Source organism: Vipera berus (genome assembly GCF_964194415.1).
Source record: "Vipera berus genome assembly, chromosome: 1".
In the NCBI taxonomy this organism is placed as follows: domain Eukaryota; kingdom Metazoa; phylum Chordata; class Lepidosauria; order Squamata; family Viperidae; genus Vipera; species Vipera berus.
This window is the reverse complement of record NC_138202.1, coordinates 319443534-319570555: the sequence shown is the minus strand read 5'-3', so window position 1 is coordinate 319570555 and position 127022 is coordinate 319443534. Positions and strand designations below refer to the sequence as shown.

Here is a 127022-nt window from a genome sequence, read left to right as displayed (position 1 = left end):
GAAGAAATGGAGGTAGTGACAGATTTTATTTTTCTGGGCTCCAAGATCACTGCAGATGGGGACTGTAGCCAAGAAATTAAGACGCCTGCTCCTGGGGAGGAAAGCCGTGGCAAATCTAGACAGCACACTAAAAAGCAGAGACATCACCCTGTCAACAAAAGTGTGTATAGTCAAGGCTATGGTCTTCCCAGTTGCAATGTATGGCAGTGAAAGCTGGACCATAAAAAAGGCTGAGTGCCAAACAATTGAAGCCTTTGAACTGTGGTGCTGGAGAAGACTCCTGCGAGTCCCTTGGACTGCAAGGCGATCAAACCGGTCAGTCCTAGAGGAGGTCAACCTTGACTGCTCTTTAGAAGGCCAGATCCTGAAGCTAAAACTCAAATACTTTGGCCACCTAATGAGAAGGAAGGACTCACTGGAGAAGAGCCTAATGCTGGGAAAGATTGAGGGCAATAGAAGAAAGGGACGACAGAGAATGAGGTGGCTGGATGGAGTCACTGAAGCAGTAGGCGTGAGCTTAAATGTACTCCAGAAGATGGTAGAGGACAGGAAGGCCTGGAGGAACATTGTCCATAGGGTCGCGATGGGTCAGACACGACTTCGCAGCTAACAACATTGGATTTTAAGTTTCTTTTAATTTGAGATAGTTGTCATGCAACATCTCTATTATCTGCTTTTATGTATGCTATAGCATTACTATTATTTACTCTATATCTGTATATCATTTGTCAGCTCTTAACGAGAGAAGGCATGAGTTATAGGTAAAACATGTTTTGACATATTTTATATATATATATCTTGTGTATATTAAAAAAAATTAAGACATTGTAAAGCTGCTCTTGTTATCTCCCCTCTTCCAAAATATACAGGATATTTGGAGCAGGGCACAAACATTTTTTTTTAATTAACAAATCAGATAATACATTTCAATCAACCAACATTCATTGGTTAGATTACATATGCTGAGCCATAGTTTGTTAAATGATGGTTGACTTAAGACATGCTTAAGGTTTTACACACCTTACAAGAGCATAAAACATTTACAAGCCACAGTGCATGGGTTCACATACTGCTCTAAAATGAACTTGGTACAATGTATGAACTCAGCCCTTTAATTGCTTGGTTGAATACCATTGTTCTGATGAAAGCCAAAAATACAGGCTAGAAAAATGTCCATAAAATTATCCTTAGTCAAAAAAAAGATGGTTCAAGAATACCCTAATTTGGCAATCTGTAAAGAGAAAGATAAAAGGGACGCGGTGGCTCAGTGGGTTAGGACGTTGAGCTTGTCGATCAGAAGGTCGGCAGTTTGTCGGGTCGAATCCCGAGTGCCGCATAACAGAGTGAGCGCCTGTTACTTGTCCTCAGACAAGCGCTGGCTCTTCGACTAGCATGCATGTGCAGGGGAACCTTTACCTTTAAAGAGAAAGGTAACGCATACCTACTAAGAAGAGATCTTGCGTTCAAATACCGTCACTTTGGGGTCTGTGGCGAGGACCTTGGAGGCATGCAGATGTGAAACTGCTGGGTAGACCAGTAACTGGAAGAAGATATTGGAGCATTATATGAACAGTGTTGTTTGAGTTGTATGGCACCTCTAACAAAGCTACGTTGAATGACATGTGAAATGTACTAGCAATGATACCAAGAATACATTTGTGAAAAAAACTCGACTTCTCAACCAAGCCTGGCTGAAGCCATCTTTGTCGTTCTGAGTTGCCACAAATTGGGAGAGGGGATCTAGGGGAAAACTGCAGACAAAACACCGAACAATCTTGTGGGAACTAAGGTTATTCTTGCAGATGTGGGAAGGAGTGAAGACAAATGGAGAAACCCACTAACTACTTTAACTGGGTAGTATGATCTACAGCAGAGGGGAAGGGATTGTTACTTTTAGTTACTTTGAATCTGCGGAAAACTTTAGAGTTGGTTTCACTTTTAATCGATTGGATAATATGTATCCAAGAAACATGTGCTTTGAGGAAATTTCAAGCCTCACTTGGTTGCATTAGTCAGAACCATAACAACCTTTCATTGGGAGCCTAGTCTTAAAGAATGCAATGATACTATAAATGTGTTTTATTGTGAGGGGAAAGCAAATATCACCCGTTATAGGGAAAACAATAGACTTTGTTTTTTTTAACAAATTTTATTGATTTTCTAATATTACATTCACATATTTGAAAAGCAATGTGGTGGCTGGGTAGTTGTAATTCGATTACATACAGATATCATTATTACAGATTTCAAATTGCTACCATAAACATTTCCTCACTTTTTTCCTTCATATATATATACTGTCTATTTGTAAATTTAAAAACAAGTTTTATCCTTTCAATCACATGGAAAATAACCTTACATATATCAATAGTTTTTAGTTTATATATATTCTAATTGTTTTAGCATACAATCTTTTAGACAATGATCTAATAGATTTTTCCAATTTTAATTTCCACTAACATTTAAATTTAACGTTTGATATTTATCATTCCCAAGATTTTTAATATTCCTGTCACCATTCCTCACAAAATCCAATATTCAAAATACACATCTTGTCTATTTAACTTCTCACCCTTTATCTCAACAAATTAAGAATACAATATGATATCCTTCCTTTTCGTTAGTTTTCAATTTTTTTAAGTAGTAATCAAAATTTCTTTTTATTTCAGTATTTAATGCTTCCTCTCTCTTCCTGTTTGTATCTGCTATCTCTTGCTTAAACTAATAATTTTTGTTTTTGATGTTCCATATAGACCTGTTTATTACTTTCATCAATACGTTTTTAGCTTATCTACATCCTATTCACCTTTACATGACCTTTATGCACAAATCAATATTCAGATTTAGCTATTAGTATTTATACTGCTAAGTTTTAATGACCAAAAATGTTTCTTTGTCTCAGTTCATAACGATTTTTACAATCAACAGTGGACTTAATAGATGCCCATATGTCCACTCTACCCAAACCTTGCATTTGTCTAGTCCTATGGCAAAATTACACAGAAGAACTATACAAGAATGAGCTTAACGTCCCTGATAATCACAATGAGGTGGTCACTGACCTCGAGCCAGACATCCTAGAATGTGAAGTGAAGTGGGCCTTAGAAAAGCTGAGCAACAACAAAGCTAGTAAAGGTGACAATATTCCAGCTGAACTATTCAAAATCTTAAAAGACAATGCAGTAAAAGTGCTACACTCAATTTGCCAGCAAATTTGGAAAACTCAACAGTGGCCACAGGACTGGAAAAGATCAGTTTACATTCCAATTCCAAAGAAAGGCAGTGCAAAAGAATGTTCAAACTATCACACCATTGCACTCATTTCTCATGCTAGTAAAGTTATGCTTAAAATCCTACAAGCTAGACTCCAGCAGTATGTGGATCAAGAACTACCAGAAGTACAGGTAGGATTTCAAAGAGGCAGAGGAACTAGAGATCAAATTGCCAACATACACTGGATCATGGAGAAAGCTAGAGAGTTCCAGAAAAACATCTGCTTCATTGACTATGCTAAAGCCTTTGATTGTGTGGATAATAACAAACTGTGGCAAGTTCTTACAGAGATGGGTGTACCAGATCATCTTATTTGTCTCTTGAGAAACCTATATGCGGGCCAAGAAGCAACAGTGAGAACTGGACACGGAACCACTGATTGGTTCAAAATTGGGAAAGGAGTCCGGCAAGGCTGCATACTGTTGCCCTGCCTATTTAACTTATATGCAGAGCACATCATGAGAAAGGCAGGGCTAGATGAATCAAAAGTTGGAATTAAGATTGCTGGAAGAAATATCAACAACCTAAGATATGCAGATGATATCACTCTAATGGCAGAAAGTGAAGAAGAACTAAAGAGCCTCTTGTTGCAGGTGAAGAAGGAGAGTGCAAAACTTGGGTTGAAACTTAACATTAAGAAAACCAAGATCATGGCATCCGGCCCTCTCAATTCCTGGCAAATAGATGGGGAAGAAATGGAGGTAGTGACAGATTTTATTTTCCTGGGCTCCAAGATCACTGCAGATGGGGACTGTAGTCAAGAAATTAAAAGATGCTTGCTCCTTGGGAGGAAAGCCATGACAAATCTAGACAGCACACTAAAAAGCAGAGACATCACCCTGTCAACAAAAGTGCGTATAGTCAAGGCTATGGTCTTCCCAGTTGCAATGTATGGCAGTGAAAGCTGGACTATAAAAAAGGCTGAGCGCCAAAACACTGAGGCCTTTGAACTATGGTGCTGGAGAAGACTCCTGCGAGTCCCTTGGACTGCCAGGCGATCAAACCGATCAGTCCTAGAGGAGATCAACCCTGACTGCTCTTTAGAAGGCCAGATCCTGAAGCTAAAACTCAAATACTTTGGCCACCTAATGAGAAGGAAGGACTCACTGGAGAAGAGCCTAATGCTGGGAAAGATTGAGGGCAATAGAAGAAAGGGACGACAGAGAATGAGGTGGCTGGATGGAGTCACTGAAGCAGTAGGCGTGAGCTTAAATGTACTCCAGAAGATGGTAGAGGACAGGAAGGCCTGGAGGAACGTTGTCCATAGGGTCGCGATGGGTCGGACATGACTTCGCAGCTAACAACAACAACATGGCCATGTAGTTGCATATTCTGAACAGTAACAGAGATGTGATGGACACTAGAAGATTAAAGAATGATACAGGTGACAGATCTATTCCAGCCCTTTTGTCCCCAACAAATATTGGCAATCAAATTCCATATTGCTGCCAAGAAACTAATTGAAAGAAAACCTTTATTTCAAAAGAAAAAAAACTAATAGGAAGAGAAAGGAGTGTTAGGTATGCTTCCTACTTTGAGTTATTTATAAAAGTAAAGAATAAAAAAATTAAAACTAAATGCTTAAAAGAGTATCTCTGAAGTTATTTGGAGTTGAGCTAGCAAACGTATTTTACTTAGGGCATGAGGAGGGGAATAATCCAGGTTGCCAGACAATGCAAAATAGGCATAGCTAGAGAAGGAGGTGTTCTGTCTTAAAAGCCCCTTGTTTGGGTGAAGGTACATTCACTCTCTCCAGCCAAAAGATGGTTGTGGGGGTGGGGTGAATTTTTTAAGAGCTATAAGATCTGAAGTAGCAAGGGACAATTAAAATAGTCCATATCTGAGTGGACAGCTAATTAAATTTTTCTATATCTAGGAGCTGTTATATGTGTATGTTTCCTGCACTATATTCTAGATCCATAGTAATTTAAAAGAAAGAATGTGTTAGTAAACATAGTTTCTAGGAATGTATGCTTCTTATCGATGACTGAATCAAATTGACATACAAGATAAAAAAACAGGAAAAGTTAGATGATTTCATAAAAGCTAATGGTGATGCTGCAGAATGTTGATCTGTTAATGTAGTCAAATGTGCCAGGTCGGACAAACAAGTTTCACAAGGTTTCCCTGGGAATACAAAAGGCAGGTGACCTGAGGAGAAATGATTTCCACAATAATCTCAATGCCTTGCATGCAAAAAAGAGAATTAACGTCTTTCTCCATTTAGTTGTGGATTTTTTTTATCTTCTTTAAAGTGCTTTATTTTCTGTAAGCGTTCATTACTGTATATTTGTGTGTTTTAGATTTTAATGATGGAGCTGAATACCATCTATAGAACATTTTGTACAAATTTTGAGTTATAATTTGATGTAAATTTTACAGATTTAGTCCACATTCTTTTTGTTGTTGTGTTGATATTTTATCTCTAAAGTTTAGCATCCATTTGTCATAGCTTTTAATGTCTATCCTTTTTCTGATCTCTGTTTCATAAGCATCTGTGATGTCCATTGGCATAGAGCAGGGGTCGGCAACCTTGGCTCTTTTATGACTCGCGGACTTCAACTCCCAGAATTCCTGAGCCAGCTATGCTGGTTGCCGACCCCTGGCATAGAGGCTTTGGGTTTTTTTATTGCTTTTTAATTTTTTGCATATTTCATTGTCTTATCAAATTTCAGTGTAGGAAAAAAAATCCTCCAATTCACTATAGATAATCCTCAGCTTACAACTATTTGTGTAGTGACCATTCAGAATTATAACAGCTTTGAAAAAAGGGATTTAATGATCATTTTCACACTTATGACCATTGCAGCATCCACATGGTCATGTGATCAAAATTAGGACGCTTGGCAACTGGCATGTATTTAGACAGTTGCACTGTCTTAGGGTGATGTGATCACCATTTGTAATGTTCCAGCCAGCTTCTGATAAGCAAAGTCAATGGGGGAAGCCAGATTTGCTTACTGACCACATGACTCACTTAACAACTGCACTGATTTGCTTAACAACTATGGCAAAGAAAGGTTGTAAAATGGAGCAAAATTCATTCAAGAACTGCCCTGCTTAGCAACAGAAAATTGAGACTAAATTGTCAAAGATTACCTGCACAAATTCAGAGGGACACATTATAATTCCCATAGTTAAAAATAAAATTAATGAATATATTTATGTGCTTTATTTTAAAGTGCATTTAATAATGCTGAATGAGTCATGAAAATACTTCATGGATAAAATAGGGGAAATAGGTTGAAAGAAACTTTTGTTCCGTAAGTCAGCTCACCAGCAAAAGACCTAGGAGTGAGTTTGATGAAGTATTAATGCACGGGTGTCCACTCAAATGTGTTGGAGCGATCAGGATTTCCCACTTATCAGAAGGTAATCCTATCTGGTCAGCAAAACATCCCAGACAAGAGTAAATAAGTACAGACCATGGAGTTTTGCGGTCCAGACATACTAGCCCTGCTTATCTAAACCAGGGGTCTTCAAACTTGGCCCTTTTATGACTTGTGGACTTCAACTCCCAGAATTCCTCAGCCAGCAAAGCTGGCTGAGGAATTCTGGGAGTTGAAGTCCACAAGTCATAAAAGGGCCAAGTTTGAAGACCCCTGATCTAAACATACACGCGGGAGGCTCGGAATGTTTGAAGTACGGTTCAGCTCGGTGCACGCATAAGGCACTTCGCGTAACGGCGCGCGCAGCTCCGAGAGGCCGCTCTGTTGTGGCGCGTGGAAGCCACCGGAGATCCCGAAGGAAGCCGGCAAGGTAGGGCGGGGCGACGCTGCGGAGGCTGGTGCTGATGTCAGGCACGGCGGCGGCCGCTGCTGCTTCTGCGCGTAGTGCATTGTGGGCGAATCCCGCTAGCAGAGCCTCCTCCTCCTCCTCCTCCTCCTCCCTTCTGCCGCCGCGGACCCATCCCGAGGCCGGTGCGGGAGGGGGGAGGATGCTCCCGGGGCGGCCCGCACAGGAGGAGGCAGCTTACCAGACAGTCCCAGGCAGGGCAGGCAGCCACGCGCCGGTGCCGCACTGACTGAAGGCAGCTGGTGGAGGATGCACCACCCTCACCAACGGCTGCGGCAAGGACCAGGTGAGCGCCGAGGGACGGGCTGGCCGGCCCGGAGATGGGGGGGGGATTTGGAGGCGGCACCACGGCCTCCTTATTCCCTCTAATCAAACCCCTGGGGGAACGAGGAGGAAGGGGGGGGGCTGGGGCCCAGGAGGTAGGGCCGTTGCCTGGACCCCTCCTCTGAAGTCTGGCCTAGTGGTGCATTTTGGGAGTTGTAGTTCTCTCGCCCTGGAGGGCGGGAGGGGGGGGGGAGAGACAGGAGACAAGGAGGCTTTGGCGTGGCAGGGATCTAACCTCCCAGGATGCCTCGGGGCTGGATTGACAAGAGGTTTGGCCAGTCGCGATTTCGGAGCAGCCTCTGGGTGGTGGAAGCGGCCAAAGGCTGGAGGCGAGTTTGGGCAAACTGCAGTGCAGGCAGTGGAGGGGGGAGGGGGGAGGGGGAGGAGCTTTTCGAGGGCTGGCCTCGTGGTCTACCTGGGAGGCTGGGGGCGGGGCTCTGGTGGTTGACTTTCATCGCCCCGGGAAACGCTTTAGACCAGGGGTCTTCAAACTTGGCCCTTTTATGACTTGTGGACTTCAACTCCCAGAATTCCTCAGCCAGCTTTGCTGGCTGAGGAATTCTGGGAGTTGAAGTCCACAAGTCATAAAAGGGCCAAGTTTGAAGACCCCTGGTTTAGATAAGCGGGGCTAGTATGTCTGGACAATTCTGGGAGTTGAAGTCCACAAGTCATAAAAGGGCCAAGTTTGAAGACCCCTGGTTTAGATAAGCGGGGCTAGTATGTCTGGACAATTCTGGGAGTTGAAGTCCACAAGTCATAAAAGGGCCAAGTTTGAAGACCCCTGGTTTAGATAAGCGGGGCTAGTATGTCTGGACAATTCTGGGAGTTGAAGTCCACAAGTCATAAAAGGGCCAAGTTTGAAGACCCCTGGTTTAGATAAGCGGGGCTAGTATGTCTGGACAATTCTGGGAGTTGAAGTCCACAAGTCATAAAAGGGCCAAGTTTGAAGACCCCTGGTTTAGATAAGCGGGGCTAGTATGTCTGGACAATTCTGGGAGTTGAAGTCCACAAGTCATAAAAGGGCCAAGTTTGAAGACCCCTGGTTTAGATAAGCGGGGCTAGTATGTCTGGACAATTCTGGGAGTTGAAGTCCACAAGTCATAAAAGGGCCAAGTTTGAAGACCCCTGCTTTAGACGGCAGTGGAGGTAACGGATGCCTCTGAGCATCTTTCAGCTATGGTGGGTGAAGACGGAGAACATATGAGTCATTGAGACTGAATTGGGAATCTTCCCGGAGCTGCTCAGGTGAAGTAACCGCACAAAGTTTTTTGTATGGAAGATGTGCCCTTTTCCAAGAAAAGTGGAGCTGCATTTCTTTTTTCGGTGGCTTTGGAAATTTTCCAACCCTCCAGAAATCGGAGGGCCTCTGCTTTTTGAAAGCCGACATTAACTTTTATGAAAAGAAGAAAGTGGTGATGATCAGACTGCTGCATGCACGCTTACCCTCCTTCAACTTTGCTTGAAGTGGATGTGCCCCTCCCCGTATGTCATTTAAAAACATAAAACTTATCTTTTGGATTCGTTAGTAGGAGCATCTTTTAAAAATGATTATTCCTGGACAGATGCACAGACTTGACGCTTTAAATAAATGTTGAAAGTAATGGAAAGAATAGGTATGATTGAATTTTGCAAATAAAGCTGGGATTAGAAATTAGGAAATTATGGCAGAGGGTTAAATGTCAGATTTACTTAGATGTGGTGACTTTTTCTCCCCAATTCCTTTGATTTGTTCTTTGGAGGAGGGATGCAGACATGAGAAAAAGTGACAAAAAAGCTTTACAGCTTGACCTGAATAGATAGCACAGTTCTGTTTGAGATGAAACTTTTAATTATCTGATAACATAAAACTTTTATGTGGCAGCAATGCATTAGTCTCAGGTTCCTCATACTTAAAGATTGAAGTTTTTTATTTGCAAATTAGAACTTTTTCTTTTATTATTCCTTTATATACTATAAACCATTTTTCTTTAGATCCATTTCAGTTATTCTTTTTTTAACCACTAATTTTCAGTTTTTATTTTTATATATCAATTTTATTTTGAGTGTTTCTAATTTGTTACCTCTTTTAAAATATACCGTATATACTTGAGTATAAGCCGACTCGAGTATAAGCCGAGACCCCCAATTTCACCCCCCAAAACTGGAAAAAGTTATTGACTCGAGTATAAGCCGATCCGCCGTTCTGCAAGCCTGAATACACAGGAATACCCTGTGTGGCCGCGGCTCGTCGGCAGGTCTCCGTTCCTCCTGCCGACCTTTGGGGAGGTTTGGGCGCCTCCCCAAACCTCCCCAAACGTCGGCAGGTCTCCGTTCCTCCTGCCGACCTTTGGGGAGGTTTGGGCGCCTCCCCAAACCTCCCCAAACCTCGGCAGGTCTCCGTTCCTCCTGCCGACCTTTGGGGAGGTTTGGGCGCCTCCCCAAACCTCCCCAAACCTCGGCAAGTCTCCGTTCCTCCTGCCGACCTTTGGGGAGGTTTGGGCGCCTCCCCAAACCTCGGCAGGTCTCCGTTCCTCCGCGCAGACCTGCCGACCTTTGGGGAGGTTTGGGCGCCTCCCCAAACGTCCCCAAACCTCGGCAGGTCTCCGTTCCTGTTTGGGGAGGTTTGGGCGCCTCCCCAAACCTCCCCAAACCTCGGCAGGTCTCCGTTCCTCCGCGCAGACCTGCCGACGTTTGGGGAGGTTTGGGCGCCTCCCCAAACCTCCCCAAACCTCGGCAGGTCTCCGTTCCTGTTTGGGGAGGTTTGGGCGCCTCCCCAAACCTCCCCAAACCTCGGCAGGTCTCCGTTCCTCCGCGCAGACCTGCCGACCTTTGGGGAGGTTTGGGCGCCTCCCCAAACGTCCCCAAACCTCGGCAGGTCTCCGTTCCTGTTTGGGGAGGTTTGGGCGCCTCCCCAAACCTCCCCAAACCTCGGCAGGTCTCCGTTCCTCCGCGCAGACCTGCCGACCTTTGGGGAGGTTTGGGCGCCTCCCCAAACGTCCCCAAACCTCGGCAGGTCTCCGTTCCTGTTTGGGGAGGTTTGGGCGCCTCCCCAAACCTCCCCAAACCTCGGCAGGTCTCCGTTCCTCCGCGCAGACCTGCCGACCTTTGGGGAGGTTTGGGCGCCTCCCCAAACGTCCCCAAACCTCGGCAGGTCTCCGTTCCTGTTTGGGGAGGTTTGGGCGCCTCCCCAAACCTCCCCAAACCTCGGCAGGTCTCCGTTCCTCCGCGCAGACCTGCCGACCTTTGGGGAGGTTTGGGCGCCTCCCCAAACCTCCCCAAACCTCGGCAGGTCTCCGTTCCTGTTTGGGGAGGTTTGGGCGCCTCCCCAAACCTCCCCAAACCTCGGCAGGTCTCCGTTCCTCCGCGCAGACCTGCCGACCTTTGGGGAGGTTTGGGCGCCTCCCCAAACGTCCCCAAACCTCGGCAGGTCTCCGTTCCTGTTTGGGGAGGTTTGGGCGCCTCCCCAAACCTCCCCAAACCTCGGCAGGTCTCCGTTCCTCCGCGCAGACCTGCCGACCTTTGGGGAGGTTTGGGCGCCTCCCCAAACGTCCCCAAACCTCGGCAGGTCTCCGTTCCTGTTTGGGGAGGTTTGGGCGCCTCCCCAAACGTCCCCAAACCTCGGCAGGTCTCCGTTCCTCCGCGCAGACCTGCCGACCTTTGGGGAGGTTTGGGCGCCTCCCCAAACCTCCCCAAACCTCGGCAGGTCTCCGTTCCTGTTTGGGGAGGTTTGGGCGCCTCCCCAAACCTCCCCAAACCTCGGCAGGTCTCCGTTCCTCCGCGCAGACCTGCCGACGTTTGGGGAGGTTTGGGGAGGCGCCCAAACCTCCCCAAAGGTCGGCAGGAAGAACGGAGACCTGCCGAGGTTTGGGGAGGTTTGGGGAGGCGCCCAAACCTCCCCAAAGGTCGGCAGGTCTGCGCGGAGGAACGGAGACCTGCCGAGGTTTGGGGACGTTTGGGGAGGCGCCCAAATCTCCCCAAACAGGAACGGAGACCTGCCGAGGTTTGGGGACGTTTGGGGAGGCGCCCAAACCTCCCCAAAGGTCGGCAGGTCTGCGCGGAGGAACGGAGACCTGCCGAGGTTTGGGGACGTTTGGGGAGGCGCCCAAACCTCCCCAAACAGGAACGGAGACCTGCCGAGGTTTGGGGACGTTTGGGGAGGCGCCCAAACCTCCCCAAAGGTCGGCAGGTCTGCGCGGAGGAACGGAGACCTGCCGAGGTTTGGGGAGGTTTGGGGAGGCGCCCAAACCTCCCCAAACAGGAACGGAGACCTGCCGAGGTTTGGGGACGTTTGGGGAGGCGCCCAAACCTCCCCAAAGGTCGGCAGGTCTGCGCGGAGGAACGGAGACCTGCCGAGGTTTGGGGAGGCGCCCAAACCTCCCCAAACAGGAACGGAGACCTGCCGAGGTTTGGGGAGGCGCCCAAACCTCCCCAAAGGTCGGCAGGTCTGCGCGGAGGAACGGAGACCTGCCGAGGTTTGGGGAGGTTTGGGGAGGCGCCCAAACCTCCCCAAACAGGAACGGAGACCTGCCGAGGTTTGGGGACGTTTGGGGAGGCGCCCAAACCTCCCCAAAGGTCGGCAGGTCTGCGCGGAGGAACGGAGACCTGCCGAGGTTTGGGGAGGTTTGGGGAGGCGCCCAAACCTCCCCAAACAGGAACGGAGACCTGCCGAGGTTTGGGGAGGCGCCCAAACCTCCCCAAAGGTCGGCAGGAGGAACGGAGACCTGCCGAGGTTTGGGGAGGCGCCCAAACCTCCCCAAAGGTCGGCAGGAGGAACGGAGACCTGGGGAGGTTTGGGGAGGCGCCCAAACCTCCCCAAAGGTCGGCAGGAGGAACGGAGACCTGCCGAGGTTTGGGGAGGCGCCCAAACCTCCCCAAAGGTCGGCAGGAGGAACGGAGACCTGCCGAGGTTTGGGGAGGCGCCCAAACCTCCCCAAAGGTCGGCAGGAGGAACGGAGACCTGCCGAGGTTTGGGGAGGCGCCCAAACCTCCCCAAAGGTCGGCAGGAGGAACGGAGACCTGCCGAGGTTTGGGGAGGTTTGGGGAGGCGCCCAAACCTCCCCAAAGGTCGGCAGGAGGAACGGAGACCTGCCGACGTTTGGGGAGGTTTGGGGAGGCGCCCAAACCTCCCCAAACGTCGGCAGGTCTGCGCGGAGGAACGGAGACCTGCCGAGGTTTGGGGAGGCGCCCAAACCTCCCCAAACGTCGGCAAGTCTCCGTTCCTCCGCGCCCTGCCTGCCTGCTTCTTTCCGCTGCGGAAAGAAGCAGGCAGGCAAGGCGCGGAGTTTGGGGAGGTGCGCGCGCACCTCCCCAAACCTCCCCAAACTTCGGCAGGTCTCGGACGGCGGTGGCTTGGGAGAGGTGCGGGCGATCCCGGAAGCACCAAAGCCTCGGCCGCGCACAAGTCCTCGGTAAGTTTTTTTTGTTGACTGGAGTATAAGCCGAAGTGGAATTTTTCAGCCCAAAAAGTGGGCTGAAAAATTCGGCTTATACTCAAGTATATACGGTAATATTTTGCTACACACATATCTTCCAGATACAGTTATCTACAGTAATACAATCTGGTGACTTCTTAAATTTTGAATGACATGCTTCTGCTTTGGGGGGGGATGAGTTATGTTAAACATTTGTAGTTTTGTTGCCAGCTTCATATATTTCATGGCATACTCTAGAGATTTGGTCACTGTAAGAACATAACTGGATCATAGAGCACCCTGTTCAGTGTTTTATTGTGACAGATCTGAGAGAAAGGAGTTTTAGTAATCCAGGAAACTGAATTTTCATTTCTAGAAATTCCTGTTTTGTTGTGGGCAGATATTAAGATATAGGGGCATTAGAATATTTGAAAGATGATTTGAATCCAACAAATTAGGCCAGGATTTCATAGAAATCTTAATTTAATGACTTCTTGAATTTTTATGTTAGATTATTAAATACATAATTTTACTTTATTTAACTATATCTGTGACTGATTTGAGAGAGCAGAAATATTTGTCATTAAAATCAGTTTTAAAAAACAGAATCTTACATTGTTAAAGGAATTGTTGATACTGCATGCAGTGATTGGCACTTTTATGCTATTGTCCAGGTATGGTGTTTCCAGACACTAAGGTAATTGAAAATTAAACTGTAAATTTCATATTGTTATATAAACTTCAGGTTTATTAACATTTAGACTACAATGCCATTCTGAGTGTGCAATCTCAAAAGTAATTTTGTAAAACTCTAATAACATTCTAAAATGATTTACAAATTAAATCTGACAGATTAGAACTGTATCTTTCCTGAGAATATAAAAAATGGTGTTCTATAGAGGAATATCAAACACAGTGTGTGGTACCTGAAGGTGGCCTTCTAGAATTTTGGGAAGAGGTTTTCCCAGCTCTGATAGCAAAGTGATCAAAGCTGAATTTGACCCCTTTAGATATGGAACATATATTTTATTTCTGACCTGCAATTTCTAGTAACTGGAAGCTGATGCATTAGAACATTGTACTAATATTAATGTGTTTACAGTTCCACTAGAAGGCGGGTGCAGTCAATATAATTGACTGCTAAGGCGCTTACATCAAAAGAGAGTGCATCAAATTCATGTCATTTGGTGATATTCATTAAAATAGATGTCTTAAAAAAGGTTGGCCAATATAAAATGTAGGGTATCATGGAGCCAGCTGATCTAATGAAACACTCTAGTTTTTATCCAAAAGTTTATTGGTAATATTTTAATTTTTATTATTTCTAATATTAAATCGGCCACCAAAACTTATATATAATCCTAGGTGGTGACATATATTTTCTTATGTTTTAGGAACATAGACATACTTCCCTTCCTAAGAATTAATTTCTCAGTTTCTATAATTTTTACTGTTTCTACTAACCAAGTTAAATTATATTTATTTTTTTAATTTGATTATATCAAAGTTTTAATTTATGGGCAGAGAATTAGCATTTTTGGAGAAATACCTTGTTAACTGATAACCATAGTAGCTAAATATACTAAAGAGATACAGTAATTGACCCTGTTGGAGGACTGGATTAAACCTGGAAGCCATTGAGAGCTGACAATTGAACAGGGAAGATTTGTCTCCTGACTTATTTTCCTTATGCAAGAGGGAGGGTGCTTTCTGATGTAGCAACATTAGCAGGATTGTTTTTTGTCATTATGACCTATATATCTTGCTTTTCCCCTTCAAAGGAAGACAATGGCATATGAATGATATGCTTCTTAAAGGGAATAGATGAGACTTGATGGAAGATTTGACTAGATGAAGTTGAGGGACCTTGTAAGAGTGGGAGGGGTCTTTGTTGATGTCTGGAAATAATCTATCCCTGATGTAAGGGCTATGTGGTAAATTCTGGAATGAAAAAGTAGTTGGGTACAAGTACATTTTAAGATGTGATTTCTGTAAAATACAAGCATTGGTTGTTTACAGAGATTTGTATTAAGAATTGCATGTGGGAGTTAAACTAAGCATGTGAAGACCCAATCCTGATAGCTATCTATACAAAACGCATGATTGCAAGGTTATAACTTTTAAATGAATCATTTGCATAATACAATTTCTATTTTTTTTAAAATCCCATTTATATCCCACCCTTCTCCGAAGACTCAGGGCGGCTTACAATCTAAAGCACAAATCAATGTGCTTAGCACATTGTATTTCCTCAGGTGGTGCCAGCCAACTCCACTGGCAATAATGGAATTTTTTTTTAATGTATGGAGGAGATATTTAGTGAAGTAAATGTTGGGAGAAATTAAGTTTTACCCCTTCCTTGTTGCTTACACTACTGTAAGCAGAGTTCAGAAGTGGAACTGCATGTTGTACATTTAATATGCTATATGATAAATTATTATGTAGCTGTAGTAGTAACAGTTTCTGGAATTTTACCTAGCACAGCTGGTGATGACCTATAAAGCCCTAAATGGCGAGGGTCCGGGATATTTGAGGGAACACCTGCTGCCAGCATCAAGTTCCCTTTGTCCAGTGCGCTCCCACAGGGAGGGTCTCCTCAGGGTGCCGCCAGTTAAAGAGTGCCGGCGGGTAACACCCAGGGGTAGGGCCTTCTCAGTGGGTGCGCCTGCCCTGTGGAACCAGCTGCCTGCAGAGCTTAGGACTGCCCCCAACCTCCGTTCATTCCGCCGGGACCTGAAGACCTGGCTCTTCGAGCTCTCTGGCCCAGGCTGAGAATATTTTTAATTTTAATTTTAACTGGGTTTTAACTTTCTCAGGGTTCTATTTAATCTCTTTTAATTTGTTTTAACGTTTGTATTGACTGTTTTTTAAATGCCCTGTAAACCGCCCTGAGTCCTTCGGGAAAGGGCGGTATATAAATCTAAATAAATAAATAAATAAATAAATAAATAAAATGCTTTATCTGAAGACTTCAGAGTTTAGCTTTGGATCATTTACATGAAAAACCTGTAAGCTGACACTGAGCTGTAACCTGCTTTACTAAGGAATATAAATAATAGACTTCAGATCTTTTAAACTGCATTGCATATGATTGTAAACCCAAATCTACTCTAAACTATATTATGCTTAGAATACACTTATTGAAATCAGGAAAAATGATAGCTCTGATTAAAATGTCCTCATGGTAATAATGGATTTAGGCTGTTAATTATCTCAAAAATAATGTTTCTGAATGAGAAACATGCAAAACAATTTGACCAACTTTTCTTAATTATGATTGTTAATATTAGAAACATAACATGATAGTCATTAACTGTGTTTAATATATACCATTTATATTTACACTAAATTAACTTTTTCCTCCTTATCAACTTTAACTTAATACCATTTATTTCTTGTGGTGCATTTCTCAGTGTAACACTCTAAAGCAGACATTTCAAACTGGTAACGTCACGTGACGTGTAACGTATCGGGGCAGTTTTGCCATTGCCGGCAATGAGGTGGGTGCGGCTTCTGGATGATGCATCCGGCCCGTGGGCCGGCAGTTTGATACCCCTACTCTAAAGTGTGGGCTTCAGCCAAATGAGAGTGTCTCCCTAGTAAGAACTTTATAAAATCATGCATGATGTAAAGAAAATAATATATATATACACACACTTTCTTCTTACAATACTGGATCTTACCATCATGCAAAATAGCAGAATGCTGGAAGATTGAAATCAAATAGATGTATTTCGTTATGCAGTTGACTTGTGGAAGACACAAATGCAAAATATAAATATGGCCTCGAATTTGTATTTAGTACGCTATTGAACAAATTAGGGGAGAATGAGACTATCAGTAGCTAGAAATTATGATGACTAAACATTGCCACTAATTTCAGAAACAACCGCTTGATAACAATTTCCAAAGCATATGAGCAGAAAGATGCTATTGTGTGGGCTTCCATTAACATTTAGTCAGTCACTCTGGAAAGCAAAATCCTGGACTAGATAAGGCCTCGGTCTTATTCAGGATGGTTGTTACGATCTTGTCACTGCTTCTGGAAACAGCCCCATTAATTCAAAGCTGTATTCAGAGAGATAAATATAGTAACAGTAGCCTGTGTAGAGGCTTAAAGAAGCACTTCACTTTGTACATTTGATGAAACTCCTTCAGTGTTCCTCCACAAAGCAAAACCTACTTGTGAACACTGCAATGATAGCACATTGAAACAACCACTTTGCTGGCATGGGATGCTTTTCTGTGCATTTCTTTCTTTTTTCCTGATAAGAAAGCTGCCTTCTTTGATCCTTTAATTAATGGTATTTGAGGTAGATTACCTTCCTTTCCCACATTGCAACACTACTTAAGTGATTGCCTCTGAAATATTTTATTCATTTACTGTATAATACATTTTATCCTTCTTACTACAGAAGCATTTTGAAGTGGCATACCGTAAGGCAGTGCACACTTTGAAAATGATCTGGAAGGAGTGCTTTGGACTAAGCACTAAGAACTGTGAACTGTTTTATTAAATGGTCCCACTTTTTTTTGCAGGCTTGAATCTGGTTCAAGAATATTTAAGCATGTTCTAGAATGATGTATCCTTGCACAGATTCTTTTCTTAGTGACTTTCAACAAACCTGATATCCTATCTTACTTGAGATAGGTAATTTTTACTGAATTCAAAGAGTAATATACATGAATAGGAATAGATTGTTGATCTTATTGAGGCTTACATTCATTAATATTAGGGTAGGATTTCATGGTTTACAGAATTTCCTTCTGATTTTATCACACTGATTGAAAAGTGATGTTTAATTTCATTTAAAATTTATCTGTGGAGAAACTCAAGTTAGTTATTAGATAAAAACAACTGTGCTTTTCACTAATATTTTTCATTTCTTGGATTACCAGTTCTTAATGAGTTCTGATCCTACTCTTAATAGCCGTCAATGAATTATTTGTCCATGACTATCCAGGAAAATTGTATTTTATGACCTTTGGTCAAATAGACAAAATATTTTTTATAAAACAAAACAAATTGATCAGCAGGTTTTGGAAATTTATGAAAGTGATGGTGGAAATGTAAGTTTACATTGTTTATAGGAATGCCAGCTTCAACAGCCTATTTCTCTTAAAGTTGCAGTTAGATGCATGAGGGAATATGTTATATTTCTTTCTTTATATAAAGCTCATAGCAAATTTATGTGGAATGCATTAGGAAGGCAAGCATCCTCTTTTCAATACTACTTCCAGAAATGTCACAGTACTTATTTGTAGTAGCTAAAAGATGGAAAATCTTAGTTACGAATTTCAAAATTCAGTTACTTTGCCCTACAGTAATAAAGAATATTTTTGGAATTCATGATGCTTCCTCTTTCTTGGCCTCAAAGAGCTGACATTAGTAATAAAAAATTGTCAGAGTGTCTGTCTGCCCCACCTTATACCAAACAAAATCAAGGTGGAGCTATTTTGAGTTTCTTCCTCATGCTAGTGCACACTTTCTCAGGACCGAATTATCTTTTCTCCTTGGCCCCTTCCCAATGCCAGATCTATATTGTTTCACAGGCAAGCAGGTCAACAAAGATGTGCTTATGAGGTCATATTCATTCTTGTAATTCCAGCCTGTAAGATTAAGTCCATTGGAACCTAATGAAATCTGTTTCCCTAAATTCAGGAATCAACAGATTCCACTGAGTTGGATCCAGTTCTTGCTGACTATATGGAATTTGTTTAATAATAATAATAATAATAATAATAATAATAATAATAATAATAATAATAATAATATCTTGAGAGACTATGGTATCGTGCTCTGGAAAGAGGTCCTAAAGCAGCATCTGATGTGGCTAAAAAGGCCAATTCGAGAGTGGCAGTCCCTTCCACACTGAGGGCAGATACAATCTGTCCCCTGTCCAGCCCCCAGATTTCGCTGGTTCTGGGACTGCCTCTTTGCCTCAGCCTGCCGCACAAGTGTCTCTTTGAATTGGAGAAGGCCACGCTGCGTCTTTAGCGTCCAAGCTGAGTGATCAGAGGTCAAGTTTTCCCAGCTGTTAATGTCCATTCCCAAGGCCTTTAGATCCCTCTTGCAGATATCCTTATATCGCAACTCTGGTCTTTCTCTGGGGCACTTTCCCTGCACTAGTTCTCCATACAGGAGATCTTTTGGAATTCAACCATCAGCCATTCTTACAATATGCCCAAACCAGCGTAGACATCTGTTCTGAACCAGCCTGCTACCGGCCTTGCAATAAGGCAAACCCCTGTTCAAACAGTAGAGACTGGAGAGTGTCTGAGGCTGGAAAGCGTCTGCCAAGATTTATTACTCAAACAACAGAACAAAACACTGGAACTTGAATCCTCAAACGGAAGGGTTGCTTTCAGCAACCAGCCCTTCCCCAAACACTCCTTTTATTTAGAGTTCAGGGCGTGGCCTCCCTGTGCCTCCTCCCGAGGAGTCCCACAGCCTTTCTCTGTTTGTTCCTGCTCGACTGCCTCCTGCGTCGGGCGTCCTTGAACAGGGCCAGCTGTGGGTCATCATCCTCCGCACTATCGGGCTCACGTAGCTGAGAAGAGGGCCCCGGCTGGGGGCTCTGCGAAGCCTCCAAGCCATCATCAGCCAGTTCGTCTTCCACACCCTCCTCCTCCCCCTCATCTGAGTCATCCGAGACATCTGAGCCGGCTGCCGGACCCACAGGCTGGCCCTGAGTCACAACAACATCACTGTTACAAAGGTGTATACATGCTAGAAATTCCAGCACATTCCAGGACTGCGCTATTTGGAACTTTGTCATGCCAGGTGATGCCAAGAATACGCCAGAGACAGCGCATATGAAAGGTGTTTAACTTTCTCTCCTGCTGTGCGTAAAGGGTCCAAGACTCACTGCAGTACAAGAGTGTGCTCAGGATGCAGGCTCAATAGACCTGGATCTTTGTATGTTTTGTCAGCTTCTTATTACTCTCTTTGTAAGTCTGGAAAATGTGGTGGTCGCTTTACCAATACGTTTATTCAGCTGAGTATCTAAAGAGAGAGTGTCAGAGATGGTTGAGCCGAGGTACACAAAGTCATGGACGACCTCCAGTTCTTGTACAGAGATTGTAATACAGGGAGGTGAATCCACCTCCTGACTCATGACTTGTTTTTTCCCCAGGCTGTTTGTTAATCCAAACTTTTGGCAGGCCTTGCTAAAACAGTCCATAAGTTGTTGAAGGTCTTCGGCAGAGTGAGCAGTAACGGTAGCATTGTCAGCAAAGAGGAAATCCCGTAGGCACTTTAGCTGGACTTTAGACTATGTTCTCAATCTAGAGAGATTAAAGAGTTTTCTGTCTGATCTGGTCCAGAGATAAATACCCTCTGTTGCAGTTCCAAAAGCGTGTTTCAGCATGACAACAAAAAAGATCCTGAATAAAGTGGGCGCGAGGACGCAGCCCTGCTTCACTCCACTTTGAATGTCAAAGGAATCTAATGTTAAACTATCAAAAACTACAGTGCCCTTCATTTCCTTGTGAAAGGACCTGATGATGTTGAGGAGCTAAGGTGGACATCCAATCTCGGGGAGAATTTTATAAAGGCCGTCCCTACTAACCAAGCCAAAAGACTTCGTAAGATCTATGAAGGCTACAAAAAGTGGCTGTAACAACAACAACAACAACAACATAAGAAGAAGTAGTTGGAAGGGACCCTGGAGGTCATCTAGTCCAACCCCCTGCTCAGGCAGGAAACCCTATACCATTTCAGACAAATGGCTGTCCAGTCTCTTCTTAAAAACTTCCAGTGTTGGAGCATTCACCGCTTCTGGAGGCAGGTTGTTCCACTGGTTAGTTGTTCTGCTGGGAAGTTTCTCCTTAGTTCTAGGTTGCTTCTCTCCTTGACTAGTTTCCATCCGTTGCTTCTTGTCCTGCCTTTGGGCGCTTTGGAGAATTTAGTCGTGTCTGACTCTGGGTAACTTTATAGGCAAGTGCTCTCCATGCTGCCCTGTCAAGCACAGCTTCTTTCAATTGCTGAATGTTCGACTTTGTATCAGATTTGATGTTATTAAGTCAGCATGTTCTTTGCTTGCTCCTTCTTTGTCCACTAACTATTCCTTACATCATTGCCTTCTCCACTGAATTTGTAATACGGGATTTACCTTGCCTTAAATATTTAATTTCTCATTCTAAAATAAAATATTTCATCCAAAATGTTTCAGAAGGGTTTTGGGAGAATTATTCACAGATGTTTCATTAGGAGCTCTCATAAAATCGTATGTATGATTCAGCATTTGCCAGATAAAATGTTGCTTGGGAGCAGCTATAAATGCTTTGGGGAAAGGAGATGCAAGGATTCTATACTGAAGAGGGAAAGCTGATTTCAAGTGAGTGAGAGTGTACATGTAGCATTAGGTTGCACCTCCTTAAAACTGAACATATCTTTCTCTGTGTTGCAGCAATCTTGTGATTTCTTGAAATGATGCAATTTTTTTAGGAATTGTTGACAGACGCTGTGTGAATGCTCTGAATACTCTGAATATTTTTTCCCTCTTTAAATCTAGACTGTTCCTCAGTTCTTCTTTGCTTTGGGTATATCAAAGTACCTGCCAAGTGGGATATAAATTCACTAAATAAATAAAATGTATCTCTTGATAATCAGCTCCAGTTAATATTTTAGTAGTTTATTGGGAAATTCATGACATCCCCAAAGTAAAGTATTGATATTAGGAAAATAGCAAAAAACAGTGCTTCGTAATACTGGTGATACAGTATCTTCAATACTTTTTACGTATGTAAAAGCAGATGTATTTCAATATGTCATATGACATGTCAGAGCTAATGATGATGGTACTATTTGAACTATTAATGGACTATAATATTCTAAGTTTATACAGGCTAAAGCTGTTTTTCTGATCTGTGAATTTTGCATTTTTTCCAGAGCTTGAATCCTGCGATGTAAGAAATTTCTAAGAGGAAAGCCTTTCCTGAGTTCAATGAGAATCAGACATCCCAGAGGACAGGAGGCCAAACAGCAGAGGTAGGAACGATAGCTGTTATTTGATCAGAATGTTATTTCATTGGAATTTTGAGAGGTATGTATTTTTCAAATGCTCACTTGAGAAATAAATCTTTCAAGATCAAGATTTCAAGATCTTTACTTGCTGCTCTCCTCCTGCATGTAGGACTTGACGTTAAGATTTGAAATATTTTATTAGCATTAAACATTTTGTTGTCAGCTTTAGGGGGAGGTTTTTTGAGCTGTTTACATTTGTTTTTGTAACCTTTAAAATAATGTATAAGTCAGAAAACATAGTAATAATAGGGACAGAAAATGTAATTGTTCTGTGTTGATGCCAAATGATAATTTCAATGTATTTCATGTTGATAATTAATACAATATGGTAGCTTACATAAGATTTGGCAACATGGCAATGGCCAAAGAGCTGCAGTATCTGTGGATGGCATCTCTTGAGGAAAAGGTGTGTATATATGTGGATGCAAGATTAGATTTTGACCCAGTTTAAAATTATACTTGTATGTGCCCCCCCCCCGCTAGTACATAATGTGCCTGGTACTGAAAAGATTGCTGATTCCTGAGGTAGTTTGGATTTAGACTGAGACCATTTGATTTCAAACCTTCATTTGGCTTTAAGACCACCCAGGTTCCCATAACCATTCAGCTTGCCATATAAAGAAAACTTGAATAAAAATATGCTACTATGTCTAAAGAAGGCTAGCATGAAAATGTGAAATTTGTCTTGCAGCGTGTGTGTGTGTGTGTGTGTGTGTCATTGAAAAGTCATGATGATTGCTGGAATTGTAGTCGGTTATTTTTTTTTAATCCTCATCTTCAGAAGCTTTCAAAATATTTTAGTTTTCCTTAAACCCTCTCTGTCTTTTTCTTATATATTCTGTGCAATTAGAGAAAGCATTGCTTTGCATTTTGGGAGGATGCACAAAGGCTAGACTCTTGGCTTAGATTCTTGCAACCTTCTACTATTTGTGTCCTATATTTGAGAGAATAAATCTTATCAAAATCCATTCAGCATGCTGCTTTACAAATAGGACTATAAGATTTGTATTAATTATTACATAAGTTAGGAACTAATATTTGGTCCAAACAAATTTAAATAAACATATTTAATGAATATTGCACTCCTTTTAAATGGTCAAATAACAGGTATGGTAAACAATCTGTGATAGTGGTAGAATCATGGTTTCCAACAATTTGAATAAATATTGCTTATTCTAATTCATAGGCTTCCTGAGGTGAGGATGTATCCTGAAATAACCTGGGATACTGCAGTTCTCCAGCACAAAACACTTTAAAGTGTTTCACAGGACCTTTAGTAAGATGGTGAGAGAGTTTTCCGTAGCTTTTGTTTGATGAATGGAGGCAATAGAGCATTCTGAAGAGATTTTGGATGTTACTGTCTATATTTTGGCTACAGCAGACTTCATCTGTCTGAGTCTTAACATAATGTTGAACACTCTAAACTCCATATTTAAATCTTTTATCCTAAAGCTATAGTGGGGAAAAACCTAGACTCCATATTTAAAGCTTTTATCCTAAAGATACAGCATGGAACAATTTTTCTAGCCTTAATTGTTCTGAGTTTATAATTAAGTGATTTATGCAGCACTTGAATTTGAATTACAGCATGACTTGACAGAGAGCTACTAATTATATAAAAGAGGGTTATAACCTGCATTTGTTTAGCTGTCCTCCATGTAGGGGGCATCAGCTGATTGCTGTACTGAAAATAATACTCTAGAGGTTTTTTTAATCTCAACTTTTTTCCCTGCCTGTTCTATTCAACTGCCTGTTTTAACCTAATTATTTCTATTGTATATGGTGTTCCAATTTAGTCCCTAAAGAAGCAGCTGCTACTGATAATCAACAATGGTGTTAGCTTTCTCAGTAGGACACCAAAAAAGCAAACAGTTCTAAATACTTCAATGTTTTGGCTTTGTGTAATACATTAGCTAATGCTGGGTACAGAAATTCTTTTGACATCCCACGAATATAGACAAGCAAATCAACAGAAGAAGTTGCAATAAAATAGAAAAATTATACTGAAATTTCCCAGACTGTGTTCTAATATAGAAAAGGAAAAGTCAAATGGATTTGCATTTTCTGGCTAGCAGATGACAGAGGCCATAACTGGTTACCTAAAAGTTAATTTTACTTCAGCTAAGTGAATACCAGTTTTCTGATGTCTAACTTCCATCACCTCTATCCACTGAAAATATTTTAGGATTAAATCTATATATCTAAGTTATGGAAATCTAGGATTAGTGTGTTGAGAGAAAGGTTTTAAAAGACTCATTGTCCAAATTCTCTTCTCAATGTTTGCCTACTTTTCTTCTTGAATGCAAGAAATCTTTTTCAATCTGCAAGTTCAGCTTTTGAAATGGCAGATGCTTGCTGGGGTGCTTGAAATGCTGAGCTGGGTAAATAAGTATCCACATCCAATCTTTGATATGGCTAGCTGTGATTATTATAAGAATGCACCGGGATATAGAAAATTAAAGAGAATATGCTACATTGTGTATTAGTCCATTGGCAATTCAGCATTTTTACCTTATTCAAGGGTATTGGAATTGTTGGTCCTGAATTGTTGGAGATTGGTAAGGCTGGAAACTTTGCTGGAGATTTCAAAGAGTGTATTAGACTCAAGGATTAAACTGACATTCCTATAGCCTATAGTGATAACTTGCTAGATGTTATTGAGCTAAGAAAAAGAAGATACTGCTTCATACTTTAGTTCAACGGACAAAAGTAGTACAAAGACTTAACTTTTAAAACATGTTCTTGAACAGACTGAAGATGCTGATATCAAATTGCTTCAAAGATTTGGTTGGCCCAAGTCAGGCCCGATATGTATGTTTGTGTGTGAGGGTGTGTGAAAGAGAGAGTTTAGTAAACACTTTGGCCTGGTAAATCCATAATGCTAAGTCAGGATTTTTAACTATTTTGTTGACCAATGTGTGCTGGTCTAATTTGCATATAGAATATGAAGAATCTGTTTACACATCAAGCTAAACCCAAAACAATCAAATCACATTATTGTTTAGAATTAGGTATTAACCAGGCCTTCGTGTATTTTTTCTTATGAATCTCATAAGGTGCAGTGCATGTTGCAGCTTAGTTTCATGAATGATTTTGTATGTGGATGTTTAGTTAATTTATTTTATTTTATTTTATTTTATTTTATTTTATTTTATTTTATTTTATTTTATTTTATTTTATTTTATTTTATTTTATTTTATTTTATTTTATTTTATTTTATTTTATTTTAATTCCATTTATATCCCGCCCTTCTCCGAAGACTCAGGGCGGCTTACAAGCTTAGCAGTAGCCTTCATTCTATGTATATGCCTGCATATTAGGGCTTTCACACACACCCCAGCGGCATTATTACAAAGTCAGCCCCCAACAATGCATAAAGCAACAAAACCAGTAAAGGGGATTTTTTTGAAAAAAGAACTTCAAAACTTTTTTAAAATTTTCTTAGTGTTGGCTTACTAACCCTATTTGTCAATGGGAAACAGAATTGAATGCAACTACTTTGGTTTTACAAGTATCTTTTACGTTGGGAATAAAAATATTTCTTATTCTGCTTTTCAAATAACAAAACAGTTATCAAAGTTAATTTAAGAAACAAACTACAAGTATTAAACTCAGTTCAGCAATACCAAAGCAAAAATGGTATAACAATATTATAGAAGCAATATTATAGAAAAGGAGTCATGATAATTAAAAATATGAGAATAGTGCTATTAGAGAAGCAGAAAAGGAGTAAGAAGAGAAATTGGCTATTTCCAAAGGGTCTTTTTTTCTTTTTAAGTTTCACAGGAGCAGCATTTGGCTGATCTTACTTGGGCTGAGAAGCTGAACTATTCAAGCTTAGTTAATTGATTGGGAAACTACAGTCATGGCCAAAATTGTTGGCACCCCAGAAATTTTTCCAGAAAATCAAGTATTTCTCACAGAAAAGTATTGCAGGAACACATGTTTTGCTATACACAGGTTTATTCCCTTTGTGTGTATTGGAACACAACAAAAAAAGGGAGGAAAAAAAGCAAATTGGACATAATGTCAAACAAAACTCCAAAAATGGGCTGGACAAAATTATTGGCACCCTTAACTTAATATTTGGTTGCACACCCTTTGGAAAAAATAACTGAAATCAGTCACTTCCTATAACCATCAATAAGCTTCTTACACCTCTCACCTGGAATTTTGGACCACTCTTCCTTTGCAAACTGCTCCAGGTCTCTCTTATTGGAAAGGCGCCTTTTCCCAACAGCAATTGTAAGACCTCTCCACAGGTGTGCAATGGGATTCAGATCTGGACTTATTGCTGGCCACTTCAGAACTCTCCAGCGCTTTCTTGCCATCCATTTCTGGGTGCTCTTTGACGTATGTTTGGGGTCATTGTCCTGCTGGAAGACCCAAGATCTCGGACACAAACCCAGCTTTCTGACACGGCTTTACAGTGCGACCCAAAATCCTTTGGTAATCCTCAGATTTCATGATGCCTTGCACACATTCAAGGCACCCAGTGCCAGAGGCAGCAAGACAACCCCAAAACATCATTGAACCTCCACCATATTTCACTGTAGGTACTGTGTTCTTTTCTTTGTAGGCCTCATTTCGTTTTCGGTCAACAGAATGATGTGCTTTACCAAAAAGCTCTATCTTGGTCTCATCTGTCCACAAGACGTTTTCCCAGAAGGATTTTGGCTTACTCAAGTACATTTTGGCAAACTGTAATCTTGCTTATTTATGTCTCTGTGTCAGCAGTGGGGTCCTCCTGGGTCTCCTGCCATAGCGTTTCATTTCATTTAAATGTCAACGGATAGTTTGCGCTGACACTGATGCTCCCTGAGCCTGCAAGACAGCTTGCATTCCTTTGGAACTTGTTTGGGGCTGCTTATCCACCATCCTGACTATCCTGCTTTGCAACCTTTCATCAATTTTTCTCTTCCGTCCACGACCAGGGAGATTAGCTACAGTGCCATGGGTTGCAAACTTCTTGATAATGTTGTGCACTGTGGACAAAGGCAAATCTAGATCTCTGGAGATGGACTTGTAACCTTGAGATTGTTGATATTTGTCCACAATTTTGGTTCTCAAGTCCTCAGACAGTTCTCTTCTCCTCTTTCTGTTGTCCATGCTTAGTGTGGCACACACAGACACACAATGCAAACAGTAAGTGAACTTCTCTCCTTTTTATCTGCTTTCAGGTGTGATTTTTATATTGCCCACACCTGTTACTTGCCCCAGGTGAGTTTAAAGGAGCATCACATGCTTGAAACAATCTTGTTTATCCACAATTTTGAAAGGGTGCCAATAATTTTGTCCAGCCCATTTTTGGAGTTTTGTTTGACATTATGTCCAATTTGCATTTTTTCCTCCCTTTTTTGTTGTGTTCCAATACACACAAAGGGAATAAACATGTGTATAGCAAAACATGTGTTCCTGCAATACTTTTCTGTGAGAAATACTTGATTTTCTGGAAAAATTTCTGGGGTGCCAACAATTTCAGCCATGACTGTATCAAGGCATCATCATTGGGAGTTGGGTGGTATACAACCAGAACATTTCTACCTCCTTTTATTTTGTTCTTTTCTTAAAACTTTAGTTTGGTTTAATCTTGGAACATATTCAGGATTAAAATTAGTTGGGCTTCCTTGGAGAAGAGATAGTACCAATGTTCCTACTAAAAAAACAAGATCATAATGCCTCTACCACTACACATTATTTTATGTAAATGTGATCTTACAGAGATGCACTTCAGATGCTTGATAGAGTGATTACCGTATTATATGCAGAAGAAAATTATACCATGTTTATTAGAGTTTAAAGTAGTAACCAGCATTTGGAATAATTGGGTAGGCAGCTATTGTAGAATAAAACAGTACTGGTGTAAAATAAACCAGTCTCTGCCAAATTCCTAATGGCAGTCCTTTTATAAGGATGATTCATTCCTCCCCTCCCTTTTTAGTTTCACATTTCCAATTGTCAGCTGCAAAATAGCTTTTTGGTGCTTTGCTATCTTTTGGAGCGTAGACTTTAATGGAGCTTTGGCACCCCAGTAAGTTGCTTGTTACTACTGTATGTTTTTCTATGAAACTTATTACCGAAAAAAGATGGCTGCTGGGTTATTGGTGATGGAAAATTCAGTACTGTGAGTAGGAGACTTTTAAGTCCCCAAATTGCCCTTTCCCAAACTCTGATTGTTATTACCTACCTGTAGAATTCTGCACAAGTTGCACATATGTCTACACATATGTCCAAAAGTTCATTAAGGCGAGTCCTGTGGGAACATATTACAATAAACTAAAGATTTCAAAAATCTGTGTTTTAGGCAAAAATTGCATTTTAACTTGTTTGATGAGGAAACTAGGATAACATACTTAATACAATTCGGCTTCATAGACTAATTATTTTGGAGTTCATTGGTTCACAAAACTATGTAAAAACAACAAATTCAAACAAAGCAACTTATGGCTGCTACATGAATTAATATGCAATTTTGGGGAGCTTAATGAAAAGATGAACAGTTGGAGAACTGGTTCTTTTTCATCCCTTCTTCCAATCCTGTGCAGAAGATACTACATAATTACATTTTGAAAAGAAAGTTAAATGGAGTGTAGGCCTACTTCTCTCTATTTATGGAAAATAATTACTATTCTTAATTGTTCATGAGTTTCATTAACAATTCAGAAAGCATGTTTACAGTAAAAAGTTTTAACTTTTTTCAGCTAACTTATTTTCTAACGTATTATGTCTAGTTGCTCTGATTTTTTAAAATAAAAAAAATCAACCTGTTAATTTTAAGCCATCCATGCCAAACAATATGAACACATTTGGTTGAATTGGTATATTCTTGTTTTCTGGATTATCATCTCAACTCAAGAAGAGATGAAGAAGCAGGAATAGGAGAAATGTGCGTTTCTGCTATTCTAATGATAGTTTCCCTATTACTTTTGATGAATTAACTGCCCCACTGAAAGAATGGGGAATCCCACATGCTAAAAGAGTCTGCATTTATGTTAGAAGATATTTCATTTTCTGATTGAAAAACAAAGCATTTTTTTAAGTTTTGAAACTTAACAATTCTTGCAAATTTATCCAGTTATATTCAGCGGCTATCCATTGCTGACAAAGCATTTTATGATACACTTCCACACATGATTAGCATGAGAATTGTAACAATCAGAAGAGAGCAGTTATACTTTCTCTTTTGCATGTGCAGTTTAGCTTTGTCTGGTTTTTTTAAAACACCAAAAGTTTATAATATTCTTGAATGCAGTTACATATGTAATAGAGGAAGAAACAGGTGAGACAGTATAATATCACCTTGCTGTAAGGAATGATTTAGTGAAAATGTTGCAGTCCAAATATTCTTTACATTTACATGTATTATCTGTTTAATTTGTTGCAGTCGTAGTGCTCTTTAGATATATTACCTGTTAACATGTGAGTTTTAAGAATGGAAAACATAGCATTGCAAGCCTATTTTCTTCTTTATTCATTGACTGTGTTTTTGATAATCCAAATATATGTGGTTATATTAATAGATAATATACTATAAACAATAATTTTCAAAGGCAGAGTGAAAAGTAACACACATACACACACACACAAACATATATAACCTTGCTGGTTAAATCTTCTTTCCTGTTTCAGCCTAACCCAAGGCTATCCGCAGGCTATAGTCACAACTTACGACAGTTCATTATTTGTGTAAATTATTCAAATTGCTAATATATATATTTGGTTGCCTCATGAAAATAATGTTTTTTTAATCTTGGCAATCTGTAGTACTCTGTGGCTCTTCTTGAATCCAGCTGTGTGTGGTATCTGGCAAGTCTTGAGCTAAGTGTTGTTTAAAGTATCAATCTCTCTGGTTAATTCTGTAATATCATACATATTATTAAGATAGTTATGGCTCTTGTATTGTTTCTGGCCTTGTTACCACTCAGTTACTGAATTGCTGGCTTTCAATTTTCCTGTCCCTGAGCACTGAAAATCCTGCATGGTATAAGCCAGTACCTTGTCCACTATTTTTAATTTTGTGCCGCGTCTCACAGCATGGTTGCTTCTGCTCCTTTGTGCATGAGGACAGATGAAGAATTTTTAAAGAGGGCAGTTACTGGAGCTATTCAGCCTTATGGCAAACTGTGCTCGATCCTGAGGTGAGTTTGCCACTTCTTTAATGTTATTGCTGATTGCTACCCACTTGTCCTGTTATAATCTGCGTTAACTCTTTTGTGTTTTCCCATTCCCTTTTGTGTGCATTTTCTCTTCTTTCTAGATAAATGGCTCATTTAAATTGGGAGCTGCTACTAAACTATTTTCTGGCTGGCAGATGCAGTGCCTAGCAGCTGCTATCAAAGACGAACCAAACATGAGTGGAGGAGGTGAACAGGTTGACATTTTGCCGGCTAACTATGTGGTAAAGGACCGTTGGAAAGTGGTGAGTGTATTCCTGCATCTCTATCCTGCCAATCCCATCTAAGGATTTTTTCAGTTACTTGAGATGTGCTCTGAATTAGCTGCTACCCTGGTAGAGACAATATCTTCAATACAAGGTGAGCAAATCTTAAAAGTCCGAGGGCTGCATGTACCCTGAAATTGTCTTTGCAGCCCATGGAATCTCCACCTCACCAGAATTGTTAAAATCCAGTAGCACGGATTGCCATTGTTTTGAAGCAGGAAACTCATAAAAACTATAGTATATTAGAGATTAATATAGTTAATAGAAACAATCAAAAATTTGCAAAACTTCAGGAGCAGGAGGCGGGGCAGAAAATCCAATCCCTATTCAATGTAACGTGCCCTGCTAACTTTGTATAATCATTTTGTTCACTGGGGCTATTGTCCTCCCAAAGAACATTATATGAATTTTTCACTTTTGTACAAGATGCATGTAGATGATGTGAGTATCTGATTTCGCTGATGTTTTTAATGAGACATTATGTGAACAAAGTGTGAGCTGGTGTTTTTATTATAATACATTCTGGATGAAGTTCTTTTGAATGATGAGCTTTAGTAGGTGCAGATAGATACATTTTATTAACCCTTCCACCCTAGAACTGGAGATATACAGAAAGAACTGGAAGATCATCTGGTGTCCAGGCCCTTTTTCCTTGCTATTTTGTGGCAGATTTCAAGATGCTGTTTTATATTTATACAACTAAGTTCTTTGTTGTATGGCTACATGTTTTCTACTTTGCCTGATTATTTTCTCACATCTGAATAGTATGCACTCAGGGCTGACTTTAGGCTAAGTGAGTAGGCAGTATCTTAGGGTACAAAAGCTTAGGCGGAGTCAATGCCATTCCTCTTTCTGAAACATTCTTAAAAGGTGAATCTTCACATCAGCAGGGGTTGGTACCATTAGTCAGTGTGGCCTAGAGATACCATATGACCTTGAGCTTTAATGTAGCATTAAATACACTATATATACTTAATAGAACCAGTGCAGTGTAGTGGTTAAGGCATCAGGAACTAGGAGATGGTGAATTCTACCCTTAGGCACAAAGCCAGCTAGGTAATCTTAATCTAGTCATTTTCTCTCATCCCTAGGAAAGAGTCAGTGGCATACCACTTCTGAAAAACGTTGCCAAGAAAACTGTAGGCATTTGTCCAGGTAGTCTCTGAGACTCAGGCACTGTTGAATGGAAGAAAAAAGGACATACATAATAGTATCACCGTTGAAAAATGGGGAAAGTGGGCTTCTGCAGAAATTACTTTCAGGTTGCTGTTCCATTATCTGGGGATTATTTTGTTTTTTTATCATTATCTATTTACAGCTGCTTGTAAATTATCAGGCTACAGCTATGTACAGTAGAACATGGCTGCAGCCTGATAATTATATGATTTCAAATTACTTTAAAACATTGATTTACCTATTTTATAAGAGGGACCAGCAACAAAATGTTGTACCATTGATTGCTCCTCCTCAACATTCTGTTTCAGCATATTTCATCATTTCCCTTCCAACCACTAAGTTCTGTACATTATTCCTAATTTGTTTCTATATAACATACTGTTTCTGTATAACAACTAATATGATAGGTCTGTCCACTCTCTGCTAATGCCATTTATATATAAAATCTCAATTTTAAGATGCAGATATTTCCGACATTTTCCCAGTTCATCTGCAGCAATGTAATTGTATCTAGATTTGCTTTGCCTTCCTTCACTGCTATTTGTGTAGCTTCAGAATATTGAAGAGGTCAATTGCTAATGTGGTTTTCATGCTTGCTATGAAGGACTTGGCAGGGAGTCAGCAAGACCAGCTTTTGTTGTATTCATTTATCCAATGTCATATTGAATTAAACATAGTATTTTTGCAGGAAAAGACTGAAGTGCTAAATATAGTATCTTTGCTATTATAAATTGTATGCTTAGAAGACAGTAGTTTCCTGCAATAATTTAATGAAGATGCAGTTTCTTACCAATCTATGTTATGTATGCATATTTTAATCTTCCTTCTTTCCTCTTTATCCTTTTTTTGCATTGCTTGTCTTAATAATCTTATCTCTAAAAACTCTTTCCATGGTGTTCAGTTTAAGTGCTATATTTCTTTGTGAAAATTATTGGTACACAAGTCACTGGGTATCTAATTGCCAGGACAATTTCAGAACTATGGTTAGCTTATTGAAACTAATAGGCTTTTTGTGGTGGGCATAAGTCATTGCGGACAATAAAGGAAAAGGAAGCTCGTGATAGTCAGTGGCAAACTATGTAGAATAATAGAAAGTAGCCAGGTGGAATATTCATTTATTTTCTCAAACCATAAACCGTGGTATGTTGGGCAGATGGTGCTTTAGTGTCTTTAGTTAAAGGTAAAGGTAAAGGTTCCCCCGCACATGCGTGCTAGTCGTTTCCGACTCTAGGGGCCGGTGCTCATCTCCGTTACAAAGCCGAAGAGCCAGCGCTTGTCCGAGGACGTCTCCGTGGTCATGTGGCCGGCATGACTAGACGCCAAAGGCGCACGGAATGCTGTTACCTTCCCACCGTAGTGGTCCCTATTTTTCTACTTGCATTTTTACATGCTTTCGAACTGCTAGGTTGGCAGAAGCTGGGACGAGTAACAGGCGCTCACTCTGTTACGCAGCACTCGGGATTCGACCCGCCAAACTGCCAATCTTCTGATCGACAAGCTCAGTGTCCTAACCCACTGAGCCACCGTGTCCCTAACTTTAGTTAGCTTACTATAAAAATGTCCAGAGAGGTCATGTAAAAATGATATAGTTTAGATATCTTCAAGTGAAAATGTAAGTCTTCTTTTCATTTCTTTATTTTTTTTTCTGGAAATATTCCCAATATATTGGACCCAATGAAACAGTGTGCATAGAGGCCAGTGTAATTAAGGATGATGGTCACAGTGTCCCAGGGTCAAGTGACCACCTTTTGTGACCTTCTGACAGGCAAAGTCAATGGGAAAGCTAAATTCACTTAACCGGGTTACGTATTTATCAGCTGCAGTGATTCACTTAACAACTGTGGCAAGAAAGGTCATAAAATAGGGCAAAACTCACTTAACAAATATCTCAACAGAAATTTTGGGCTCAATTGTGATCGTAAGTCGAGAACTACCTGTATTACACATCCCTTGCAACCATCCTTAAATACAGACCTTAACACATTACAAATGTATTATTACAGAGAACTTTTCCTAATTCTCTGATAGTTTTTAAAAATCTTTGTTTCCATAAATAATTTTGTATTTTGTCGGCTTTATTTTTGCCAAAACCCTGTTCCCACAAACAGTCTGTTTCCCTTCCCTGACTCTTAATAGAATACTACAGATACTATAATATTCTTTTTCCTCAAGAAAAAATATTTCAAAGTTAGAAGGTCAAACTTGTGACGTCATGTGATGTCGTGTGATGTATCATGACTTTTCCCCCATTGCCGGCAAAGGGGTGGGCGCGGTTTTGGCATGACGCATTCGGCCTTCGGGCCGGCAGTTTCACATGCCTGCTTTAAGAATATTTCCTTGACTTCTTTGTCTTTAGGAATGGTAGCATTTGTGCATTTAGCCAAATTAGTCTCAAGATATTATTTCTCTGTTAAATATTGTTCTTCCAATAAAACAACCATCTAATCTTGATAGAGTTGCTAGTTTCCATCTCTGCCTTTACTGCCTTTAACTTTTCTAGAAAAGACTGCAGAGGCATTAGTGATGAAGGCTGTGTGTTCAGGGGTGTGTAAATACTTTAAATCTAGGAAACCTAGATTCAAGTTAATATTCACTCCTGAAGTTCTGTGGCATTTCTCTTGCTAAGTCTTGTATCAGGTCTAGAAACTGATTTTTCTTGCATTTGTGGTCACTTAGCAGCTTTCTGGCTAGAAATACTGGATTTTTTTGTTGCTGTTCAATCTTTTCCAATTCTTGTAGACTGCCTGGACAAGTTCCTACAGTTTTCAGAAGTGGTTTGCCAGTGCCTCTTTTTTCCTCAGGTTGAGAGAAAATGACTGGGCCAAGGTCACCCGGCTAGCTTACTATTTAGGGGCTATTGCATGTCATTTCCTCCAATAATCATTTAAGTGAGGTGGATGGTGTAGCATATTGATAAAGTAAAATAGTAGTTTACTCTCATCCTTTAGTTTGCTAACATATTTCATATTTCCTGGAAACCATCTTATGAACTGTGTAAGTATTTGGCAAAATGGAGCTGCAAAGACCAGCAGGGAAAGAATCTTCTCATTGGTTGTCAGAAACATTTTGGCATGTTGCTTGATTTTCATAGCTGGAATTCTAGAGACATGACCCCAAGCACATTTTTTTTATCATGGTGCTAATATTCACGTAGTTTCCATAGCAAAACAGTAAAATTCTTTTTTACATCAGTTAATACAAATGTCAAACCTTTGAAATACTGTAGGCTGTCAGTACTTTGATAAATGGAGCTGTTAGTTCTTCTCATTTAACAAGATGACACTTCAATTTCTAATCGCTTTCTAAGCATTTGATGCTCATATTGCTGACAGTAAAGATTTTTAAAAAACTGGTTAGGGAATATCATTTTTATTTTTTTAGAACAGTTTTTGCTACTATTCTGAAAGTACTCTCTCAGCAACTATCAGTAAATATTTTGTTCTATCTACTGTATACAAGCCTCTCAACTGGTTATTTCCCTCTGCTATATTCCCAAACAATTACAGCTGTGATGGGTGCACTGTTGGAAGTTCTGAAAGACCAGAATTACTGACAAATAATCATGGAGAAAATCTATCTATATGGTTGCTCAGAGTCTCTACACTAACTTAACTATGCCACATAATCAGCAAAAACCTATCTCTGTATGCATATACATTTGTCTATGTTTTATTCTATCATTTAAAAGCCAGGAAATCACATAAGAGATTTGCTTTATTTTCTTATTTTATATTGTTTACACAGGGACGCGGTGGCTCAGTGGGTTAGGACGCTGAGCCTGTCGATCAGAAGGTTGGCAGTTTGGCGGGTCGAATCCCGAGTGCCGCGTAACAGAGTGAGCGCCTGTTACTCGTCCCAGCTTCTGCCAACCTAGCAGTTCGAAAGCACGTAAAAATGCAAGTAGAAAAATAGGGACCACACCGGTGGGAAGGTAACAGCGTTCCGTGCGCCTTTGGCGTCTAGTCATGTCGGCCACATGACCACGGAGACGTCCTCAGACAAGCGCTGGCTCTTCGGCTTTGAAACGGAGATGAGCACCGGCCCCTAGAGTCGGAAATGACTAGCATGCATGTGCGGGGGAACCTTTACCTTTACCTTTATATTCCCAAACATGCATTTTCTAATCAATAACTCAAAATTATTTCATTTTGTAGTACTAGGAAACCTAGACATTTTAGCTGTATTTCTGATTTTGCAACTCATATAGTTTGTCATTATACCCTAGTCATTTTTACCATATTTACTATAAAGAATGAATATGAATGTAAGATGTAACAAATCTCAATCTATTTTAGGTCACAGTGATTATTCCTAAATTGGCAATGCACGATGCTTTATTAGATGCCTCTGTTGCATTTATGGGTTGTACCTAATACTTAGAAGTAAAAAGCAGTCGGGTCTTTCTTTTTTGATGTGTGACAACTACTACTTGCTGCAAAAAATGGAACTGCTGTGTAAAGATACTTAGTTTAATAGGAAACATTTTCTGATCTTGCACGTATAGATAGATATAAACTGTACTCATATATTTATTAAATATCTCAGTCTGGGCAGATGAAAAATAGACTTGCAATAGTTAAAAAAACAAGTAAACGGTGCAGTGCGGTTAGGTTAAGGAGATACACAAGATAACTAAACTAAACTGTGCTCATTGTACAAAACATTTTCAGCTTATTTAAAATGGCAAGTTTTGTTTTCCATGTACAGGTTTAAGCCTGGATTAATTCTTCTGTAGAATTATTTGCTATGGACTTGTATTTAGTTGTCTGTTTACCTTGGTGTGGAGTCCAGAATCTAATAATAGTCCCAAGAATCTTTGGTCATAGTTACATCTCTGCCACCCATTGTAGCATACTTTTTTTTTATAAAAACACAGACATTGTTTAATATATATGAAATTAAAATGAAGTAATTTCTGCATCCAATTCCATTTGAAGGGAATTTTGTAATTTATAATCTCTTCCTTTTATTATAACAAACTCGAAGTAGTTTCTTTTGGTATTCTTAGTATTCTTGATCCTTGGCTCTTTCTGAACATTTAGTTTTTCTGACAAAATTGCCACTACTTCATGTTCTCAGCATATTAGATCACTTACCTTTTTACTGCGCTTCTGAGCATTTTTGGTATTCAGATCTTCACTAACTTTATAGGTACTGATTTATTCTAATGTACTATTTTTTCCCTCATTGGAATTGTTTGCAGTTTTGTTTTTTTTAGGAATTCCAGCTCATGTTGAACTTTTTCAAATCATTTAGTTATTTAAAATCTTTTTTTATATAAAAATCAAAGATATATGTTTAATTGCAGTCAGCTTTAGTTTTCTTTGAAATCAAGAATCCTAGCATTTCTATTTTTAACACTTCCCTTTTACTTATTATTAATTAAAAGAAGTTGAACCTTTTCTGCCTTCATCCATTCCCTGAAGGAGTAAGTTGGCATAAAAACAAGTTAAGAATTTCCTGAAAGAGCCATGCTTGGCCGAGTTTATCTTTCAAGAGATGTCTGGTTAAATCAGATCCCACATTATTACAATTTCATTTCCTTTGGGAGAAATGCAGTGCAGTTTTAAAAAGTGTATCTGTAACATTACTTCTTGGTTGGATAGGCAATAAACACTTTTTTTTGTTTTTCCACATTATTTAGTACAGGGTTTTATATATTGCTCATGTCTGCAGTTAGTGTGTGTGTGTGTGTGTACACACACAAACAAAATAAAAAAGTATTTGATCCCCTGTTGATTTTGTACGTTTGCCCACTGACAAAGAAATGAACAGTGTATAATTTTAATGGTAGGTTTATTTTAACAGCGAGAGACAGAATAACAACAACAAAATCCAGAAAAATGCATTTCAAAAAAGTTATAAATTGATTTGCATTTTAATGAGTGAAATAAGTATTTGATCCCCTATCAATCAGCAAGATTTCTGGCTCCCAGGTGTCTTTTCTACAGGTTATGAGCTGAGATTAGGAGCACTCTCTTATTTTTTATTTTATTTACCGTAAGCTTTATTGGTTTTTCAATGTTTACATATTCATATATTTGTGAAGCAATATGGTGGTTGGGTAGTGAAAAGTAACAAATAACAAGTTGTAAATAGTTCAGGTTGCATCAATAAAGATTCCCTCTCTGATTCCCTTAGTTTTCACATAGTCAAAGTGATCAAGTTAGTACATTTCTAGATATGACCTAATCAATTAAGAAAGTTTTCAATGTAATTAGACTAATACATATCAAAATCCTGTTTTTAAGTTTTACCTAATTGCAATAAAATACTCTAAAGTGGCCTATAATATACAGAAGAAAGCTTACTTTTTGGGTAACCTACAATTCCCTATATCAGTAAAGAATAATTCTCTTGTCTACAAAACTTACATTGTTCATTACAAATCATTCCTATGATTTAACAGTAAATTCTAGTTTTCATCTTAACAAATCACCAATTGTTAGAAAAGTTTTTTTGTCTTAACCATTCAACAATTATTAAAATACTATCTTATAAGATTCTAAATTCTGTAGTATAATTCAAAGTTTTATTCTAAAAGCTTAATTTTGTTTTCCTTTAAAAATCTAAAACCTAAATATGAAATCAGTTTATTTTTTTTTTTAAGATTCCCCTTAGTCCATCAAAAAAGATTTTTTTAAGTTCTGTCCTTACAAATCCCCCAAAAAAGACAAGTCTAAATCTTTAAATCTAACTCTTGCCTTCCTTTTGTGCCAATCAGGCTTCCATCTTAGTGTCTTTAAATTCTCAAATGTGTCTCCCTTTCTTCCTCCACCTCTTATTTGAATCCACGGAGACCATCGAAATGACAGTTTTGCCAAGCTGGTGTCCCCTTTATAATCATTGAAATATTGCTTTAATAGCTCAGTTTTTGATGTTTGATGTTCCATTTCCATCTGGGTTAGGTAGAACGTAGTAGCTAATGTTGTTATCGTTTGATTAGCTGAATCCTCAACATACTGTATTTGAAGGCCTTTGATACCTTCACTCTTAATGTTGCTTTCTTCGGGTGTTGTTTTTTGAACTGTAAGTTTTGTAGTTAAAGTTGGAGTTTGGACTTCAAAGTTCTCTGTAGGCTGCGTTTGTTGCTCTTTGAAGTCTCCTATTTCAGTGGGGGCGTACCTCAGCTGGGGTGTCGCAGGATCCGGGCCGGCCAGGTGCCTCCGCTCACCCACGACACAACTACCAGGGGCTCCTGCCGGTCCACACTCCAGCAGGCAGAGCTTAGCGTCACGCCGCGTCCCGTCTATGCCCAGCGCCGCCGCGGGTCACACTCAGGATATGGAATGGTACCATGGAGTGGCCGCCGGGTCAACTCCAGCCTGACCTGCCACCGCAGGCCAAGCTGCCGGGCCGACTGCTGGTCTTCTTCCAGTACCTGCACGTGCAGCTGGCCGGCAGCGTGCCCTGGGGCATCACCCAGCAGGGCGGGCTGGAGCACGTCGAGCCCCTCATCATCTCCAAGGTGAGTCTGCGGTGCAGTCTCCCCAAGGAGTGCAGGCTGCACAGCTCCGTGCGCCGGGAGGTTAGGAGCCAGCCGTGGCTGTTTCTCTGGCCGCCTTGAGTCCGCTTTCCCGCCCGGGCGCCTCGCCAGCTGGGGGTTGCTCGCCCTCCCCCCGGCGTCCCACCTCGCTCCCTCCTGCTTCCTTCTCGGGCACAACTTCCCTGTGTTTCTGGGCTAGGTGACGCTCCGCAGCTCTGAGGAGACCCCAGCGCTCCACGGCAAGTGAGAAGGGGCGGTGGAGCAGGGCAAGGGGAGACCTGCCGGGCAGGGAAGAGGCAGGCCCGGGGAACCCAGAGACTGTCCGCCCCCACCCGCACAGCAAGTAGAAAAAGGTCCCACTCACCTTTCCAGTCTCTTTCTCCGCTGACTCCACGTGCAGTCCAAAGAAGCAAAGAAGTTTGTGGGCAGTCCCACAAACCAAAGAACTTCAATCAATCAATTCAAACTTCAAGAGGTTTTTTTTGTGTGTGAGCAGTTAGAATTGATTGATTGAATTTTTTTAGTCCCACTTTTTTTTTGGAACTGGAAGGAGGCTGCCTGGGAGCCGCAGGAGACGGCTCTAGCCAATGAGCTGTCAAGGGGCTAATGAGCTGCAAATGTTGCTGGGCTCCATAGCCCACGTGCACTTGCCTCCTACTGAGCAAGTGCTCAGCCGGGCCGGTGCCAAGGTGGTGGGGGCTGGACCTTTGTAATTTCCAGGAGAGTTGTGCGGGCTGGATTCAATCATTTGGCGGGCCGTTTGTGGCCCGCGGGCCTTGTGTTTGACATGTCTGCATTATGCCACGAAGGACTGAAATCCTGCAGCGCCTGCAAGTTCCTCCTGCTCAAGAAAGCACTTGTACAGGCCTATCTGAAGTTTGCCAATGAACTTCTGAATGATTCAGAGGAGAATGGGTGAAAGTGTTGTGGTCAGATAAGACCAAAATCGAGCTCTTTAGCATCAACTCAACTCGCCATGTTTGGAGGAGGAGCAGTGCTGCCTATGACCCCAAGAACACCATCCCCACCGTCAAATGTGGAGGTGGAAACATTATGCTTTGGGGGTGTTTTTCTGCTAAGGGACAGGACAATTTCACCACATCAAAGGGACGATGGATGGGGCCATGTACCATCAAATCTTGTGTGAGGATCTCCTTCTCTCAGCCAGGGCATTGAAAATGGGTCGTGGGTGGGTATTCCAGCATGACAATGACCCAAAACACATGGCCAAGGCAACAAAGGAGTGGCTCAAGAAGAAGCACATTAAGGTCATGGAGTGGCCTAGCCAGTCTCCGACCTTATTCCCATAGAAAATCTGTGGAGGGAGCTGAAGGTTCAAGCTGCCAAACGTCAGCCTTGAAACCTTAATGATTTGGAGAGGATCTGCAAAGAGAAGTGGGACAAAATCCCTCATAAGATGTGTGCAAACCTGGTGGCCAACTACAAGAAACATTTGACCTCTGTGATTGCCAACAAGGGTTTTGCCACCAACTACTAAGTCATGTTTTGCGAAGGGGTCAAATACTTATTTCACTCATTAAAATGCAAATGAATTGATAACTTTTTTGAAATGCATTTTTCCGGATTTTTTTTGCTCTTATTCTGTCTCTCACTGTTAAAATAAACGTACCACTAAAATTACAGAGTGATCATATAATAATTTGGTTTTAAGCAATTTTTAAAAAGTATGAAGATTTGGCATGTTTTATATTCCAGGAGGCAGGATGCCATACCATGGGGCAGCTGCACAGAAGCCACATTATTGGATTGGCCCATCCCTTTGATAAGGAATCTCATCAAATAGACTTTTAAAAAAATAAATTAAAATTAAAAAATAACCAGGTTTTAAGTTAAACTAATTTTAAGGAATCCTTTCCCTCTTAGAGACTTATCTAAGACCTTAAAATAGAAACAATAAAGATAACAAATATAAAAACCATATGCATTTTCACAGCTGAAGGAAAATGGAATAAACAGTCTCATACCGAAACATTTTTAGTACTCCAAAAAGTGCTTAGAAAAATAGCAAAATGCCTAATTATTAATATAAAAATATAGAAACTAACATTTTCAAAGATTAAAAAAACTAAACTAAAGGAAAACTCTGAACTTCAGAGGCATATTCTACAATGTAATAGACATTTATCCTTTGGTTAGGGAGATCATCTGCAATTAAAATTATATTTATTATTTATTCACTCTATTCATTTTTTCTGATTCCCACGAGAAAATATATATTTGCTCCCAAATCTGGTTTTGATTATTTGATTATGTGTTATCAAGCAGACATTAACTCTTAGAGACCACATAGAGGTATTTTTCCAGACAATCCCTCCCATATCTGTTACATCTAGCAGCAAACAAAAATTGCTGGATAAAGAAGAAAAGCTCTTTCCTCACTGGATTCTTATGTTTGTTACTTATCTACAGAGGCAGGTGAGGAAAAATCCTCATTCTAGTATATTTTACGAAGATGATTGTTGGGAGAACTGCAAAATTCTTTCTTGGAGAATTTTATAATTAATATAATTAATTATAGAATAATAATATAATTCTCAATTTTGAATAAGAGTGAAAATCCCTATATTACCTAGATTTTATTTCCAGATCTCATTCAGATGATAATGAAAAAAAGTTCAAACAAGTTTTCCATAAAAACCTCTAGGGGCTACTCTCACTCTGTTTAAAAGAAGACTCACTTTTTTTGAAGAATGAATCTTGCATCCATATTATTTTGTCTTGGAGCTCCACCATTTCTTTGATGTGTTTATGATTAGCATGTTTAAATTGCTCATTTCCGTGGTCAAAGGAATACTGTATCCTAAAGGCTAATGCATAGTACTTTGCAAGGATATGCTAGGCCCTTGATGAATATAATCCCTCAGATCTTTTCTAAAGCAGACTCTTAACTGAGATCACTGCGACAATTTTTCATCCATTAACTGGGAGTAGTTTGCACTTGTGAAACTTAAGAAAGCAGAGGGAATTTTCAGGGCTTTTAGCTCTCAGTTAGATCCAAGCCTCTTCTACTCAGTCAAGGCCATCTGGGGGAAATGTGGTGGGAACTAAGTGGGGGTGATTTCTTCCTTGAATAATGGGATTCTCTCTGCCTGAAAATGGTGGTGATGTGCTCTCCCCTTAAGAAATATTTACTTCTCCTTTTGAGCAAAGATTTTATTTTATTTATTTTATTTTAATTGCATTTATATCCCGCCCTTGTCCGAAGACTCAGGGCGGCTTACAAGCTTAGCAGTAGCCTTCATTCTATGTATATGCCTGCTTATTAGGGTTTTCACACACACCCCAGCGGCATTATTACAAAGTCAGCTTAATTGCCCCCAACAATCTGGGTCCTCATTTTACCTACCTCGGAAGGATGGAAGGCTGAGTCAACCTTGAGATCTGCAAGAAATAGGTTATCTTGGCCCTTTTCAGTAAAGTTTCCTGCCAGGATATAATGCTGAGAAAACATTGTTCTTATTTGTGGATAATATCCTGTGGGACTGGGACAGAGATGGCACCACTCTCCTGGACCTGCTTGACCTCTTAATGACCATTACCATCAATCGTGGTATTCTTCTGGACTTTGAGAGAAGGACACACTATTTTGCATTCTCTGAAGTTGGTATCAGGCAAAGTAGGGGAAGTGGAGGTTAATACTTATTCCCCAAGAGTCAGTGCTCTTTCCTCATCTATTTAATATTGATGAGATTGCTTGGGGAACTAATCTGATAACATGGATTCAGGTATCATCACTTTGCTAGATGATTACCAATTGTATATCTGGAGCCCCATCTGACTGATTGTGGAAATGATGTCTCAGTGTCTGGAGGCTGTTAGCAACTCGATGAGGAGGAATCGATTTAGTTTCAATTCTAATAAAAATGAATTACTTGGGATCAGGTATGCCTGGGATTTTCCATTTTTAGTTCTCCATTATGTAGCATTTCTCAGGCAGAAGTGGTGTGCAATTGGGACTGATGGCTTTTCTTGGAAGAGCAAATGGTATCAATAGCCAAGATGCCTTTCGAATAGAAAATGTACCAATTGTATCCTTCTCCTCTATCAGCAGAGCCTGCTTATGGTATCTTACGCCTTAGTTACCTGCCACCTGGGTGCACTATAGATGGGGCTGCTCTTGATCAGTCAGAATCAGATAGAGCAGAGATGGTGAACCTTTTAGAGACCGAGTGCCCAAACTGCAACCCAAAACCCAGTTATGTATTGTTGGGTGCTGGGTGGGCGTGACCCATTGGGTGGGTGTGGCCAATTGGGTGGGCATGGCCCATTAGGTGGGCATGGCTGCGGTGGTAATGGCAGACTGGGTGGGACTAAAAAGTTCCATCAATTCGAATTTTGCGAGATTTTTTTTTTCCCCTTCAGAAGTTGAAATTGATTGATTGATTGAACCTTTTTTTTGCACATGGCGGCAGAGGCTTAAAGCAAAAAGGTTTTATAAAACCCAGCTGAAGACCTAGGACTGGAGCGATGGCACGCTTGCCCACAGAGAGGGCTCTGTGTGCCACCTGTGGCAGTGTGCCATAGATCACCACCACGATGGTAGAGAATGCAACTTTACAAGTAGTTATGGCCACACCTCAATATGCCCATGTGACACCTATAGGTTCTGAGCTGGTTACTAATTCAAATTGCTAATTGACATCTGTAAAGTGTAAGATAGCTTGGGGCCTGATTATCTATGGGATTGCTTCTCTGGTTGCCCATAAGATCTAACACAATAAGCATACACCAATCTTATGGGATCCTGGAGACATCCTTCTTTGTTCCTGCTGTCTGAAATACAGTTCTACCACCAGAGGTTTGTTAAGTCCTATCCCTGGTTTGATTTAGAAAGGCGTTGAACACTTGGATTTTGAACAGGCTATGGGCCATGATGTTTTGTGGTCCTATCAAGTGATGACGTATGCAAGATAGGTGAAACTATTTTTATATACCACCCCATAATATTATTTCATTTTTATATCATTTGCATTCTGGTTGCTTTTATTTTTAACACAAGTTGCCTTGATAGCAAAGAACGTAAGAATGTTAATGATTTATTAAATACATATATTTAATTTTATTGAATTTTCTGTATCTACTGTCACTTAATATCTTTCTTGGATTTTAGCAGTCCATATTTGGTAAAGTCTAATATTACACATAAGAGACTTAACTTAAGACTTACACTTAAGAGACCAGCTATTTGGTTTTGTGTTTGTGTCTTTAAATACACTTTTTAGTTATATTTAGTTATATCTGAGACAGTCATACAATATTGCATGACTTGGTATTTTTTTCAAAAGTTTCTAGGTAAGGTGTGAAATCTCTCCAATTGCTAAATATTGTGATGATTTGTGTCCCATTTAGTTGAAGAAGATTGGTGGTGGTGGCTTTGGGGAGATTTATGAAGCAATGGATCTTTTAACTCGGGAGAATGTAGCTCTGAAGGTTGAGTCAGCTCAGCAACCAAAGCAAGTCCTCAAGATGGAGGTGGCTGTTCTAAAAAAACTACAAGGTAGGAGATAAAATTATTCTGAAAGTGTACAGAGGTTTATAGAGTTTGATTGCACTGTTATCTGTTTTGTGTTAAAACGTGACAACATACTGTATTTAAACATAAAATACAGCATTGTTTGAGATCCAGTATTTCTTTTCAGTGACATCCATACATTGCAATGTCACTATGTGATGTTAATACAGTTTTTCTAAAAAGAGTTAAATTAATTGTAGCTTGTCGGGAAAAATTAGAATTTTCTGATGAAAATTCCACAGCTCCGATAATTGGATCCCCTGTCAAAGTAAGATATGCTGTGAAGATGCACTAATAGTATTTCCTCCTGCACTTCCAAGAATATTACATGCTCCAGTTTAGTCTCAAGGGAGTGCTTTTGTTACTGCAGCAAATTTTATAATACCGAGAACATAAAACATAATACTACTGTCCTATATGTTATGTTCTCCAAATATGCAGGTGGCCTGCAAATATGCAGATGGCCAGGAATTTATATTTTGTTCTTCATTCCAGAAACGTGATCTATAAATACTAGATTTATGGTTATATAGTTCACCAGCCTGGGCAATATTTGGAGAACAATTAGGACAAATCTCATTTAGAATTTCAACTGGTGAAGAATTACTACCTTAAATAAACATTTGTCCTTACACTTCAATAAAGTTGAAGTTATATGCTAGTTTTGCATATGGTAAATAAATATTTATGTATGTACAGAAGAGTAAGTGGCTCAGTTACTATGCCTGCCTCTCTTATGGACTGGCGTGCTATTTGAAAACATGAGAATGAGAAAAAAGAAAAAAGTAGTCAGATATAATCCAATCTTTATTATGGTTATAACCAGCAAAAGAAGAGTGGGATACCACTCTTTAAAAAACCTATAAAAAGGGGCAAAGATATTAATTAAAAACGGGGAAACCTAAAAGTTAATATATGGCTCTTTCTCAGAAATCTATCACAATACTAAACACTCTTAACTAAGAAGTTAAATATTAAGGTTGGTCTGAGGCACAGGTCATCCGTCAACTGACAGATTTTAATTGCTGCTATGCAGAATCTGCAATATTTACATTGTAACAAGATTAGTGCCTGCAAGCAGCATGGAGGTATAAAATTGTGGTACGCCCCCTATTTGCCCTACGGGCTTTTATACAGTATTAGTGGGATGAGGGTAGTGCAGATGTCTCTATAGCACAGGCTTAGAGAAGCAGATTCTCTGTATGTCCAGAGTCACAGGGAATTGTCTTTCCTGGAAGACAATTTTCCTGTATCAGCCTTCAAGGATTGGTGAAGATAGGGCATGCTATCATGCCACAGTAGAGGCCCTCTGGAAATCGTCAAATAACCCTTTCTAACTAAGAGGAGGGCATTGCTATGGAAATCAATAACAGTACAACCTTGCTGATTGGAGGAAGCCTGATAGTTGGGGTAATGAGGAGGTGGCAAAGGCAAAAGTTTTTAATTCAGAGGGGGGGGAAAAGGAAGCAAGAGCTAATTGTAAGTCCAAGTAGAGGTTCAACTGAAGTATGTTCACTAAGAATTACTATAAAAAGATATTATGTATTCGGGCTACCTTTTACAGCCTTTTTTTAACTAAGTTCAAATGAGCTGAAACACCTGAAGCTGCTTAAGCACAGTTCAGAGTACATAATTACCCAGAAAGAGCCATGAAAATAGATTTCAAAATGAAAGTTCTGACAGTGATTTGTGAGGATTTTCAGTAGAGGTTGGCTAGCAAGGGGACTCACTTAGGTATGAAACGGTTTGGTTAAAATGCAAATAATCAGTAGTCAAAATTTATAATTTTGGCAGCTATTTCCCATGAGTTCTCCTTTGCTTGATTAAATCAGATACTGATTTCGATCTCCGGACAATAAGGATGTGATTCCAGCGACCAATGAAATAGCTTTAAAATTGTTTGGGTAAAAATAGCTTGGATAGAACCAGGTGGAATTGACAGGTGCTTTTTCAGAAGATAATAATTAAGGAAAACAGCTCATTCTCAGAAAGCAAGATAAAAAATAGGGCAGAAAAAGAAGCTCAGGGTTATATGTTAGACAAGAGTACTGTGTACGAACTACATGGAATGATTTAGGAAGCCAAAGAAATCCTGGATGTCTAAGGCTTTTAGGTTTTTTTTTTTGAACTTTGTACTTAGAAATCACAGGGATTCTGGAAGAATTTTTGAAAAACACTTCTAATAAGAAGATAGTGGCAAGCTAACTGCATTCTAATTGAGCATGGAATTTACATTTTGTAGGGAAAGATCATGTCTGCAGATTTATTGGCTGTGGAAGGAATGAGAAGTTTAACTATGTTGTTATGCAACTTCAGGTAAGTGTTTCTGCTTTTTTTTTAAACCTTCATAATTGTATTTACCACATCATCATCCATCTTATCTGGATGATCAGTTTTACAGGCAAGCCAAAGATATGGAAAGTTTTTTCTCTTTTGAAATACTATGGAGATGGAAAAGGACTAGCAAGGAAAAATTGAAAGAATTCACCTTCTCTTTCCCAGGGGTCACCTGAAAGTCTCAGAAGGCTCTACTAATGTGGACATTTGCATCTGAAACATAAGGCAAGATGGCTGTCTTTACAGGGATCCAGAGGATATGGGGAGAAGATTATTTGATTACTCTCCTATCATTGATTCTTCCCCCCCCCCAATAATCTTACAATTCCTTCTATTTGCCCTGCCTCACAATAGATTAATAAAGTTAGAAATGACCATATGGGTCATCTAGTTCATCCCTGTATTTTGTGGAGGACCTTTACAATTGACTATCCAACCTCTGCTGAAGACCTCTAGTGGTTGGCTGACAACTTATATAGTCAGGAAGTCCTGATGTCTAACCTGAACCTCGATTCTTGTAATTTTCATGCATTGGTTCTGGTTCTGCACTCTAGGGCAATAGAAGAAAAAACCCCACTCCCTTCAAGTTTCACTGTTGCTATTTGTATCTCCAGAATTGCCGGTTAGGGAGTTGCCAACTGACTCTTCGGTGTCCTTATTTCATTTTCAGCAGATAAAAGAGAGTGAAAAATCTGACTTTTGTCTTAAACTGATTTTTAAATAAATGGAATTGTTTACCTGCCTACCTTCGGATGGACAGTCTTAACGTTCACAGTGAAAAGACATAGTTCAGTTGTTCTTCCTTAACAGATTTGTTTTCCTTACAAATGGAGACCAGCATTGATTGAACAGAAGACAGAGCATCCAGCTATACCTTCAGATGATTGTTTGTCAAAATGAACCATGAAGAATCTGTTTGACATAAACATAATTGGTCCAAGCAGAACATCATTTTTTTTTCTTCTGGTGGATTATCTGCTGATAAAATCTGGTATAGAAATCTAATAATCATTTATTTTCAGGGCCGGAATCTTGCAGACCTCAGAAGAAGCCAGCCTCGAGGAACTTTTACACTGAGCACAACTCTTCGATTAGGCAAGCAGATCTTAGAATCCATAGAAGCCATTCACTCAGTGGGATTCTTGCATCGAGATATCAAGCCTGTAAGTAGATTCTGATGGCTGAGCTTCTCTACATAGTTTGCTTTTCCTGGCATTGATGTTTATTAAGAACAATTTTCCTTGTAGTTGGAAAACATACCTCTCAGGCATTGCATGAGTTTTATGAAATTCATGAAATGCATATAAAAGCATGATAGGTAAGGTCTCACAACGTGGGCCTGTGCATGTTGCAAAGGTATTTTAACATTTCACGTTTTGTGATAACTTTTTCTATCAATAAATGAGTATATGCATATGTAAAAAAAATCAGTAACAAAAAGACAGTAATACAACCCTGGTTGGGGACTAAGCTATTAGTTTTTTAAAAATCAAAATATTCTTGTGAAATTGGCTGGTGCTTTTAAAGAGGATTCCCACTATGATTCCCTCTTCAACAGAGCGAATTCAAATTCAAGTAAGAATTTTGGAATTATTTACAGTACTTACTTAAATTTGGAGAATACTGAAACAATATGTATTAGATTTATATCCATTTAGTTTTGTATAACTCCAAGCAACATACAAAATGCTGCCATCTCCTGTTGTCCCCTGAGAGGTGGTTTGGACTGAGAGAGTGACACTGAGATTCATGCTTAAGTGAGAACTAGCATTTCCAGTTTCTAGATTAACACATTAACCATTATACCAGTCAAGCGGTATTTATACCAGTAACACTTTCTCCAGCTAACCTCTTAGATTCCTGTTCATATTGGTTTTCTGTCATTACAGTCATCTCTACATCACTTTCTCATACCTTTTGCTTTTGTTGTACTATAGCTTACCTTATATTTGAAAATAGCATATCTGGCAGGATAGCTAATATTCTAGGAGTTAGAAATAAAATACAAACTGATATTGGAAGAGAAATGGGTTAAGAATGATACTATCAGATTCAATAGATACATATATGGGTATAGGAAATAAATAAATGTAAAATTATAGAATATCTGCATTGGCAAAAAGTTATGAAAAAATCTTGGAGTAATAGTTGATTACAAACTGAATATGAATTAGCAATGTGATGCAGCTGCAAAAATATGATTTTAGGCTACATCTGTATAAAGATGTTTCCTATATAATTAAAAGAGTTTACTCTGCTTGGACCCCCTTCAAATATTATGTTCAATTTGGATATTAGATTTTAAAATGGGCTCAGAGAAATTGGAACAAATTCAGAGAAGGGCAACAGATTCTAGTTTCAGGTGACTACAAACAGAGATTGTATTGAGTTTGGTATATTTAATAGGTCGGGAACCTACTGAAATAAATACAAGAACTTTCTTTAATCACAGGTGTAACACCAAAATGATTGATAATGGGAAATATGATAAAAATAGTAACTGCAGCAGATTTTGGATAGTGGCGTTATCACATATGAATGGATACTGATGTATTAAAATCTTATTGTGTTGTTCCTGTTTAGTCTAATTTTGCCATGGGACGCCTGCCTTCAACCTACAGGAAATGTTATATGTTAGACTTTGGTCTGGCCCGGCAGTATACCAATACTAATGGTGAAGTCCGACCTGTAAGTGATGTCTTTCCTATTTCTTTTTCTTTCATTGTAACAGATAAAAAAATAACGCTGTACTTTTGTGGCATCCTTGATGCTCTCTGACCTTGGTTGTTTTTTTTGCAGATGTTTCATTACCTAACTACGCAACATCAACAGTGCACTAATGATGTTACTTAGTTGGTAATGAAATGCCTGCAATAAAACAACCAAGCTTAGAAAACACCAAGGAATCCACAATCCTGAGCTATAATTTTTCTTCTATCACTACCATTATATTTTTACACTTATTTATTATTCCTATTTATATGCTGCAAATCCGTGTATTTGTGTATTTATACACTGCTGTGCATTTGTGTATTTATATACTTCCAGGTATGTATATGCCAAAGGTGCACAGAATGCTACATATTTATATACAGCTTTCCGTGTACCTTTGGCATATAGTTATGCAGGCCACATGACCATGGAAATTTTCTTCGGACAATGCTGGCCAAGAAATGGAGATGAGCACTGCACCCTAGAGTCAGACACGACTGATAGGGAACCCTTTATCTTTTATAAGATGTAGAAGACCTCCGAGGTCTCTTCCAACTCTATTCTGATTGACTGATTTTTGATTGATTGATTGATTACTGCCAGTCTGCCCAAGGGCACCATTATATTTTTCATGTTTGCAGTGCTGTCACTTTAATATATCTATTTGTCGAGATGAAAACTGAATATGCTTCTTCTAATTGCCAAAGAGACATTACATATGATTTTCAGAATAAAATATTACTTTGCATATGTCTATGTTTGTTTATCAGTTACTTATATCAGTAGTAAATAAGGGAACACTGTAAATTGTTCATGGTTTTATCCCATTAACAACTTTTATAGAAGATTGTTTTTCTTTTTTTTGAAAAAGCATACTGCTCATGTTGAATTCATGCTCATTCCAAAGAAGCAAATTTGCACCTAATAATATTGTGAGTGGTAGTGGCATATATAACTTATCTTTCTTTTTCTCCTGCTGCCACCTCTAAAAATCTCCAGAGGGTTAGAAGAAAGTGCTGAAGAGCAAGGTTCTAATGGTTTAAGATTCTTCTGTTTGATTTCAGTTAATTCAGTGATTTATTATAGCTCTTCTGTGCCTCTCTGCAGTATTTCAGTATGGTTTGCGACGTAAGAATAATAAACAGATAAAAAAGTAGGTACCCAATCCAAATGGTGATAATAACAAAAAGGTTATTTGGAACAGCATAAGAATAATAAACAGTTAAAAAATGTAAGTGCCCAATCCCAGTGATGATAATAACAACCCAAAGGTTGTTTGGAACAGGTTTATTTGAACAGCCTAACTAAATGGCATCAATTTGGGCAATAACTGAACGGAAAGGAAGCCTGTTCCAAAATATTGAGATTGCAGTGGAGAAATAATGCATTGAGATCCCTCAGATCTTCAAAAAGGAGGAGAACCTCCTCATGAGATGAACTGGTTTATCTGAATGAAAGGTTCCTGAAAATACCTAGGAAATGGGGATTTATGGATTAAAAACAGCACTTTGAATTTACCCTTTTAAAAAGTAATGCAGCAGGTACAAAACTGGTATTATTTATTTATAAAATGTATTGCCAGATACTTGGCAGGTTGCAATAATTAAACATTAAGGTATCTACAGTATGGTTAACAATAATTAAAGTATAAAACCAAAAAAATTGTCCAGTAATTAAACGGGGCATCCTAATAATAGTTATAGGCCTCTCTGAACAGTTTGATTTTCAAAAATATTTAAATTAGAAAGCCAAAATATTGAAGGCGGTTTTGCTATCAAGGGGGAGGCTATTCCACTGAATGCTAATCAATCCTGAAATCAGCACCTGTAAGCCTCCGAATCTTATTTATCATGGAACTTGGTGATCATCATTATTTTCTGTGAGAGACAAGTCAGATGTGACAAGTTTGTTTGTGGAAGGAGATCCAGCAGCATTTTTGTACCAAGTCTTTTAGGTTTTATAAATGGCAATCAAATGGTAACTTTGAAATATATTCAGAAGTTAATAGGGAGCCATATAGTATTCACAGCACCTATATAGTATTTCTGATGATGATTGCTGGCTAATAACTGGATGCTGCATTCTGGATTAATTGAAGCTTCTAAAAAGTCTTCAAAAGTATACCCCAGTAGAATGTATTGATCCAGACTAGTGGTGATGGAGCATGAATTATTGTTAAGATATCCTCTTGCTCTAAGAATGTTACCAACCAACTGGTCATCTATCTTTTGAGTAGGAGCAGTGAGTTCAGGGACCTGTTTCTGTCAAAGTCAACATTGGAATAGTCACAGTATCTCATTGGATAAAGTGCAACTTTACCTTGCTGGGATTCACTTTTAACCTATTTCATCCTGTCTATCTCCCAACAGCCTTCAGATTCTGCAACAAAACACTAACAGCATTTCCTATTTGATGGTGGGATGGGGTGGCAATGCAGCAGTGGGTATCATTGTGATACCCTGAATCAGTGCTGACTGTACCCATTGGCTTCATGTAGCTTTGAATGGGTAAATATTTGATATTATATCTGAGTTGCAATATTTTCTGTACATATCTTTCAGGATTGAATGTAGGCATTGTAATTAATCACTGCATAAACATTGCTCCCAGTATTTGCCAAATGAAATCTCTCAAGATAAGCCCAAAGAAGAGCTGAATACTGAAGTTTCTTATTTCAGCCAGTGACCAAAGCTAGGATTAAAGCTTAAGAATAAGCTTGAAAGTTTGAAAAGTTAAATCCATCTTACTTACCAGGTAATTGTACTTTGGGCAATGAAAGCTCTAAAGTACCAATATAAGTATTCTCTATTTTTACTTTTTTTTCAAAATGTTTTTAAGAAAAAGATTGTGATACAGAGCCCAGTATCACATTATTCAGTATGTTAAAAATTAAAATGCAGAGCAAATCTGCAATCAATATGTTAAAGCCATTTCATCCCTTTTTTAAAAAAACACACAGCAACTTATAGCTTAGATATGCCAGATGACTAACTATTTGGTATAAATAAAATAGCGAACATTAAAACTTAACCACAACTTAAAATTAGTTCAATGAATACATTAAACTATATCAATAAGAGAAAATACCAAAAGATAATAGTTTAAGATCCCCTTAAGCTGTCAGTCTCTTTTAGACACTGGCATCCAAAATACAAATGTGTCTTTGGGACCACTTAAGCTTTCCATGTTAGTATGGAAGAATGTAATATTTCTGAAAGCTTGGTCCTGTTTATATCTTTGAGATGCATAATTAGTAGTTTGAATTGTGTTCTGAAACTTAGACTGGTAGCCATTGAGATTGTGTAATGTTCTTTATAGCCATCACTGTCATTGGTTTGGCTCTAACATTCTAGAAATTGATTTTTTTAAAAACATTTTCTTAGGAAACCCAACATATTGTCCCAAATAAAATATAGCTATGGCATCCTTACGGGAACAGTTGTTTAACACAGAACTCTGTATCTCAGAGATGAACCCAGGGGAACAACCAAATAGACAGTATCAGTTTCCAAAGTAAATGAAATAGAAATTGGATCCAGTTCAGGTTGAATTCCTATTACTTGACTGATCAAGACATATTTCTTACTTGGATTAAACTTCAGTTTGTTTCCTTCATTCTGTACATTATTGTCCTCTACCAAGGAGTTAAATTTGAAAAGCTTTATTAAATTCAGATAGAAAGTACATGAATCTGGATTCAATAGCGCATACTAGCAGTGTGTCCCAAAACTCTAGATGCTTTTTCCTATCAGTTCAATGTATATATTATGTAGTATAAAAGAATTATGAGGGATATTATAGTGCTCATGTCATAGGCCACAACTATCATAAAGATGAATTCATTCTCTTAATGTCAGAATGTGTACTCTACCTGACAGCACTGTAATGAGAGCAAGAGTCTAAACATCCAGCCAGAAAAGCAATGGGGACAATCGGTAGCAGTCATTCGATGAGATGCTACGGTTGCCTCAGAAGATTATGCTGAGGGAACTAAAAAAGACTGAGAAGTTGCCAACTAAATTTTAACTTGAGCACTTAAGTGCTTTGGAAAATTTAGTGATAGCAACATTTTTAAGGAGAAGTATGCTGTCAGTTTAGGCCCAGTGGGTTAGGACGCTGAGCTTGTCGATCAGATGGTCGGCAGTTTGGCGGGTCGAATCCCGAGTGCCGCGTAACAGAGTGAGTGCCTGTTACTCGTCCCAGCTTCTGCCAACCTAGCAGTTCGAAAGCACGTAAAAATGCAAGTAGAAAAATAGGGACCACTAGGGTGGGAAGGTAACAGCGTTCCGTGCGCCTTTGGCGTCTAGTCATGCCAGCCACATGACTACAGAGACATCCTCAGACAAGCGCTGGCTCTTCGGCTTTGAAACGGAGATGAGCACCGGCCCCTAGAGTTGGAAACGACTAGCACGCATGTGCAGGGGAACCTTTACCTTTTAGGCAACCTTGGCTCATGGACCTCAATTCCCAGAATTCCTGAGTCAGCTATGGCTGACTCAAGAATGCTGGGAGTTGAAGTCCATGAGTCATAAAAGAGCCAAGGTTGCCTACCCCTGCTTTAGGCGGAAGCATTTTTGTTGTTGGCAGGATGATAATTAATTACAGAATTGTAGAGCAGAAGTCAGAAAGAAACTGCTATATAACATCCTCTTTTTGAAAGCAGACACAGGATGGAGTGAAACGAGGGGAGAACTGTACATCTATATCATTAACTGAATTCTTGTGTAATTATCTGGGAAAATCAGACTTCTAAAGAAATGAATGTAGTTCTATCTTTGTCTTGCTAATAATAAAGGAAACAGTTAATACAATTCGCAAGAATGTTTTGTTTTATCTGGTCAGCTCTGAAACATGGCAATGCCTTTCCAGATTTTTCTTGGGTAAACTTTGAACAATCAAAATGGGCAGACTGTGACCTGCCCAGAATGATCCAACCAGTGTTCTGAGTTACCATGTGTGTGTTTCTTGTACAAAACAAAATACATTTTCTCAGTTTCAAACTCTTCCACACATAGGCTTTGATACACCAAATAGGAAAAGTATGAAAAGTGTGTGGGGGTGGGGGTGGGGGGAAAGGATGGTACTGTATACACTCATGGCTCTCCAAGGAGAATGTGGAGATGGACATAAAGAAAGGTGTCTGCCATATGTGGGAATGCCCCACATCTCTGGCTGCCTCTTTATTGCTTTGCCTTGCTCCTTTTCTTGAGATGGGCAGAGAAACTACAGCTATTGCTTCTGCCTTTTCCAGCTAGCCAGGCTGCTAGTGGTAGCTGCAGCTTCTGCAGGCAGAACGTACAGAATGAGATGGCAGCCACCCATTCTCTTTCACTTTTCTTTCTGTCATCTTCTTTATCTTGGTGCACAAGATGAGTTCTTAGCTGCCATTGCCATGCAGCCCAACTAACTCTCCCGAAGTTTTGTCACCTATCCCTCCCTGATGTCTTCCCTTAGCTGGGCTGAGGAAAGACACACTCAGGAAAAAGTGTATGTGGCATTTGTGCTTACGATCTCTTGTCTGCTTGACCATCCTCTCTCACAGAAAGCCTCTAGACTTTATGGATGGGAAAATGTGGAAACCAAACACTGAGGACGAGTAGATGTGCCTTGTTAGGTGCTGCAGGAGAGGAGTCATGGGTGGATTGAGTGTAGCTGGAACTTGTCAGACTCCACTCCTTTTTATGTTCAAGCCTCAAAAACATTGAACCTTCGTCCTAATTTGCTAGTAACCCTCTAATGGCTTGTAAGCCGTAGTTGAGAAGGCCTGAGTTGCAGAAAAGGAGGTTCTGATTGAACACTAGAAAAGCTTCCAAACTGTAAGAACAGTTTGACAGTGAAAGCAGTTACTTAAAATACCATATGCAGTGACACCCATTGACTCAGATTGACATTGATACTGGGCTCATCTATCTTGATAGTGTGATGCTCCTCCCAGTTTAATAAACCTCCTTGCTAAAAAATATTTGTTTTTCTGGAAAGCATTTCTAAAATGATGAAAAATATGCAGCATTTTATCATGAGGAGTCTCTTTTGTTTTCATGAATTGAAAATGTACTATAGTACTTTGCATGCTGCTGTTCTGCTGACTCAGCTCTAGATTATTGATTACAGCTATTTCCTCATGAATCAGACTGCATTGCAGCAGTTTGCAATTTAAGGATATTGCATATATGTGTAAGTATGATTTGGTTTCTGGATTTGACTGAAACAGAATGTGACAAAAAAACCTGGTAAGCTTTGTCTAAATCAGAAATTTGAAGAAGGAGAAAAACACAACGAAATCCTATTTATAACATGACCAGGTTTTAAATAGAGCATCCAAATCCTAAAATGAACATTGTTACTGATTCAGATATTTCCTAATATTGGTACAAATATTTATTAATCGTCATTATCACTGTAAGACGTAACAGTACTATGGAGGTAATTAATCATTGTCTGTATTTAAAGGCATTTCACATCATGATCCCACAACCAAGTAAGACTTCCAATTCCATTTCAGTTTTACTTGGTTCTCAGAAACTTTGCTAAATTTTGCTCTAAACAGAGCACAAAAAATTGCCTGTTAATGGGGGTGGGTGGGTGGAAACCATCACTGTATCTCTCTTTTGCTTTGTTTGCAATTGTCCTGTTATGTTTGAGCTTATGAAATACCAAAGGCTATTTCAAGAAGATACTAACTTAGTTATTGAACCCATTCACTTTTCAAGAAAGCAATTATGACAAAACAGATCCATATTTTATTATTTTATTTTATTGTATTCCCCATTTCAGAAAGCTATCTTTTCCCTAGCACAAACAATTCTTGGTTAATTTAAAATAGTCTATTAAATACTGGCTTCCAGTTAGTATTTCTTTTAAAAACAAAATCTTAATGTTTAACATTTCAGTGCACATAACACATAATTGGTACAATTGATTCACAATTAATAATCTCTTGAAAGATTATTATTAAAATGATGGTGGGAAACAGTGGTATGGAGTTTTATATTCATGAAAATGAGCTAACCCTGATCCAAAAGAATATTCCATTTGGATATGGCCCGTATGGAAATGGCATTGTTGTGATCTGATCAAATGTACATTCTCATATCCAGAACAGATTCTAAAGAAATGTATTGTAAATTGGCAACAGAACCATACTATACATAAAGCCTATTTATTACTTTTTTATTAACAGCATTTATAATCCAAACCATTAGGGAAGGATTCTGAGTGATATACAACAAGCAAACAAATCTAAAACCAATAAACACTATATAAAAAGAAAATCCACTAGTTAAATACCTATAATAAATGCCCTCAGATGAACTGGGTCTGAATGCTCATTTAGATAATTTTATATATTATAAAGTATTAAGAGGGCAAAGACTGCACGTAGCTTGGGAGGGAGGGAGTTGCAAAAATTGGGGCTAACTTGGAAGAGGACTGTTATTTGCTCTACTCCCCATGTTTTCTTGTGGGAGGGATTCTCAGCAACCCCTCTTAGGATGAGCTAGATTAAGATCTGGCAAGATATTAATCTTTTATCTCCTGGTGCTGCAACATAAAGGGTTTTAAAGACCTCTTCCTGGAAAAAACTGCCAAAGCATTCCCTCAGGAAAAGAAAAGTGGTGAATTAATTACTTGGGAGAAACAGAAAAAATTACAAAATTAATTTGGAATTAATATACATTTATAGCTTTAAATTTGGGGAATAAAAGTACTTTAGAGACTTTTTTAAAAAAGATTTTTGAAAAGCTTACATCAGGGGTGTCAAACTGCCAGCCCGTGGGCCGGACGCGTCACGACGAAACCGTGCCCACCCCATTACTGGCAATGGGGAAAAAGTTCTGATTCATTGCACAACGTCATGTGATGTCACGAGTTTGACGTGTCTGGCTTACATTACAAGTTGAGATTTTAAAAGCTGGAAAATGGCGCTAATGACATCTAGTTGTGAATTACGGCACTATAATTTGTTATGTCTAAAGGAAGCTTGGCTTGAAGCCCAGATTTAGATAAGACACTTGCTGACCTTGGAAGCTTTCACTTTTGAAGATTGTAGCTGGGAAAAGGGAAAAATACAAGAACTTTTGGGCTCCTTATTGATGTGACAGAGACGATGAACTATTTTGAAACTGGCTTGCCTGAACTACTAATATAAATATTATCTGACTTTCAGAGCTATGTAGTGGAACTATTTCCCTGCAGGAGAAATACATTTCATTGCTTGAGATGATGGAATATTTTGGATTACAAATCCTTGATTGATGAACAATTTTTATTATAAAGACCACCTACAAAAAAATGAAATGGGTGTCCCATACTCAACTTGAAATGGTAAAAAACCATCTCTAACACCTATTCTCAAAGGCTTCAGTTTGACATACTACCAAGAAAATATGGATGAAGATCAGAAAGAATTTCTTTCCATGCTAAAATCAATACAACAGACTATTGCTTTAGCTCGTGATGAGACCAAAAATAACACAAAGGAGATAAAAGAACAATTTTCTAATCTAAATTTACAAACTCAGAATATGACTAGAAAGAAGGAACTAGCAACCTATAAAATAGAGGAAAAACTAGAGGAAGCAGATCCAAAGATTGAGGACCTAAAGACAGATTCAGACAACTGAAGAACGAGAAGATGGAGCAATAATATTGGAAATGGAAAAGACATCTTACCAATAAAGAATTCAGGACATATTTGAGGAAAAGGAAGAAGAACTGATTGAATGGAAGATAGAGCTGTTAGGAGAACTGTGAGGAATTGGAGGAGGGAGGCTGTTTAATGAATATCAATGGGTTCGTTCTTCCAAAAATACTTTAAGCTAATGGTCTTTCCTATTCCAAACAATATGCACAAAAACAGAGGAAAAATTACTTGATGATTCAAATGCATTGACTTGGAAAGTTAGTTGGCAAAGAAAGAAAGCTAGAGTAAGACTGAAGAAAATTGAGGTTTTGATCCATTAGTTGGGATATTATATTATTATATTATTATGTTTGAATATGGTGGAGAATAGCTAGAAATAGAAGTATTATTATAACTAGAAAGATAAGATTTGTAATAGAATATTAGATTTTGGTATAAGAAGGGGAACAGGAAAACACCAAGAAGTTTGAATAAGGGAAGCTTTTGGTTACCCAAATATAACTTACTTTGAAATTATAAACAGTAGAGACTTTTTGAACACTGATGGGAAATTAAAATTTAAAAAAAGCGAAAACAGGATACTGACTGGCTATTAAGTGCAAATGCAATTAAGATATGTTTTGGTTAGAAAAGTAATCTAATATTATTGTTATTATGAGAAAAATGTCACAAAGATGTTGATATTCAATTGTATATTTACTAATAACAATAAGAATTGTATTTGCCTAGTATGGGAAAACAGGTACTACCAGAAGAAGAGAGGAAACATTTGATGGTGCAATGTTGGATCTAGATTGAAGAAGTTAATATATACCACTAAATCATTAATGGACGTAGACAACACGTTGTCTATGAAATACTTGATTGTAAAAATAGAAAATTAATAAAATATTTGTAAAAAAAATACACTGATGAGGTTGTTCCAGATGCAATTTCTGAGTTGTCTCCAAAGGCAGTCTCATGTAAAGCCCACTGCAATAGTCCAGTAAGTAGCGATTAGTGCATGAATTACTGATGTAAGGTATGCCGGTTCAAGTAAGATTGTAATATATTCTCAGCATGCTAGCTAAGAATATGCCCTAGCCAGGATTTCCATTGCCTGTTTGAGCAGGAATTGGAAGATCAGGAGAATCCTATTTACAGACCTCCTCTTTCAGGAGTAGGATAGGGAAGTGAGATTTAATCTAAGCTTGTTTTGCTCCATCAAGATCCTCACAGATTCCAGATATGGGTTCAAGACTTCCATGGCATCTCTGGTCCAGACTATATACATGAAGTATACTGGTGACATTTCACCCTGAAACATTTGATGACTTCTCCCAGTGGTTTCATTTAAATGTTAAATAACAAAAAGGAAAACACTAAACCCTTTGGTTCTTTGCGCTGGAACTCAAGTGCTTTTTCCTCAGGACCACTGACAGGAATCATCCATTCAGGTGTGAGCAGATCCATATTAGAATAGTGTTAATAATTCCAGTGCATGTAATAGTCCAAAATGATACCATGTTTGATAATATTGAATACCACCAAGAAAAGCCAAGAGGGCACATTCCCCTCATCTAGATCCCCCTGAAAGTCATCTACCAGATGACTAGTGCCATTTCTGTCTTGTTATTGGGATTGAATACAGACTGAAAAGGATCCAAATAATCTGTTTTTCTAGGTTCTTCTGTAGCTGATTTCCATCACTTTCTCAACAGCCTTCTACAGATGGGAGGTTGGAGACCAAATAAGGATTATGAAACATGGCTGGATCCAAGAACTATTACTTTCTTCAAAGCAAATGAGGTTACCCATCTCCCTTAAATTGCATAGATTGCCTTCCAGATCCAATGCCTCATGCCTCAATTTGTCATCTAATACAGTCAGTGGGGGCATGAGTCAAATGTACAATTGGCAGTATTCAAATTACGGCGATCCCTACCTGTTTCCACAGGCCCTACATACTCAAATATATCCCAAATTACAACACAAGATAACCCTAGCTCTAACCCTTCTCTCTAATCACCATCGGCTTTACCCATATATATAAAGTACACTATACTTTAAAGTAAATGGAATATAGTTTCCATCTGCCTAAAATATAGGTGAAAGGCCAGAATTGCTGAATAAACCTATGTTGGAGTAAGATTGCATTGTAATTTCTCTTTGGCTGGTACATATACTTTTCCTTTATCAGGAGGCATGGTTATTCCTGGAAAATGTGAGATCCAATAATCCACAGATTATAAAAACTATCCAAAGAGTCTTCAAAAAATAAAAAAAAAAGCTACTTGCTACAAAATAAAAACAGAAGCCATCCTTAATAAATAAGGACCTTTTGAGATAAGGAATAGTATGATCCCTGAGGGTTCAAATGATGGCTACCCCTAGAGCAAACAATAAAGATCTACCTGAGATATTGTGTCAATTAATCTTACCTTGTGTCAACATAGAGCATAGGGACCAAAAGGCTGTTGAAATTGACTACAGGATGCTGACTACAATCCTTCTGCTAAAGACTGGGTCATTCCTTAGAACTAGAATCTCATACTCAAATTGCCAGGGGTCCATCTGAGGAATAGTTCATTAGCTCAAGGGTTAAAACACTGAAGTCTTTGATACCAAAGTCTCTAATGAATCAAAAATGGAGAATATCATGATATGCCATTAAAATGTATTAAAATAAAAAAACTTCAGTGCAAAACAGCAAAATTTCTTGCAAAACAGCTGTTTCACTTCCACCATTTAGTTCTCAGCGATTTCATTAACTAGGTCACCAGTATTTGGTTTCTTGCTGGGTTGGTAATGTAATATTTTTTCAGGATCATATTGAAGATGATAAGGGAAAATAATTCCATGAAGAACTGTTCAAATCCCTGCTTTTCTCTTACTTTCTTTCTCTTTCCTGAAGAAAGTTTTCTTTTCTTCTGCCCTTTTTCTCAAGAGATCTTGCTTGCCTGCTTATTGCTTTCTAATTTTCCCACTTTTTGCAAAGTTGTGAAAAACTCAAGATAGGTTAGCCAGATGTGCCCCTCTGTCCTTCAGCTACTTTCTCTCTCCCTTCTCTGGGCAGTTCCAGCATCTGTTTGCTGCCAAATCTCATCTTCCCGTTGCTCCTGCCCAAAGAGCCTGGCACTGCTTTGGAAGAAGCTTCTGTCATGAAGCGTGAGAGTGGATAGGATTCCCAGACAACAATCAAATTTGGCATGAGAAAGTTTGTGGTCCTGACGATGTGGCCCAGTTGATCAGGCCCTGTTGTTCTTCCTGTTACTCAGCCTGAGCACTTACATGTCCTTAGGGCCTACAAAATATTGTGGGAGGTCATAGAAAACGACTTGAAGGTCCTGCACTTGCCTACAGGCTGTAAATTTGAGACCACTGCTCTTGAAATCCAAGCCAAAATGCACTACTGTGGGTACGATATCTAGAGCAGCGTTTCCCAACCTTAGGAACTTGAAGATGCGTGGACTTCAACTCCCAGAATTCTGGGAGTTGAAGTCCACGCATCTTCAAGTTCCTAAGGTTGGGAAACGCTGATCTAGAGCATGATGAGCTTTAGCTAACTCAAGCAAGAGATACAAGGCACTTCTTTAGAGGAAGAGATAATAATGTTGAACCAATTTTTATATTTGTTTCTGTTTCGTTTTCCTCCATTTTGCATTTTTATTGTCATGGTTTTCTTTGGGTTTCTCTTTGTTTTACAGTTCTTTTGGGCTCGTTTTTTGAGACTGTTTGATGCGTTGGCTTCCCATCTGCTGCTTATAACCATCTCAACCATAAGTTGTGAGTGAGCCATCATAATGCTTATTTTTTTTTGTTTGTGTTTGTTTTAATAATGAATATAATTCTGAGTTTTTTCCATTTATTTTGTTTCCATGAAATAATTTTTGCTCTCAATATTTTATGCATAGGCCAGGAGCTTTCTGGATTCTGAAATTATGAGAGTTTGGCCCTTGTAGGACTGCAGTGAGTCAAGTGGTGTTGAAGGAAGATCCTTTGGGCCTTAAGAACAACTTCTATTTAAAATTTGTACATAATTATTGTGCAAAAGACGAAGATGTCAAATCCGGTTTACACACATGAAAATATATTTCCTTTTGGAAATACGAAATATATATCCAAAATTGCAACTATTCAGTTGTGGAATCCTAACAATAAGAGAAAGTGACAGTTCCCTGAAGTTTTGTTTTAGCATATGCTCAGGAGACCAAAATATTTGTTTAAGCCAGTACAATTGTGACATTTTTTTAATTTATCATAACTTTTAAAAATATATTTTCCCAGATATACTGAAGAACATCTATCCTATTTAATAATTTGTTCCCGAAAGTAGAGTAGATAACAATGGTGATTTATGTTTATGTGACTGAAGTTTATGTGACTAAATGCATGGTTAGAGGTTAAGTAAGCAATGGCTCTCTTTTAGTATTATTGTTTCATGTAAATTCTGAAAATCAGACTTCAACTACTAAATAATTGAAGATAGATTATATCCAAAGTTACACAACTACATTGTTATCTGCACAACAGAATACCCATCCTTACTCTGCATTGTACCACCTTCTTGTATTTGGCCTCCTAATTCTTGGAGCATTTTTGAGGAGTTGGAGGGAGCAAAAGGAAATTTACCAAGGGTACGTGTTGTGCTGATTGATGACTGCTGATCTATACTCTGTGGAATCAACAAAAACATTAGTACAGTTGGGACCCAACTGCTGCTCTTTCTTTGTTTTTCATAGATAATTTTTTCAGCACAATAAAAAAAACACAAAATTATTGACGCTGAAATTATGCTCAGCTATAAATCATAATCAGTCCTGGTTTCTTTCTTAAACAATGTATATGTACAATACTCTGTATACAAATACACATGCTTACACACGCACATACACACATACAAATTTGTTTCTGATAGTTTTCATATGTAATTTTTTTTCAAGTGTACTTTAAAATGTATAGGGGTATTCATATACATTTTATTTCCTGGCACCAAAGGGATTCTGTCCGTGTGAATTAAGATGGAGCAGTAGAAAGAAACTGAGTTAGCGACTGAAGCACTTTGGTAAGAAAGATGAGGTTGTTAACCCTCTATTGTACAGCCAACTGAATCTATTTTTGACTTTAACTTGCTCTTAAATTTCTGAAGCCAGTGGTTTTTGTACTGCTATGCTTTGCCCACTGAAGTCTATAGTATTTTCTGTGGAGATCTTACTTTTTTAGATTTTTTTTTAAAAAATGATAATTAAATTTATCTTACAATGGTGTTTTCCAGTGGGAAGTGTTATTGTTTCTAAAAGATTTGTTCAAAAATCAACTTTAATCTATAACTAAAATGTCTTAACTTGACCATGAGTTCATCTTAATATTTGTCATCAAAATGGTTTGTGAATCTAAGCAACAAAGAAAAGATGGACAGCTTTGCATACTTTCACATAAAAAATAAATAAATTTAATGTTTCTTCTTTCCATTAGCCTCGTAATGTTGCTGGCTTCCGGGGAACAGTCCGGTATGCATCAGTGAATGCACATAAAAATAGAGTAAGTTTTATCCCAGTGTGTATGGAAGGGGTAAAGTGATAGAGATCAAAAGAAAAGTACTTGGTGTGACTCAGGTACAGTTGAATAGGTTATGCATGTTGCATTACAGTGCATATATATATTTTATTTATTTATTTTACAATATTTTACTCTACTACCCAAATCAAACTGACTGTGGGGTACTCAGAACAACAAGCCATAAACAGAATATTTGCACCATTTAAAAAGAAGCAGCTACCACAAATAATCAGTTGTTCACCATTTGCTAAGGGTCCAAGAGCCTGTTGAAAGAAATTGTTTAGAGAGCCTTCATAAACAAAATGAAGATATGAGCAACTGCATCTAGGGGGACAGCATGTTTCTCAGTTGGGGGACTGCTAACAAGTATTCCAGGTGCTTTAGGCATGCGGTGAGTGAGTGGGTGGGATATTTAGCAAGATTATGCTAGATGCTTAGAGTGGGTAGGTGGAATCATATTTTGTAAGGTGATCCCTGACTGTCCAATCTCTTTTTAAAAACCTCCAATATTAGAGCCCCCAAAATGTCTGAAGGCAAGCTGTTCATTTGCATTCATCTTGCCCATCTGCCTGAAGGAGCAAGGAGAGACATGGATCTAATTCCTAGGTAGCGGAATTCATATTACAGAGGCCCCTATCCACTGCTTCAGATTCTCCAGGCTTAAAAGAATCCTGGATTGAAACAGAAAATGCTGCTCTTCTTAACTCATGTGATGGGCTGTTAATGACTGAGACATTCTAATAAATTCTCTGCTGTTACAAAGATCTAGAGTGCTGATGGTCTGCAAGATTAGATTCCATTTCCTTGAATATCAGAATTTATATGCATGAAGCTGTGTTTATTAATATTTTTCCCAGCACAGCAGTTTGCCAGATGCCTTACATTGCATTACTAGTGGCTTGGCTGTTCAAATATGAAATTTGTGACATTATAATCTAAACAAAAAGTATAGTATGAAGCTTCTTTCCTACTGAATGTGAATTGCATGATTTGAAGCTGATGGATTTCACAGCTACTCTTCTACTGAGCTTTGAACTTTGAGCAATTACTCTGGAAGAGATGGGAGAATTTTTAGGATGGTCTGCCCATAGAGGCTAACAGGCCTAGAGTGCTTTTGCAGATTTTTCTGGCTGGTATGAGCAGCGGCCTTGTTGAAATGTGGGTTATATTGTGATAGATTTGCTCTAAACTGCCTGTTCATTGTGCAAAACTCATTCAGTCACTTATCAATTAAGTAAGTTAAGATATAACTAGAATATAACACGGAATCTTGCAAATAGCCTTCAGTACAAAGAAAGTTAAAAGATAATCTCCTTCGGTGTAGCAGCTTGAATATTTAGGCATATTTCAGGATACTATTTAGAATAACAGCAAAATCAAGCCAGTTCCAGTACAGTGGGACGTACACTAGGCTACAATGCAGAATGTTTAAAGGGGAGAAAAAGAGGTCTTGTCTTCATGAAATCTATAAATTTCAACTTTGAATTTCTTCCACCTTTAGTCTCGTTTATGTCTCTTTTGGCATTACAAAATAGTAGGCGGGTTCTTTTTTGACCTTTGTAGTTAAAACACATCATAATGTGCAGCATTACTGATGTGGAGGAATTTCTCAACAGACAAGACAATGCAGAAAACTGCACTGAAATTAGAACATATGGGAATTACTGCTTTTGATTTTTAATTCTGGTTACATGAACGATTTACTATATACATATGCTGCATATACAATTGACATTTTTGTAATGGCTCCTGGGTAGCAATAGTGTCCTGCTGTTGTAGACAGTGTTGGCACCTACAATATTTTTAAACTAATTTTTGTTTTATTGCAGGAAATGGGCCGACATGATGATCTATGGTCCCTTTTTTACATGCTGGTAGAGTTTGCAGTTGGTCAGCTTCCATGGCGCAAGATTAAAGATAAGGTAGAAAATATAGTCAGCAACAATACAATATCCTTCTTTTCAAAATGAATAATAAAGCAATAAAAAACCCTGCTGGATTCTATAAAGGCCTATGGAATGTCCACAGCAGTACATTAGAACATTTTCGTGATTGTGTATGCCAGCAGTCAAAATTTCAGTGTTCAGAAACAAGTTTGTTTTTGATACTTGAATTATATATAATCCCCACAATTAATAGATGTTAATATCTTGAGCTCATTTACTGTCTTGTTTTGTTTGCCAATGATATTTTTTATTTGTAGTATTCTATATGATGATGGAATCTGGAATTTTCCAGAGGGCTTTTCTGGAGAGCTTTTAGAGTATAATGCCAGATGTTTTATTTAATTTTTTAATGTATTTATCTTATATATTATTACTATATTTATTATTTTCTGTGACCCATCAAGACCCTGTTTATGATTACAGCAGGATATACATACATGCAAACAAATAAATGCATTTTATCTCTCTAGGAACAAGTTGGTATGATTAAAGAGAAATATGAACATCGAATGCTGCTAAAACATATGCCTTCTGAGTTCCACCTTTTTCTGGATCACATTGCAAATCTGGATTATTTCACCAAACCAGATTATCAGGTAAAAGCCTGTTTTTAAGTACTATCTTGAAACAATTAGAAGACAATCATTTCAATTTTCCACATGAAACTGATTTAATAAGAACCAGTAGTTTTCAGTATACATTGCAGGACTTCCCCTCAGTGAGCAGACAGGTGTCTAAAGGTGAAGATTATCTTAGTCCCAAATTGTTGGGAGTTTTGTAAATCAGGACCAAATTTTTCAATATGGCTCAGTAATAATTGGGAGTTAGTTCAGTTGCTTCAACAAACGTACAACATGTGCAGGGACAGCAATTCACTCAGCAACCTCGTAACATTATTCTGCACCAGCTGCAACTTCTAGAGCATATAAAAAATACCCTGTATATACTAATGAATACATAACCAGGGTGTAGATACTAATACTACTGCTAATCCTTGCAGAAAGGAACAAAATCACTCTAACATAATGGCCCCAACTCACAAAGACCATCTAGAAAAGTAACATGGACAACCCTATCGAAGCCACTGAGAACTCAAGTAGTGTCAGGAGAGCTGTACTTCCCCTTACTCTTCCAATAAATGTGAAATATAATATCCCACTTTGAGTTACACTGTCAGTGCTGTCTGCACTGATTTTTTTGTTGCCCTGCTTTGTCTGTAAATGGGCAGAGGATTACTATTGCTTTATGGTTAGTTTATTATTTTTTGCTGCTGTTTTTATTATAAACCACTTCAATGTTTTTGCATGGGAAGTGACATATGATTACATTAAACAATATAAAAACCACTTAGATAGATAGCTGCTGAAAGAAAATTGCACAGATTGACTACAAATAATGGCATGGCACTGTAGCAACAATGGTGCACTGGACTATCTGCAAGAAATACCATTTTCCTCTCATTTGTGGTCCCATCAACAAGAACTGGACAAAATAATAAAAAATGAAGCTAAAGTGCTCTGGGATTTTAGAATTCAAACAGACAGGCACTTGCTGATAAAAGAGACAAAAAAATTCTCAATAGTGGACGTTGCAGTACCTGGAGACAGAAGAGAAGAGAAAGAATTGGAGAAAATCACAAAATACAAAGGACTGCAAAACGAAGTAGAACGACTGTGGCAAAAGAAAGCAAAGGAGTACCAATAGTAATAGACTCTTTGGGGACAATTCCACATCACCTTGGCATCACCATCAGTCATTTGCAAAACGAAGCTTTAGTATTTTATTTTTATTTTTTTATTTTAATCCCATTTATATCCCGCCCTTCTCCGAAGACTCAGGGCGGCTTACAATTTAAGCACAAATCAATGTGCTTAGCAATAGCCTTCATTCTATGTATATGCCTGCTTATTAGGGCTTTCCCCCCCCCAAGCGGCATTATTACAAAGTCAGCTTATTGCCCCCAACAATCTGGGTCCTCATTTTACCTACCTCGGAAGGATGGAAGGCTGAGTCAACCTTGAGCCTGATGGGACTCAAACCTGCACTAATTGCAGGCAGCTGGTGTTACTTAAGGAGCCATTAGCCCACTGCTCCACCAAGGTTTACACCATACAACGATAACTTTAACACCGTCAAACATCTGCCTATCCCAGATCCTTGGGAAGGACTTAATACGTGGATAAAAAGGCCAAATCCAATCTAAACATTTGATTGACTATGTGAACAATCATAATAATAACTTACAAGCAGATCTTTCAGTTGTATGCTGATGTTAATCTGTTTTTAGCTATCTGTTTTAATATATCACATGAAAAAAAACAAATGTCTTAGGAAATTATTTTAAGGAGGAGCACTAATTTTTCAGTAAGGGAATATTATAGAAGACTTCCAAAACACATCCAGTTAAGAAAGCTATGTTTGGGGAAATACTTTGCCTATTCTGGAGAGCTTGAGTCGATCTAGTTGACAAGTGTTCATGACTTTTATTTGACCTTATGGGGGCACTCTAAAAATAATGATGCAGTTATCAAATAAACTAAATTTTGTTTCATTCATGTTTAATGAAAATATAGTTAAGATGCTTACTCTTCAGTCAAGTATGTAATGATTTTTGATTTCTACTTAATCAAAAATTAGACTTTGGGAACAGATTTTTTTTTAAAGCTTAGAGGATGCATCCAATGATTTGGGGGTTCCTTCTGGCTCTGCGGCCTCAAGTTGTGAATCTGCGAAATAAACCATTCTCTATCTCATATAAAGTGACTTCCTATATTCCTATTTCTGATTGTGGATAAACATTTGAACTTTAGTATTTTAACTTGTTTTTGTCTAGCTGATCATGACTGTGTTTGAAAATAGCATGAAGGAAAGAGGAATTACTGAGAATGAGGCCTTTGACTGGGAGAAAGCTGGTACAGATATTTTATTATCTACAAGTACATCCACCCCACCTCAGCAGAACACAAGGCAAACTGCAGCCATGTTTGGGTGAGTGGCAGACCACATGTAACCAATATCGAAGAATCTCACTTTTGGTGCACTGACAAATTATTTTATATCCAGTCAGTATATGTAGTTACAGATGTTTCCTCAAAACAGGTATGCTAATATTAATACTATATGTGAGCTTGACATGTAGACTATAAGTGATTACCTTTGAGTTGATTGATTCCAAAGATGTCCTAATATTTATGGACAGAACATTTATCTAGTTTATGTTTGGGTTCATGGGCACTGAGTGGGGAATGCAGAAATGCAGTTTCTCCAATGTGTCCTTCATCCTTCTGGAGTGGAGAGAACTAAAGGAAGGCCAGGAAAATATCACCTTCTGACCTCTGGTCATGAACAGGAGTAAAAGACAGAACTCTTCTCATAGGATCTGACTCTACTTGTATCATAAATGTGTTGCTTCTGATCACGCTCTAATTGTTAAATCTTGGGAAATTCTCTGAGTTTGTGAATATTTCCCATTTGAGTGGATCTGGTGAAGACAACTAGAAAGAAATAAACTGCCAATGTAATTTAAAGATCTTTTGTGGGAGTGGATAACATAGTTATTTCATGGGAAAATACATAGAGAGTCATATCGACATATAGTTCTGTGAAAAAATTTGACCTTGTATTCTGGCTCCCTTGTGTCCTATTAAGGCAAGTCCCCTGAAAGATCATAAATCTCAGTCAGAATCTAAACATTATAAACATAAGCCACATCTCAAGATTTAAGTTAAAATAAGCAAGAGGTATCCCAAATCTGTTTTGTTATCAAAATGAAAAATAATATATTTTATTATGCTTATGTATTTTCTTTTAGCCAGGCTACTCATCTTCTTCCATAGCTAGTACTGTCTTCAGTACATTGTACTGACAGTCATTATAGTAGATACTGTATTTCAGAATTTCCTCCTGCCATAAGCCATCATAATGACGGATAACAGTATATATATTTTTTATGGAAGGACAAGAAATTCTGCAGTATGCTAAGTAATTATTATGGAATCCTTATGATAAGATTTCCAGGCTGCCAATGAAGAATATGCTGTTTCCAATAGTAAATGCAAGGGGAATAACAAAGTTTCAGCCATCTATCGACTCTAGTAGTACCTCAAGATGAGATAAATTATTTAAAGCTTCGTGTTCTGTTGCAGTGGGCTTTGTATGCATTATCTGTAGTATTGGCTGTGAACGGGTGAAGTCTTTGTGATACTGCGAGAAATAACTCTAAAACTTTAGTCTTGTAATCTGAAGTTTTTACATTATTTCTCCTTTAGTGTGGTTAATATCACTCCAATTCCTGGAGATTTACTTCGTGAGAACACAGAGGATGTTTTTCAAGGAGAACACCTGAGTGACCAAGAGAACGCACCCCCAATTTTATCTGGCCGGCCAACAGAGAATAATTTAGGGCAGACTCCAAATGTTCCCTTCAATGAAGGAGAAGTTTGGGAAGAGACTGATGTAAATCGCAACAAACTCAGGATCAGCATCAGCAAAGTAAAACTTTTTGACCATTTTGAATGTGCACTAATCTTTTCATTTCCCCCCCCCCAAAGGATAGTGGTTTTGTGAGCAGACAATATGCTAAGTAAGATAGCTAAATTTAGACATGCAAGTATGTTTTAATGTAAAGTGACTTTGTCTTGCATTCAAGTGAGGTGCATGTCTACTGGGCTAAAGATATAAAGAATATATTACAAACTGCAATGTCTCTATTGATGTTTAACGTCTTTATTGATGTTATTTTATTGGATTACGTCTTCTTGGCCAAAACTGCACTATCATTGTAACGGCCTCCTGGGTATAATCTATCAAAAATTGATGCATGTGAAATCAAATATTTAATTAGTACCCTCAGATGATAGGCTGCCTCATGCTCATTACCTTGCATATTTTTGTGGATTTATCTTATTCTCAGTGGTTTCCCCTTTTCTGTCTCAGACGCAGTGTTTAGCAGAAGATGATCAGAAAAGTGGTGTGTGTCCCATCTCTCCAGTGCGAGCAGTGCCAGACTCCCCTACAACCCCGGCACGTTCTCTGAGATACCGTCGTGTGAATAGTCCTGAGTCAGAACGCCTCTCCACTGCTGATGGAAAACTAGATCAGCACGAACGAAGGTTTGCTTAGGGCCAATTAAGTGGCTTTAATACATTCTTGTTCAAGCTTTGGGCATATAGCTAAGAGTCAAAGTAAAGAAAGCACAAGAGAAAGCTGAAATAGCATCCCACCGGAGATCTGTATGTAATGACTTTTCATTAAACTGTTAAAAACGTGGTTCTCCTCCCAGGCCTTGGGAACAGGATGGTTGTGGAAAATTTATGGTTTTTGTTTTCTTACGATAATTTTAAGTCAACTGTAAAAAAAACAACAACAACAACCACACAGACATATGTTGTTTCCCACCCAAATTCAAACCAACCAACCAACCAACCAACAAGCAAGCAAACATGGCATAATGATTTAAATGTACCTATGAGGAAAAGCCACACATTCTTTCGGTTTATTTTGAATCAGTATTATTCTCCCCCCCCCTTTTTTTTCTTTTTCTTACTCAGACCTATCAGTGCTAAGTGGTGGAGAAAAGAAATTTAATTGTTCAGCTCATTACTTCAAATACTTGAAGATCTCTGCTGAATTTCCTTTATGTTGTTATGCTCAGATTTTAAAATTACTTATCTAGTCAATGAATAGACTGTAACTTGCTTATATAAAACTCTCTGATTTAAACAGATAAATGGATTTCATTGAAATGTACAATATTTATGTTTTTCAATGGGTATTAGTTCACCTACAGTCCTACACCAATGGAAAAAAATAAAAATAAAATGTAAAAGCATAAAATGAAATTAAGGCCTCTTTAAGTTAAGTAGCCTGAAAGTGATATAATGGATGTTAAAAATTGCTCCCTCTTTTCCTGGAAAATCATTCCATAAGTGAGGCAATAGAATGAATAGGGTGCACTCCCCAGTGGCCATCTTCTTGCTCAGGCTAGCAAAGGCATGCTGTGGGAGGAGAGTGGTCAGGTGGATACAGGTGTTGGACTCTGCTAATATTCTTTAGCAAAGAAACATAAGACTAGTGGGTTATACTTGCAGAAAGGCAGCTTTAATACCACTTTACAATGCTTTGGTAAGGCCACACCTGGAATACTGCATCCAGTTTTGGTCACCACAATGTAAAAAAGATGTCGAGACTCTAGAAAGGGTACAGAGAAGAGCAACAAAGATGATTGGGGGACTGGAGGCTAAAACATATAGGGAGCGGTTGCTGGAATTGGGTATATGTAGTTTAATGAAGAGAAGGGTGAGGGGTGACATGATAGCAGTGTTCCAATATCTCAGCGGCTGCCACAAAGAAGAGGGAGTCAAGCTATTCTCCAAAGCTCCTGAAAGCAGGACAAGAAGCAACGGATGGAAACTAGTCAAGGAGAGAAGCAACCTAGAACTAAGGAGAAACTTCCTGACAGTTAGAACAATTAATCAGTGGAACAACCTGCCTCCAGAAGTGGTGAATGCTCCAACACTGGAAGTTTTTAAGAAGAGACTGGCCAGCCATTTGTCTGAAATGGTATAGGGTTTCCTACCTGAGCAGGGGGTTGGACTAGATGACCTCCGAGGTCCCTTCCAACTTCTTCTTCTTCTTCTTCTTCTTCTTCTTCTTCTTCTTCTTCTTCTTCTTCTTCTTCTTCTTCTTCTTCTTCTTCTTCTTCTTCTTCTTCTTCTTCTTCTTCTTCTTCTTCTTCTTCTTCTTATTATTATTATTATTATTATTATTATTATTATTATTATTTCTTTTGAATTTTCAATGAATTTGGAAGAGAGCAGATCCTATTTCAGGGGAAGCTATTCTCAAAAGGTTCTTTAACTTAGATTATAGGAAATAGCCATCATTATTCTTTAATAATCTTAAATTATAAATGTTTAAAATTAATCTGACTTGGCTTTCTTTGTTTTGATTTTCAGATCCCGAGTAGATTTACCTTGTTCTCCTTCCCGGCTTGTATGCTCTTCTCAGCCAGCACAGATGCTGTCTATTGAGACTGGTCAGGTAGACCGACAGGCAAGTGGCAGGATGGATGTATCTGCTTCTGTGGAGCATGAAGCCCTCAGTAATGCTTTCCGATCAGTGCCCTTGGCTGAGGAGGAGGACTTTGACAGCAAAGAGTGGGTGATCATTGATAAAGAGACAGAACTGAAGGACTTCCATCCTGGTGCTGAACCAAGTACATCTGGGACAACTGATGAGGAACCTGAGGAACTAAAGCCCATAGAAGAAGGGGATGAAAGGAGGCACTTGGTGGGTGCAGAAGCAGCAGTCAGGCCCAAAATACATGATGGGCGAGTCCGAGGTATGCAGACTGTGGCTGAGGAGGACAGTTCCCACAGAAATGAAATGCAGTGCCAGTCAGTATCTGAGAATAAGCATGAGCAGCAACCAGGAAGCCCATCACAGTCCCCCTTATATTCAGCACCAGCTATCCGGCAGCGGAGACGAGAATCTGAGCCAATAGGTCCCGAGAGACAGGTAAGATATGCAAATGAAATCCATCTCCTTCATATTGCCATTGTTTTTCACTCTTGTGTTGTCTGTTTCGTTTAGTGAAATCATCACATTTGGGCATCATATCCAGATTGTTTCAATCCTTTGTGTCTGTATCTATAGAATCAATGCTAGTGTTATTACATCAGCATCAATAACGTTTTACAGCATTTTACATTAGAAGTGAATCCATGTGAATTGTTTTTGATGCAGATTAGTCCTGTGGGTCAGCAGACTGGTGGGAAATCGGTGGCCCTTGTAGATGTTACTGAATCTTTTACTCCATTAGTTTGAACCAATATGGCCAATATGATAAGGGATGCTGGAAGCTATAGTTCAGGCACAGTTTGTCCACTTCTGCCATAGAATGAGGTGCTGTAGATTAGAAGAATCAAATTAGACTAAATCTGTGCGCTAATTCTGAGATGTATATGTATTATTATGCATAGTATAATAATAGTATATTGGTCTCTAACCTATTGTTTCCTAGACTGAGTGTTGGTTTAGAACAGGCAACAATTTTTCTCTATTATTTCTCATCCAGAGAAAAACTCCTATTCTGAATACAAATAGTCCTCTACCTATGACCATCCAGTCAGCATTGAATGAATGCTGTTTATGACCAGTTCTCGGAGTTCCAGCCATCCCAGCAGCCCCATGGTCATGTGATCATGATCTAGGTGCTTAGCAACCCATTTCTACTAATGACCAGTTGTCAAGTATTCCCCAATCACATGATTGTCATTTGTAATCTTCCATACCAGCTTTATTTTATTTATTTGTTTATTATTAAATTTATATGCCACCCACCTCGCCATCCCAAGTGGCTCCCAGAAAGTCACTGAGAAGCTAGCAGGAAAGGTTGCAGATCTCTTGGTTAAGATTTCCTTACCTATGCATCCTTTCCCAGCCCCTTTGTGCTCTTGCTGGCCACTCATATCCTCATGCACCCACCCCAACCTGCACCATATCTATCACGCACCTTATGTACTGTCTTCAACCTGCACAGTACCTCAAGTGCATCTCCTTGCATGTGACCCATGCTGTCCTCTTCCCACAGTCCCTTGCACCTTCCTTGATCCTCACCATGCCTCTCATGCATTCTCTTTCAACCATGCACTTTGTCCCTGACTCATGTTTCACTGTTTGCATATCCCTTTGCAACCTTCCTGACGTTTGCCACTACCTCTCACTTCCCCCTTGTGCTCTGTCTCTAACTTCCATGGTACCTCTTACACATTCCTTCTCCCTCTCTGACCCATGCAATGCTTCTTCCTTACTTTTGCACCCATGTGCTCTCTTCCTGACCTGTGTGGTGCTTCTCATACACCTTCCATGAGCTGTGCAATGCCTGTTATACACCTTTATGTACTCTTAAGTGTTACCAATTAGGGATGCAATCGTGCTTTATGACCTCATCTCTTGGCAATGGAAAGTCCAGTCCCAATTGCCATTGTATATTGCAAATTATCTGTATGTGTTTGACTTGGTGACTGGGGCAATGATCTCGCTAATCTTTTTCAAGCTAGGGCAAGACACTTGTATACCTTTAGTCTCTTTTAAGAAGAGACTGGACAGCCATTTGTCCAAAATGATATACGGTTTCCTGCCTGAGCAAGGGGTTGGACTAGATGACCTCCAAGGTCCCTTCCAACTTTATTATTATTATTATTATTATTATTATTATTATTATTATTATTATTATTATTATTATTATTATTATTATTATGTTATTCCAATTCCTTTTGATGCTGCAATTCCTGTGAACGCTTCTTTGGGTAGTTAAGGAACATTATCTATATAATACTAAAATTCTTGTGTCTGTTTGATACTTTGTAACCTTTCATTGGGTGAAATGCTGCATGAGCCTTGGTGGAGCAGTGGGCTAATGCCTCCTTAAGTAACACCAGCTGCCTGTAATTAGTGCAGGTTCGCATCCCACCAGGCTCAAGGTTGACTCAGCCTTCCATCCTTCTGAGGTAGGTAAAATGAGGACCCAGATTGTTGGGGGCAATTAAGCTGACTTTGTAATAATGCCGCTTGGGGGGGGGGGGAAAGCCCTAACAAGCAGGCATATACATAGAATGAAGGCTACTGCTAAGCTTGTAAGCCACCCTGAGTCTTCGGAGAAGGGCGGGATATAAATGTAATAAAAATAAAATAAATAAAATAAATAAATCAAAGGTAAAACTTTACAAACAAAGGTATCTCAAATGAGCTAATGTATAGAATGCTGGGACCCATTATTTTTATGGGAATTAATTTGGGGAAGATTCTGTGCCACTTCAGCGCTGCTGCGCTGTTGTTCAGTACCACTGTTGCACTGCGGTGGTTGAGGGGAACCCAGAAGGAAATGATAAGATTGCCAGGCTTCTTGTCACCTTCCCACTAACAAAATGTTGGTGGAAAGCTTGCATGGAGAAAGTTAATGGAGAAATGGTGCACTTTCTACTAGTCCTTCTGCGCTTGCACTTGCCAGTCACTGGTGGATTCACATACTCCCTTCCCCCATTTTGTACTCCTACGTTTTGCAGCCACATACCGTACTTCCCTGTTGGGAAGGAAAGGGAGGGAGGGAGGAAAGAAGGAAGGAAGGAACCTTTTTTTGTTGGTCAGTAAATTTTTTTGGCAATATACTATTTAAATGTTCTTCACTTTCTGCTGGGTCAGATTACTGCTTTCTGTATAATTTTGAAAAATAATGAAATGCTGAGTAATGCCTTCCATTGTAGAGACATATTTGATTCTATCCCAAACTTATCATTCTTTTCTTCTGTTCCTCCTGCAATAGTAAGGCAATAATTTGTCTGCGTTTATTACGTTGTTCAAATTATATCTCTGTGATAATCAACTTTTTCTACATTTATTTCTAGTAAAAGGCTGTTTAAGTATTGTTTTTATCTTTTGCTCTAAAATATGAGCCTGAATTTAGTTTGTGACTCGTTTCCAATTTTTTCAGATAATTCAATAGGATAAGAAGACCTCCAAGGTCCCTTCCAGATTCTATTCTATTCTATTCTATTCTATTCTATTCTATTCTATTCTATTCTATTCTATTCTATTCTATTCTATTCTATTCTATTCTATTCTATTCTATTCTATTCTATTCTATTCTATTCTATTCTATTCTATTCTATTCTATTCTATTCTATTCTATTCTATTCTATTCTATTCTATTCTTTCTGCTTTTGCGTAATTGTCCTAGTTGATATGTGAGAGACAGACAGGACCTCATTCAGACCAAGATAAAAACAAAAGGGCCATTTTTTTGTCAAGGAAGGATATTTTATTTGTTTACTGGTATTTTGTTATAAAAGTGTTTCACTACATTAAGATTTAAACACACAAAAATTGCTTCCTGCATTAGACTATTTTATTTTGGTGATTAAGACCAAAACTTTAACAAAGTACTTTACTCCTAAACTCCCAAAAATACTTTGTTGAAATAAATGTTCAGTTACTTCACCCAGAATGCCTGTCTTTCTTTGGTACAGTATTGGTTTATAATACAACTCATAATAATATTGCCTAAATAACATAAATTAAGTAATTTACAGCAGTTGCATTATGCAAAGCACAAGATTCATATCATTTGTATGATGAATCACAAGTACTCTTCTTCTCCTTGCCCCATCGTATGTATACCTCCCTCCTTTGCTCTCTTTCCCAATTTGAGGAAGGAAGCCCTGTACTGTTGTTTGAGTATACTGGTCTAAATCAGTCATGTCAAACTCGCGATGTCACGTGATTTCGCATGACGCATCATGACATTTTTCCCATTGCCAGCAATGGGGTGGGTGCGGTTTCGGCATGACGCTTCAGGCCCATAGGCCGGCAGTTTGACATGTCTGGTCTAAATGACCTATAGATTCTCTTTACAACCTTGTATTCTATAAACTCATGTATAATATAGTAAATATCTTGGGGAATATGGGATACATTTGCAGCTGTATAGTATCTGAATTCCATGGTAACTGTATTAATCAGGTTGTAAAGCATTTTTATTAGCAATTTTTGCAAATCTTTTATAACTTTGACCCTTATAATACTTACTCAGAAGTAAATCTCTCTGCTAATGTTTGAAAATAACAAGAAACTAGGCAAAAAAACTGGATCTTTATGTTTTCAGTGTTGTTGTTGTTAGCTGCGAAGTCGTGTCTGACCCATCGCGACCCTATGGACAACGTTCCTCCAGGCCTTCCTGTCCGCTACCATCTTCTGGAGTCCATTTAAGCTCACGCCTACTGCTTCAGTGACGCCATCCAGCCACCTCATTCTCTGTCGTCCCCTTCCTCTATTGCCCTCAGCCTTTCCCAGCATTAGGCTGTTCTCCAGTGAGTCCTTCCTTCTCATTAGGTGGCCAAAGTATTTGAGTTACAACTTCAGGATCTGGCCTTCTAAAGAGCAGTCAGGGTTGATCTCCTCTAGGACTGACTGGTTTGATCGCCTTGCAGTCCAAGGGACTCACAGGAGTCTTCTCCAGCACCATAGTTCAAAGGCCTCAATTCTTTGGCGCTCAGCCTTTTTTATGGTCCAACTTTCACTGCCATACATTGCAACTGGGAAGACCATAGCCTTGATTATACACACTTTTGTTGACAGGGTGATATCTCTGCTTTTTACTGTGCTGTCTAGATTTGCCATGGCTTTCCTCCCCAGAAGCAAGCATCTTTTAATTTCTTGGCTACAGTCCCCCTCTGCAGTGATCTTGGAGCCCAGGAAAATAAAATCTGTCACTACCTCCATTTCCTCCCCATCTATTTGCCAGGAATTGAGAGGGCCGGATGCCATGATCTTGGTTTTCTTAATGTTAAGTTTCAACCCAAGTTTTGCACTCTCCTTCACCCGCAACAAGAGGCTCTTTAGTTCTTCTTCGCTTTCTGCCATTAGAGTGGTATCATCTGCATATTTTAGGTTGTTGATATTTCTTCCGGCAATCTTAATTCCAATTTTTGATTCATCTAGCCCTGCCTTTCTCATGATGTGCTCTGCATATAAGTTAAATAGGCAGGGTGACAGTATACAGCCTTGCCGGACTCCTTTCCCAATTTTGAACCAATCAGTGGTTCCGTGTCCAGTTTTCACTGTTGCTTCTTGGCCCACGTATAGGTTTCTCAAGAGACAAATAAGATGGTCTGGTACGCCTATCTCTTTAAGAGTGTCCAGTGTAACAGTGGTCAAAAAAAAATCTCATTTGGAGTATTAGGAACTTGCAGCAGCTTTTTTCAAGTTTAAAACAGCTGTTTTGAGCTTGAAATTGACTGTTTTATTCATTTTGGAAGTTTTTTGTTTCAATTTTAAAACTGTCCATCCATTCATTCATTCAATAACTTTAATAACTTTTCTCCAGGAAGTTTTAGTTTCATACATAACCATTTTTTTCCTTGCACAACACCAATCCTATGAGGTTGGTTGTACTGAAAGGGAGAGAATGACTGAGCCAAAGTCATTCACTTAACTTCTATTTCCACTCTCTGTTTCTGTTTGTAATTGTAGCATGACTTTTGTAGAACAAGATCTGAATACGTGAAAAGTTTTAAATATTGATTTGAATTTTGAAGCTGTTTTATACCTAGAAGCTGAACTAGAGTTTAACAAGCCTAAAGCTGTATTATAATTCATCGAGTGTTATTTACCCCAGAAGGAAGGAGAACGGGGCCACTCAGGAGAAGCCAAGGAGAAGTCAAGATCTCAGTGTCCATACAGAAGAACTTCATTGGGTAGAAAGGCATTGATGATTTAGATTTATATATTTATGTTTATACCTCATGATACAAAGGATACTTCTAGGAATAATTTTTCATTGCTGGTACAATAGCCTTATTTCAGATTGCTTAAGTAGGCCAATTAATAAGCTTAAAGATGACATCTTGTTAGAGGTTGACAGGTGTTCACAGGAGTATTCTCTGCATTCTTTGGATGTCATATGTCCCAATTAAACAAAATATATAATTTTAGCTAATTTATCAAACTTTGATTATTGTAGCTATATGATTATATATACCAGAAATAAGTCGTATACAACCAAATCAACTGATTATACTAAAACATCAATCTTTTGGTTCAACCAACCTGTCAGCTATTTCCAACTTGAAATACAAGTGTCTTCTGGAAAGGTCAGCTTTCCCTATATTGCAGCTTTGGAGATCTTAGCAAATATATTCATTTTAACTGTATTCAGAAGCTGTCTCAGGCCCTTCCTAAGTCACTGGAAATTCAAGGGACACAATTTTCCCAATTTCAATTGCTTCTTTTCTTACATGTTGGGAAAAGTACAATTGCCATGACTTCTTGCATCTGGCGTACAGCCACAGAAGCATGCAACAGGAATGGTATTTTTTCCTAACAGTCTTGAAACAGTTTAAACACATTGGAAGAAACATTAAGAGAAAGGACTCCTCACAGATCATGTCCCAAAAATATAGCATGCTGAAAAAAGAGAGTAGCCTTTTACTTATTTGTTAATCTGGAACAAAAAAGTTGGACACTGAAAAGGAAGAAGACCAAGTATGGATGAATACATTTATAGTTATGGTAACCTTGTGTTTAGATATAGGGTTCAGTTGCTGAATTCTCCTTACCATTTAGAGGTCTTTCAAGCTGTTCAGTTGAAACTACCTACTTATAGATTAAACCTGTGATTGCTTCACTACTCTGTTTTCAATCTAACTATATGCAAAACTTTACTATTTTTATAGGGTTTACTTTCTCTTCTCCTGATCAGTTTTAACTTTTATGGGTTAGGGTTCCAGCATTGAACCTCTTATAGTTAATATTCAAAAGCACGTGATGCCTAAAATTGGACACAGAACTTAAGGTACAGAATCTGACCAGAGTAGAATAAAAATATTGCTTTCTCTATGTGGAAGCTATTTTAAATAGATCCTGAAAATTACACAGCTGATTGATTCTGGCTGACTGAAAAAAAGCGAAGGGTTGAGTCTGATTAATATTTAGATGAGAGACCACCATGAAATTTCAGAAAATTTGAGGACGAAGCAGTAGATGAACTCTTCTGTGTTATTGCCAAAAAAGCCTCAGAGTCATATTCATGAAGTCATAGGAGTCATGTGTCAGAATCCACTTATATCACATTTCATAATTGTATAGGTAGAACAACGTGCTATTTCTGGGGATTCTGCCATCTCTCCGAGGGGGGGGGAGAGAGGATGGTTACTAAAGCGATTTTCAAACAACAGGGTATGTTTTAACTGGGGGAGGGAGGGGGACAGACAAGTCTGGATTGTATCTTCATTTACAACTGAAAAGGAAAGCAATAACCATAAAACCAAGGAGAGTTCCCTTTCCCATGGAAGGACCTGACACCTAGCAACTGATGAGAGCCTGACCAAATGGATGAGGGGAGGGGCTGAAATGGGAATGTTTTATATAGGATTGAAATGTAACTTTGTTAGATTCCGTCTTGTATTCCCACAATCGATTCCATCCTAGTAAACATTTTCCTTTTGGACTAAACTTGCATCCAAGAGTTCTTATTTCCTAAGATGTGTGGATTCAAAGGAAGCATAGCTTTTAACATTTATATTTACTCTTTTCGCAGCAATTTCATACCGTGATTCCTATTCTGCTGTAATGATTCAAATTGTTAAACTAAGTTGTCCAATCCTATAGGTGTGCATTTGCTTTCATTTTTCTAAATTAAGAAATTGTGTTTGTACTGCTTTTCTAATTTTCTAGGCTATTAAAAATCATTCTGAATTTTCTTTTGTCTTCTAGGTCTTAATTAGAGAGCTAATTTGGTGTAGTGTTAAGGCACCAGACTAAAAATCAGGAGACTGAGTTCTAATCACATCCAGTTGAGTAATGTTAGGCCAATCACTTGGAAGAAGGCAATGGCAAGCCACTTGGGAAATCTTGCCAAGAAAAACGCAGGGACTTGTCCAGGCACTTACCAGGAGTCAACATTGACTCAAACTGCTCCCCACTCCAGGTCTTAATTATTTCATCTAATCTTGCAACATCTGCAATTAAGTAAGATTTTCATCACATCTTCTTCCAAGTCATTAGGAAAAAATATTGAGCATGATTCCAGTATTACACCTGGTAACACTTTCTCTGTTTTGGAATCATTAAGTAATTTTTTAGGTAATTCTCTGGTAAATTGAGCTAATGATTTAAAAAATGCCCTACAATATTTTATTTCTCACATATATAGCAATTGTTAATTGATTCTGCAAGTTTATTCAAAACACCTTTTGGTGTTCCTAAATCTAGTTCAAATAGATGCAGAGATGTATAAATTCAAATCTTTTAGATGTTCTTGGCCCATTTTTCCATCAGCCTCAAACTTGAGATGCTCCCTATTCTCCAGATATGAATAAAATATCAGCAGACTTGGATTTTTTCACCATGTCCGATAATATCCTATTCCAGGGGTCAGCAACCTGAAACAGTGAAAGAGCCACTCGGAACCGGTTCCCTCACAAAAGGAAAAACTGGGAGCTGCAAAAAATGTGTGTGCATGCGTGTACATGCGCAGAACAGGGTTTGACTGAAGAGTGGAGCCAAGGCGAGATATGCACCTACCCTGCATATTTGAATTGATTAGTTGAACTTTTTTAGTCCCACTTTTTTTTTTCTTTTGGACTGCACATGGCAGAGGACCGGGAGCCCAGGAGATGGCTGAAAAAGCCGCATGCGGCTCCAGAGCCGCGGGTTGCAGACCTGTGTCCTATGCCATTATCATTCTAGAATCCATATTAGATGCTAGAATCTTGGCTATGCAAAAGAAAATAGCAAAATCCAGTAAAGGCTGCACTCAGTCATTCCCACAATATCATAAACAAATCATTCTGTGCTTGGGCTCTAACCTCATTGTTTTACAGTAGTCAGATAAAGTGGCAATATTTGGTAATGTTTATGAAAGTAATATATTTTTATATCTACTTTGCATGTATTTCTTCTATTCCAAAAGTGTAAATTTTTGAAAAGAAGAATATTCACGTTAAAAATAATCTTAAATGTTGTACTGTGGGACATGCTCCTGGCTTCTGTTAAGAATATTAATATTTATCAATATGGCATGAGACCGTGTTTTCATGCTTATCTTAATTTAACTATGCATTGCTTAATTATCCTTGGCATTTTATACCAAAATTCATTTATCTGCTTTTAATTTTAAAAAACGTTTGAATCCTGGAATAAAAAGTGCTCTGACCATTAATAACATTTAATCATTGCTTTCTCCTAATGATGTCTACATTTATATTAAATTATAATATGACATAATTATACAATACATCAAACATGCCATAGCAATACATTTCTGTGGCTTTCTTGTTAGTAGAAATACATTGTTTAATACATGAATAGTGGCACCTCTACATAAATCCTAGAATAGACCATTGTATAGATTTTTTTAAAAATGAACTAGGGTAGGTCCAGGATACAGCAATTAACACAACAGAATACTTCTAACGTTGAAGGAATTAAGCACATTTGATTTATGTTAAACAATAAAGGAAAAAAGAGATGGGATGAACTGCCAGTAAAAGCATGTAATAATTAAGCAAGCTTCAGTTTTCCATTGTTTAATAGGCCAAGAAACTCAATTTTAAAAAAATTCAAAAGCACAACTTTTAGGTTCATATCAAAGGCTACTTTTAGGAATAGCACATCACTGTACCTGCACAGAAGTTGATAAAGAAGGTCATGAGATCAATTGGGTGATTCCCAGTGCTTTTTTTCTAAAAAAAAAAAGGTGCCGGAACTCAGAGGTGCTGTCACTGGGAGCAATGCCGGTGTCTTGCTATGGCATCGCCGCCTGTCCTTTGCACCCCTGCCCCTGCGGCTCGGAGCCACATGCTGTGGGGATTCCCCTCCCCACAGCTGCCGTGGGGATTCCCCTCCCCGCAGTTGCCACGCCACGGCCCGTGCTGAGCCCCCCCCCGGAGCTGCTCCAAACGCCGACCCAGAGCTGTGTTCCTCGTGGCAGTGGCCTCTTTCCAACCACATCCAGAAAAATTTGTAACAAACATTGGAATTCTCAAGGCCATGTTTGGTATTTCCCAGCAATCTGTTACTGGAAGGAAAAAGCAATCCCTGCTGCGTTACTGATCCCAGAGAAGCATTTGCATGTATGCAGGTATCCTTAGGGTGCCATAGTTATGGATGAGAAATATTGGTTGCAAAGTTGGCATTTCTGGATGTAATACAGATATTTTGGACTTATTTTTGTTTCTTTGCATGTTTGATATTTTTAAAAAGGCATATGCTACTGACTACACTTATGCACATATGTAACGTCTTTTGCTAGGATACATGATCACTCGTCCAGAATGAGAAAAGTGAAAGATTATGACTAAACAAAATTTTAATGTACAGATAATACCACCAGAAATTATTTTAGCCTTTTTAATAAATGTTGTTATTGATGTTAAGCTCACCATGGAAAACATCATATATTGTTATGTATATACTAGGTTAATTATTTAAAGACTGAAGTGCAACATAACTAGATTCTAAATAATCTATTTTTCAAAACACACAACAGTCCAAACAGTAAAAGTAAAGTCCAAATTAAGAATATTTCATTCTTAAGAATTGTTTAATTTAAAGTGGTTTAGTTATAATAGATGGTTATAGATTCAAAATAGTTTTCAAGAGTGTACAAAAGATACTATTTTTTTCTAGCATCAGCTAAATTAAACATATTACATTGAGAAAAATGTTTCTCATTTCTTTCCTCTTACCTTTATTGATTTCATTGCAGAGATGTTAACATAGGAAATAGATTATTTTGTTATCTAATTTTACCTTCCAAAAGACAGAAGCAGATGAAAAATGTGAGGTTCTTTCCTGTTGGCTTTTCTGAATTAGCTGTTTTAGATTCTAAAAGTTTAGTTCCTAAAGAAGTAACCTTGTAAATAATTTTAATGTCCTCCTCTAGTGCAGGGTAGGCAACCTTGGCTCTTTTTTGACTCAAGGACTTCAACTCCCTGAATTCCTGAGCCAGCATGGATCAGCTCTCTTTCCCCTCAGCATGGCTGGCTCAGGATTTCTGTGAGTTGAAGTCCATAAGTCATAAAAAAGAGCCAAGATTGCCTACTCCTAAAGCCAATAGAGCAGTGGTGGCGAACCTTTTAGAGACCAAGTGCCCAAACTGCAAACCCAAACCTACTTATTTATCTCTGGGTGCCAGGTGGGCATGGGCCACTGGATGGGTGTGGCTGTGGTGGTCATGGAAGATTGGGTGGGTGTGGCCAGGGTGGGTGTGGTCACCTCAATGTTGCTCATGGGGAGGGACGCCTGTGGGGGGTCGGCAGGGTTGGGGGAGCTCCAGGAGGTCTCTGGCAGGTGGGGTGGTAAGCAGGAGACTCATCCTGTGGCTTGAGGCGAGGCAGGGTGGGGGTGCCATTGCCATGGGCCAAGGCAAGGGCTGGGGCAGCTGCTGCCTGACACCATCGGCCCCCCCACACAGAGGCCAGTGAGCGCATGGGGGCTAATGGTGTCTGTCAATAGCCACAGCCTGCTGGCCCCTCGCCAGGTGCACTCTGGGGCTCCGCAGCCCATCGCCAGCAGTTCAAAGAAGCTGCCTCCGAGATGGATGGTTGGTCAACAGCTGAGGAGGTGATGCAGTGGGTCGTGCCTGGGAAAAGGAGAACATGCAAGGCCAGGAGGGATGGGATGGGGGGGAGGGAAATCAACCGTGCTGGGATGCATTCAGCCACGTGGGACCTCGGCGAATTAGCAGGCAGCTGGTTGAAGAGGGACAGTTGCCACCTCTGGGGCATGGTGCTGGTGCCCACAGAGAGGGCCCTGAGTGCCACCTCTGGCACCCGTGCCATAGGTTTGCCACCACTGCAATAGAGGGAGCTTTTTTTTTTGCAAAAAAAAAAGGTGCCGGAACGTCGTTCTGAGCGTTCTATGAGAAAAAAAGCCCTGGTGATTCCTAAGTGATTTGAGTACCTTTTCTGTTGGAAGGCAATTGGATCTAAGTGGTTTATGGGGGAATTTGAAGAAAAAGCATGAGTAGCTGGGATAAAAGAGAGGAAATATACAGCACACTATTCTGAAGAAATAAAACACAGGCATTTTACATCTGATCTCTGTATTTGCTATAGCTTTCCTCTACTAGCTCAATTAAAAATGGAATTTTTGTATACTTCATTCTGAGAAATACTTAATATAATGACTTTATACTAGTTCACTTTCAGCAGTGCAGTGCCATAGTATTTCTTTCTCTTTTATTACTTCATTAATGTTCAATTTATCTTCAAATTAAAACACAAAGGTGAGAGGCCTGTTGTAAATTCTCCAGAGAGATTGAGAGGCATTTAAGGGAAACTTTTATAAATAGTACAGCTTCTGTATATTTGAGAAGGGCAGAATATATTAGAAATCAAAGTTGCCTAACAAATGAGGAAATAAATATTGCCAACTTCCTTTAGGGTTAGTATCAATTATTTTCACATTATTTGAAGGCCTGTTTTTATTCTTCCTATGATGCAAATAAAATTTGCAAGAGGAATCATATTCATGCTATTCATGCTGTCCCTATTATTATAACTTTCTAGAGTTTACAGTTGCATGGTTTGCATCTCTATTTAGTTGCCAATCAAGGTATTGTGGGTAGCTTCTCTAGAGCAAGATAGGCTTAAGGTAGACTAAAATAAACCTTCGTATTATAAGATATCATTGATATTTTTTAAAAAAGCTCCTTAATTTAAAATGTGAAACTTAATTTTAAGAATGCAATAGAAAAAAATATAGACTTATATCCACGCAGCTGCTTTTTTCAACTTGTAATTGGGTATGGAGGGATTAATAGAAAAGTGAGGAGGCAAACAAAATTAATTTCAGAGCTGTTACCCTCTTTCTATTATTTGATTTAAAAAAGCCTGTAATAGAGAAAGTATGGAACTGCTGCACTTCTGTGAAAGGGCAGTGGTAAGGCCTAGGTGTACCTCTTACTTCTAAAGGGCCCCTTCATGTGACAGTAGGAGATTAGCCTAGAAATGGGTGAACATGGAGGCTATATTAAGTCCCTGTAAAGCAGAAGTGTTTGCCATCCGCCAGTGAAGATTTCTGCAGCATGCACAGCACAAACCAGGAGCGAGTCAAGTCTTTGCCTGACACCTTTTCCTCCACTCTTCTTGGTCTTTTGCAGTTGGAGGAGGACAGGCATTCTCAACACTCTCTCCCGAGGTACAGCCCCCTAAGAAGACTGGCGTCCTCCGTTTTCTCCTCCTCAACCCTGGAGACAGAACAGTACCCTCACCTTGGCGGCACTTTCATACAGCGCAGCCGTTCGGCGGAGAGCACCCCCGTGCGCATGCCCCACCGCAGGCACATGCCCCTCACAGCAGGAAACCACAGACTTATGCCTTCTGTCCTCCGCATTTCCAGATCCCAGCTCCAGCAGGTGTGGGCCCGCTTCACACACAAAACATAGCCTGTACTGGGGAAAGCAGCAGCCTTTGTAATGCAATAATAAAGCCCACCTGCCCCATTTGTCACCATTTTAATGCAATATTGAATCCCAGTCGACTTTTGGCCTAGAAGGTATTGTAAATGTCTAAATCCCCTGCCAAGAAAAGAACTCAGAACACATGCCTCTCTCTAATTCTCCACTACATGGTTCAGAGGCTCATCATGGTTTAAGAGTACAGTTAGAATTGCATATAGCTTATTAAATGCTGGTCACAGTACACTACTGCAAGGGGATGGTGTTTAATAGTGGGGTAGCAAATATTAGGCTGTAACAGTGAATACAATTAAGATACAGCAGTAAGGCTTGAGTGAAGGGACAACACAGACATGAGAGAGCTATCTTTACACTTAAGATAAAATCATGGCAGAGTTTTGCGTTGATCTGTGCTGATGTTGAGGCCTTTTCATATTTTACTCTTATTAATTTAAGTAAGCATGCATGAGAAATTGGAGTCAGCTATTAAGAAGGATTCACAGATGCATATTTTAAAAGTTACAATGTCAAAATCACTGTCTTTTTACTATGGTTTCTGTACCACAGCCAAATTGAACATCTTGCTTCCCTTTGGGTTTGCCTTTACTTTGCAACTCACACTGTATAGCATGGGCTGCATTTCTACATCCCCAGCTCACCCTTTCAGGCGTGAGGATATAGTAAACATGATTTATGTTTTTATCTTGATCCATGTACTGAATGCTATGAAGGTATCTAATCTTTAGGAACCATTTGCCTGCCAGTTTCCTGGCTTGGCTTAGTGCATTCTTGATATTAAAATTATTCTGTTAATGTATTAAGAAGGAACTAGCTGATTTATGAAGAGATTAATTATATTTAACTAGAAGGTTCCCCCCCTTCCCCCCAAATACTTATTTCATCAGTCACTTTTTAGGACAATGTAAAAAAGAAGAATTTGGTTAGAACACCACCTGCTTTTAGCCAGATAAAATTCTTTTAAAGTGTGGTCCTTCAGCATCCATTAGTCAGAACCTGAGTTAAAATACATATTTGAAATGCTCAAGCATGTCAATGATAAAGAATTTCAGTTAAACAGAAGAGAGACTAATTGTATAACAATAATAAAGAATGAAAGAAGTTGAGTAATGTAACATTTTGAAATTTCTGTTATGGAACTTCTATAGAATTTTCTGGGATTACTGGTATTTGCATTATGAACTCAGTATAATTAAAATTTTTCTGCTTAAATTTGGAACTTCGATTTATCAGAAACTTGAACTAGACTCCCAAATCAGAATTGACTTAAACTTTTTACTTCATATTGAGTTCTTTTTAATAGTCTATTTTTTCAGATATAGCATGAAACTTCAATTATATTTTCAATGTTTCCTGTACTTAGGAGGGGTAGAATTGTCTAAGCACAAGCTGGCACACTTCCCCCATTAAATTATGTTTGTTGTCACAGCATTTCAGAGTTATTGCTGTTACCTGATGGCAGTTTTTATTGTAGATCTCTTGTGTTTGCTATATTAGTAATAATAGAATGGCTAAGGTTGGATGTAGGAAATGTATGTCCTATTTTACAGATAATAGTCCTGCATTTGAAGACTTCCTCTGTAAAAAGGACTATCTCCAAATTTAATTTAAACAAATATAACCCAAAGAAGGGATAGCCTAAGGTGTTGAAGTTTTGCATTAGCACCTGCCCAAAGACTGTGCAGGCACAAGTCTCTTATCAGTCTTCCCTAATACGTTATTATGTAGTTATTTTTAAATTATAACAATGATTTCTACATTGTACAGGTGCATACAATACATATAAGCACATGTAAAGTTCATGTAAATTTGTGTTCTTTTTTGTCTCTTTGTTAGTAATATCTAACTGACAGCTCAGGTGTCAAAAATAGTCAAAGAAAGCTTTGATTTTCATGTAATGCTTTTCCTTCATAGTATGTCTTAATAGATAACAGTCACAATATTGTGATTTAGTGGAATGGGAATTAAATAATACTAATTTTTAGAGGGAAAAGTTAGTTACATTATATTTAATCCAAAGATTATATAATTTGGGGTTTTATATCTTCAATCCAAAGGCAACGTGCATGCTTAAATATAGACCTATCTTGGCATCAGCTGGAAAGGATTATGTTTAAAATGCCATACTAACAAATCTTTTTTTGGTACTTGGCTTGCTTTCAAGAAGTGAATGAAGTCTGAAATGGTGGCACCAATTTAGAATTTCAGCATTTTGGTGCAAGTTGTCATTTCCCTTCCACCCCTCAAAAAAGCATGCTCAGCAAAAATTTTGGGAGATGTAGAGCAAAACAGAAAGCACAAAATGGCCCATAAAATGCCCTGTTCTAATGGTTGCACAGGTCCTATTTATGACCTTGTCCAGGACAGGTGGGTAGCCTGCAGATACTGTATAACAATAGAGACCTTATTAGTGCAAATCAAATTTATTATTGAAAGCAAAATCATTGTGCTTTCTGATACTCGTATGTATAAATGATCAGTGTCTAGAATTTAGACAGATGGATAAAAATACAGTTAACCTGTGGAATGAATGACTTGTGATTTGAAAGATTATGGAAAAGAGGCAATTCCCTATATAACATTCATGTGGCTAGGTCAGAGGCTAACATAATTCTGATATGTGTTTGGAGGCCTTCTGGACACAAGGAATAATTAAGATACAGTAAGTCTAGTAAAATGGACGCGGTGGCTCAGTGAGTTAGGACGCTGAGCCTGTCGATCAGAAGGTTGGCAGTTTGGCGGGTTGAATCCCGAGTGCTGCGTAACAGAGTGAGCGCCTGTTACTCGTCCCAGCTTCTGCCAACCTAGCAGTTCGAAAGCACGTAAAAATGCAAGTAGAAAAATAGGGACCACTACGGTGGGAAGGTAACAGCGTTCAGTGCGCCTTTGGCGTCTAGTCATGCCGGCCACATGACCACGGAGATGTCGGACAAGTGCTGGTTCTTCGGCTTTGAAACGGAGATGAGCACCGGACCCTAGAGTCGGAAATGACTAGCACACATGTGCGGGAGAACCTTTACCTTTACAGTCTAGTAAAAATTGTGGATTTCTTTTGAAGTTGATTATTTATATTAAAAAAAAGAAGCCTCCAAGATGAAAACTTTCAAACCCAAATAAAAAAATGCAAATTCTCCTAATCAATTAATTAGTCAATCTTATATACCAGTCCAGCTTTAACTCACTTTGAATAGCTTGTATATTTCTTATCAGACTTCTTTTTAAATAAAAACCATAACACAAGCCCACTGTATAAGAAGAACAAGAACTTCAAAATATAGACATGTGAGAATATATAATATTCTCAGACTTGCTGTTTTCCAAGCAAAGAACTTTAAGATTTATTTGTTTATTAAATGTATTGGCTGCCCATATTACCAAAGGGTAACTCTGGGCAGCTTACAATATTAAAAAGATAAAACTATACAAAACCTATACACAGTATGAATAATATACTAAAATATAAAAATAGAAATTCTCATCCCTCACTAAAAGATGTGTGTGTGTGTGTGTGTGTGTGTGTGTGTTTGTGTGTGTGTGTGTAGAGGCAGGTTCTGTTATCTGTCACCAATGTGAAGGCCCCCTCCACCAGAACCCTGAGCCAACTGGCAGGGCCAGGTCTTTGAGCTCTTGCAGAAGGTTAGGAGGGTTGAAGCCAACCTCACTCTGGGGGACAAGATGTTCCAAAGGGCAGGAGCAACAGCAGAGGAGGGTCTTCTCCTGGACCCCACCAACCTGAATATACTGGCTGATGGGGCCGGCAGTATGTCTCCTCTGCCAGCATGGGTAGGGCGTGCCAATCTCATTGGGATGAAACGGTCCCTCAAGTAACCTGATCCCATGCCATGAAAGGCTTTAAAGGTTATTACCAACATCTTAAAGTGCTCCTGGAAGCAAACCAGCTGCCAGTACAGCTCGCAGAGCAGTGGTGTTACATGGGCTACTCTTGGTGCCTCAAAAGCTGCCCACACCACTGCACTTGCACCAGCTGTAGCTTCTGAATGCTTTTCAAGGGTAGCTCCATGTAGAGCGTGTTGCAGTAATCCAGATGAAAGATGACTAGGTCTTGAATGACTGAGTGCAGGGACTCAAGAAGATTGCCTAGACTAGAGGTCATTTAAATATATAATATGCTGTTTGGAATTTTCTAGTGTGGTCACAGTCCCCCCATCCCTATGTAATCTTAATTTTGCTTGAGAATTCTACCTGCTTTTAAAAACTTACAAAATATATGTATATTTTCACCAAGCCATTCATGTGTTTTTTAAAACCATTTCTTAAATGCTGTAAGACGTAGTATAAACACTATGGAGCAGTACAGTGAAAAGAAGTTATGCATCCCCTTAATGTTATTACATTATAACATGTTTTGTGTATTTGCATGTGCACAATTCATAGATTTTAAAAATGACTTTGCACTTTAAGGCATAAATTGGTTGCACCTTTCTGCAGCATAATCTTCACTGAACCCATTGTAGCCTATTTCTCAATCCAACTTCCCATCATGTCTATATGTATTCAACTGCCACTCTCGTAACCACATGTCATGGTTGATGAGTGTTGTGGTATATCTGCAAAGGTCCCAATTTGACAAAAGTCTGAAGCTGTACTATAGTACATTCTAATCTCTAATTTGATATTATATACGGTAGTATACAAATGGTAAGTGAAATGTATACTTTGAGGAGGAGTTTAGTTATGTTATTAAGAACAAAATAATTAAAGACAATAATAATTTTAATAGTCTTATGAGGGATTTATTCCCTTGAGGCTTATTCCATGGATGATGAAAATGGGGAAATAGTTTCATTAATCACAATGTGGTGTGTTATTTAAAAAAAAACAACAACCCTCAGCTGCAAGATAATAGCCAATCAACTTAATGTTTAAAATACCTCATTGACGCAAACTTGATTTGTAATGAATGGAAATTGAACTCATTGTGCTGCTCTAACTGAAGAGTAGTTTTTTGAGTTTAATTTCCAAGTTTTCCAGATCTTAATATAATTGATAAAATCTTTTGTATAGGATTCTTAGCTCTGTTTCATAATCTCTAACACTTCTTTGTCTATGCACTGGTTTATCATGTTATTTTTTTTCCCCAAAACTTTCCTCATGCTCAATCCATAGTCAGATTTTTGCCTAGTTTTCTTCAACTTACTTCCTTGCAATTTCTGTTCCCTTTTCTTCTGTATCTGTTGCACACTTTGTTTCCTTTCTTCCAAATTTCCCTTTGTTAGGAATGTTTCTTCCTCTGTTATATTAATATCTGGAATTCTGCATAAATGTCTCTGAATCTGTTGCTAGGCTATTTTTTCTTATAATAGTTCTAATTCTCAGCCTCCTTTTAAAGGTGCTTGCTCCTTATAAATCACAATGTTTGTGAACCCAATTTTGGGTTGGCAGGTGATACAACAAGCAAATGATGTATATATGATAATATATTGGCTTTTAATAGTATCTTTCATGTGTACAGTATATGCAGTATACACTTATTTATTTATTTATATTTGTTTATTTAACACAGCTGCTCCATAGTGATTTTTTAAAAGCTTGGTTCTGCTATCTATGATAGTAAAATAGGGTTATATTTAAAGCTCCTTACGTTGCTGCTAAACACCAGTTAGTAATAGATTGTGGCCTGATAGGAAAATTGACTTCCTATTCTACAGATGATACAGGAAAGATGAGTACAAACTAGATTTGGTTTAGGATATTATTCTGATTGTGGGGAAAGGCATCCAGTCATTTCCAAAGAAGACCAGGTTTTTGTTTTTGCATAATCTCTGGAATTATTCCATAGATCCACTACTGTGAATTCACTAATATAAATTTGTGAACTGGCTTCTATTTTTTGATCTTTCACATAAAATAGTCAAAACTTTATAATATTATACCATTTTATATGAGTGTCTAAAAATAAGATTATAGTCAAGCACTTTCATTTCTTCCTTACTGAATTGTAATAATGCTTCTCTCATTTGCCATTATTCTTAATTAAATCCCTTAATATAAGAACTGTGTATTCATATGTTGTGGGTTTGGGATCAAACCAACTTCTAAAATTGGATTATTTCCTAGCATAAATCTATTAGAAATCTTAACAAATCAGATAATTAAATTAATTTTAACTTAAATTGTTCTTAATTTTTCTGTTTATTTACAGTGTAGGTATCTAGAGATTTTCTTTAAAGATGCAATATATGTACATATATATCCCAGCTTATTTTGTATGTTGTGTTCCAGGACATAATGCAGTCATTGGATATAATCTATCATACCATCCTTAATTAGGGCTTTGTTTTTATGGTCATTTTTCCCCCAAAGAATTTGTACATTAAAGAAGTACTCATTTTTCTTCTACCAGATATTGGGTTAGATAAAAATACTGGAGAGCTCCCCTTTTCTAAGATATTTTTCCTCACTGTCCCAACATCAAATATTTGTGGTTATTGGTGAAGCACTCCTACCATTTTGAGTAATTCCTTAGTATTTCAGCACCAAATGATACTTTCATCTTTGATTGTATATCTTGTCCATTATTGTTTCTTCTGGTCATTGATATATTGAACAACTGAAAGAGCAGCATAGGGTCAAAATCAGAGAAGTTTATGCAGATTTTGTTCTGTTGTTTCTCAGTGGGTTGGATGTAAGTTATGCCCACTTCAACTACTGATTAATGGCCTGAGCTTATGGTACTACAAGTTGAGAAATGCCTTACAATGTGAGGTCTCATCTTGAAATTCAGTCAAATGGCAAACTGCTTTTGGCATTTTTTAGAAGAAACAAAATACTATTCATGGCGTGTAGACAATTTTGCTTCTGAAATGCTTATAAAACTTCTTTTTTATAAGTCACTACTATCAGAAGCTTTCACTCCCTTTAAGCACAAGCCTGTGCTGAAGTTATTGTTGAAAGGCAGCTTCCCATTGCATTTGGATTTGGATTAAGACATTTGGTTTTGTACTTGAAGATCAAAGTATAATTACTTTGAAGGGTTAGGTTATCATGATTTTATTTTGTGCAGTTTTGTACAGCCTACAATTCATGTTACCTTATTTTACAAGGATTCTTGATAGAAGCTACGTTGTATTGAAAAATGATTTCCTGGATTTTGTCTTTCCCCACAATGATATGAAACTGGTAGAGTATTTTTTGTTACTAGTTTTGGTAACCTTTATAAAGTAACATTTGGTCAAGCTCCTTTTATTATTAGACTTCTGTATATTGAATCATGGTAACATTTAGTTCTGCTTTAGCAGTTTCACAACAGCACAAGGATAACATTTATAGTAAATGTTTTTAACACTCCATTGGATGTATTGGTAGTCATTGTTTGTAGCATTCAAACTACTGAAAAAATGATATAATGAATGTAAAACACACACACAACAAGCTGCTATAATTATGTAACCTGGAGTTGAAAGTTGATCTCCATTTTTGCATTAACCTGCATGTAATTTAATATTCAGAGTCAAATTTATGATCTATTTTTTGACAATGTAATATGCTTTCTGTTAAATCCCGTCTCTTCAGTGTACCTGGCTTAATTATATCTTCTTTGTAATAAATCACAGAGCTTCCTTATCAATAACTCATTACAAATGCAGGCAAACTATCTCTACATCTACATTGCAAAAGCTGTTCCATGTAACAATAGAATAAGAAGGATGCTCAAAGGACTCTTACTTGCCCCTTCACTTTGGTCCTTCCTGAAAAAAGCAGAGCTTGCTTATATTTGGCCTTATCTCTGCACCAAAAAGATACTATTTTCCAGCATATTTTACAGTTTATTACTTCTTCCCAAGATTGGAACACAAATTGTCAATGAAATTTTCCCCCTTCTTTGACTTCCTATGTTTTTTCCCCCCCAAACCTCTGCAGGTAGAAACATAGCAATTTATGAAGAGTTTAAAAATAAAAGGATTGACTGAATGAAAGGCATATTTCATAAGGGGTTAATTTCAGTGCTTCTGATTTATACTTTCTAGATTGCAGTGTACTTTAGCCTGCCAGTAATGGTAGCCATGGTTGCTAACGTTGTGCAAGGCTGCGTCAATGAATCAGGAACATAGAAAACACACTGGGACCTATCTTTACCTTAGAAAAAACTATAAGTGGAGGAATAGCTTCTGAAAGCTATCAAACAATATATGTGTTCAGAATTTGGAAAGCTTAAGTTGTTGACGAGCTTATTACACTGCAATCATGCAAGGGCTGGATTTGTATTTTACAAAGCAGATATCCTACAAATTCTTTAACAACATTTTGAAATTCTAGACTTGCCAAATCTTCAAGTTCTAAATAAATAACATATTCTGCCTGCAAAGGATAATACCAGTTTCAGGATATACTAAGCTCAAGCTTATTAATTCTTGTGGGAGCTGGATTCTTATTTGTTGGAATACATCTGTATTTCTCAGGACTAAGCCATCTTCTAGTTTCTTAAGCCTGAGATCACTTGATAACTTGTGTTGTGTTTCTTGGGCTTTCTAGATTTCTTTCATAATCATCAGCACCCTCAGGGACTAGCGTATCTTTCTTTTGCCTTATCCTAAGCCCAAACACTTGCTGCTACTGTTTATTGTGGATCAGCAGTTGGCAGTGCTAAGATTCTGAAGGAGAGAAGAATTAGATATATATTTTTCTTCTGTTTACACACTGGTCCCAATATGTATAGAAATGCAACAGTGATGACTTTATAGGATCAGTGTGCATACGAAGAACTAATTTCTAACTACAGTTTGGCTTAATGGTGGAATCATATTCTCTTTCTCTAGAGTAAATCCTTCCTCCTCTCTCATACACATCTTACTGTGGCTATGCAGTCAAAACCACCTTCTCTGTTGTTCCAGAGCATAAAGACCAGGAGTCACATTTCAGAAAGATGAGGCTACAGCAAAAACTGAGTTTTATTTCATTTCCATTTAAATTTAATCAAAAATAAATGTGATTAATATAATTATTTTCCACTCATATGGTTTTCTTCTGTCATATAGTTTTTAAGGCTTCTAGAAAAAGCCCTGAAAGCTTGCAGGGGTGCGACATGCAGTCCTGGGGCCTTAGTTGTGCATATAACGGACTACTAATGTCAGATCTTTAATTTTAAGGCTCCTCACTTCATCAGCTAAACCAGAGTGCCAGTCAGTATTGATATATTTGTTGGGCACTGTTTAGAAAGAAATTTAGAAAGAATGGAATTCATGTTAGAAAGTGGACACTTGGTCTGTAGTGAAGATACATTTTCACCAGCTTTTTGTCCTAGGGCAGCATACTATCTTGGTGTGTTTTTCCAAACATCCACATGGATGTTTCAAAGTTTGTTTTGTGTTGCTTTTTTCTTATATGGAGTGCCAATTCTTAATATTTTAAATATCTTTTAATGAAAACCTCAGGAATTAGAATCATCCCAGTATTACTGCAGTCAGACACATGTATATTTAGCATCGACTGAAAAAGCCTAAAACCCTTCTTAGGAGAATTATGAGGTATAATTTTTGTGGCATAGCAGGAATTAATTTGGAAGGACCAAGTTGCCAGAAGGGGTTCAAAAGTTCGTTTTCCCTGAGCCTTTTTATTCTTTGTGTGTGTTGCCTGTTAGAACTGAAGATAATTTTCTGCGGCCCTATCTTTCACCTTTTTGTACTGACATTGTATAATATGCTTGCACTAATCTCCTGGGCAAACCAAGCATGTAAGAAAAAAAATTGAAGCTTCTTTTTTTTTTTTATAAAAGCACTGTATTACTTCTGTATATAGAGAGACTAATGGCAAGACAGAACTTGAAATTCTATCTTATGTATAAAAGCATGCACTGAATTACTTGTATGTAGAACATGCTGTAAATGCTGCAGAGTACTGTAAGATCCTACACTTGAAATCACAAATAACAAGCAACTTCATCTTTTAAAACAAAACAAGAAACAAAAAAAAACTAAACCGAAGCTGTGCAATGGATTTTGTGCCTTTTTTAAATCCATGTATGTTAAGCCAGACAATCGGAAAAAAAGCTTGTATACTACCAAAACCTTATTAAAGAATCAAAGGCAGAACTTGTGCCAGTGTTATTTTTTAAATCTCATTTTTCACTGGACCGGCGCTCTTATTGCAATATCGACTTCAGATCCAAATACAAATTCTCCAGTTAGCCCCTTACCTGGTGGCATTAGCATTGTGGAGGATTTTTACTAGTGAAATTTTAGTTTTAGTAGAGAGAAAGATATATTCTGCTCTACTAGACTAATTTTTACATCTTATATATCAATATAAGATATATTGCTAAGCTTGTAAGCCGCCCTGAGTCTTTGGAGAAGGTCGGGATATAAATGTAATAAAAATAAAAATAAAATAAAATAAATATAGGAGGATAGATTTTCTTGAACTTTCTTCTTTGGACTCCGAATTATGAGTTGGCTAATTTTTTCTCCCTTCCTCATTTCTCTGACTTCCTATTAGTCCCTGGGACAGAGAGAAACCAATATGGTAACCTGTCAACCTTAGAAAACAACAATTTGATACTTGTGAAGAAAACTACTCTAAACAGGGAGGGCAATGAAATGCAATACTGACGCAGTGGTGAAGAGAGCAACAACCACTAGGCATTAAGATCAATTGTAGCAGGAAAACACATTGCGTGGGCTGATTTGGGGGCTGGCCAGACATGATACACTAGCTAAAGGTAAAATGCATAAAGACAGCATTGATGCATAAATGAAGCTTTATTCCTGGCAATGTCACTGACACGTTCAGGTCATTTACTTGGACATGATCTGGGGGTACTTTGATACTGGCTTCATCTGAGATATCTTTTCAATTTTCAGTCTTGTTGACCTACCTGATGTTTCCTATTTGGGTACTAATCAGGTACAGCCTGCTTTTGAAAATCAGATAAGATGAACTACAGGCTTGCTGTACTTACACAATTTTATGAGCAATATTTCCTTAAGTGTGGATAATGTGTATGTTGGTTTTTCCAAGATCAGATGTTTGAAAACAGAAATCTGCTAAGAGTTGAGCGTAGACTCAACTATAATGCAGCTTCGCTGAATTTTGTGAAGGTGTTTCCGGAATTTGGTAGAAGAGCATTGCCCTGCATAAATGTTTCTAGTAATTTCCTGTTTAGTTATTTTGGCATTCCTCTGCTGTAATTTTTTTTCTTCAAAAAATGACATCCCTCCTCCCAATTTTCACAGGAGTATCCAAATGGAATTGAAGACTCTAACTTCAACTAACTACTAACTTCTAATACATTAGGTATTTTTAATGCTGAAAAAGCTGCTGGTCCAAACTCAGATGTCAGCAAATGCAGTTGTAAATATTGCTAGTAAATTATAATGGACAAATGATATTTATCTTTTTTTAACACAGAAAATAAGGGAAAAAGCTAATTATCACCCAGTATTTACTCTAAAGTAAATTTGGATATCCATCCAAATCTTTTATATAACAGTTTTAAAAATCCAATTTTAAGATATGGTTTATCCCTAGTATCAATTTGTTTGACATGAAAAGAGGAATCAAAATAAAATTTTTGGAAATAGTATACCACAGTTTTTGAACTAATAGTGGCAGGAGATATATTTGTTATATTTTTAACCCCAAGCTGTGTGATAAACAAAAACTTCTGTATAAGAATATTCCACAAGAGTCCAGGAAGGATAATACATGTTAAGCAAGAGTATCCAAGTTTGGTATTAGTGAAAAGGTAAACATTTTGGTCAAAAGCATAATGAAGATCAAAGTTTCCATCTTTAACTGAAAATTACACATTTCTCAAAGATGCCCTGATGGAATAATGTCAATTTTTGAAAATATGTGTACAGGAATTCCTTATAAATATAATTACATTCGTCTGGAGAATGTTTTTCCTACCAAAGTGTGAGACTCCCATCTATTCCTGAGACTTGGAGGGCCAGAGTTAGAGAAGTTCCTTTTTCAGATATGTGCACACCTTGTTGCTGTGTTTGGCATCAGTTGTGATCCCAGGATAGGAGAAAGGAGTGGCTGTTATTATCTGAGAAGCTCTGATAGCTTTCAGAGCCCCTTTGCGGTAGAAAACGAGATATGAGATCTTTACGCTGAAGTGGTGTTCCAGACAGCAGCTGGATTTGTTGTAAAGTGAACACATACCTGGGCTGCTGGATTCCATTGCTGATCTGACAGTTGAATTCCTCAAGTTGATACACAGCTGCCTCCAGTTAGTATTGAATTTGGGGCTCATCAGGAGTTCCTGGTCACCATGACAACCATGAATCTGACCCAAATTAATGACCCAATGCATGTTAGAGGTCACATGTTAGATTTTTGGGGGTGGGGGTGGTCTTGAGATACTTGCAATATGATCAGAAGGTGGAGGGCAGTGTCACCAGTCCTTTGTCATGATCAGAGCACTCAGATTGCTGCTTGGCTTACTGCTGCTACTCTTCCCTGCAAGAAGGTAAGACCTGTTAGAGCTACCTGCCTCAAGAGTTTAAGAGACTCTGGGATTTCAGAGAGTGTACATCCTGTTATTTGTTCTTATTTTGCTTTAGAATATTACTGAATATTATTCATGTAGTCTGATCAAGTAGATTTCAGCAACTACTTAATCCTTTGTCTTTTAAATGTACAGTATAAATATACATCAAGCATCTTTGCCTGAATTTTGACCTCCAAAATCTGTGCCAAAATAATTTGAAGCTTATTCAAACGCTGTAGTTCATTGGCTTCCTTTCTATAAAATCTCTTATGCAACTTATGAACACTCTCATATTATCTGGCAACGAACATCCATGTTATGTGAAGATGTACTTTTTTGTTATGATATCTGTGCATCACAGATATGGGAATCTAGTTTTATGGAAGATCCCTTCCAACCCTCAGTTTCTTTTCAACAGCCACAGGATTAATATTATGTATACCTTTTAGTTAGTCTAAATTATATATTTCTCAACCAGTTCAATACCTAGAACAGCCGTATTAACATCCATGATTTCTAAACTCTCTTCTGTAACCTTGGTGCCAGATCCGGTCTTCTGTAGCCTTGGAGCATGTGTATGGAGATTCTCAATCATCCAGGTCATGGTTGTCCCAAAGATGCTTTTCAAAAGGCAACTGGACTTTCTTGTTTTGTTTTCCTTGAAAATGTTTAATTTCTCATCCAAGAAGCTTCTTCAGTTCAGAAGCTTTAGAATCTTGCCTCAAGGTGACTATGGGTGGTTTACAATTTTAAAAGCCAAAAAACCCACAAAAATAAATACTTCTAATAACAGTAACAAGTATAATTAAAAAAAATGAAGAGGAAGGGAGCAGGATGCATGGGGGGTTGGAAATCTTCTCTTAATCTGTCAGCCACCTCCAGTGTGATACATGCCTGTTAGGGCCCCAGGCCAGCTGGCAGAGCCAAATCTTCAGGCCCTTATGGAAGGTTAAAAGGGTGAATGCAAATCTCACATCAGTGGGTACAATATACCAAAAGATTCTTCTTTTGGATGTCGCCAGCCACAATTCCTTGACTGTCCAGGTCCGCAGAGTGCCTCTTCCGCAGCATGCTGGCATGGGTAGAGCAGACCAGTCCCATTGGGGTGAGATGGTTCCTCAGATAGCCTGGACTCATGCCATGTGTAACCTGGGCCACTCTAAGGGCCTCAAGAATTACCCATGCCGCTGCACTCTGCAATAGTTGTACCTTAAAAATGCTTATCAAGGGTTGCCCCATGCAGAGCACATTGTAATAATCCAAGTGTGAAATGACCAGGGCTTGAGTGTCTAGGACTCCCAATCCAGGAAAGGGTGCAACTGGCACACAACATGAAGTTATGCAAAGGCTTTCCTAACCATGACTACCACATGCTCTTCAAGCAGGATTCATAAGTTCAAAAGAGCCCCCAAGTTGTGGACTAGGTGTGTCTAGGGTAGTGCAACCCCATCCAGAACTAAAGATGTTAAAGTATTGGGATCTCGAAGCTCCACGTACCCAAAGCCATTTAATCTTGCCCTGATTCAACAAAGGTCTATTGTCTGTCCCCCATACAGGCCCCCACACCTTCCAGACACTGACATGGAAATAACAGCCACTTCAATCACCAGATGTGAAGATATAAAGTTGATTATCATCAGTATAGTAATGATACCTCAACCCATGGTGGCGTATCATCACCCAACAACTTCATATAGATGTTAAAAAGGAGTGGAGAGTACCAAGCCCTGTGGCATGCCAGAAAGGAGCAGCCATGGGCTAGCTCTCTCACACTCTATCAACACTGATTTGTACTGGTCTTGGAAAAAGGAGCTAAACTGGCACAAGTCTGTGCCACTCAGCCCCAAAACCTATAGCCAGCCCCAAAGGATATCATGGACAGTGGTACTGAAGGCTGCTGAGAGGTCAAGGAGAGCAATCAACAGGTACGACCAATGCTGCCTCTGTCCCATAACCAGGCCTGAATCCTGACTGGAAGGGGTTTAGATAATCTGATTCATCCAGGACCCTCTGAAGCTGCCAAGCCACTGTCTTTCCTATCATCTTCCCTAGAAAGGGAAGATGGGAAACTGGACGAAAATTGTCCAGACAAGTGGGATCAAGCAATGGTCTTTTAAGGAAGGGGCAAATCAGGGCTTCCTTGAAAGGCCCAAGGAATGTCTCCTGCAATGAAGAATTTATTACTGCCTGAATCCACCTGGCAGTCACTTTCCTGGAGCTTACACCAACCCGGAGGGACAGAGATATAGTTGACAGGTGGTTGCACTGATGGCATTGAGAAACATGTCTACTATGTCCAACAGGATCAAAGGGGTATACTAGTCTATTGTCCTGTCAGACATTGAATCCAAAGATGTTTTTTAATGATCTAGGACTCAAGAACAAATAATAATAATAATAATAATAATAATAATAATAATAATAATAATAATAATAATAATAATAATAATAAACTTTATTGTCACTTTGAATGTACACCAATAAGCATAAATAAAAAATGTTCTAATGTCATTGCAATACAGGTAGTCCTCACTTAGTGACCATAATTAGGACTGGCAACTTTGTTGTTAAGCAAAGCAGTCACTAAGTGAAACAGCCATGCTTACGTCCAGCTGTCCTCTGCTTTGCAGACCTATGAAGTCATAAAGTTACTTTTTCATCACTGTCATAACTGAGAACAATTGCTAAAAGAGGCAGTTGGTAAATGAGGATTACCTTTATTTTGCTCACTGTATTTATGACAGAATTACTCTATTGTGAGCTGGTGAACAATTTTTATTTATAATATTAAGTATAATATATAAGATATATGTTTATATCTTATTTATTTATGAACAATTAAATATTACAAAATAAGCACATTTCTTATTTATACATTTATCTTGATGCCTATCTTGCTGTCATAAGATATGTGAAATGTATCTATACATTGCATTAATAGATACATTAAATGTATCTACATATTAAAAACATTAAAAACCAACACAGAATGTACTGCTGGGTTCTACTGTTTTATTATACATACATACATACATACATACATACATACATACATACATACATACATTCATACATCTCAGAACAAGCTGACTACACTACAGCTATGATTTCTTCCATTGCTTCCCTTTATATAGTTCAGTATTGAAGTTAAATAAACTGGTGATACAGCATTTTCACCAATCTACCATACGTATGATTGCTTCATTGTTCAAGCTAAAACATCTTTTGGATAGGGAGAGATTTTATAGAACTTTTTTTTGCTAAAGCATCTGTCCCAACTCCAAATTCTGTTTGGTAATTGTCAGGCCCAAGCAACTAGATCCGCACATAAAAGGTTCAAGTTGACTACTTTATTGAGTTCTACCTATAATAGAAATCCCCCCTCCCCCCAATTGCTTGTCTTCCTTTGGGAACAAACAGAACTTTGTGTGTGTGTGTGTGTGTGTGTGTGTGTGTGTGTCTGTCTGTCTGTCTGTCTGTCTGTCTGTCTGTCTGTCTGTCTGTCTGTCTGTCTGTCTGAGGTGGTCCTAAGTCTCTTGTAGCTGTGCAGAGACTCAAGGCTAACTTCCTCCTTGATCCTTTCTCCTTGTCTGGCTGGGGATTTCCCAAGATTAATCACAGGTACATGTGATATGAGAACTGGTTGTTAACTGCGTTTTTCAAGTGGTCACTGTACATTCATGTTTGGAAACTACATATTTTATTGCACCTCTCTGCCAAATTTTAAAATAAATAATTAGTCTTTCCATTGCACTGATAAAGTGTCAGTTCATTCAAAGAAAATTAGTTCAGGATGATAACCAAAGATGCTATCTTTGGAAGAACACTGTCTAATGTTGAATTATTATACTATTTGCTGTATGCTATCTACAGTATTTGCACAATTCTTATACAGTATACCATAGATTCCAAATATTTTGTATAATTCAAGAGCACATTCATACTTAAAGTTTTGTTTTTAAAATAATGAGAGAAAAGACAAACTGAACAAAATACAGTGATAATATATTATTTTAAAAAACCATATGCTTAAAAAATAAGTGAAAAAATACAAAAAATAAAGTATCTCATTACAACAGTTACAACTGTATAAATAATTACCTAATGCAAACAGTATGCAAGCGTTCTATATCTATCTATCTATCTATCTATCTATCTATCTATCTATCTATCTATCTATCTATCATCTTTTTGAACTTACTGTATTTTGTATAAATAAGACTCATATTTCATTATTTATTTATACAAAATCCATGTCTATAGACAATCTGCTCTAGTAGCAAGTATAAACAGATCTTCAATCCATTGAGTAAATAGGGCCATATGTTTATTTTTTCCAGAGCTGCAATACCAGTTGTTTAGCTATAAAAAGGGAATGGGAAATCCGTTTACATTCCTCAGTTCCATATCCTAACAATGTAATTGAAGAGAATATTATCCTCTGAAAAATTTATTACATAGTCACATTGATATAGTTCACTATTTTCTTCCAAAACTTAATAAGTGTAGAACAATGTAAAAACATGTGTTTTAAAGAAGCACTGCTCTTATTGCATCTTCAACAAAATAGGCAATCCTTTTCTATATAAATCCAATAAATTCTATATATTATTTTTTGTTGTATAAAAAATCCCTTCCTTTTTATGACCCTGTAATCCCTTAATTCATGATAAGAGTTGTGGTGACTGGAAGGAGCTGAATGCTGATTGTCCAGATGCCCTTCCTGATGCCATGTGGGGCTCATGGTAGATATTTTTTCTTTGCACCCTAACAGAGAAACATCTGCCACTACTTAGGATTGAACTCTCAACCTTCCAGGTGGAGGAGAGCATCTTCATCACTACATCATCAAGCCACTCATATTATTTTATTGTTGTATAAATCATAGCTTTAGGTCTATTGATAGTCTTGCTATAGAAGATAGTCTTCCATTGTTTATGTAATATAGGAACTTTAATTTTTTATTTCATTCATCTCTTAATGTCTTTATATCAAGTGCATTTATTGATAACAAATATCTATAGAAACTAATAATAGGTATTTTAGTTTTAAAAGATATAAGCAGTTCTAGTAATTTGGATGTCTTAGGAGTTGAAAATGTTGCTGGTACAATGTTGTTAACAAATACTGCAGCTGTAAATATTGCTACTGAGTTACATCTGATATATGATTTTTGTCATCTATTTTAACACGTGGGTGTATGTTAAAAATTCATCCTCATCAATTGGTCCAAAGTCAGTATTCTCCCTTTCATCCAATTTTTCTGCATCACCATCTTCCCAATTTTTAATATCAAATTTCCCCTAATGGTCATGAGAAGATAAAATCTTTTTTTAGACATTCCATTCTATACCTTCCTGACATAATTGTTTCTAGAGATCCTAGAATTCTATTATATTTGAATCCTAAAACTGTCCATCTAACCAAAGGTGTTATATATGTATATTCCAAAATATTTGTATCTGTTATATGCATTAATATGATTAATTCACCTCCTTTGGATGATGCTTGATCTATCAAATACTTAGAGCTCCTGGAGTGTCATGTCAGTAATATGACCTGAAAAAGTACAATTGGAGCCAGTGTTAGAAGCATATGCAATGCAGAGCACACTTTCATAAAATTTTGTAGAAAGTAGCTATAAAAAGTTTCTGGCAGTAATTCTACAGAAGTGTATCATCTGTACATGTGAAAGCACGGATGATCACTTGAAGAATCACAGTTACATTAAGCAAATTTGTTATTGCCTAATTCATGCTTAATGAACTATACTGAAAGTAGTCCTTATTTCCTGTGTAACATTTGCTTCCTCTTCATTTCATGTGATATTCATCAATTTTCAGATACTTTTTTTAAAAAAAATAAAAGTATTTCCATTTCAAAATAATGTGACATATGTCTCTTCTTATCCCTGGACATCTGTTTTTTTCCCCTATAGCTTTCCTTTTATTTTATTAAATAACCTCTCCTGCTTCTGCTCTTGTATGTTGCTAGAAACCATATAATGTTTATCTTTACTGTGTATATTCTCTGGTTTTCTTTCTGTTCCAGTTACGTTTTTCTTGTTTACAGGATGAGCCATGGGCCTTGCTAGGGTATTTACTGAATAATAACCTTTTGCATTGTTACCTCTTAGGAGTGTTCAGCAGACATCACACTAGTAGGAGGTGAAGGACAGGTTTTGTTTTTAGTAGCAGCAGCAGCATCAGATTAATGGGAGGCAGTTGCCTCTCCTTCCTTCCTATATGTATTAGATCTGGATACTGAAGATGGAATACTGAAAAATAATGAGGGGGAATTCTACAGACTGTTCTTCAGGCATCCCAGAAGATACCCTTGGGCTTTAAAGCGGGGTATTAATATCATGTGGTAAGGGATTTGCCATTATGGTGAATACAGATTTTTCCTGTAGGATCTTTCTTCAAACATAACTTCATTAATTCTGGTTATTTGACCAAATTGGGAAGGGCAATTCTGTGATTCTTGATCTCTGCGTATTTTTGAAAGCCCTGCATAAGTAACATTCCCATCCAGGGAAAATATTTCTCCCTCAGAGAGAGAGAGAAAGATACAAGACTTAAGAAGGGGTGAAAGGAGATAAGATCCACTTTCCGTTTTGACCCTACTTGCTGCTGGGTCCAAACAGATGCCCCACCAGTGGTATGAAGCTGTCAGGAAAGGGTCCCCAGCTCTTGGTCTCCATTCATTTGTGGTTTTAATTCTCCTGGCTAATTTCTTGCTTATGTAGTTTCAACATTCTGGATAATCAAATATTTTTGTATGTCTTTTTCCAGGTATTCCCACTGAAACCTTTTGAAATGAATGGTCTCCCCAGGGTGGTGCCTTTAAATTTGCCTTACCAAGATTTCAAAAGGGATGTATCAGAAAATAGGGAAAGATCTAAAATTCTCCAACGAATAAAAAAAGTGGATTTCTCAAATGTTGTCTTAACTGCCCCTTTTAAACCACCTAATGCTCATCTTCAAGTGGCAAATGGCAGATACAAAGAAAAGAAAGAGGAAAAAGAAGAGGAAGAGGAGGAGGAGGAAGAGGAGGAGGAAGAAGAAGAACTTGATCATTTAGGGGAAGAACTTGATATGCAAAGTGATTCAAGCAGTGAAGTAAGTCAAAGAAGTACTGAGCGTAGTCAGGAAGGTGCTCCATCCACACTTTTAGCAGATGACCAGAAGGAATCCAAGGGTCGAGCATCAGCTGCAGAAGGAGACTTGGAACTTGAGGAAGGCTCAAAAACATTAGTTCTCTTTTCACCAGGTGACCTGAAAAAGTCTCCTGTGAATACAGACTTGGCTCCTGACATTGATCTTGGAACTCTTGCCGCACTGACTCCTCAAAGTGAGAAACCTCAGCCTATGGGAAGCCAGCTTGATGTATCTGAGCCAGGAACATTGTCTTCCATCCTCAAGTCTGAACCAAAGCCTCCTATGTCTGTGGCCACAACCTCCTCCCCTTTTACTAAAGTTGAACGTACATTTGTCCATATTGCTGAAAAGACACATCTAAACATCATGTCTTCCAGTGGCCAGCTTACCAGGCATGAGGAATATTCTCATCCAGGGCAGTTTGAAGAGGTAATTGTTGAGGAAGAATTAGAGGAAAATCAGGTACTGATAGAAAATGGGAGTGTGAATTCAGCCTTGGAAGGGGGAGAGATGGAAAGTTGTGCTTTCTCAGTGAATCATATTGAAACCACCTCTGAAGCTGCAGGGGAACTGGTGTTCCTGAATGGTGTTAAAATGGGAGGAGGAGAAGAAGAAGAGCTAGAACTTAAGAGCAAACTTATTCCTGAATCAGATGTGGAAGAAGATAGTAAGCTGATTTCAGAAGAACCTGGCCTTGATAATAAAACCCTTGCAAATGAATCCCTTAGACAAGCAGAGTTGCTTCCACATATTCTAGCAGAAACTTCCCCAAAAACACTGAATGTAAGGTATAGAAGCCGGATTCCTGTGTTGCTGTCTGAGGAAGACACTGGATCAGATGTTTCAGCTTCACACTCTGGCAAAGAAAGGCTATACAAGAGACTGAAACAGCAGGATTTGGCCCGCCTGGTGATGGAGAAAAGACAAAGCCATCTGTTAAGGTTAGCTTCCGGAGCATCATCTTCTGCTTCCTCTAGTGATGAGAGGCAGCGGGTTTCAGAAACCTTGTCAGCCACTGGTTCTGAGGAAGATACTCATGATTCAGATGATTTCACCCCAAGGAAGATTGGAAATCAGGAGAGAATTTCCCTGCTAAAGATGGAGGAGAGAAGCTTAAATATAAGGAGCAGAATCCCTCGCCCCATTGTACCTGTAAAGCCACCTGTGTTAGAACTAAAACATGGAAGCACTTCAGCTCTTCCACCAGCAGGACCAAGTAGAAGTACCGGTGATGCATCTGGGTCCATCAGGTATGCAATACTTCTTTCTGACTCATCAAGCGATTGAATTTAGAGCAGACATGTCGAACACAAGGCCCGGGGGCCAGATCCGGCCCGCGAAGTGGTTTCATGCGGCCCGCGAAGCCATCCTGGAAACAGTGAGGGAACGGCCCCCACTGCCTTGGCCCTGGCCCAGAGAGCCTCCTCCTGCCAGAGACCCTCAGATCTGTCCCACTCCTGCCCAGGCCCCCATAGGCACCCTTGATGCGAACGATGTAGAGCTGGCCATGCCCACCCAGTAAACCATACACACTTTAGCCACACCCACCCAGTAGGCCACACCCACCCAGGCCACACCCACCCACCCCCCTGAGGGCAACTGCAATGCTGATGCAGCCCTCAATGAAATTGAGTTTGACACCCCTGATTTAGAGGGTTACTTTTCTGAGGGTGAAGGTTCGTTCTCCGAGCTTGTGGGTTGGTTTCCAAACATTTCATTACCAGGCTAGGTAACATCTTCAGGGACGTTTAGGGGATGTCAGTGTCAGTGCTAACAGCACTGGTAATGGAACGTTCGGAAACCAACCCACCTCAAAGAACAAACCTTCACCCTCATCTTACACCTGAGCTACAGCTGTTCGCCACTATTGCAATGACTTCTGTTCTTGCTGTGTCCTCAGCTCCTTCTTTATATTTACTCAGCCTATACACTAGACTGAAATTGACCCCTTTTTTCCAGATTAATCTTGCTATGATGTTAGACAATAATTTTAAAATAGGCTACCTACCAAGCCTTCCTAACCATTCCATGGCTTCACCTTCAAAATTAGGTATTTTTGCATTTAAGACAGATTCCATTGGGGTCATGGAAACTTTTTAAAACCAGATTTTAAAACCAGGACAATAAAATCCTTTAGGAGTGTTTAGAAATAAAAGATATAAAAAGGACGTTTTAGACAGGAATCACAACGAAAGTGGTAAGCCTATTTTATGCCCTCCTAGTTTAGAATTCCCTACTGGAGATTTTTTCAAGCTTAATACTGTATAGTAAAAAGGTAAAGGTAAAGGTTCCCCCGCACATACGTGCTAGTCGTTTCCGACTAGGGGCCGGTGCTCATCTCCGTTTCATAGCCGAAGAGCCAGCGCTTGTCCGAGGACGTCTCCGTGGTCATGTGGCCGGCATGACTAGCACGGAACGCTGTTACCTTCCCACCGTAGTGGTCCCTATTTTTCTACTTGCATTTTTACGTGCTTTCGAACTGCTAGGTTGGCAGAAGCTGGGACAAGTAACAGGCGCTCACTCTGCTACGCGGCACTTGGGATTCGACCCGTCAAACTGCCGACCTTCCGATCGACAAGTTCAGCGTCCTAACCCACTGAGCCACCGCGTCCCTTACTGTATAGTAGAGCTTCCTATATATATAAGGTTGTGGGTAACAATTCTGACATATGTATCAACTGTCTATGACTTTTATTATTGTAGTTATAGTACATAGTTGCATCTACATTCTCTAATGCTTACTTTCCTTATAGGTAGCCCTCAACTTACAACTGGTCATTTAACTACCAGTTGAAGTTACTACAGTCTCAAATGGGATGTTTTACATTCTGTAAAATATCATGGTGCAGCCACTCCCAATCACGTGACCACAATTCAGGCACTTGGCAACCTGTTCACAATTATGATCAGTTTCCAAGCACCCTGCAATCATGTGAGCACCATTTGCAATGTTTTCTGTTGGCTTCCCCAGAAAGACAATGGGGAAACTTGCAAGGAAGCTTGCACGTTCTTGCTGCCTGCTGAGAGGACTCCCTCTCATCTCCGAGGACTGGCTGAAAGAGTTGCCTGTCAAGTGGAGCTCAGCCCCTCTGCTGGATTGTAGAAACAGGGCTCAGATCCCAAAGATCCGAGCCTTGTTTCTGTAGCCTGGCGGAAGAGTTCTTTTCCATGAAGAGCACTGGAAAGCTACTGAATGGCAAAATATTTCTAGCCTTCAGAACGATGACATTCTCTAGCTTTCTAGCCTCTTTCAAGCAAATGCCACCATTCTGAAAGCTAGAAAGACTTATAGTCTTCAGAATGAAGACTATACCACCATTCTGAAGGCTAACAAGATTTCTAACAGAATATTTTGTTCACTGGTTTTTTAACCTTCCTAGGCTAGTAAAGCTAATGAACCCGATTGCTCTGGTGATAGTTTGGAAGGCCCCTTCTCCAAATCATGTGCTCTTATCCCCAGTGCTCTGTTTAATGACCTGAGCAATTGCTTAACAACCTCAGCTGGGAGAGCTGTGATTGCAATTGTTGAGCTAAGTCAGGAGTGTCAAACTGCCAGCCCGTGGGCTGGATGCGTCACGAGGAAACCGCACTCGCCCCATTGCCGGAAATGGAGAAAAAGCTCCGATACGTCGCACAACATCACGTGACAGCACAGGTTTGACATATCTGAGCTAAGTAGTCATGTGCACATTTCACTTAACGGCTGCTTTGTTCTACTTCCAAGATTCTGGTCCCAATTGTACTTGTAAATTGAGGACTGTCTGTATGAAGTATGAGTAAGAGAAAGAATTCCCAGACCAGAGAAAGATCCAATGTCTGTCTATTATTATTATAACTGATTGAGTCTACCTTAGTTATTATGCCCTTCCAACAAGGAAAGAAAAATCTATTTCTTGTTCATTTAATGTGTATCCTGTCTTTCTTCCAAATAATATATACTTTACAAGGCAGTCAGTCAGAAAATATAAGAAACCAATATATTAATGGAAATTTTCTACCTTTAAATGCTCAGTATGTAGTGTTTGCTTCTTTAACACAAGTGGCTTATATGCTTGGTTTATGTGACTTTCAGCAAAAACATAACCAGCATCTCACCTCTACCATGCAAATAACATCTTGGCTGAAGCAAACACTGCATAAACATGTCCAAGTATGGGTATCCACAGAGAAGGCAAGAATGACAAAATATATATAACCATGTCATGGTGTAAATGTGAGTCACACACTAACAATAGACATTAGAATCCAAAAGCCTAGTATTTTTTGTATTTTCATGATGACATCTCTGCATGCATATTGCTATGTTGATATCACTTTGAATACTGCCATGTCAGTATTTTGTTCTCTTTTGTTGAAGGAGAAAGTACCATACATCTGTGCATCAGGGCTTGGGTACATTGTTCAACTCCCACAAGATACATGATGAAAGAGATGGCCTTGCTATTGTAACATATAAAGTTGGTACTGCAAAAAAAAATGTGCTAGGACTTAGTTATAAAATCTTGTAACTGAGTACGTTGATAGCCTAACTTGTCCTCTTGTTTATTGTGGTTTGTGGTAGCACTTAGCCACCATATGTTTACTTTTAACCTGTTACAGACTATTAGTTTCTGTCGTGTGGTGTTGTAAAGTTTTAGAGTAAGATACCTGTGGTGACCTGGTTACAAAGCATTGCTCTTCCCCCTTGTTTTCTTCTTGCAGGATTCAGGGGCAAAGGCCATGTGGGAATATATCTGGTGATCCCCGGATGAAAGCAGCCCCGGCTCCTGCTACCCCTTCCTTGAAGAGCAGCCCAAGGAAAGCCTCCCATCTTCCAGCTAGAAGCCCTGTTCTCCCTCTACGAAACCTCAGTGCTTCCCCCAAAAGCCAATCCCTCTCCAGAAAGGAAAGCCTATCACCATCTCGACCGCATAGGCCCGGGACCACATTTCCTCCATGGGTTCAGTCTTCTCCCAAAGCTCCATCCAGGGCTCAGGCTATAGGTCTATTGGGAGATGTTCCCGTGTCACCAGGTATGCTCAGAAAAGGACCAAAAGGGAAAACCCATACTCCAGGAACCAAAGGCAAACAGGTATTCCAAGAAGGCAAATCTACTGCTAGATAATGATCTGCTGCTGCCAGTCCATTAGACCTGCCGACCTACCATCTTGCCAAGGCTGGAAAAACCTCTGCGTATAATATACACTTAAGATGCCGCAGCACAGCCTTATGTGTCGGAAATATATGCATATAGCAGCTAGTTGTACTTCAGTGCTTTACTTGCCCACTTGCCCATGCTGTCTCAATCCCAGCTCTCGTATCTGGCTGAGAGCTTCCTGGCCAGCTCATGCTTGCTTTTGCCAGTCACCAAGCAACAACTCAGGCAGCCTGCCTAGTGCCTGATATTCTTTCCTTCATCCTCATTTCTTCAGTTTCTCGGTTAGCAATACCACAGAATCTTGAGAAAATTGCTAGGAGAGATGGCTTTTTATAGCATACATCAGCCCCAGTCAGTGGAGAAATTAAAGGGCTGCACAGAACCTGAAAGAGAAATCTTGGTGTGGGCTTCTCGATGGTCTAGAATGTATCGATGTCCCTGTTTGGCACCCACTCTCTTTCTGAGCCTGCTTTGATGTAGCTCTGGTGATGCTGGTGTATTAACAGAAAGAAAGTTACAATCGGACCCCTCAACTGCTATCCTGCCTATAGTTATATGAAGAGTCAATAACAGCCAAGAGGAGAGGAGCTGCATCTTTTGCAGCTTCTTTTGGATGCATAGCATCCTTTAGCAGCAGTCCTGAGAAAGCTGCTGAAGAGAAGTGTTAAATTTCTTGGGAGAACCTGTTCCAGGGTACTCTGAAGTAGAGAGGCATCAGTTTTTTTCCCTTGGCAGTGTGCCTGTAAGCTAATATCCACCAGAAGTAGTGTTTTGTGTAAAGACAGCAGTGAAAGCTTCTCAGGGAGCTCTGCGTGGTCTCTTTATTGGTAAAAATCAGAAGAAAGTGCAAAGAAAAGAGCCATAGCCTAAATAATGACCTAGGAACCAATAGGGCTCCCCTGTATGTTGTTTTTTTCAAAATCTAAATATAAGGCATTTTAAAACATGGACTGCCTCTCCTTCTGGGATATGCTGGACATGCAGTTTTTAATTTTTATGTTTTGTTTTAACAGGCTTTCCATTTCTAAATGCCTTGTAATGATAGTACCTGCTTAGTTTAGAAATCCAGCTGCCAGACTATCATCGGTGTTTGGAACCTCTCAAATTATTTGGTTTTCAACCTGGCGCTTGATAAATCTTGATAAAGCTTTTGAAGCTGGCTAATTTTTTTGGGGGGGGTCATGATACCCCTCCTTCTGTACTCTGGCCTGAAAAGTTGTATGAACTTGCCATTATGATCAGGAAACACATTATAACTAAGTACTTATATCTAAGAATCTAGCTTTAGATATGGAGACTTGCAAAAAAAAAGGAAATGTATGAATGCTTGCCTCTTGTAATTGTACTGAATAATATTCTCCCCACCATCTATGTGAATCTATAAATTGCAATGGTAGAAAGTAAGAAATGAAGGATTTGAGCAGATCAGGCTAATTTATTGTTAGTTCTAGATATCCTTTTGTTGTTTTCTTTTCACTCCACTACTGTCAAGCAGAGCTATATGAAATATGAATGAAGCCTTTCCTTCCTTTTCTTTAGACCAATTTTGGTTGCCGTGTAAACTTAATAAAATGACATCTGCAACTTCTTAATAAGAGCTGAACAGATTGTGGCTATTCAATATTACCATTTTTCCTGGTGAGAATTCAGGACTCGTTTGGTTGTTAAAGGAAAATATTTGTGATAACTATTTTATTAATAGATATTCAAGGCCCAAGATTACCCATGAATGTTCTTGCATCAAAGAGATGTTGGCTATTTTTTATATTGTATTAGAAGATGACTTTAAAAAAGATAATATACTGTTAATCTCATGTTCATCTTTTCAACAGAAAACAATTATGAAAATGTGTAGAATACACTATTCAATCAATAGCACAATTGGCATGACGTACATCTGAGGAAACATGGGGCTTGTGATTCAATGAGAGGGTTATCAAGATTTAGAGCAGAATTCCAGGACAGGGCTAAAAGCAATATAAGACACAAGTCTTTGTTTTGTTAAGATCATGTTGATGAAACAACAAAGAAACAACAATAGAAACAACCCAGATTATTTTTTTGGATACATTAGTTGGAACTACAGTGTGATTTTAGGTGAGACACAATTGCAATGAGATTTTGATAAGAAACGCTCTGATTTTACAATATTTCTTCCCTTTTTAATATAGATCTATGTTTTTCCTTTTGCCTCCTAACCTCCAGACTTTTTTGTTCTGCAACTCTAGCAATCCATAGTATACAGGAACCTCCCAGTCATACTTGAAGCTATTTCGTAGCTTCCAAGGCCATAAAGTTGATAGAGTTTTTCATGCCTCTTTGAAGAATTTCTGTTTTTAATTTCTTTCTTTGTTTAAATGTTTACACAAATAATTTTGTCCTCCCCATTCCCTTCATCAGCTTTCCCACCTGCCGCCATTATAAACCTCTTTTCTCAGTCTTCCACTAGAAATTCTCCAATTCCCAGTGGAAAGGGGGCCAACTTCTGTGGCAGAGCACATGTCTTGCATATAGATAGGCTCAATCTACTTGAATGACGTTTTTCTACTTGAATGTATTCAAGAGATAGAAAAGAGTAAAGACCCCTGACTGGAACCCTGCATGTCCCCTGTGAACCTGGATGAATAATAATGCTAGATGGACAAATGATCTTATTTGCAGAATGCCTAGATAAATCTGAAAAAGCAGGAAGGTAGAGAACGTCCAGTGAGCCATAAGAATACCTAACCTGGTTCTTTTCTATGGTAATAAACAAGACTGCCTTAGAATCTGGCCAAACTCTGCCAGTTGAGAACCACTGACTCGAGCTGAATTAGTGGATTTCATCTAGGATTTGAGGGGACAATTATAAATAATATTTCTGTAGTCACAAATAGCCCCCTTTGAGATGTAGGAGCATATAAATGATAAGGCTTATGTTGATAGAATTTATTATTCTGACAGCTATTTGAGATTAATATCTGATCTCATCAATGTGCTTTTGATATACTGTATTCCTCATATAAATGTTGGGAATTATATGTGAAGAGAAGACGGGGCCCTTTTATTGAGCTTGGCCATATGGTTCTCCAAAGACATTATTAGGCATAGAACATCTTGGCCTATTCAATTCTAGACCTCACATGTGAAATAGGGATGTGCCAATACCATTGGAAGATAGCTGTCAATCATCTTGATCATCCTTATGCTTGGTAGTAAAAAAGTAAAAAGTGGGAAGCCTACTGGTACTATCTACAACATTGTTTGATTATTTCAAGAGACTCACTACTTTAGACCTTTGTTTTTAATATGCAGAGGATGATTAGGCAAGAATATCATGACCCAGTCAATCCTTCCTCTTGTTATGTTTATTTTTGTTTTAAAAATGCTTACATGTTGGCTTCACTCACATATTGTGCTAAGTCATAATATGGTTTACTTGTTTGTGTTACTGAGGTCAGTAAACAATAATTTATGGTTTAGCGCAATATATGAAACCAGCCAATTGATATATGCACTCATTCATTTGTGGTTTATTAAATAAAGCATGGACCCTTTCCCATAAATTCAGAAACTTGGGTAATAATAATAATAATAATAATAATAATAATAATAATAATAATAATAATAATAATAATAATAATAAGAAGAAGAAGTCGGAAGGTACCTTGGAGGTCATCTAGTCCAATCTCCCACTCAGGCAGGAAACCCTATACCATTTCAGACAAATGGCTGTCCAGTCTCTTCTTAAAAACTTCCAGTGTTGGAGCATTCACCGCTTCTGGAGGCAGGTTGTTCCAGTGGTTAATTGTTCTAACTGTCAGGAAGTTTCTCCTTAGTTCTAGGTTGCTTCTCTCCTTGATTAGTTTCCATCCGTTGCTTCTTGTCCTGCTTTCAGGTGCTTTGGAGAATAGCTTGACTCCCTCTTAGAATAGCTTGACTTATTCTTATTATTATTGACTTATTCAAGAAAAATGAATAAGTATAAGTGTTCTCTGCACCAGCTAATTCTTACCCCAAAATCAAGATGCCATGTAAATATTAGGTACAAATTTGAGCACAAGTCTGGACAAAGGAGGCTTCTTCCTTCTCCTTCTGGTCAGTTTTTCCAGAGTGCTACCCCTGTGATTTTTTTGACCATTTGATAAATGGGATGTGAGGTCTAGAAGATTCCTATATATGTTCCTGATTCCAGTAAGAAAAACAGTTCAAAAAGAAACCTTTTTAGCCTAGAAACAGAATTAACAGTCTTCTCCTCCTCCTCCTCCTCTTCTACCTCTTCCTTCTTCTCCTCCTCTATACCCCAAATGTGGAAAAGGGAAAAAAAAGACCTGCACGTTACTTTTTGCTTGAACCAAAGGCAATGAGTTCTTGGGCATAGAACATTTTGATATATTAAATCCTAGACCTTATAATGTAGGAGGCAGGGAGGCATTTGTTCTATTCATACACAAACACAATTCAGTCTTGGCCTCCTCCATGCAATGCGATAATAATATTACTTTCTGGTTTAATCCAGAATTAGTAGTTATTCTGTCAATAGATGCTGGTGGTCAAGCATTGCTCATTGTAAATGAAATGGTTACTGTTTAGGAGACCTAAATTATTTTAATTGGGTGATATGTGGTAAGCAGATCTGTTCTATTGGTATACACATAATTCTGAAATATATCATATATCTGTGTAGATGTCTAGCCATGTTGGAAGAGCAAGAAAGTTTTAATTTGCCCTCCAAATAGTATTAGTATTGGGCACAAACATGTTATGCCTCTTGACACATAAAAAGAAACCAAGTACAGACCCAATAGTATGTACTGTACCCTGTAAATGTAATTATCATGCAGGATGAGGAACTGCAGAATCAGTATTCCTCTAAGAATATTTACCTGAATATGTATCAAACATCAGTGTTGATCAGGAGCAGGAAAAAGGCAGCATAGGGACAAACATTCATTTGCAACAAATAATATTGCTCTTGTAGCAGCAAGGCTGAGCTGTATGCACCTTTAGTCCTTGGTGGTGATTGAGACAGCTGTGAACTGGTGGAATAAGTGCTTTGCGTTAGAGATCCAAATAATATTCCTTCAGGACTGTTATCAAAACTCCAGGCCAAAAATGAGATTTCATGGATTGCTAGTTGCACATGTTACCTATGGTGGCATGCTGTATGGTAAGCAAGCATCACGGTAGACTCAAAAAGCACATGCATTTCTTCTTAGGGTTACAGATTGTTACACCTACTTCACTGTGTCCTTTGAATCCTGAATACTGTTTTTATGTCCTCAAGAATTCATAGTTCCTTATCACATATTTCCTTATTATAGCATTTTGTTTATAATTCTGACTCTGACAATTTTTTTTGCCCAGAACCTGAACGTATGAGACAGCTCCAATTAATCTATTTCCTTCACAGTACATTATGCATTCACCCCATTCATTTTCCAGAGCTAGTACAATGATATTAATTACAGAGGACAAGCTGTGATTATTGCTCCTAAGTACTTGTATTTCAGACCTGTTGATTGATGCTATGCTTTTCTATTACATTTATAATAAATTAAATTGGTATGTTAACTAGGGATGGTGTGATCCCCGTTAATGTTATCTACACAAGTTTATACTGCAGCCTCATTTTTACACTATTTAGTGCATTTGTAGCCTGGCTTTTGAGACCAAACGTTTGCCAGGTAAACTTATATCACAAATGCATGTTTTTTTTAAATGAACAGATAATAAATCAAACATGCATACGGGAATAGTTATAAGATTAATAAAATGATTGGCAGGTTTTTAAAAATCTTTGTGCCCTCCACAGTTCTTCAAACCATCTCCAGCTCACAAACCTATTTCTGTCTTTCTAATTATTCAGTGAGAGCAGCAGGAACAGAAATTCTCTCTCTTGCTATACATGCTCACTTCCTTTCCTGCTGCTGCTAATTAAAAATGGGGAGTCTTCTGCAGAATCAGTTGGGATGATTTTTGGGAGTCAGGAAGGGAAGTAGAATTGGGAGAGGGGAACAGGGGAAATCAGGAAATGTGTGCTGCAAGATGAATAAGTAAAGTAAGGGGACTTTGAAAACAATGTGTTGTCTGAGGAGACTTTGGGTTTCAGCACCTCCACAGACCTCACATTTTTTACTGTAACCCAGTCAGATCTTTGCCATATGATTATTGCGTGAATCAGCATGAACAATGGGGCTAGATTAGGTTGGGGGATATTATCTAGCTAAGTCTAGCATTAATATACTGCTTGCTTTAATGCCTTAGTCATCTGATTATGAACTCATTCTTCCCATCAATTTCCTCACAGCAAGGATTAAGAACCAACTTCATGTCCTAGGAAAATCTTGTCAGAATTAAATATAACATCATAACTCTTATGGAGATTTCCATGAAGATTAATTTATAGCTTATACAAAAACACAGATGCATGATTTGTATTGCTTTTTAAACAATGCAGCATGGTGCGTTTCTGTGCAGAACTCCTAGTACCCCATTCCATTTCCCCTCATTTTTCATTGTCGGTTTCAGTAATCAGCCAGCCTGCGCATCATTGATTGTTGTTTTCCTTCCCCCATTATAGTATTTTCTTTTCCACTTTTGCTTCTTTGTTGTGTATGGTTGATATTTTAGTTATATAAGCAACAGTGCTGATCAAAAGAAATGGAAAGAATACTTCACCATAATACAGTTCTTTTTTATGTGGATGGAGTGTGTGTGAGACAGGTGTCTTGAACAGCAATCGCTGGGTAATGAAGCTTCTATTGACCCTCTGTATAGAAAATAGCCTTGTAATAGCTTCATTCAAGTAGATTGGCAACGGGTAATCTTTTAAATAGCACTTGTATAACTTTATTTTATTATGGAACACTCAAAATTATGAGGTGCAGTCCAGTACGTACTTGTTTCCCCCCCTCACAACTCCAGCAATTATCATTGACAAGGTTGAAAAGGGACGACAGAACCAACAATGGATTCCGAACAGAATCGCCCCGGAATTGTTAAAGATGATAAGGCTGTCTGGAGAGAAGACCAATGCAGTTAGTCAGGATTGTGGAAAACAAGTTTCTCGAGGAAAGGAAAAGAGCAGTGGTGAGGGCAAAGACTTGTTCTCTGCTGCCCCAGATGATCAGACTAGATTTCCTCAGCTAAGGAGAAAGTGTAGCCGGAGGCACTTCTTAATGCTCAGAGAAATTTGGGAGCGGATTTGAGACTGCACTTGGGTGGTTGGAAAGGTTCCTTTGTTGGAAGGAACTGGGCAGTAGACAACCATCTATCAAGAATGTCCTAGTCTCAGGTTTGTCACATTCATCTTACAGCATTTTAAATTTGGTTTCAAATGGAAATACAGAGTTAGTGCCATTGAAAGGAGCTATCTCACCCTTTTCCCAGAATTTAGCACATATCCCAATGCTACCTTTCTCTTTCTATCATTGACAAAGCCAAACATAAGATGGGGAAGAAGATGTGAAATATAGTAATATACAAGCTATATTAGACCTTATGCAGAGGTTGTAGAAACAAAATGATTTCTGTAATTTGCAGTTTGGACCGGTACATTTAGCAGAATATGTATTCCTGTATAATACAATATACAACCAGAGTTGTAAATATGAGACAAATATTATGGCCCCAGGAGGCTAAACAACTTCATTCCCATGCTTACTCAAATCATCTTTATAACGTTACTATGCACTCCCAAGAAACTAACTTTTTGGAACCAAGATGTCATATTTCCTTTTTTTTCTGAATGGGATTGGAAGAATTTGCTAACCTAGATGGCAGAATACCTGTAGACCAGGAAAGAGATTTCTGGGATGCTTCTGGGGAGATTTTGTTGGCTGAATTTTCCCATGGACTGTTCTTAATCTTTGGGTCAATTGGGAACGTATATAATCTTTTACTACTTTGTTTCTCAGGCTAACTTGAAGTATAGAGTAACTGCAAAATCAGATGTGTTCAGTCAAGATATGAAAGAGAGCATGAGCCACCTATTCTGACTAATGAAAAGCAAAGCAAAGCAGGATGCTATATATGTCTCCTATAAAAGGCAACGTATTGTGTAATGTAAACAATAAGGGTATTTCTCGGGACTAAATTTAATAGCAGACTGCTAATAACTTTGCATTGTTAATGGGTGTTTTTAAGATCATAAATGTCCCACCAAGGAGCAGTTCTGTAGTCTCACTGTGTCCCGCAGCACAGAACAAATACATCTGATCGGCAGACAGGATTTCAGTTGATGGTATTGTATATTCAAAACATTGTCAGATTTCATGATAAACCACCTCAATGTATTTTCTTCTTTTTTATGGTTTTCTGAAAGCAGGTCTAGAATGTTTTACACATCACAACAAGAATGTACAATTGCAATTGAGAGTAAAAAGTAAAAACCATTAAAATCTGGTTTAAATGCATGGCAACGTTCACAGCGCCACAGGTTTGGCATGCGTCACACAAGCTGTGTACAGATTCACATGGCATTTTCCTAATTCTAAATCATGACTTAAAAATAAAAAGAAAAGGAAATCACTTTTTTGTTTGTATAAAGAATGATGGTCATTAATAGATTTGTTAATCAAAGAGAATTGGTCATGCCATTAAAAAGCTCGTCGGCCTTTTCACCAATGTGTCTTTTACCATTTGTTTGATGAGCTGCTGAATTGGATGTTAGCCAGAGGCATACTAAAAATATTTTCCAAATACCCTCAATCTCAGGCACCTCTAGTAAATTAATTCTCTTACCCTCTCCCCACATTTTTTTTCTTAGACGGTTGGAATGGAATGAGGAGTGAAATGAATGCCTGATTAGAGTTAAGAAGGAAAGAATTTTGTAGAGTTGGCACTGTTGATTGGCACCATAAAATAATGTTTTAATAAATAGTCAAAATAAATCTCTAAAGCAAAACATAGAAAAGAAGTAAATTCTGTTTTTATTTTTTTAAAAATGCAGTATGGACCCATCTTGAATAAGGAAAGTTACTCAAAGTAACTTTTTTTTAATCGCTTTGAGTAAGCTGATAGGAAAAAAGGCACTGCATGAATTTGCACTTTGAAATGCTGTCAAGATGGAACTCAATTTAACATTAAGGAACTGTGAGAAGGTAAGTAGTGGGATCTTAGATTTGCCCATTCACCAAAAATTGGACATGAGGTTGTGCAGGATTATTTGTTACAATACTTTCCTCATTCCGATGGGCTATATTATGCTGCTGTATAAATTTATAGGCAGTGTTTCCAAGGTTATATCTCTCATAACGTATTAGCATTTAGTGTACAGATTTTATGCCACGTTTTTGCCAATGTAGAAATGATGATTCTACTACTGAATAAATAACTGCTACATAAGATGGAAAAAGAAGTTTAAGTATAATGACTTTCTCAAGTTTCTCAAGTCTGCCATTTCAGCAAGATTTTGAAATAACATGTCTATTTTGCCTCATACTGGGCTTTTTTCCTGCCAGCTAAGTCTGATGGATGACCCTATCATGTCCATCCAGCTCATATTATGGGTATAATTTTCTAGACTGCAAGAAAGAAAAGCATATCATTTTAAATAGTATTCAAAAAGGAAACAAAGCAAGCATTTCTTATACTATCTCAAAACTTTATTTTCTAAATGAGGATATGCTAGTGCTATATATATCTGAAAACTCTTATAAAAGTCACTGAAACTTTCTTCTGCTGCAAAGAAGCAATTTGAAAAGGAGAAAGAATTCAGAGCACATGTAAAAGAAACCATTGGTATGCCCACTCATCTGTTTTTCTCGGAATTCTCCCACTGGCAGGATTTTAACCAATTTTGGCACTTAATCTTTTAGCATATAACAAATAAGATGAGGACAAGGCTCTGCTGCTCAGTTCTGATCCAGCCCTCAAATACATTTTTAGTTGCACTTTTATTTAAACACTCTTACAATAAGCAAAAGGTATTAAGTGTGATATTTTTTATTATTTGATCATCTTAGAAATTCAGAGGGAAAGGTCAAGGTAAAATATTGTTACTGGTCCAAAATTACCCAGTGGCTGGGTTGAAAGAGTGTGCTAAACCCTAAATCCAAGTTGATAGAACACAATTATTCTTCACATAACATTTTATTGTGACCTATCAAGCAGGAATGGCTGAGTTCCTAGAACACACTGAACCACAAAATACTCAACCTTATAATAATAATGAGTTGGAAGGGACTTTGGAGGCCTTCTAATCCAAACCCCTGCTCAGGCAGGAAACCCTATACCATTTCAGACAAATGGGTGTCCAGTCTCTTCTTAAAAATTTCCAGTGTTGGAGCATTCACCACTTCTGGAGGCAAGTTGTTCCACTGGTTAATTGTTCTAACTGTCAGGAAGTTTATCCTTAGTTCTAGGTTACTTCTCTCCTTGACTAGTTTCCATCCGTTGCTTCTTGTCCTGCTTTGGAGAATAGCTTGACTCCCTTTTCTTTGTGACAACCCCTGAGATACTGGAACAACCTTATTTTAGTATAATCTAGCATGATGTGTGAAATCAACCACTGTATGTCAAATCAGAATGGAAATTTGAACTCTGATCTCCGGCTTTAATCCCTATTCTCAGCCTGAAATTCAGATTTGGTTAATGTCGCCCATGAAGAATTCTCTTTGAGAAAGAAGACGAATGCATCCCAAATGGTTCTTCCTGAACGGCAAGATTGTGACAAATTCCCATTTGAGCAAAAGTGAAAACACAGAGGACAAGGGATATATCCTATGGTCAAACCATGTAGCCTGTGAACAAGGGTGGGATTTTAATTTTCAGTTTCAACATAATTTAATAGCAGCAATTTTACCAGTATATTGATTATTTCCCATGCTTGTATGTATGCAATTTATATTTCAGGAATAGGCATGAAGGAAATACCTCAACATTTTTAAAGAGAAGTAGAATTGTTTTACTCCAAGCATATTAAAATGTTTACAAAAGTTTTTAGTTTCTGTAGTATAGAGAATTCCAAGTAATTTGCTTTAAGTATGTTTATATATTTAATTCAATTTCAAGGCTTCTAGTTCCTCAGTGATTCTTGGAGGCTTACAGGAAAGGAAAGAATATCTGCCAAAAAGTATGCAACTGACTGGAAGACCAATTCCAAATAAAATAAAAGTTAAACTTCAATATTTTCTCTTATAATCATCAATATATTTAAGAAATATATTTGTGATATATTTCAGGATCCATATTAAACTTGTCTGTAATGACTTGATGCTTTAACACACATTCATTCTCTCTTTCCATGAATCAGGAAGACCCCTGATCTTGTTTTTCCACAGTGTGCATGTTCTTATGCTCACTTGTTTCACTCCCAAATTCTCTTAACACTTTGCAGGTGAAGATGGTGATGTGATCTGTTCTTACTGACAATTCGTTGTTATATTTTGGTCAGCTGCAGGTCCTGATGCAGCAACAAAAAAGGCAACTCTCTCTTTCTGCACTAAAAGACACAAAGAGAAAGACATACCTAGTGGTTTGGCAGTGGGAGGAAGGGAATGTGATAAAATGCTGGCAGTTTCCAATTTACTAGTTCTTTGGGGGCTATGGAAGGGGGGCTGCAAGACATCAAAGAGGCATTTTTCTTACAGCCCCCAAATTTCGGGATCCAAGAGAAGAAGTGGGACAAGATTTGGCCACAGGGCAACAAAGCCATGGTGTACTAACAACACACACACACACAACACAAAACAAAGTCATGAAGCTGCAAGGCTAAGTGGATGTCACTGGAGCCTGGATCTGCTTTCAAAGTGGTGCAGAATCTTTATGTGGAAGTGCTCTGATCATAAGGGCCAAGCAAGTATTGAATCAGAAAACCCAACTTTCAGAGCAAAAGAAACAAGCACATGGGACATGAAGTATTTGCTTTCAGGGATATCAAATATCTCAACAAACACATCCTTTTGTTTACCATATGATATTCTGGCACCAGGAATACTCTGCTCTAACCTCCTCAGGATTTCCAATGTCTAGAGAGCTACAGAGATGACCTAGGAGAAACTACACAGCACATGTGCAAAAATGTGCTTTATCCCTGAGAAATAAGGAAAGCATAAAAACTCAAACTGGTTCTGCTATAACTTCTTGGAGTTCTAAAAGGGAAAAAAGGGGAAAAAATCAGGCTTGCCAGATTTTTTACTATATCTCAAAATAGATTTCCAGTCAAATTTATGGAGTATGTTTCTCTCACCTGAATGGTCAGAAAGGTAAGTTTTAAATACATACAGCTCAAAGGTGGTCTAAGGTTTCGTATCTCATTGCTTATTTTTGCTAACCACTTTTTGCTAACCTCTGCTACTCTCTAAACAAGTTAAGCCAAAAGGTGTGGTTTAATCCATCTGAAAGTCATACTGACTCTTACTTGATTGGTTCTACTCCTACCATGGGATCTGGTGTTGAATCAAACTGCTGCTCCCTCCTTGCATAATAATAGTAAAAATAATTTATTATATTTGTATGACTCACAAGAAAACAAATTACAATAAAAAAGATGAGTGGATAAAAGTTGGCAAGAGTAACAGACTGGATGATATGAAGCAAGAAGTCTTGCTTTTCCTCACAAAAAGCTAAGCATCTTAGGCCTCTTCAGAATGCCAATAGGTTGGGGTCTGTTTGAATCTCAGGGGGTACCCCATTTCAAGGTGCTGGTGATGACCTATAAAGCCCTAAATGGCATGGGTCCAGATTACTTACGGGAGCACCTGCTGCCGGCGTCAACTTCCCTTCGTCCAGTGCGCTCCCACAGAGAGGGCCACCTCAGGGTGCCGCCGGTCAGAGAATGTTGACTGGTGACCCCCAGGGGGAGGGCGTTCTCTGTGGGCGCGCCAGACCTTTGGAACCGCTTACCGGTTGAGCTCCGGATGGCTCCCGACCTTCGCTCCTTCTGCCGTGATCTAAAAACTTATTTATTTGAACAAGCTGGCCTGGTCTGATGGGTTTGGGGTTTTTAATATTGATTTTAATTAATTTTATTGTATCGGGCACAATATTTTATTTTTCTTAACTTTTGTATCTTGTATTTTTAATATATTTATTGCCCTGTACACCGCCCTGAGTCCTTCGGGAGAAGGGCGGTATATAAATCAAATTAATAAATTAATAAATAATAATAATAAATAATTTCAGAGGGCAGGTGCTGCTCCAGAGAAAGCATGACTCTGGGTCCCCGATAGGTGGCATTATTTACTTGAAGGAACCTGGATTATTGAAATAACCAGGCAGATACTAGGAAATAGGCAGCCTCACTGATAAATCTGTCCTTTTTGTCTGCCTCTGGTCCACTACCCAGACTTCTGGATAGATATGTTCATAGCAGATTTGCACCTGCCAGTCAAATCAAAGCCCGATCAAATCAAGCCTGTTTTCCATATCTAGGGATCAGGACCCTGGCCAGCTCCTAGGAACTGCATTACTGGTAGCTCACGAAATGATATCTTCTTGGCAGAGAACTAAGCCATTTATGGTTGCATGCAGACTGTCAATATCTCTATGTAATGTCTCTGTCTCCATATAAAACCAGATTATTCTAAAGAGCCTTGCTCATTCTTGAAAATGGGGGGCGGCGGGTTTGCCACCCAACACATGTAGTTATTATTTGAGGCTGATGCAAAGTGGAATGGCCATATCCATATACTAGAACATGCAGGGGCATGTAATTAAGACCTCATCTCCACCCAAGTAGAAAAGTTATGTTTCCTTTGCACTGGTGCCTTTCTCGTTTAACAGGCAGCTTCAGAGCAACCTTTCTGAGTCGGGCTGTTTTTGGACTCAGCTCCCTAAAATTTGCATAACAATTGGGTAGAGCATCCAAATTCATCTGAATTTTTTGCACAGATCAGGGATAGAGCTTTCAAATTTCTTGTTAGGTTCTGGTTATTACCTTAAAGTAGAACAAAAGAAAAAAAATGAAGCAATTATTTTTTTAATATAGTTCAGTGTGAGCATGAAATACAAACAGGTAGGAAACAATGCTTCATATTTTTTTTCCTCCACAAAGTGGAAGGTCATAGGAATAGTGAAGCTCAAAATATGTGCATTCTTCTAATTATAGTTTTTGCAAAGATTCTCAAAATCTCTATCCAGACTCAACATAAAAATGAGGGTGGGAGTTGGAGTCTGAACATTTTCCTCATCTAGGCTTTTAAATTAAAGATAAACAAGTAATGTTCAAATAAAGACTGGATACAACTTTTTAAAAAATAAAGTAAATAATAGAGATGTATCTGTGGTAACAATACTGCCTCATCTTCACTGGACCCAGTGCTTTAAATTTTCTCAGCTCTGTACTAGAAGCAGAAATAATTCCAGCAGCCAGCTCAAAAAGCTGGATTATGCACACTTTCTTTTACTTAAAAAGGTAAAGATAAAGGTTCTCCCGCACATGCATGCTAGTTATTTCCAACTCTAGGGGCCGGTGCTCATCTCCATTTCAAAGCCGAAGAGCCAGCGCTTGTCTGAGGACGTCTCCGTGGTCATGTGGCCAGCATGACTAGATGCCAAAGGCACACGGAACGCTGTTACCTTCCCACCGTAGTGGTCCCTATTTTTCTACTTGCATTTTTACGTGCTTTCAAACTGCTAGGTTGGCAGAAGCTGGGACGAGTAACAGGTGCTCACTCTGTTACGCAGCACTCGGGATTCGACCCGCCAAACTGCCGACCTTCTAATTGACAAGCTCAGCGTCCTAACCCACTGAGCCACCACATCCCTTTCTTTTACTTACACATTCCTAAATGATAACATTTCTATTACAGATAACCACCACTTGAGGTAACTTGTGATGAGTTCATTCAGCCACAAGAAGACACTCTTGGCTTGGTCCAAAGTCTGATGTGGAAAATCATTGTCGCTCAGATGACAATAAGACCTTCTGTTCTTTTCTCCCTGCCTTCTTTATGGATTTGTCACTGTGTGGCATGACATTCCATTGACAACTGTAGGCCCTAACAGGCTTATCATTCTAGTAAGCAACATTTATTGCTCATTTGTGCCCAGGACCCAGAAATATTCCCTCATTAAAGTATTTTACTCTTAGGATTTCAAATTCTCTCAGAAAGATGAGGAATGCTGGGGGTTGTAAGTAGCCATTAGTTACTTCGCTTCCTCTAGAGGAGAACATGGAAAGTTTGCATTTTGCTTTACCACCACTCCACACCAATGATCATGGAGCTTCAGCAACATACGTTTAGATCTCTGACTTAATTGTTGTATAAAGGTGAGAGGATTCCTTTAGTTATCCAATGATACTTAGGTAATAGTCCACTGTTTCTGGAAAACAAAATATTTTAAAAGTAAATAAAATAAATTTTGTATACGTAATTACAGCTATGCAAGCTGATTGATCCCAGATGAATCCCAGCAAGGGCATATAAATCTAATTATAGATGATAGGCCTGAATGTTATTGCCCCATCCACTATTCACCCCATGAGTCCAATTTGTTGCTCTCTTGAGAATGGGGTCTCAGACTTCTACGCTAAACTCAAGCAACAACTACACCACTAACTAGATATCATCTGGTAAACCTTCAAATAGGGAACCAGCTCTTTACTTATTGCATGTTGCCTATGATATCAGCACTTTTAAGAGCTGTACAAGGAACCCACAGTTGTGAAAGTGCTTTTAGGAAATCAAAATCTACTTCAATGGGACTTATTTAGAAATGAATTAGGTATACTGTCTATACTTAATTAGA

General features: G+C 38.6%; 1 protein-coding gene across 3 annotated transcripts; it reads left to right on the top strand.

The window, feature by feature from the left end:
* Positions 1 to 7138: 7138 nt before the first annotated feature.
* TTBK1 (tau tubulin kinase 1) lies at positions 7139 to 112177 on the top strand. Of its 3 annotated transcripts, XM_081328317.1 has the most exons (16): positions 7139 to 7354; positions 21676 to 21774; positions 30068 to 30229; positions 44283 to 44430; positions 46688 to 46761; positions 47805 to 47945; positions 49366 to 49470; positions 63590 to 63655; positions 65503 to 65595; positions 66090 to 66215; positions 68453 to 68607; positions 69888 to 70110; positions 70555 to 70730; positions 72576 to 73137; positions 105845 to 107460; positions 110912 to 112177. In XM_081328317.1, exons 3-16 carry the CDS (start codon positions 30122 to 30124, stop codon positions 111312 to 111314), a joined length of 3996 nt encoding a protein of 1331 aa, XP_081184443.1. In that variant the 5' UTR covers positions 7139 to 7354; positions 21676 to 21774; positions 30068 to 30121; the 3' UTR covers positions 111315 to 112177. The 3 variants fall into 3 exon arrangements, with proteins under 3 accessions (XP_081184443.1, XP_081184444.1, XP_081184445.1); XM_081328318.1 differs by lacking the exons at positions 7139 to 7354; positions 21676 to 21774; positions 30068 to 30229; ... (1 more) ...; positions 46688 to 46761; positions 47805 to 47945 and adding an exon at positions 61822 to 61900 and having other exon boundaries at positions 49404 to 49470; XM_081328319.1 differs by lacking the exons at positions 7139 to 7354; positions 21676 to 21774; positions 30068 to 30229; ... (2 more) ...; positions 47805 to 47945; positions 49366 to 49470 and adding an exon at positions 61734 to 61900.
* Positions 112178 to 127022: the final 14845 nt, after the last annotated feature.

Bases quoted from the DNA above. Each gene is read 5' to 3' on its own strand.
- TTBK1 (XM_081328317.1), top strand. From the start codon at position 30,122: ATGCAGTGCCTAGCAGCTGCTATCAAAGACGAACCAAACATGAGTGGA. The intron at 30,230-44,282 runs GTGAGTGTATTC...TGTCCCATTTAG, and splicing joins TAAAGGACCGTTGGAAAGTG to TTGAAGAAGATTGGTGGTGG. The intron at 70,731-72,575 runs GTTTGCTTAGGG...TTTGATTTTCAG, and splicing joins CTAGATCAGCACGAACGAAG to ATCCCGAGTAGATTTACCTT.